This window comes from Micromys minutus (genome assembly GCF_963924665.1).
Source record: "Micromys minutus genome assembly, chromosome: 7".
NCBI classification, from domain to species: domain Eukaryota; kingdom Metazoa; phylum Chordata; class Mammalia; order Rodentia; family Muridae; genus Micromys; species Micromys minutus.
In genome coordinates, this window is record NC_137976.1 from 60,041,165 (window position 1) to 60,185,343 (window position 144,179).

General features: G+C 45.9%; 2 protein-coding genes across 14 annotated transcripts; both read right to left on the reverse strand.

The window, feature by feature from the left end:
- Positions 1–28,340: 28,340 nt before the first annotated feature.
- Positions 28,341–65,518, reverse strand: TNK2 (tyrosine kinase non receptor 2). Of its 12 annotated transcripts, none has more exons than XM_080919071.1 (16): positions 64,737–65,518; positions 47,397–47,577; positions 45,297–45,367; positions 42,803–43,024; positions 41,733–41,885; positions 41,013–41,290; positions 40,364–40,490; positions 39,803–39,949; positions 39,608–39,702; positions 35,614–35,808; positions 33,583–33,674; positions 32,854–32,970; positions 30,885–32,233; positions 30,697–30,792; positions 30,412–30,539; positions 28,341–29,159 (listed from the first exon to the last, which is right to left on the reverse strand). In XM_080919071.1, the coding sequence occupies exons 2-16, from the start codon at positions 47,557–47,559 to the stop codon at positions 29,153–29,155; spliced, it is 3,240 nt and encodes a 1,079-aa protein (XP_080775197.1). In that variant the 5' UTR covers positions 47,560–47,577; positions 64,737–65,518; the 3' UTR covers positions 28,341–29,152. The 12 variants fall into 12 exon arrangements, with proteins under 12 accessions (XP_080775197.1, XP_080775195.1, XP_080775196.1 ...); XM_080919069.1 differs by lacking the exon at positions 64,737–65,518 and adding an exon at positions 49,832–50,171 and having other exon boundaries at positions 32,926–32,970; XM_080919070.1 differs by lacking the exon at positions 64,737–65,518 and adding an exon at positions 49,832–50,171 and having other exon boundaries at positions 30,408–30,539; positions 32,926–32,970.
- An 8,787-nt stretch (positions 65,519–74,305) lies between these two features.
- TFRC (transferrin receptor) lies at positions 74,306–95,936 on the reverse strand. Of its 2 annotated transcripts, none has more exons than XM_080918770.1 (19): positions 95,874–95,936; positions 91,557–91,615; positions 90,419–90,620; positions 89,822–90,023; positions 88,423–88,572; positions 88,139–88,238; positions 87,287–87,397; positions 86,728–86,826; positions 86,290–86,429; positions 85,047–85,204; positions 84,266–84,385; positions 83,036–83,121; positions 82,750–82,813; positions 81,771–81,838; positions 80,954–81,012; positions 80,731–80,812; positions 79,867–80,088; positions 78,334–78,474; positions 74,306–76,966 (listed from the first exon to the last, which is right to left on the reverse strand). In XM_080918770.1, the coding sequence occupies exons 2-19, from the start codon at positions 91,590–91,592 to the stop codon at positions 76,724–76,726; spliced, it is 2,283 nt and encodes a 760-aa protein (XP_080774896.1). In that variant the 5' UTR covers positions 91,593–91,615; positions 95,874–95,936; the 3' UTR covers positions 74,306–76,723. The 2 variants fall into 2 exon arrangements, with proteins under 2 accessions (XP_080774896.1, XP_080774897.1); XM_080918771.1 differs by lacking the exon at positions 95,874–95,936 and adding an exon at positions 95,337–95,398.
- Between the last annotated feature and the right edge of the window lie 48,243 nt (positions 95,937–144,179).

Below are 144,179 nucleotides of genomic sequence, written 5' to 3' on the forward strand. Positions count from 1 at the left end.
GAGGGAGAGAGGGAGGGAGGGAGGGAGGGAGGGAGAGTAGTAGAGGCCGGCCTTGAGCACATGGAGGGAGAGGGGGGAAGGGAAGGGGAAGAGGAGGGTAGGGGTGGGAGAGCAAGGCTGCAAGAGAGCAAGAGCAAGAGAGGCAAAAGCCAAATGCCATTTTCTCCAGGGGTAGGCCCAGGGGCATGGGTGTCACACAGGGAGGCCTCAGCCACCAAAGGGGAGGCTAGTGCACTACCACAATGCTACACCAAAGCCAGGGCAGAGCGAGGGACGGTCATCACACAGGGACTGGTATAGGCCTCACAGAGCCAGGGCAGCTGTGACCCGTGTCCCTGCATCAGGGCCCACGGGACAGAATCGCCTTAACACCCATTCTGGGGCAGCAGAGAGGCAGTCCCATGGGAGGGCCAGGCCTTGGTCGTGGGAGCTGAGTTCTTGCTTTAGACGTGTACGGAAATGAACTTAAGTTTCTCTGGCGCTTCCTTGAAGCCATAGAGTTTAGGGGCTTTTTAAAAAAATACAGAAAGAAAAGAAAAGAAAACCGAAAAATGGGGCTGGAGAGATGGCTCAGCGGTTAAGAGCACTGACTGCTCTTCCAGAGGTCCTGAGTTCAATTCCCAACAACCACATGGTGGCTCATAACCATCTGTAATGGGATCTGGTGTGTCTCAAGACAGCTACAGTGTACTGGAATACATAAAATAAGTAAATAATTTTAAAAGGCAACACACGAGGCGAGAGACAGCTCAGAGGTTAAGAGCATTGGTCACTCTTCCAGAGGACCCATGTCCAAGTCCCAGAAACCACATGGCAGTTCACAACCATCTGAGATGACAGGAGGATCGTGAGTTTGAAGCGAGCTTGTAAGATCCAGCCCCAAAAGAAACCAACAAAGTAAGACAGAAGATGTTCCTGTTGTGAAGAAGACTGAGGTCGAGAGGCTTGCAGATCACATGACTGAGGGCGAGAGGCATGCAGATCACATGACTGAGGTCGAGAGGCTTGCAGATCACATGACTGAGGGCGAGAGGCATGCAGATCACATGGCTGAGGTCGAGAGGCTTGCAGATCACATGACTGAGGTCGAGAGGCTTGCAGATCACAAGCCCCTGCTTAGCTCTTCCATCAGCATGTGCTTTCTAAGAATCAGCTCTGCCTAAACCAGGAAGCACCAGCCAGGTCTTCCCAGCATCCCCAGCCTGAGTAACCCAGGAGGCAGGAAGGTTTCTTTAGCAAAATGGAACTCTTCAGCTGGTCTTCAAAACCAGCTTAGCCAAGCAAAGGATGGAGCATGCCTGGCAAAGGGTACTGCTTAGCACATACCCCGGTCTCCTGCGTCCCCACCCTTAGAGCAGTGGTAGGGACATCCGGGTAGCCCAAGGAGGCAAGATGTTGGTCACCAGTTACCCACTCTGGAAGCTTTCTGGGCACAGCATTGTCCCTCTGCTATGCTGGATTCCCATCTAGAGGGCAATAGGGAGGGAAGTTGGGTCAGCATGATCAGGTACTGGAGGTTAGCAGGTCTGAAATAGGTGGAGGAAGAATCCAGCAGCAAGAGGAAGGATTGGTGGCAAGGGAAGGCTAACCCACAGCTCTCCCTTACTGTCTTTTAGTCTTGTTTCTGTTATTATAGGAAAATACCTGAGACCAGGCAATTTATAAAGAACAGAAGGTTACTTGGCTTACAGCTCTAGAGATTGGGAAGCTCAAGACCCCAGTGCCCAACATCTGCTTGGCATCTGGTAAGGTCTGTCTTTCTGTGCAACATGTGGTAAGACAGGTTGTTCTCAGTATGTGAACTTTGCAGGGAACACATAGCATTTCCTCTCCTCCCCAGAGATGCTCTCCGCATATCAGGGAGAAGGAGGGATGCAGGACTGTGGGGAGGGACAGGAAACTGCACAGCACTCTGCCCTTACCACCAAGACAGGTCTAAATCACCTGCAGAGTCAATCAGTCAATCATGCAATCAATATCTCTCTCCCTCCTCTCTTTAAAAAGAATAAATGAAATACACAATGTTATAGAAAATCTGATAGTAAAAGAAAGATCACATACAACCTACTTTTCTACAAATAACTTCAATATATTTCTGCTTCCAATTTTTACTTTCCATGTATATTTTATCAGCCTCTTCTATTGATGAGCTAGGCGCCCTTTATATTCTGTTGTTTTATTTACTGTGCTAAGCATCTTAAATATCACGTCTTTAAAACTAAAGGTGTGTGTGTGTGTGTGTGTGTGTGTGTGTGTGTGATAAGCATGTGAAACCCACATAAGCCATCAGAGGGCGTCAGATCCCCAGGAGTTGGAGTTACGGGTAGTTAAGAGCTATGATCGCCTGGCCAGACCTTGTTTGATCTCAGAAGCTAAGCAGGGTCAAGCTTGGTAATATGTGCATGAGAGACTAAATTCACCTTCTTAAACAAACAAACAAAATCCACATCCTCAACAGCTTAACTCTCCTTTCTCCGACTCCTTCCTGCAACCATAACACCTTTTTTTTGTCACCATGAGAAATTTGCCTTCTGAAGATGAATGTTTTATAAAATATTAATTTTTGCTGGATTGAAAAAAAAACAGTTGGCTGGGCATGATGGCAAATATCAACACTGTGTAGGGGTAGGAGGACCAGGGAAGTAGGGGGGCAGGAAGGGAGGGGGAGGGGGGAGCAGGGGGAAGGACTGGAGAAACAGGTCACCTTCAGCTACATACCTTGTTGGAGGCCAGCTTGGACGATAATGAGACCTTTTCTCAAAACAACAACAAACAAACAAACAAAGCAGGAAAGAGATGAGGTGTCAGGGTGGATACCTTTAATCTCAGCACTCCACAGTGGAAGGCAGATCCCAGAGCGGGGTCTATAGAGAAAGTTCCAGGCCCTCTGGGGCTATATAGTTAGGCCCTGTCTCGAGACAAAAGCAAAAGCAAAGAAAGCCCAAGCCACCCTAACCGGGGATCTGAGATACAGGACACAAAGGCCACTGGCCCTGAAGAGTAGCCTGCCGGGTGGTAGTCAATGTACTGATAAATTATTAAAAACATCAATATTCATTCTTTTAAGCTGATTGAGGGTAAGGTGCATGAGAGGAAATGACCCTCTGGATTTCTTACCCACTCAACTGAAAAGGATCAGAGTCATGAAAAAAAAGAGATCAAATATTTGCTCTGGTGCTTTCACATGCATGGTGAGTGATTAATTTAATGATCGCATAAACCTTTCATCCTGTTTGATAAAGGAAACGAATTGTTTTTCACTCAACCCAGGACTCACACATGCTAAGCACACACTCTACCACTGAGCTACACCCCAACAGAGGAATTCTAAATGGAGATGTGAAATGGGGGGGTCAGGGAATTCTATAATTATCAAAGAAATAAAAATACATTGTTTTCTCTGGAGTTTTAGGGAAAGCTATGGATGGTAATCTTCAAAAAAAGTGTTAATATTTTGTGGCTTTGTTTTTTTTTTTTTTTTTTTTTTTTTTTTTCTAACTTCACGCTCGAGTTGTTTGTCTGCGTGTTTGTAAGTGTTCAAGGAGGCCGGAAGGACAACAAAGCACCCGAAGCTAACATAAGTTGTGAGCAGCATTAGGGTGCTAGGGACTAAACCTGGGTCCCCTGCAAGAGAAGCCAGGATGTTTAACCACTGAGCTATCTCTCCAATCCTGTTTTTGGCTTTTGGTTGGTTGGTTGGGTGGGTGGGGTTTTTCGTTTTGTTTTGTTTTTATAGTTTGGTTAGTTGGTTGGTTTGGTTTGGATTTTTTTGGTTTGTTGGTTTGTTTGTTTGTTTGTTTGAGACAGGGTTCTGTTATATATTCCAAGCTGGCCTTGAACTCGCAACAATCCTCCTGCCTCAGCCTTTGGAGTGTTGAGATTAATGTGTGTGCCAATACAATCAGCTACAAAAAAAATCTTTTTTTAAAAAGATAAATCCCTAATACTTTTTATTTGTGTATGTGTGTTTACAAATATAACCTGTGAGTCCATATGTTACTACTTGTATGTCAGGGCTGAACATTTGGGACTGAACAGCCAACTGGCACGCTCTTCCCAAGGGGCAGGGGGCAGGGGGCAGGGGGCAGAGGGCAGAAGGCACTTCTCCTGCCCCAGCTTTACTCAGCTGTCTGTAGGTCTCTGTGTAGGTCTCAGGCCTCCTGGGCTTTTCCCTGTGCCGTCCGGCTCTGCTCACCTTGTGCAGTCATGATGGTGAGACTTCCTGATGTTGCTAGGAGACACCTTACAACAAAGACATTTCTTAACAGCCATATTCACTATGTGGTCCTCTTATCTTCTACAGCATCCTAGACATGGAGTATATCTTCTGCTTGTCTAAGTAATAAGGCAGCACACAGCCTGGGTGTCTAACATCACAGGATTCCAGGCTGCAGGTCTGCATCCAAACAGACTCTAACCATCACTGGTCCTATGTTGCCAAAGCTGTCCCCATGACCCCTAGAGTAGGGCAAGGGCAGAACACAGCAAAGAACTCCAAGCTACAGTTTCCAGGGGCTTCCAGCTCACCAGGCTTTTCAAAGTTGTAGCTACTTCAGCAGAAACATTCTTGCAGTGGGAGACAGTATATCTGTTTTCACTTTCCTGTCCTTTAGAAAGTTCTATCACTTCTCAAAGAGCAACAACAGCAAAAACCTTCCTGGAGACTATGTAGCTTCCCTTAGAGTCACTGTCTCCCAACTGCCAGCTGGTGCTGGTCAAATGACTACAGTCGTGCCTACCCCGAGCCTGTGTGTTCTGAGACACCGGGGTACAAAATAAAATGAACGGCTCAACCCTTGTCTAACATTCAAAACCTTTAACCTAGACATTTCCCCTTGTTCTAATGCCCATTCTTCTGCCTGATGGGTTAGTTCCCCTGGTCAACAGCAGTGTCCCCAAGCCCCTGAGCCAACTAGGTTGACTAAATGAGCCTATTCTGATGCTTTCCAAACCAAGTACACGGTTGATTAGAACCTCAGTTCTGATTGAACAACAGTTCAATTATTCTGTAGAACTGGTTCTACAAAACTGGAGAAGCTTAGATTTACTTCTCATGAGTTAAAGGAAACTAAGTCTGGCTTTGGAAAAAAAAACTATCATTTCTACACAAGGGGGGTGGGGAGGCTGGAGGGATGGCTCAGTAGTTAAGAACACTGAATGCTCTTCCAAAGGTCCTGAGTTCAATTCCCAGCAACCACATGGTGGCTCATGACCATCTATAATGGGATCCGATGCCCTCTTCTGGTGTGTCTGAGGAGAAGGACAGTGTACTCATACACATAAAATAAATAAATAAATATATTTTTTTAAATCTTACCTTGGTTTAAAAAACCTCAAAAAGAGAAAAGGAGACAGAGACATTTATCATATAATTGGTGCAAACCTCTGTCCTCTTGGTCCCGTGACTAACTCCTCAGCTGTCAGCACTGCCTGGGTCTCTAATTCTTATTCTGATTGAATTACTGGTAGGGCCCTGCATCTTAAGCCATATGGTCAATTATGTATCAATTCATTAAACTAATGGTTCTTAGGACCAACCACACCTCCTTAGACTGTGATGAGTCCACATTAGACTCATTTGCTAAGACGAGAGGGGAATGATTCAGGCCCCACACCTTAATAGGTCCCCACACCTTAGCATACCTAACTCCATGATGGGAGTACTAGTATTCAGGCCATAAAATGGGTCTGCCAAAACAGAAACAAAGACCTAATGCATCAAAACCCATAGCTCTGGAAAAGTCTCTAGATTTACTAACCTCACCTTTGGGCTTCTATAGCTCTGCTTCTGCTAACTGTTCTTGTTTACCAAAGTATGTCAACCCAGTGCATGGTTTTTGTGCTTAAAACTTTGCCCTGAGAAACACACAGTGCTCCACTGTCACCAGCTGGCTAATAATACTTTCTGTCAAAGCAGTCTTCTCTCATGGATACCCCACAACAAACCATCAGGTTTCCAGAAGCGTCTCCACACCCATCTGCCCGAGGCTAGAAAGAGAGGGGGGGCATGATTCAAGCCTTATTTTTTTTACATTGATTTGTTCATTCTGACATGAAATTAAGCATTTTACATTTACAGTTGCAAGGTTTTGAGTAGGATTGAGATGTCCAATGCCATCACTGCCACTCCAGCATGCTGTGCCCGTTTGGTGTTTGCCCTACCCCTTGGCAGCTACTAGTTTGCAAACTGTCTCATGGTGTACTCTGTTGCAGTAAATATTAAAAAATAAAAATCGGTTTATCTCTTTACCTGCCCTGAGGTCTCACTCCTCAGGCCCAAACCTGATACGGATCCGCGCGCATCTCTGGAGCCTGATCTGAGCCGCCACAGCCCAACTCATCCTTGCAACTCACTTCCCTTGGCAGTTTACTACCACCTGTTTTCTGCCTCTGTCCCGGGGTGCTTCTTTCTGTACCCCAAAATCTCACACAAACACAATTCTACAGCCCGATAGCTTTTCATACAGGTTTATATGTTTAACTCTCAATCCACAAACCCTCTACACAACAAGATTGCATCAAATAGACAAAGATACAAACTGCCCTTCATATAAGATGCTAGACCTATAAAATACTTAACATTCATAACTATTTAACACCAATTAATATCACCTGGATCTAACTGGTCCTTGGGAAACTCCATGTTGCCATGACAACGACCTTCACCCTCCGTCCTCTGACCTTCTCAGAGCAATCAGCCCTCTCTAATTCCCTCGCCCTGCCCAGTCACTGGCTTTCCTTTATTTTACTAATTAAAATGGGAAGGTTCAGTTGGAGTCATATGACTAGGCAGCCCTTCTTGAGGAAGTGGAATTAACATTAAAATACAACAGCTTCAGGACAATCTACAGTACTCTTCCAGACATTTCTCTACACGGAATCATGCAGAATTTGGTCTTTCAGATCTGATTTCATTCCTTTGGTGGACTACATCCAAGGTTTATCCTTGCTGCAGTCACTTGGTGGAATATGGTCAAGGTTGTCCATGCCGTGGCCAGCTTTAGTACGCTGACTTTGTCAGGGTTTCCACTGTTGTGAACAGACCATGACCAAGACAACTCTTGTAAAGAACAACATTTAATTGAGGCTGGCATACAGGTTCTGAGGTTTGGTCCATCATCATTATGGTGGGAAGCATGACAGCATCCAGGCAAATATGGTACTGGAGGAGCTGAGAGTTTTACAAGTTGATTGGATGGCAGCCAGAAGACTAGCTTCCAGGCAGCTAGGACCAAGATCTCCAAGCCCATCCCACAATGAAGTACTTTCTCCAACAAGGCCACACCTATTCCAACAAGGCCATATGTTCTAATAGTGCCATTCCCTGGACCAAGCATATTCAAACAACCACATGTGCCAACCCTTTTTATGGCAAAAGATCTCTTTATGTGAGTTTATCAAACTTGCTCTCATTTCCTCTTTCTGTATCCACAGGGCATCAAGCACCTTACCTAGTATTCTAAACCAGCACTTCGGATGTCTTCCTTGGTGTTTTCCTCTCACTAGCCATCAGAACCCTCAGACAATGCAGACGTCTGACCTCTACCCCATGCTCTGCCCTTTCTGTCCTTCCTTCTGTCCTCCACTGTCTTGAACCCCACCCTACTTCAGGATGTCCTACTTTCTCACCTGGATGACTTTGACAGTCCCCTAAAATGTGGCCCTGGCTCTTCTGTCTACTCAGTACACAGTGGTAGGAGTGGCCTTCATTTTTCTAGGTAATGGAGTTTCTATCTTATTTAAATCACTTCAGTAATCCGTGGCCTTCAGAATAATACCCAAATTTGTCATTGAGGCTCCTAGGTCCATGTGGGGACATGTGTCCTCTTCACTCTCAGCCTGTCCCTACATGGTCCCTCAATCAGCCCATGGAGCTACCAGGCTCTCACCCTGACAAAGAGGAACTTATGGATTGAAACTCACCTCAGAGATCATCTCACTGCAGGGTTTCCCCTATCACTTCCTGTCCACACAGCCAGACTGTAGCCCACAGAGCCTAGCTGCTATCCCAAGTTCCTTCTCTCAGTGGCTTCTCCACGTTTAAATCTCCACTCAGATGTTAATGCTATTCACAGAAAGGGGGTGGATAGCATTGCCCACCCCAGTCACTGTCACATTTCATTCCTGACGTTCATGGCCACCTTAAAAGTCTTATTGGTTTATTTGTTTGTTAATAATAGATTTATACACTGTAAGGCTCCTGGGATTGGAGCCTTTACCCAAGGCAGGACTCAGCAGTAACCATATGAACAATATAGGCTAATGTGGAATGACTTACCTTTTAAGTAATCAGGACCCTCCGTTGAAGGTGCTCCTCCTGGTCTAAGCCCTTTTCACCTCTTGATCTCCCTAAGCTGAGCCACTCTGACTCCTAAATCACTCTCTGACTGGTCTGTCCACTTCCTATTTCCTCTCCCTCTTCCTTCTCCTCCCAGATGAGGGTTTTCCTCAACATCAAAGTCTCAGGTCTCTCTGTCAATAATACACAACGAGCCCCCTGCCCTGCGGCATCTGGGCCACTCTATGTGACTAAAGCTTCCCCATCTCTGACTATGTGGAAGGTGACCGTTGGAGCTCCCTTGTCCCCTGAGGCAGTGGACCTGAAGCTCCTAGGGCAGGATTCCTGAGGATCCTATAGTCCCGGCAAGTTCACCAAGGGTGTGAGATCTCAGTGGTACATCTTCATACAACGGCATCCAGTGTGATCACCGAAGAACACCTTCTCCATACAGGCAGAGTGACTACAACGTTTCCCACCTCAGATCCTGTGAGGAAAAGAAGCATGAACTCAAATACAGGGCCATGCTGTACACAACAAATGGAGTGGAAATATAATTTTAAATGACCTATTCACCACATTAACTGTAAAAAAATACAGATAAAATCTATCTCAATAATTCTTACTTAACACAGTCTATCTAGAATTTTATTATCTTAAGAGGATGGTATAAAAATTATATGTGTGACAGCTTACAGTTAGTTTTCTCACAGGGTGTCTTTGAAATTCATGTGCATCTCATGACACGAGTCTGGCCTAACCATATCCAAGTGACAAAGGCAGTTACCAGGTAGGGGGACTGAGCAGGAGACCTTATCCTTGCCTGAGGAGCAGACCTGCAGCTGGAAACACCTGGACATGGTGCCCCGAAACTTGAGTGTCCTCTGCTTGCCTGGACATCTTCCCCAGCAGCCCTTGATTAGTCGGAGGCTCCTCCCTGAAAAGCTTGATGTAGACCTATCCCTCAGTCCTGCTTGGACCTCTCAAAGGGAGGGACAAAAGTTCTGGGACACAAAAAGGCTCTGCCATTTTAATTAAGTGGCTGTGTCCCGTGGGGAGTAAGAGCCTCTCAGCCCCAGGACATTTGCACTGTCTTCTTTGTGAACCATCGACATGAATTTGTTCAAAGTGAGTTCATCAGTCAATCAAGTGCTTCCTTTCAGAGTTTGCTGTACAGGAATCACTTGCAAGGCCCTAGGTATAGGAGGGAAGTCTACTTCCTGTCCCCGTGACCCTCTGGTCTCAAGGGAGCTCCTCCCCACGGCTGTCCCTTTACCCTGTCTTTTTATTTTTCCTTCCTCCCCCTCCCCAGGCCTCATGCCTCTTTCCTGGTAAGAGTTTGTCCAGCTTACCTTTCTGCTTTGGGCTTAGTTTCTATTTTCAGAATGGGCTGGTCCTTCCTCATCCTGGGGAAATTTCTGTGAACGCATCACTGGCCTCAAAGAGTACCAAGTGGCGGAGATGATGGGGTGACCAGGAGGATAGGAAGGGAGTCTGGACTGCACATCAAGGCCACAGTTCAGGGCCCTGTAGCCTCTAGATCATCTTGGAAGGACCCACACTGAGCTTGCCCGAGGATGATACTCACCTAATTTGTGTGTGTCTGAGGCAAAGCAGAAACACATACACACCCCATCAACCTTTTGACCAAGATCCAGGGTCCTGAGCTTATATAAATGTGATGTCTAAGTACTATACCCAAGGGTGTGATAGCCAGTGGATGATGGAGCAGGGGGAAGAAGCAGGAACTTACTCCAGGCCCTCTGTCTACAATGCCGTGATGCCTCCAGATCACCACCCAGTGTTTCCGCTCCTGGGTGACTCCGTACGAGCCAGTGAGCAGTGGTCATGGCTGCCACGACTGTCCATTGCTTTGTAAGAAGTTCCTTCTGAATTAGTCTGAATCTTTGCACTTGCCCAACAGCTTGGCATGACTGATGGTTAAAAGGACATCAGCAGAAGATGTTGGAGGAGGTAGTGGGGACCTGAACCAGGACCTGGCATGTACTAAGCCTTAAATTTTATTCTTATTTCATGTGTCTTCATGTATATCTGGGGTGGGTGGGGGTGCCAGATCCCCTGGAACTGGAGTTACAGACAGTTGTGAGCCACCATGTGGTTGCTGGAATTTGAACTCAGGACCTCTGGGAAAGCAGGCAGTGCTCTTAACCACTGAGCCATCTCTCCAGCCCCTGAGCAAACTATCTTGCTGAGTCTATGATGCACATGGGAAAACCTGGCTGTACCAGGCAGTCCCAGCTCAAAGACCTAATGTTCCCGGCCATGAGTCTGGTGAGGTGGTTGTGGGAAAGAGTTTTAGATTATCAAGCCCTCTGCAACCCTACGAATGCCATTGCATGTTTTGTAAAGCGGTGTTCATCTAGTGCCTCCCAGACAGTGACAGGGAGGAGGGGCAGGCACAATCATCCTTAGATGACAGAGCCAGCAGCCACTCCTCTCTGCCTTCTTTTCCTCCTTCCCTCAGGCTCAGACTTGCACAGTAGTCTCAAACCTCTCTCCTCTTCCTCCTTGTGTCCTCTCAAGCACTCACTTCCCCTGGGGTGATCATTCAATCCCAACTCTATGACTGCTTCCTCAAGCCTCTGGGCCAACAGGACACACACCCCCAGGCCTGTCAAACCCAACGCCCAAAGGAAGCGTATGATTCCACAGCAGGAAGAAGCACACACAGGGCACCCCAACCGGAAAGGCCAGCAGGGCACCCCCAAGCCAGGTTTCCCCAGCAGGGCACCCCCAAGCAAAGCCTCTCCAGCAGGGCATCCCCAAGCCAGGTTTCCCCAGCAGGGCACCCCAACTGGAAAGGCCAGCAGGGTACCCCCAAGCAAGACCTCTCCAGCAGGGCACCCCAAACCAGGTCTCCCCAGCAGGGCACCCCTAAGCAAGACATCTCCAGGTACAGAACCCCAGCTCTCTGGCTCATGCTCAGTCTGGAAGACCCTAAAGCGGGGGATGTGCTTCCTCAGTCTCCCTTCCCCACTTCATCCCACATCCTGAAGTTTCTTGTAGTCACCTGACAAACAGCTGGTTCAAGATCAGGTTAAGTCAAAGCACTAACCCTGGTCTAACCCCAGCTGCTTGTCGGAACAGCAAGGACTGCTTTTGGGAAAGGTCTCACCAAGGCCATCGCTATGGCGCTAGCTACCAAGCCTATGGCCTGAGTTCAACCCATGACAGGAGAGAACAGACTCCCACAAATTCTGACTTCCACACATGCGCGCGCGCGCGCACACACACACACACACACACACACACAATACTCCCACCAAAGTTAATGTAGGGCTGGAGAGATGGCTCAGTGGTTAAGAGCACTTCTTGCTCTTGCATGGAGCTCAATTTCAGGTCCCAGAAACCTTATGGCTGATAACTTCAATCTCCAGAGATCTGGCACCTTCTTTCGGCCTCCAAAGGTACTGCATGCATTTGGTGCACAGACATTCAAGCATGCATGCAAAAACCACCCATACACAGTAAAATTAAACAAATCTTTAGGGGAAAAAAAAAACTTAAAAAATAAAATAAATTTTATTTTTTAATAAAAATAGGCCTGACAGTCTCCAAATAGACCAGCATCTCTGAGATGTGAGGCCCAGGCACTGGGACTGTTGGTCCTCAGGGTCAGGAACCACACCAAAGCATGTGGGGCAAAGACAAATCCCATTGCTTCCCTAGCTCTCCCAGCCTCAGCTTCTCCACCTGCGAAGAGATGGTCATTCCCTGGGGATATTCCAAGACAAGAGGACAACAGCCAGGAGTGGCTGTGTGGGTAGGAGCTGGGTCTCAGCTGCCCCCTTTTACATTAGACAGTGGCGGGGACACAAGGCCCTTCCTGGAGTTCCTGGAGTTGGAGGCTTTCAGACAACAGAGAACAAAGACATCCGAGTCCAGGGTCTGAAAGGATCTGCAAGCCTCTCTTCAGACTCTGCGAGAGAATGTGAGAGACACACGGTCAAGGGAAGAGCTGAGGGGGTAATCTGGCCGAATGCCGTCTGAAGTGGGCACAGGTACTGCTTCCTGGAGTACCCGGAGAGCATGAGCAGATCCCAAGTCCTTTCGACCTGGGCTTCAGTCCTTTGTGGTATATGGACAATCACTTCGGGGTGAATCTGAGGAAGGGGTCCTGAGACTTGTGCCATCCACTAAACAGGCTCTGCAGCCTTGGGCAAGTGTGATGGTTAATCTCCTTTGTTGGAATGTCTCTAAGAGCATCTTCAGAGAGGTGATACACTGAACAGGGAAGACCTCCCCATATATGGGTAGCATCATCCTGTGGGTTGGGGTTCTGGACTGAATACAAAGGATAAAGTGAGCTGAGGGCTAGGATTCATCTCTTTCAGAGCTGTCTGCCTCTCGAGTGCTGGGATTAAGAGTGTGCACCACCACTGCCAGGCCTCTCTGCTTCTTGACTGCAGACCCTGTGTGACCAGGCACTTCATGCTCTGTGCGTGCTCATGAACCAAAGTTGACCCTTGCTTAAGTTGCTTTTGCTAGGCGTTTGTGACAGCACCCCTCAGGCTCCCAGAGGCTTGGCAGCTCTCAGCCTCAAGTTGGCAGGCTCCCTTGTGCCCACAGGGGTGAGTGAGCCCAACACATAGTTCCTCTTTACTGTTAGAAGTAACCCGGAGCAGGAAATAGGGGTTTGGGTATAGGTCTTCCCGGATCGAGACCCATACTTACCAGCTGTGTCACCTCCCTGGCTGTCCCGGAACTCGCTCTATAGATTAGGCACCGCCTCGCTGAGTTTTCATTTTCTTAACCAAGGGGAGAGGGGAGCGCTGACGTCTTAAGCTGACTGAAAGAATCCAATAAATAAATTCAAAGTTCTGAGCGCAGATGGTCATCAGAAAGAGCATGCGTTCTAAGGGAAGACAGTAGCTCCCCCTAGGGGACAGGTTGAGAAGTTCCAGAGCTATTTTTAATTATCACAAAGCCAGAGGCTACAAGGGCAGAAACCCCACAACACAGGGCAGCGATGCCCGAGAAGAAATGTCCTGTAGTATATGGGACAAAGGACGATTTGCAAAGCTTTTAGACAAACTGAATTTTCCAGGAACTCAACCACTGCGCGACATTGAGGGAGTTGTGTGTTTTGTCTGGCACCTCACCAAGAGCCATTAACTTCTTGGAAAATCTCAGGACTCAGTGCCACTGTGGTGCCAGTGGTGGTGCCAGTCCCAGGCGTCCACACTGGGCACAGGCATCGGACCTTCTAGCTGTCCTTGACCTGTGTTTCTCACACTCTAAGGTGCTCTCAGTTCTCCAGGGCCTGTGTGTGTGGGTGTGAGTGTGCCTGTGTGCACAGGCCAGAGGAGAGTTGGGGTCTCTCTATCACACTTCTCCTTACTCCCTTAAGACAGAGTCTCTCACTGAGCCTGGAGCTGGACCCTCAGCCAGCAGGACCCAGTCCCCCATCCCATAACACTGGGTTACAAGCATATGTGTGAGCATACCCATCTTTTTATGTGGGTGCTGGGACCCACATTCTCACTAGCACAGCAAGTGCCCTTACCTACGAAGGTTCCCTACCCACCCCCACTCTGGCTCGCTTTGGCCTCAGTTGGGTGCTGTCCACAGTGAACACTTGGGAAACTGAGGGAAAGAGGGTCAGATGGGAGCTGGGAGGGGGAAAGGGTACACCTGGCAGTCACAAGTGGGGACAGATTACATCATCTAGGATATCCCATTACAGCAGAGTAAAGGTCATCCCAAACATGGGACAGGGAAGATATGGGGCTTAAAAACCGGGGGTCTCTGTGCAACCCCTGGCAGCAGTTTGTAGTAACAGAAATGGAAGATCACCAAACGCAGTGCAAGTCACAACCAGGCACTGGTTTAAGGCATCCAAACAGTCAAGCGTCTGCAGGGGTCGACTTTAGGTCTGCACCGCTCTGTGGGTGATCCGTATCACCTACCCGTGCTGGTCTGTCAGTGGGTGTCCGGTTCACGGCATGCTCACCTCAGTGAGGAGGGGGCTGTTCTCAGATCAGACTATCTGTGGTCACGGGGATCCCCTCTGGATTTTTCTCTCTACCTTCCCTTTGCTTGGCCCCAGATGAAGCCTCTGACAAAGAAGCGTGCAGTAGAGCAGAGACGGAAGCCAGACAAGTGGGAATGTGCGATGAGACTTGGAGCAAGAAATGAGGAAGACGGGGGGCCACACTGTGGACCCTGGAAAGTTGTGCTTGTCCCGTGCCAATGCATGGCTTTGACCTTCCATCAGCAGGCCTGAGAAGGGAGCCACCGTCCCTACAGGCCACTGGGTGGCACGCATGTGATCCAGAGAGACTGAACAGAACCAGGAAATAACTTTGGAACCACAGGTCACAGAAGGTAGATGAAAACGTGTGGCCAGGGGCTAGGATGCTTGTCATCCGGTAAGAACCGGAGAATGGGTTCCAGATCTCATGTGAGATGGGTCGAAGAGGTGCTCTGTGGGTAATTGCTTCCATCCCGGGAGACCGTGGTTACAACGAAGCAGCTGATTTCATCCTTCACACTCAAGCCACAGCATGCGGTGTGAACACACACAAACAGAGAGATGAATGGAATTTTAAAAAACACTTAAAGCTGAGCACAGCTGTGACCCCCCCAACACCGAGGAGGCAGAGGTAGGTCCCTGGCACTGTTGTTCAACCCAGACAAACGGGCGAGTGACAGACCCCGGCTTTCTGTTGTTTTGTTTTCTTCTTTGGTTGTTTCAAAAGTGGAGAGCCACAGAAGAAGGTATCCGACACTGACCTTTGGCACACACACACGTACCCGCACACATGCTCCACACACATATACACATACGGACAGAGAAATGTGTACCCTAGCTTACGATTACCTGCCAAAACCAATGAACACACATGACAGTGTTTATAACAGGCACAGTGTCTGTGTCACGTTAATCCAGAGAAATCAGCTTCTCACAAGGACAACATTTGACAGGTAACTGCTGGGGATGAAGCAGATGCCAGTTACCCAACAGCCATGATGACCCTGTTCCACAAATAGATACTCAAAGTGAACATAAAGAGAAAATCAGCGCCTGAAAGGATACGGAGATTAGCATGGTCCCTGTGCAAGGATGACACGCAAACTCGTGATCGTTCCATTAAAGACAGAATCATAACAGATAAATTAATATTAAAAGAAGCAAAATTAAATAGGAAGTGACCCATTGCTGTGGGGCAGCTGTGAACATAAGTCATACCTGTGTTAACAATTCTCAGTAGTGAGTGTGAAGAGTTGGAATGTTGCCGATCTGGAGCTGAATGATCTTGGGCTATCTTTAGCTCCTTTCTAGGCAATCAATCATTGGTTAGAAATGACCTGACATCTGTGTAACTGTGTGGCTATTACATGGACTTATGGTGATGTTGTAATAGACTGCTAGCTTCCACCAACCCAAAAGCTAAGAACCGCACCAGATAGCACAGATCGCCTCGCTCTGCAGTAAACCACCACCTGATGTTCCCGCTAGTGTATCTGGAAGGGCTTTGATTTATCGCTTTTTATATTCTGTGAATATTTAAAAAACTTCATGAGACTACTTTTTAAAACAGAACCGAAAACTAAACAAGATTGTGAATTATAGTGGTGTGTGTGTGTATGTGTGTGTGAGTGTGGAGTGTGTGTGTGTGTTGTATGTGTATGAGTGTGTGTGTGAGAGTGTGTATATGTGTGTGAGTGTGTGAGTGTGTGTGTGTGAGAGTGTGTGTATGAGAGTGAGTGTATGTATGTGTGTGAGTATATGTATATGAGTGTGTGTGTGAGTGTGTATGTGTGTGTATGAGTGTGTGTGTATGAGAGTGTGTATATATGTGTGTAAGCATGTGTGTATGAGTGTGTGTGAGTGTGTGTGTGTGAGTGTGTGTATGTATGAGTATGTGTATGAGAGTGTGTATATGTATATGTGTATGAGTGTGTGTGTGAGTGTGTGTGTATGAGACTGTATGTATGTGTGTGAGTATGTGTGTATGAGTGTGTGAGTGTGTGTGAGAGAGTGTGTGTGTATGTGTGAGTGTATATGTATGTGAGTATGTTGTATGTGTGTGAGTGTGTGTGTATGTGTGTGAATAAGTATGTGTGTATAAGTGTGCATGTATGAGTGTGTGTATGAGAGTGTGTGTATGTGTGTGAGTATGTGTGTATGTGTATGTGAGTGTGTGTGTAAGTGTGTGTATGAGTGTGTGTGAGTGTGTGTGTGTGTTCTGCTCTTCTAGAGCATGGCAACTCACAAGCATGTATAACTCTAGTTCCAGGAGAGCTGATTTCCTCTTCTGGCCTCCCCCAGCACATGCTGCACCAGCCAAAGACTCACTCATGCACATAAAACATAAATCTTAAAATGCTAGTAGTAATGAGACAAACTCGACTTCAGCATGTCCTCACTATCATTCCTCAGCACATAGCGATCCTTCGGAGTGTCTCCGCTGTGTTTGATTTTTGGCATTGATGTTTGAATTATTCACTCGAGTTTCGTTTTTAAAAAGTTGTTCAGTTAATCTTGTCTGTGGATTAGGACACAAGTCCCAAAACCTTCTGAAATGACCTTAAACATACCTGTTGCTTTGTGCTACACATTTGTGAGGGACAGATGGCAACAAAGCAGCCGATGATCACTGAAAAACACCGACGATGCTGCGCTCTGGGGTCTCAAGTAGCAGAGTGTGGGCGGCAGGTACAATGTCTAAGGCACAAGTCCCACTGCAGTGTCCTTGACTGGTACTGGCTGAAGGGCAGACCAGAGCATCCAGCCATTGGAAAATTATCAAATACTGAGTAGTGACATGTGCCTTTAGTCCCAGCACGTGGGAGGCAGAGTGAGTTCCAGGATAGCCAAAGCTACACAGAGAAACCCTGTCTCCAGATTTTTAAAAAATCACAAATGGACAGTTCAAAGTGGAAAAAAATGAAACAGTCAGGTGATAATTTCGCTGACAAAGGGTATCCAGGCTTGAAGGCCTGGGTGGGAGCTTTGGCCTCCGAGCCGGTTCCCTGGCAGCACCCCAGCCCATCTTACCACCCCACCCCTTCAAAATGAGGCAATTAATGCTCCCATGACTTTAAAGACCAGAGGAGTGTGCACCCAAGGAGCAAAGATGGGACCCTAACTCTGAGCCATGTATCTGTAAGTCGGGGCCTTCGGTGGGGGAGGGGAGCATGGGGCAACATGACAAGGGACAAGGAGCTGCTCCCTAAGCTGACCCCTCCCACGAGCTGACCTCAGACATGCACACCAGGTAACACACTAGTCACCGAGAGATGCTGGGTAAAGAGCAACCGATTTAGCACAATTATGTTTGGCACCAAAAATAAAACAAGGAAAACAGGAACTATCTCTAAAAATGGCCTACAGCACACAGACTGTTTATGAGCACATGAGCGTGCATGCACACACACACACACACACACACACACACACAGAGGAAGATAGAAACAACAGTACAATAAACAATGGTTGTATTCAAGGGTCAGAACTACAAATAAGCTGAAGAAACTATTTTTCTGTTCTTGAAGCTTCTTATTAAAGAATTTCTTTTGGCAAGGAAAGGAAATGTTTTATTTAGAGTAAGTAGCCATCATTTATTTTGGGGGGCAGAGGGGGCGCAGTAGTCATGTCACTTTACGCCAGCTTTGTGTCTGGTCACCGCCCCAACTCCTAGCACAGTGCCAAGTGACATCGTGAGCAGGGAACTCACTTGGTGGGATCCATTTTTAGTGAGTTTATGAATGAATGTGTGGATAACACGTTTGCATTTTAAAACTTCTAATAGAAGGAGGAATTAGAAATAAAAACTGTTCCAAATGGGAGCTATGTGCTTGAGACAAGAAAAATGGACCCACACTCTCTGCTATAGGCAGTGGTTAAACCGAACCTAATTATCAGTCTGCCCACACCGCAGATCCAGGACCTCCCAGCCCAAACTATCCCAAAGTTCGCCACCCCCCCCCCCGTTCTGCCTGACAGTGCCTTTCTGCCTCCTCTAGGGGGCGCAGCTCGGCAGTCCTCTGGCACTCCCACTCTGGCTTGGCCAGATGGAAGTTTGAGGTTGCTGAGCTGAGGAAGGTGTGCGGTGGAGCCAAGAGGCCTGGACCCCTGGTGTGGGGGATGCTCGGTGCTCCTAGATTTGCCATTATAGGCTGCATACCTTACATATGATGACCTTATTCTAGGCCATAGAGGAAGGAGGGAGAAAGTTACAGAAGAGGATGTCATCGGCTCTCTAGAACTCAAAGCCCTTTTACAGAGACAGCGCTCCCAGGTCACCTTCTGGCCTTTTTCCTCGGCTCCCCCCTCCCCCCAACCTCCTCACTACCAGTCTTGCCATTGTCCTCCACTGCGGGGGTGCTTCTGCGTGTCCCCTTGTTTGCTCACGGCTTGCTGTTCCTCCTAACATCATCATCTCTGGTGACCCGTTCATTCTGAGACCATGGTGTCCAGGTTTCTGTCCCTATACACCTCATCGGAGCTCTCAACTAGGCATAACCCAAGATCCGCATGCGTGGAGATTTCCCCTCATTTGCTATGAGCCCGGAAGAGCTAGGTGGCCCCGACCACCGCCAGGGAAGCTCACAGCTAGACAGGACCACTGCGAAGGGAATGGTGTCCGAGTAGGAGAGGCAGCCTAAGTTTAGAGGAAGCAGTGGGGAAGAGGACAGGAAAGGTAGTGTTTTTATAGGATGGGAAGCAGACACTGCTGGAGCCCTGCTGGGGGGGGGGGCAGGGAGGAGCGTGCAGGTTAATAACACCCCGAGGGAAGAGAAAGTGTGGACAGAGCATGCCGGTGTGTGGGGAGAAAGCTGGGTCCGCCACACACACACTGGTCAGGAAAGAGATGAGAGTCCTGGCCAGGAGGTCCACAGGAAAGCCTACCAGGACAGCAAACAGGAAAAGAACAGGCAAAGAACTTCGCTGATGTTTCTGTGGGGATGTGAAAACAGTCAATGACTAGAAGCTGCTCCCCGGGGAGCGATGCCACTCACCTGCAGGAAGTAGTCAGCCTGCCAGAGACTGGGAGGAAGAGGGATGCTTGTGCACTGCGGGTAAGCATGTACACTGTAATTAGCATTTGGTCCAGCAATCCTGTGACTAGGCAAATACCCAATGGAGTTGAGAGAAGAGTCTTGAAGCTAGCACACCATGTCCAAAGCAGCATGGCAACTTGACAAAGAAATGCAGTGCACACATTCAAGGGAGATGCCTCAGCCTTCAAAAGGAAGGAAATTCTGACCCCAGCTAGAACACGGTTGAACCTTGTACTTGTTCTTGCTTCCTTGGGGGGAGGGGTTGTTGAGGGTCTCCCTGTGCAGCCCTGGCTGAGTTAGCACTCTCTATGTAGACCAGGCTGGTCTCGAACTCAGAATTGGAATTCACTTGACTCTGCCTTCTGAGTGCTATGACTAAAGGCATGTGCCACCCCACCTGGCTTGTGCTCCCTGGTTTTTGTGACAACTTGACACATGTTAGAGTGTCTTGGGAAGAGAGAACCTCGGTTGAGAAAATGTCCCTACTCAATTGGCCTGTAGACAAGCCTGTCCGGCATTTCCTTTGCTAATGACTGATGTGGGTGGGCCCAGCTCACTGTGGGTGCTGCCACCCCTGGGCTGGTGATTGGGAGGATATCGGGAGCTAATGGTAGAGCTGGAATTTTGCATTGAACTGAACACTTTCAAATTATAACAATGGTAAATCCTAACCCACATGTGGTTTACAATAACAACAACAAAAAAAAAAAAAACCATCTAGCTGGACATGTCACACGCCCCTCATCTCAATCTCAGCCCTTGGGAGGCTGAGGCAGGAGAATAGAGTTTGAGGTCATCAGGTACACAGTGAGAACCTGTGTATAAAACAACACACGCAACCCCCCACAAAAAAAAAAAAAAAACCCTGAAACGTGTTTACTCAAAAGATATGGGAAGAGATATTGAAGTGTTTATAAGATGATAAAGAGAGGACGTGTTCTATGGAGACGTGGTAAGGGGGTGCCTCCAGCAGACCCATATCCGGCATCCCTTCCCCTGAGGGACCAGCCACACGATGGTATAGTATAGAGTAGAGATTATTCAGGACATGAGGAGGGGAGTTAAGAGGGTAATAGAAGGAGAGAGAGAAGGGGGGGAGAAGAAGAGGAGGAGGAGAGAAGAGGCCAGCCATGAACACATGGAGAGAGAGGGGGGAAGGGAATGGGGAGAGAAGGGACAGGAAGGCAAGAGAAGCAAGAGAGTGAAGAGGAGGCAAGCAGCGCCTTTTACAGTGTGAGGCATAGCTGGCTGTTGCCAGGTAACTGTGGGTTAGAACTGAGACCGAATGCTAACAGATATGGCATCATCTTTGGAGGTGGCATGAAGCCCAGATTCTCCTGAGGACCAAGGGGGTTTCCTGGAGCCAGGCAGGGTCTTCCAAGACCTGCCAGCTCTGTGGGGTCAGAGCAGAGATGTGCATATAGATATACATATAAAAGTTACCTTTTATAGCGTCAGGTAACTGGGGCAGAGCATACCTGACTGTTGCCCATTAACTGTGGGTGGGGTTTACCTGACTGTTGCCAGGTAACTGTGGAGTGGGGTTTACAGAATCCCAACATTCCTCCCCTCCATTTTGGTTTAATTTAAAAGAAAAATTAGAGGTGATGGTGGAGCAGGAATAGGGTCGTTGTAATCTCTGACTGCTTCACACTTGTTTTGGGGTGACCTTTCTGGAGAATCTAGAAAAGTGGGAGTGGGGATGTGTGCCCAGTCTTAGAGTTGGCTGTTTCCTTGTTGTCCAGGGTCTGTGGAACCCTCTGAGGATAGGTCAGAAGTAACAGGTCCAGTGGAAGCGTCTGTGTCTGCAAGAGAAGGCTGAGGCATCTGTAGGTTGCTTCTCTGGAGCTGTTCTAGATGTAATGAGCGCCTGGACTTGACAAGATGCTGGAACACATATGTGTGTACATTATACATGGAGATTAAGTACGTTTGGAAGAAAGAAAATTTTTTGTAGCAGTCGTCCTAATGCTACCATTCCTCCCTCTTATAATAAAAAGAAAGAAAAGGGGAGGAGGAAGCTGATGGTGAAAGGGAAATAGGGGTGCTGAGTCTCTTAGGCTACTTCCTGCTGTCTTGGAGTGTCATCAATTTTGGGGTGTAGCTGGCTTTCACCATCGGGATTCACCTAGCAAATGTTTGCATCAGACTTCTGCATGGACAGTGGCTGGTGATGTTGTGACAGGAACTGATTCATAGTTTGGTTAGAGATGTTATGTATGCTTTTTGGAATTTTGTATTTTTCACTATCTCAGATTTGTTGATGTAGAAACAGTATTTTTCTTGGAGGAACAGGCAAAGACCACCTCTTTAGCTGTCAGGATGTCTAGATCTCATCAGTTCTGAAGGACCACAACAACAATTCCAGTTTCCCACCTGGGATTCTATGGATCTTGTCTGGTCAAAGAGAAATCGAGTAAAGAGATCATAATATTTGGATGAACACCGATACAGGGATAACAGCAATTTGGATCAGTTCCTGGTATCCAACCATGGAACAGTTTCCCGACCCTATTTGGAAAGGCTGTTTGTTATTTGTGGGGTTTGGAGCAAATAATCGAATAGTCAAAAAATGAGATGGGAGGGGTCAAGATGGGGGACCTCTTTCATTTACCAGATCATTGGCAGTATGTATAAAGATCCCGTAAAATGATCTAGTGTGCCATTGTGTGGCAATTTTTGAATCACTGTCTAATGGATGTTGAGTCTAGACATTATTGTAGTGGTGTATCAGTTTTGATGTCCTCAGCTGAGGCATTTGTTTTAGAGATTTGAAATTTTCCAGGAGACATCCTAGTGGGGAGCCTGGTGGTACATTCAGAGACATCGAGTTACTATTGGGGGAGCTATTGAGTTATCCGATACTGGTGTCCCGGTGGGTAAATTCAATAGTGGAAAAAATCTTCCTAAGCCCAGAGGTCTGAGTCACTCGAACTCCTGGTGGCTACATCAGTCCCAGACTGACAGAGAATGTCCCCTCCAGGTCTGGACTTCGCTTTTAAGAACGTTGAGGGACGATCCAAAGAAACCTTCCTATTCAATGGTCAAAGATTTATTTTTGGACCTTGGCTGTGGAGGACCAACCCTCCTACCCTGTAAAGACAATCACATGGCGGCTCACAACCATCTGTAATGGGATCGGATGCCCTGTTCTGGTGTGTCTGAAGATAGCAACAGTGTACTCATTCATAAAATAAATAAAATTTAAAAATTCATTAAAAAATAGCAATGTTAACAAAATAATGCCTCACACAACAGGAGTTTAGCCATAGAAAGTGAAGTATGTAGTGTTTCAAGGACATTCAAGATGAGAAGTCAGTAGCATAAGATGTGAGCAATTCAAAAGCAGTTTACAGTGCTGGAGAGACGGTCAGTGCTGAGAGTTTGCCACTCTTGCAGAGGAGCCATGTTCGGTTCCCAGGACTTACCTGTGGTGGCTCACATTACCTGTTCCAGCATGGAGGATCTGACGCTTTGCTTCTCATCTCTGTGGCACCAGACAGGCATGCATACACACAGGGACATATACATACATACGTGGACAGACATTCATACAGGCAAACACTCATTCGCATAAAATAAAAATGAATAAGTATTAAAAACTAAAAAGCAGCCTACAATTAACACATGTCAGATGTCCTTGTTTTTATAGCACAGTAACATATGTCTGCACAGATAAAACTAAATATATCAAGTCTCATGCATGTTTCTAACTAATTAAATGACTTTTATAATTGTGATCTGCTGACTATCCTAATTCTCATAATGGGTGTTATGACAGTCATAAAAACAACAAAGACAAATAGGGCAACACCACACAAGCGGTGTGGTGCCAGGACTTCCTGTGGAGTCGCTGCATCCGCCTGAGCCCTCAGCATCCTAGCTCCTGACTCCTGGACTCCAGGGTTTCTCTCCTTGGTTCAGGTTGGCCTCCTTCAGAGCCTCCATAACTGTCCATAGAAACAGGATTCTAATGTCCTTTTTCTTTGCTGATCCCCATTTTTCACCAGAAGGTGGGCAAACACATTCCCTCCCAAGTTTCCCTGGGCCGAGTCCCTACCAGCAGGGGTTAGACTCTTTTTGGAAAGGGCTTCTTCATACTTAGCCCTCCTACTCTCTCAAATTTAACTCAAACGTGTAGTGTCTCATCTTACCTATAGGTGGCGCTGTCGACACAAAAGTGCAAGTGCTCAGGTTCTGAAGGTTGGTTTCAAATATCATTCAAGAGATCCTTGATACAGAGTATCCAAATATGAGGTCCTGGGAGCCAAGGTTCTCCCTAACACTACCATGAATTACAAAAGTTAAGGCAGACCTGTCTCAGAGACATTTTAGAAACGGAATACATTTAAGGGAAATCCTCACACTTCCTTACCATTTTACCCCAAATTTGTGACTGCAGAAGCTGTCAGCTCCTGCACAGCCTTTGAGAGCTGCGTGCAGGAGCAAAGGAGCCGTTCTCCAAGGTCAGAGCTCTATAAAAGCTAAATTGCTTCAAACTAGAGACACCCTTTGCCTCCAAAGTGCAAGAGGGCCCATGCTAGATTTTTGTTTTCTTTGGCCACACTGGCTACTGTTAAGAGGATCCATCCTCCACGTCCATCTACAGAACAAAAGGAACCCAGCCTTCGGAATGCAGGCCTGTTACTCACCGGGATAGGAGAAACACCTTCAACCCCCCCCCCCGCACCCCCCCACCCCACTCTTCCCACACACAAACAATAAGAGACCCCAGGCTCAGAAGCAAGCCAGTTCGTGCTGTGAGCTGGCTGCTAGCCACTGAGACACTGCCACACCGAGTCACCTTACTGACTTTTTTTTTTTTTTAAATCTAGCAAGTGAGCAGAGTCGCCTTCTGGGGAGCCACCTCCCTGGGTACACAGTGACACAGAGCATTTGCCATTTGGCCATGATGATGTCACTCCTTCCCAGGGGCACTATTCAGCTTATGCTCCGTCAACAGGGCTGACAGATTGCCCAACAAATCCTGAGTTTACTCCCCAGCTTGGTAAACCCGAATCAGCTTCTGCTACACACAGTGATAACCAGGCAAAAAACAGCAGGAAGGCCTTGAGCTTAGGAAGTGCAGCAAGAACGGTGTGCTGTATTCCTGATTCCCTCTGACTCTGACTCTGTCTGTCTGTCTGTCTGTCTGTCTGTCTGTCTGTCTCTCTCTCTCACATACACACACACACACACACACACACACACACACAGTGTCCTGTCCATGCAAAAACCTTTTGAAATACACTCTACAACAGACTCTTACATGCTGGCGGTTTACACAGCAATGTTTTTTTGTTGTTGTTGTTGTTGTTGTTGTTGTTGTTATTTTTTTTTGTTTCTTTTTTTAAGTCTTCTTAAATGGAGTTAAAAATTGATCTATAAGATATCTCTGGGTGTAACAAAAAACAAAAAACACAAACAAAACCATTCTGTTGCCAAAAGCAGGGTGAGGTGGGTGGGTGGGGCTTAATGGTTTGTTAAGGCAGAATGAGGACAATAGGGCAGAGCCTGGGCCCCAGTGCCTGAGGTTTGACTCTAAGCCACTGATTTGTAGGAACTGGCTGGATTCCTTTAGTGGGCGGCCTGTGCACCAGAAAATGCTCTCTCTGCCTTACTCCAGTGCCCACAGCCAAACTCCCCAGGTAAAGCCGCTCTTCCATCCCAGATCAGAAGGCTAAACAACGCCTATTCTCTTATGTGTACGGAGGCCTAACCCACACCCTTCATCTGTGCCCCTGTGTCTCCCTCATACCCACAGAGGCCTGAATCAGATGCCCTGGAACTGGAGTTACAGATGGTTGAGCTGCCATGCGGTCACTTAGAATTGAACCCGGGTCCTCTGAAGAGCAGCCAGTCTTTTTAAAATGCTGTCATCTCCCCAGCTCTCTCCTTCTTTTAAGATTTTGTTTATTGAGTCTCACAATGTAGCCTGGACTGGCCTGGACCTCAAGCTGTAGACTAGGCTGGGCTCAAACTCACCTGCCTCTACCTCCCGATTACTGAGATTGAAGGTATGCACCACCATGCCTGCTTATTTTTTTAAATTACACTGTCGGTGTGGGAGTGCGCACCAGCGCGGTGTCCATGGAGACCAGGAGAGTGTTTTGAAGCCACAGGAGCTGGAGTCACAGCAGTTGTAAGTCACTGTGTGTAGTTGGGAACCTAACTCAGATCCTCCGCAAGACCACTATAAACTCTTAAATTACTGCAGCGGCTCTCCAGCCCAGGTTAGACCGCTTTTTTTTTTTTTTTTGAGATGAAAAAAAAAAAAAAAAAAAGACTTCAAGCCCAACACAACTTTTCCCCCCATTTATGACTTACAACTATTTAGAGCTTGAAAAATGGATTTTTTTAAAAACCAACAAGTCTTCTCCAATCTAGATAAGGGCTTTAGAAAATGAATTAAACTTTAAATTCTAGGCATCTTAACTAGAATACATCCTTTTCAAAATTCTTTAAGATATTTAAGATATATTTAAGATAAATATAGCAATTAATAATATAATTAGGGGCTGGAGAGATGGCTCAGCTGTTAAGAGCACTGACTGCACTTCCAGAGGTCCTGAGTTCAATTCCCAGCAACCACATGGTGGCTCACAACCATCTGTAATGGGACCTGATGCCCTCTTCTGGTGAGTCTGAAGATTAGAGACAGTGTACCCACATGCATTAAATAAATAAAATTTATATATATATAATTAGGATTTGCATGGACAAAGAACCACACACATTGCATAGTGTGACATGGGGGGGGGGCTGCCTGGGTTCCCAAGTCTGAGGCAGCTTCTTTCTCATTTATGTAAAGGTACCTATACTCCCTCCCCTAATACACACACACACACACACACACACACACACACACACGCCATTATATACACAGACACACTCATACATACACACACAACCACACATATACACTCTATACACACTATCACACAGAGACACTCTCATATATCACAAACACTATCACACACAAAGATACGTTTGTGCTTCATATGCTTTATCATACAAAGACACACATCTCCACACACTCACACATACACACACACATACTAACACATACACACCAGGTATATACATGCACATACCACATAAACTATCATACAGACAATAGACACACACACACACACACAGTCTCTTGCACACACACACACATGATATATGCACACATACACAACATATACCCTCACACACATAAATGCCACTCTTAACACATGCACACTATGACACACACACACACACACACACACACACACACACACACACACGCACTGTTCACTTGCCACCATTTCCTGTCTTCAGAGGGTGAAGGTCAGGTAGCCGGGGGGGATATCTACCTGGAGTCAGTCCCTTTAACTGCAGCATGGCCGGCTCTGAAGGCTCCTGTGCTTCTAGCCCACTGCAATCTGGAGCACCAGAGCGACCCAGCACTTCCTGGAGGTTTCTTCAGGGTTCTTAAATAGTGTCGTCATGTAAGCAGACCTTGAATTCGGTCCTGTCTCCAAGGCCTGAGTGACTTCACTGACAACCCCATGCCTTCCTCCAATGTCTTTACTCTGTGATTTATCTTTCTTCCTACAGCTTTTATCATCTGTGGGATTCAAAGGGGCTTCCTAAAAGCCGGCAAGAAACTGGTTCATATTCTTACACTTAAAAAGAACCAAGGATATTATATAGAAAGGGAACCTTAGTGACTTTACTGGCCGTTATTGGTGTGTGTGTGCGGGAGGGGGGGGGACATATGAGGTCAGAGGACAACTTGTGGGAGTCTGTTCCCTTCCGTGGGTTCCAGGAATCAAACTCAGGTTATCAGGCCTGCACAGTAAACGCCTTTAACCACTGAGTCATCTAACTGGCCCCTTTTCTGCTTGTTTTTGAGACAAGCTCTCAAGATGAAGCCTGGCCCAGGCTGACCTAGAACCTATGCCGATCCTCCTGCCCTGGCTTCCTGAGTGCTGGGATTACAGACATGCACCGGCACTCCTGGCTTCAGATTATTTTTTATTTACTTATTTTACAGTGGTGCTGAGGGTTTGAATCCAGGTTCCATGCTTATGCAGAGAACACCGTTACCTCTGCACCCTCTTGTCCAACTCAAATTACTTTAAAAAATATGTTTATGTGTATGAACACTTTGCTTGCACATATACATGCGCACTGCTGTGGCGACCACAGAAGTCAGGCATCAGATCCCCTGCAAATGGAATTACAGACAGTCATGAGCTCCCATGTAGGTGTCCTCGGAGCAGTAAATAGTTTTATCCTCAGAGCCATCTCTCCAGCCCCACAATTTACTCTTTGGAGTAAATTTACTACTTACTGTGAGAGGCATGCAAATGAAAAACTCCTACCACGATCTACCACCAGGCAAGTCTGGGAAGGGCCAGAGAGCTGCTTACCACATGGCCAACTCTTGTTGCTGGTGTGACCACTGAACAATCTCAGTCTCCACCATGGCCGGAGCTCAATACCCACAATGCCTCACCCAGTCTTGCCAGTGAGAACAGCCCACACACCTAGATTACTGCCACAATGGCTGTAACTGCTAAGGACAGCAAAGAGCTGAACCAAAATTTTATGAACATTTTCAAGAAGTTTTTCATTTAAAAGAAGGGGAACACATAGGAAAAGATGACAAGGAGAGAGGATGAGGAAGTGGGCAGTTGAGGTGGATGCCCTGCTGAATACTCTCTGGTACCTTCTGAATTCAGAACCACATAAATACATTATTCAGAGAAACAACATACAAATGGCTGTCCCTACTGAAGCGTGGATGGTATCTGTTTCTAATCTACCTCTAACTAAGCTATGAGATTGTCTCCTGAAGTGTGTCCTGCCCTACAGAAACCCACAGGAACTGTGACAGTCCCAGACCAGATGAAGCAAGTAAGGGTACAGGCATAGGATGTCCTGGGCCTGCACTTCCTTACTCTATCTATAGGTGGTGATAAGCGGCTGCTTTCTCCAGACGGCAGCACCCTGAGACTGGAGGCCAAAGGGCAAGAAACAGGAAGGTACAAGTGAGTAACATAAAATAGAAACAAACTTTATTTCTCTGGAAGAAGCAGATATCCATAGCTGGGACAACAACTTTGGCAACAGAGGCTGATGGGAACACATCAAATAGCAACAGGGGAAGAACAGGGGTCAAACAGGAAAGTTCTGGTGCCACTGGGGTCTCCTTCCACACCCAGGGCCTGGGCCCTGGGCCCTGCCAAAGAAGATCCTAGCGCCTCTTCTGTTTCTGAGCCACTTCAGGCTGTTTACAGGTACAAGATCCTAAGAACAACCAAGCCCACGAGTTCACAGTGAAGCCACAGGTCACATTCTGTCCGACACTCCACATTCCTACAGGGGTCCCTGGAAAGGGGCCTAGCCCTGAGGAGGGCTTGTTGGGTGCTGGCCCAACCTTCTATGTAGTCAACACATCCTTCCCGTCCAAGTCAAGCCTGGCTTCTTCTGAGTCTAATCCCCCAGGGGAAAGCCTGGGGGCACACACTAGCCACTAGCCCAGCCTTGATCCAGAGCTAGAGGCAGATCACACACAGGGCCTGCCAGGCAGCTTCCTGTCTTGCTTTTACCAGACTCGGAACTTCCCACCTCTTGGTTGGGGCACTGAGGGCTGAACCAAGGTGTGCAGAACAACGCTGGGTGGGTGAGCGAGGTGGGCAAGGTGTGGCTCCCAGCTCCCTGCTGCCTGGGTCTCACTGTCCACTGGGAGCCACAGGCAGTTGTGGGTCCTCCAGGCCTGAGACAGGGCATCTCCCCACCCTTGTCCCACAGACAGGTTCAAGAGGTTCTTTTAGGGCAGACCATTGCTCTCCCTCCAGTCAACCATCAGCGTCTGAAAGACAGGAAGTAACCAAAAAGTTCATCCATCAACATGAGCTAGTTAAACAGCTAAAGGGGAATCCCAGGTCACCATAGGGAGTTACTGCTTTTAGGTACCATGCAATGTATTTAAAAAAAAAAAAAAAGCTTTAGGCAATAATTTTAGAACTTACTCTAAAGTACCTTTTTGGGTACACTATGACTTAATAGCACTACTGTGTGCTGGAGTACCTGAGGACAACAGGAAGCTTCTTAGATTAAGGACAACCACAGCAGGACACTGAGCTCAGTGTATGCTGAAAGCCACAGCCCTCTCCTACCGTGTTTCCCATTGCTTCTGACTAGTGCCCAAGCTTGTACCATAAAAGCAGCAGACTGACCCCGCTGGGGTGCCTCCCTCCCAGCACCCAGCCACGCTTGCTTCCTGAGAGGATGCTGACCTCACCCCTGCCTGTTTAACCACTTCTGGGCTTGACAGATGTTTTAATTAATATTAATCTGTATGCTTTATTTTTTAAGTGTGTACATACATAAACGTGTAGTAAAAATGTAATGAGACTTTCTTTGGACGTTTATGCCTTCAGAAAGCATTAATACTAACATATCTAAAGAAAGGTGTGGGGGTGAGCACTTGTGCTTGAATACAGGCACGCACGTGCCACACAAGTATGTAGAGATCAGAGGAAACCTCGCCTTTCTTCTTGAGACCAGGTCTGTTGTTTTTCTGCGGCTATGCGCCAGGCTAGCCCTTAACCCCGTGACTGCCTCCATCTCTCCTGTGGGAACAGTGGGGTGGCAAAGGCTCAAGCTCTGCATCTGGTCTACGTGGGCTGTGGGGACTCAAAGGCTCCCGTGCTCGTACCTCATTGGCTGAGCCACCACCCTTCTCCCTAGCACCAACTGGCACTTTAAACAGAAATATGACAATAGAGGTTATATATATATATATATGCCTAAGTAATCAGGACTATAATGCTGCTCTGTGGCCACTCGGGCAGCTGGAGAGGAGCCAGAGATGCTGCCTGCTTCACCCAAGGGTCCCAGTTGTCTCTTTCATCCATCAATTCACGAGAAACACCAAGTGTCAATGGGAGGGTGCTTTTCCAGCCAGACCACCTGCCTCTGTGGCACTGTACCTGCCCTGTCTCCTACCAGCTGGGGACTCCCTGGCTACATGTGGCCGTTCAGAGACGAGGAGGTTTCCCGCAGTGGTAAAACAGCCCTCCTGGGAGACGGAGGTAGGACATAGTGTGTAACTCACTCACTTGTGGTGGGCTGGGCCACAGGAACCCAGAAGGTGACAGCCAGCTTGCTCTAGGTTCCAGTCAAACATCTCTAGCACTTTGTGGCACTCCACCCGTGGCCGGAGACCCAGCCCAAAGAGCTGTTCCACCTGAGGGGCAGAGGGTGTTGCTGCCATGAGACACACTACAGTCAAGGGTACCAGAACAGAATGGGGGACAGGACACAAAGCCAGAGGGTAGGGTCAGGGACAGCAGAACCAGCTTTCAGGGCCCTTAAATGCCAGGGCAGGCAGGAAGTGATGGTACCTTCAGATACTGGGCAGCCCTCTGAACACTCCAGCTGTGGCTCTGCAGGGCCGCCTGGCACTCCTCTGTGGTCACCCCATGCACCATGGCCTGCAGCTGGGCACACCCACCCATCAGCACCACTTGGGCCCATTCCTCTGGGTCCCTCAGACCCCTGCCCTTCACCTTCAAGCGGGTCTGGCACTCACCATCTGGACCTTGTCTGCTGGCCGAGCAGCCTCTTGCCCATCCCCTGGGCAGCCCCTCTGTGGCAGCCGAGCAGTGGCCCTCAGGGATGGTGGCCGTGCCCCTGGGTTGCTGTTATTGGTGGAGAAGTTGGCCTTTGGGTCTGGGGCAGCCTGAGGCATAGGTCGGACGGTAGCAGTGGGGGCAGCCGGGGCTGGAGTACTGGGCGGGGGCAGCAGTGGGGGCACGGGCAGGGCGACCGGCTCTTCGGGGCTCTGGGCCTCCCGCAGGAAGCGCTGATAGCGCTCTAGGTACGGAGGGCGCTCGGGCAGCAGGTAGTAGTGAGTGCTGCTGACCTTCCTGCCATCACGGACAATGGGCAGGATGCAGGGGCCAGCCCGTGGGCCAGGAGCCTGGATTACTTGTGGTGTGGCATACTTAGGGTCTGAGGCAAAGCTCTGGGTGGTGGGCATGGTCTTTCCAGGTGAGCTAGAGAGCCGGTGTGGTAGTGGAGAGCTGCCAGGGGGCACTAGGGGGCTTGGGGTCCTTGAACCTTGAGGAGAGAGAGGTTCTCTGGGAGGCACTCGGGGAGGGGATGCAGGTCCAGGCCACCGACTTGTCTCTTCCTCACCTAAGGGAGCTGGAGATAGCTCCACACGTGGACGTGTGGGCCGAGGGGGGATAGGTACCCGGGGTGGCACCTGGGGCCTGTCATCACCTCCTGGGGTAGGGGAGGGGGTCAGTTGGCCAGCAGGGACCTGTAACTGTCGCATACACTCCTGCTGCAATGCCTGGAAAATCTCTGCAGTCTGGGCTGAGCTGGGTGGCTTGGCCCCACCCTGGGGTGGAAGAAATAGGTTATCCTCCAAGGCAGGGGGCAGCTGTGCCTGCTCAGGTACAAAGGCATAATTGGTCTCGCCTTGGCTAGGCCCAGTAGGGAGGCCTGCACCCACTAGGGTGCTGTTGATAGAGCAGACCTCAAAGTCATCCTCATCTTGGGCCACATCATCATAGGCAGGGGGTGGGGGCAGCGGGCGAGCGTCCCAGTCTACCACAGGTGTGGGATGTAAAGGTCGTGGCAGCGCCCGTGTGGGGCTCTGTGGCGGTGTCTTGTCCAGCAAAGAACAGGCATCCATGGCCAACTGTGCCAAGGAGGGCGCACAGGGCCGTGGGTTTGGGACCACAGGCTCCTCACCGAAGTCGATGAGTGTGACCTCACCCCCACTGCTGCGGCCTGCCTTGGTGCCCGGCACTCGGGCTGAGGGCTTTGCCAGCCACAGCCCTCGGGGCAGGACTGGCTTTCTCAGGCCAAGCCTCTTGAAGTCACTGGACAGGGGGTCTGGGTCCTCACTCACAGGGTCGTATGTTGGCTCTGCGATAAAAAGGAAGACCCCAACAGGGAGATGGTGTCAGATATGAATGGGGAACAAGGGAGGTAAATGTATGAAACAAAGAAAGCCAAGTGTCCCCACCAACTGTGCCCTGCCAAGTCCCCTAGCCAAGTGTTCCCACCAACTGTGCCCTGCCAAGTCCCCTCTAGGTTAGCCCTGCTGCCAAGAGCATACCTGACCCTACTCAAACAAGATAGAACTTCTCTGCCTTCAGGACCCAATGTAGGTTGGAGAGACCCCCAATTGTGCCTAAGCTAAAGCAGGCAACATGCCTTTACCTCTGATCGTGTAATCCCTTACACGAGAGCCCTGCTCTTTGCTCCTGGTTACTGATCCCTCCCCTCATTTCTACTGTGGCACACTATTACAGCAGACATGGGCCAACAGGAGCTTTCCTCAGAGGACAGAGCTCCTGATAGCTACCACCACATCCCAAACAGCCTCTGCAGTGTGAGGCTGGCCAAGCCACAGCAGAGCAAGATCAAGCCAGGCTTTGAGGGCAAAGATGAGGAAGGAAGGCATGCCAGGTCAGTTTAGCACCAAAAGCTCACAGCACACACCCGCTTCCCTTTACACACGGCCAGCCGCCAGGGCTCTGTACCTTCCAGAAGAGGAGAGAGAGGAGAAAGGGGGCGGGGGCAGGGGCCAAGGCATCCTGAACAGCCCCACTTACTCTGAGTGAAGATGGCAGGCTGAGGTGGGCGAGGTGGAGGCTCCCCTGTAAGAAAGGCCATGCGGACAGGGGAGGCAGAAAAGAAGAATGGCCAAGCAAGGCAGGGGTGAGTTTATATATAGAGAGAGGGAGGACAGGGAGGAAGAGGGAGAAGGGATAGGGAGGGAAAAGGAGGGGGAAGAGTGGGAAGAGAGAAAGAGAGGAGAGAGAGGGAGAGAGAGATGAACAGGAGTGAGCAAATGCACAACCCAACGGAAGATGGGGATGGGGAGGCGGTATGGAACAACTGTGTTCCAGAATGACAGGCACAGGATCTGGGGGGAGGATGGCGATGGGGCTCCTGGCTGAGATGGAGCCCAAAGTGGGGTACACGGTGTTGTCTTGGGAGAGGAGAGAGTGACTGGGGGAAGTAAGGGAAGCCAAGGTCTGAAGAACCTGGTGAGGAGGGAGTGAGGGAGGAGGAAGCTGAGGCTGCAGGACCAACCCAAGGATCCCCTCCTCGGCGGATACACTGCGTCTCTGCTCTCACCCCACGCATAGCCAGAGCCAGGGATCCAGCTGTCCCACCTGCTGCCTGACCCGACTGTCCCCAGAGAAGAACAGCAGGCTCAGGGTGGCCAGTGAACTGGAAACACCAAGGAACAGAAGGGCTCTTACTTTTCACCCGTCCTAGATGCTGAGTGGGCCGGGAGGTGCTCAGCTCCACACTCAGCAGGTCAGGAGGGTCCATGGGGTTTCCCAGGTAGAGTCTGTTGGGAGAGAACCAGGTCAGGGGGGGGGGGGAGAGAGAGAACATCTTTGGCAGATGTGTAGGACCACACACACACACACACACACACACACACACACACTCCTCCTGAGTGTTTAGGGAACAGTGCAAAGACTAAGACACATCTCAGAGGAAGCTGCGAGGCAGACCTGAGTCACAAGGCTCCCAGATCCTCCCGGGAGACTGGACATCTGCTGTTAGCCCCTACAAGGGTGGGCAGGAGGCAGCTTCCTGATGAATGACAGGAATCAGGGAGGACGCTGAGCTGTGCAGTGTTTTCCCCGACTCACCCCAGCTCCTAAGCTGCCGGTGTATCTGGGATCTGGGAATGAGTCACCAAGACTGACTGAAGCCTGGAAGAATGAGGCTGAGCTAGCTCAGGCACAGCACAAGTGGGATAGAGGGTGCAGGCCTCTAGCTGTAAGGGCCTCCCCTCCCCCTACTTTCATAGACCCTAACCTGGTTCCTGTGAGGCAGAGGCCTAATGTTCTGGGAGGTGAGACATGGGAGAACAAAGGCTGTTTTACTAGTCTCAGGAGGAAGCAGTGGAGAAAGGGCCACAGAGGCATGGAGGGCTGACAGGAGAGCTTACAGGCTAACTAGGATAGATACCAAGAAGAGCCTAACTCTTGGAATTCCCAGATGACTCCCAGTGATCTCACTTCGCCAGAAGGAGAGCACAGATCTGGGCACAGAGCAGGGGCAGCTGCTCTCTAAGTTCCCTCCTGGACCTGTTCACAGACATGAGAGCTGACCTCATAGGCTCAGGGGCTCTAAACTCTGGAAACCCCTGAAGGAGATGCAGGTGCCCCGAGAGAACTGCTTCCCAAGTGTCTCCCTGTGTGCCAGAAGGGGTGATTGGGGACTTTTTCACCCTTGAGTTCCTCCCCTGGGTTTTAGCGCAGTGGAAACTGCGCACAGAGACACTCTGCCCACAGACGTGCAGAGCTGTACTGGGGAGAATACTATTGGGATTCTGTAAACCCACCTCTCAATTACCCTGCAGTAGCCAGGGATGCTCTACCCCAGTGACCTGACACTATAAAAGAGGCTGCTTGCCCCCTCCTCTCTCTCTTGCTCTTTTACAGCCTTGCTTTCCCACCCCTACCCCTTCTCTTCCCCTTCCCTTCCCCCTCTCGCTTCATGTGCTCATGGCCGGCCTCTTCTCTACTTCTCTATTCCTCTCTCTCTCTCTCTCTCTCTCTCTCTGTCTGTCTGTCTGTCTGTCTCTCTCTCTCTCTCTCTCTCTGTCTCTACTGCCCTCTTAACTCCCCCATGACCTGAATAAACTCTATTCTATACTGTCATGTGGCTGGTCGCTCAGGGGGAAGGGATTCCCAGAGGCATCCCCCTTGCCCCCAGGCCTCGCTGTGCCTCCATGGGCCATATGCCCCCAACTCTCTTCATCCTTCTCCTAACAATACAATGCTGTGGGACCAGCAAGAACTGCCCTGGAAAAGTTCCTATCTGTGCCTGTTACCGGCACCCCACAACAGGAAGACCTGTGTTCATGTGCAGGGCTGGAGGGCCAGTGTCTACATAGGCTTGGGTTAGGAGACTAGAGCATGTGTAAGCTTCAAGATGTGGTATGGTAACACCTTCCATAGCCAAGGGGCAAAGGTTATCTCACTGCCCAACAACTTCCCACTCTAGGAAAAACTGGGACCCCAAGCTTCCATGATGGACACCACTTGGTAGAAAAGCCAACAAGACAAGGCCTTAACTGTTCCTGTACCCTGGCTTGGGAAATGACTTGGGGATGGCCTTTGGCACACTTTCAGAGCATATGTACAGCTCTTTCCCATCAGTAACAGACAGCCCCATCTTTGCAGCCTGTGAGAGCTTGTGTGTGCTGTGGTGAGGGGCTACTAGTCCCAGGAGCCCAGGACCAGGTCATTGTTGTCTCTCCAGATACTCACTCATCGATCCTGTCAGGGAACCCCCAGCAGTGGCGGGGGTCACTGTCACCATGCCCTGTATGAATGAAGCTATTCTGTAGAGGCTGGCTGATGTCCTGGGCTGACAGGCCAGCCACGGAGGTCACCACATTTCGAGGGAAGGGTCCTACACACAGCGTCCGTGTGTTCTGACCACGCCACCAGTAGTTCTCAGCCCTGTGTGACAGAGATAGCGTGGTGAATACCAGGTATGGGGATGGAGGTGACCACAGACCCTTCTCAGACTAAGACCCCTGCTCATGGAACCTGACTACCTTGGCAGGTGAAGCACTAGAGATAAGGCCTCAAGACCAGTCCAGCCACCCAACATTGTCCCCAACAGCAACACCATAACCTGCCACGCCCTGGAGAGGGCCTGGTTATTTGCTCAGTGTTAGTCTAGGCTCCTCGGGGAGGTCAGTAACTTTTCCTTCAGTCTACAAACAAGGAAACAAGAGACCTGACAGGTACATTTACCAGAACAATCGCAGAAGACCCAGTACTCAGATCAATTAATCCTGCAAAACCAGGGTGCTCTCAGGACGCACCTGTGTTCTTCCAGCCAGCACCTGGCCCTGGCCTCCTTAGGACCACTAGACCCTCAGCAGGGTTCTAGGAATTTTAAGTGATACAGTAGCCAAAGGTAGCAGTGAGTTTGGGATCATTCCTCCCAGCATGAAGCCTTGGCATGAAGATCTTCAACATGTAGGAACTCATGGAAACCCAGGCCTTTTCTTCTGTGGGGCTTTGTACCACCTGAGAGCAGAGCTGTGGGGATCCAGGCCTGCCATCCTCCCCATCTTCTCAGGCCAAGGCCTATTCTTGCCTTACAATAAGGGGTCCAGAAAGGAAACTCGGAATTCCCAGTATGGTGAACCATGAAGATCTTCGTCTGCACTCTGTAGACAAAATTCGAGCAAACCTAGACCTGACCCAGAGTAAGCCGGAGCTGAGGCCCTCACAGCAAGTGAGTAAGTGGAAAAGAATACAGTTCTCTGGACACTCCAAATGCCCCGAAGCTGACTGCGGAGGCCCCTGCATCTGCTGCTCATACCTGATAATATGGGTAGACTCTGGGTTAAAGCACTACCCAGAATAGCCATGCTGCTGGGAACACAACCACACCACCACCGCTGGTCTCCTCCTCACCTTCACAGTATCTGTCCCAGAGCCAGAGGGCCTCCTGGGAAACACAGCCACACCAGAGGAGCTGGGGAGGTGCTGTGTACTGCCACAGCTGCCTTCTGGTCTCTAAGGCTGCCTGTCGGCCCACCACAGACACAGCCACCATGTGATTACTCCCTGCCTTTAGGGTAGGATGGGCAGGGAAGGAAGGAAGGAGAAAGGACAACACCCTGAAAAGAAAAAGTCTCATCTGAAAATAGCAGACCCATTCCAAAGAGAGAAAGGGACCTCAGCACACAAACAGAGCTGCCCATGAAAAGCACAGGGCAGCAACGCCTGCCCCACACCCAACACCAGCAGCTCCTCCACAAGGCAGCCCCTCACTTTCCTGGGCGCTAGCCTTAACTCTACTCTGCCCACCTCCTGAGGTACTCATTACCCAAACATTCTGCTCGCCACACATAACCCTAACTTGTCCCTTCGAGGGCACAGACTCAATGCCTTCCTCCCCTCCTACCATAGGAAGTGGAGGCTGCAGGCCAGGCCAAGAACCTGCCAATGGATTTCAATTCCTCTGCCTCCACTCAATACCACTCTGAAAAACCACACAAAGGGGCTGTCAGCCACCCTGCCCTCTACATAAGACCCTCAGGAAAGGCCAGCCATCACTTGGATCTTCAAGTCTGTTTGTATTTTTTAGGTTTTTGTTTTGTTTTGTGGGCAGGGTCTCTCTATGTAATCCCCAGCTGTCCTGGAATTCATTCTGTTCATCGGGCTGGCCTCAAATCACAGAAATCCTCCTGTCTATGCCTCTCAAGTGCTGGAATTAAAGGCATGTGCCACCATGCTCTTGGCATACCTCCCAATCTAGACAGAGCCCCTTAGACCTAGCTCATGGAAAACCTAGGTGTCTTCTATCTGCCCTTAACTCTGAGGACTGAGCTTATAGACTGAGCTCGCAGTCCCAGACTACAGAGTCAGAGCTGGGATCAGAAAATATACTAAAGACAGTTTCAGAAAAGAGAAACACAAGGCCAGGAGACAAGAGATAAGGAAGAGAGAGTCACAAACCTAATCCAACAGACACTCAATGCTCATGCACCTGGAGACATGGAGACAAGGCAGGCAAACAAACACAGCAGTCCGGGGGTGAGAAGGTAGAGGAAATCTCCAGTAACCACGGACGCTCAGGCCCACTCCCACCTCCTGAGCAGTCCTAGGGACCAAGTAAGAGCTGGCACCTCAGAGGAAGGCGTTCTAGAAGTTGAACCATCTGCTATGGCAGTATTAGCAGCTGAAGCCAACAGGAGCCTGGGGCGGAAGGGCAGGACAGGGCGCACCCAGGACAACCTCCCAGGAAGAGCCACTCCCCTAACCCCTCCTGCAGCTGGCTTTGCTCTCAGTGACCCAGGGCACCACTTCTAGAGACACATAGGCTCCAACTGGAGCAGGAAACAGGACTGGTAAAGACTTGGGGCCAGAGGAGCACAGGATGGAGTTAGATCCAGGGCTTTCTGGCTCCTGTATGTAGGGATGGCAACAGGCCAGCTTCTGGCTGTAAGTCTCTGCTAGGTACCTCGTAGAAGGTCTCCCACCCACCTGCACTCTTCTATCTCAGGCTGTTTGCAGAGTACTATCTCCTACACCCCTTCCTTCCCCGTCAGGTCCAGACCCACATGGGGCTCCTTCCATGTCATAACTAACAATTCTCTTCTTTCTACTATCTCCTCAAACTCCCATTCTCTATAACCTGCTACAACATCATTCTTGTTCCAAGAATGGAACATGAGCCCAACGTGAGAGTGAGCCTTGGCCTGTGGCAAAGGAACAGGGCCACAATGGGTACAGGTAAATCCAAGACTTCCAGGGTCCATTCCACTGACTCAGGCTGAGACTCACCCCACTCACCAACCTCAGTAAGGCAGATACACTGAAAGCCATCCTGACCAGCTCTGAGTCACAGGGGGAACAGGGAATCCCCCTCTGCCTCACTTTTCTTCCTGGTCCTCAGCACTTACCCACAATCCCAAGCAGAGATGCCCTGGGCCCAGCCAGTTCCTCAGACTCTGGGGATCAGATGACTGGAGGAAGGGCCAGCAGAGGGTGAGGCCAGGGCAGGTGCTGGGTCTAGGAACATGGGGATGTGGGTAGAAAACTGATTCAAGCGATGCTGCTGGGAAGCTAGAGTTTCAAGCTGGTCAGACACACAGCAGTCCTTACCAGAAAGGGCTGGGAAAGGAATGGGTTGGGAGGTCCCATGACTAGGAAACCTTGGGAGGCTCAACAGGAGGGATGGAAAGTTGCTCAAAGGATGAGGCAGAACAGGGTGAGAGGGTCTGGGGGTCTGAAAGGTACCAAGGGAAATGGTCAGACTGCTATGCATGGGGCATGACAGCTCACACTTATAAGCCCAGTACTTGAGAGACAGAGGCAGGAGAATACGGAGTGTAAGGCCAGCGTGAGCTACATTAAGAACTTCTCTCAAGAAACTGGGGGTGTTGGGAAAATCCAATGCTGGAGACATCAGGAGGAGAACCAGAAACACTCAGCAATTCTAGTGCTGGTCTCCAATTCTATGGCCAGGCTGGGCCCCAGCCTAGTCTTCAGCACAAGGGCTTTTGAGCCCTAATACACACTGTGTTAGGGCTAGAGCCCAGTGGCAAAGGGCTGTGAGACTGAGATTAGGCAGGGACAATCCCACCAAAGCAGCTCTCAGCAGAGTGAGGTCTGTGACCTCTGACACGTCCACTCCTGCCTGCCTGCAGCCATGGGACTCCCGGAGGCAGAAGAGGTCTACATAGCTCTCCAACTCCTGTCCTTTCCAGCATCCCAGTATAGTCCACAGCCCTACCTTCCCTCGATAACAGTGATGACGTCATTCATCTGGATATGCAGCTTATCTGGCTCCTCAAAATCCTGAAGGGCCCGCATGTCAGTAGGCTGGGCCTGGGGGCAGAAACAGGTCATTGCTTAGTCCAGGACTAAGCCTTGGACTGCCCTACTTGCTTGCACTCCCCCCACCACTGTCGGCAGATCTGCCCCTCACCTCCAGCAGGAAGTCCCGAAGGGCCACAAATGTGGGTCTGTCCTCCGGCTTGTGGGCCCAGCACTGGACCATTACATTGTAGATGTCTTGGGGGCAGTCCTCAGGCCGGGGCAGGCGCTCCCCTTCCTTGTCAATCTTGTGCAGGATCTGCCAGTCAGGGTGGTGCAGAGGTCAGGGCAGCAGAGCACCAGCCTCTTCACTTCCTACTTTCCCTCCCACCCGTCCTTCAGCTGAAGATGCTGCCTGACACACCTGCCCACCACAGGGAAGCTCTGCTCCTAAAGAAGGCTCCATCCCCAGAGCTGGAGACATTTCTTCCCAGCCCTAACCCTGCCCAGGACTCAGATCTCTCATCCATGTCCTCCTACCCCCATGCCTGTCCTAGGACATTCTGGGCTACCCCTTGTCTTTTGTTAAGCTCTTAAGAGATCCCACCTCAACGTAGGATGTGTGAGACATGGGAGTCTACCAGAAAAGAACCAGTTCCAACAGGGTCAGGTGGAAACCGGAAATGGATTACTCCCAACCACCCTATGGGGAACCTACCCCTTCCCCCCTCACCTGGCTGCCATTGAGGCCAATCCAGGGCTCCTGGCCATACGTAAACATCTCCCACAGTGTGACCCCAAACATCCAGGTGTCACTGGCATGGGAGAAAGTCCGTGTCTTCAGGCTCTCAGGGGCACACCTGGCAGAAGATGAGGGTCAAAGGGAAGGTCTTTGGGACCTCTCCTTGTTACCCCTTTAGCTACCTCTGGCACTAGGAGACTCCATGATCTCAGCAAAGGATCAGCCCAACCAGGACCCAAGGCAGACGAAGTACCACCATGGATATCACTAGTCACTGCATACAAGATGTGGCACAATCTATTCTGGCCTGCCACCAGCTTACAAAGATAAGCCTGCTGACCATTCTTGCCTGGCTACTTGCCATACATTTAAAAGCAAGTTCTCCAGGAAGCCTTTTAATACCCCACCAAGTACATGCCCTTAGGATTCCTTGTGCCTTCTAGTATCCCTGGAGAATTCCTTGGGTGAACGTGCAAACATTTAAGTCCTTAAGACAGGCACCTAGGCCCAGAAATGATAAGGACTGGCAGACGCAGATAGTCCTGTGGTGGGTAAGAGAGGCCCCAGAAGTTGGAGACATGGGTCTGCTGAGACTAAAGTGGAGCCCAGGCCCTAAAAGCCAGCAACACTTGCCCCTCACCAGGCAAAGGGCACCTTGCGGTGTTCTTGCATGACATAGTGGTCATCATTCTGGGGCAGAGCTCGCATCAGCCCGAAGTCCCCAATCTTGACCAGGTCACGGGTAGCCAAAAGCAGATTTCGAGCAGCCAAGTCACGGTGAATGAAGCGCTTGGACTCCAGGTAGCCCATGCCCTCAGCCACCTGCACAGCATAGCGACTCAGCGTCCCCAAGAGGAAATGACCTTGGTGTTTACGCAGCCGGTCCAACAAAGATCCCAGAGGTGCCAGCTCTGTCACCTGAGGCCACACAGAAGACAGAGAGGTTAATCAGGGAGATCTCTGCCACTCTCTGAGAGGCAGTTTCCAGTCTCTTCCTGGAGGTATGCCATAGCTATACTCAATGCTTGTTTCTGACCTGTCTGTTGAGAGCTACCATGAGCATTCAAGGTCTGTCCTGTCCCTTCGGCCACCTGAAGAACCTAAGCCCCAGAATAAAGCACCCCAAAGGGGCCCAGGCTAGAAACTCCAAAGATTGACTCAAGTCAAGGGCCAGCCATTCGTATGGGCACATCTCCTTGCCAATGAGCAGTAGAAAAATCTAGAGATGACAGTACTAGGCGGTCCTGGTAAATTCCTTTGACACATGTGGTAGGAGACTAAGCAATCAGGAGGAAAAGCACATCTGGGGGCCCAGACCTGCAGGTTGCTCTCTGACCCTCCCTCCTACCCAAATACTCACCATCTTCATGGGTGGTGTGAGCACCACGCCATACAAGCGAATGAGGTTTCGGTGGTCTAGCGAATGCATGGCATTGACCTCCCGAATGAAGTCGTCCATGGCCTCGGGCTGGCTCAGCACATCAGGTTTCAGGCACTTCACGGCCACACTCACCTGTGCAATAGCAGGGAGTTAGACCTTTCATGGTCCCCAACACTGAGCTAACAGCTCCATCCAACTCGGTGCAAACGCCCTTGTCTCAGACCCGTTCATCTGAGTAGGTAAGCATGCCATCTGTTTATATGCTGAATCCTGTGCTGCCTCGGGGTGGCAGGTGACTCACCTCTAAACGTCACTAAATGTGGGCCCCCTCTTCCTGGGAAAATTCCAAAATTAGCAGTGACGATATATTAAGAGAGGAGCAATGTAAAGACAGAACAGTAATACAGTCTCACTGTAATCTATGGGGCTGCAGGAGTGGCCAGGGCTTGACAAATCCTGTTGAGTACTAGCAATATTAAAATACTGTCTGGGAAGTGCTTCTGGCCCATGCATATATTTGAGATAACCTGTATAACGCCCTCCTCCCCCTGTGTGTTTATGTGTGGTTATCCTCTAGAGAATTTTAATATACTTAAGAGAAAAAAGGCTATGACTTGAAATGTAAATCAAGTTTCTATCTTAGTGCTAGAGACATAGCTCAGTGGCACAGCACCTTCTTCAGGGCCAATCCAATATCATGATGGAAGACAAAGGGACAGAAAATACTTTGTCATTGCAGGTTCAAAGCCACCCTGGTCTACCCAGCAAGCTGCTGTCTCAGAACAAAATAGTATCTTAAATGAACTCAACAAAACCCCCTCAGGGGTTGGGGTGGCGGGAAGACAACTGCAGCTCTTCCTCAGCCAGGCGGCGGAACCTCGGCTTTTCTTTTTTCAGTGTCCAATCTTTCATAGTAAGCAAACTATTTTTAAACTTGGAAAAAGAAACCACTGTGCTCAGTTAAACCTGAACATGGCTCAAGGTGAGTACTTTGTACAACCTGACCCCAGTCACTGACAGAAAGGAGAGGTGCCCACCCCAGGGCTCACCGTCTTCCCTGCAGGGGCATCCCATTCACCCCTGCGCACCACACCGAAGGAGCCATCTCCCAGCTTCTCCAGCAGGCGCAGGTCTTTCTCCCCAATGAGGCAGGTGAGACTCTGCAGGGCCCCCTCCCCTGCCAGGCCCCCTGGGGTGGGGGAGGGCTTCCGGAAGGCGCTCTGAGAGTGATGGGAAGAGAAGTCGGCCTCCAGCCGCTTTCCACTGAACACCTGTTTGAAAGCAGCCAGGAGTCAGATGGAACCCAGGGCTCAGAGTCACTCAGTCCCACCCTCTGGTGAGACTCAGAAGACTTTGGCTGCCTGTTAAAGGAACACACTTCTAGACTACCCAGACTGGGAACCCACAGCTGAAACTCAGGGTAGGTGTCAAGAACAAATGAATATGCAGCCTGTGGCTGAAGTTACCCCTAAACAGTCTGTGAAGACAGAGATAGCCCAAAGCCCTCCAGGTACACTCCAAGCCCCAGCCCTTGTCTTCGGCTCCTCTCCATCCTACCCTTCCCTTCCTGAACCCTAAACAGGATCATCTCTTGTCCCTAGCATACAAAGAGAGGGTAGGAGCCCGAGGGGCCCTCCAAGCACCTCCCTGTCCATTTTTAGCCCTGGCCCCTTCTCTGGGTTAACCATTTGGCGCTGTCTGTCTCTATCCTCCCTGGGGAGTCGGCTGCCCTTCATCCTGCCCAGGGGAGAAGATAATTTTAGTCTGAGGTTGAACCGTGAGTATGTGTTATGTGTGTGTATATGGTGCAGATGAAGCCAGTCTTTGCTGGAGAAGGGCCTGGGAAGACAGCTGGATTTCTGGAGGGGCGCCTAGAGCCAAAGGCTGAGAAGGAAGGAAGACTAGAGGGGTCTCCAAGGCCTATTTTGGAGAAAGAAGGGCCAAAGGTCAAGAGACAGGAAGAGAAGGACTATGAATGAATGCACCTGGCCATGCAATCTGACCTGGTCCTTCCACTGGGGCATCCAAAGCTCTAGTGCCAGGCTACAGACTCTTCTCACTTCCCTAAGAGTTGGCAGCCTCACCTGCATGTGCTAAGTGATAGGTTATTTCTCCCCACTGGTAAAATGAGCCAACTCAAACCAGATTAGATTATACTAAAGGCAGGTTTATTGGGAAGCTGCTTTTGGGTGGGCAAGTTCTCTGGCCCCAAGGATTGAAGACAGGGGAGTAGCTATGGGGAAAGTGGGGGTGAAGAGGAGAGAGAAAGAGAGAAAGGGTGTGCACAGAGAGAAGAAAAGGAGGGAGAGCTCAGGGGAAATAGAAGGGGAAGGAGAGAGAAATATCAAAATGTCTGGATTATACAGAGAAGAGTCTCTGGGGGAAAGGCAGCCCCTGGGCTAAAAAAAGTCTGAGTTGGGGGTAGAGTTTGCCATGTAGGGACTGAGGGATGCTGGGAGAACCTAGAGGTCAGGTCTGCTTTGGTATGTAAAATATGCACATCAGTCCCTTGTCCCAAAATCAAACACTAAGGGTCAACTCAAGTCTGAGGACCTTTTGGGGCTCTATTCCCTCCTCCCAGTAAGTGCATTTCTATTATTTGCCAATAACATTCAACTTACAAGATACACCTTAGCCACTGCAGCCAAGAGGGGCCTTTCCATAGTACTGCATGGTAGGCTGAGTAACACAGCTGGTGCTGGGTTACTGAAGACATGACAATTTTGCAGAGGGCCACCGATCATCCAGAGACCTACTATGAGCTGGGGCAAGATCCAAAAATCCCACACTGCTTCTCTCTTCTACTGTCAATAGGTCTCAACACATTCATCCTCTGCTAAAACCTGGGCAATGGCCCAGGACTGTGTCCCCAGAAAAGGCCACAGGCTCTCAAGAGACAGCCCCTTTGCCAGACTGCAGCCAGAAAATCTCTACGGCCCAATCCCTGTCCAGCTGTTCAGTCCTGCTCACCCCTCACCCCAGTTCTGAGGCCAGAAGTAGGGAGGGAGGCCCTGGCTGGCTCACTTCCTCTCTCATTGTCTTCCAGACAATGGGCAAAGTTCCACTGAGTCAGATCAGGGACTCACAACACCACAGACCCAAATTAGGATGGGTGGGGGGAACTGTGGGGAAGGAAGCTGTCAGCAGAGCCAGATGACCAAAAGAACCTGAAGACCCGAAGATGGGAGTGCATGGGAGTGTTGGGGGGCAGACAGAACAAGGCAAAGATGTCTAGACAGTCCCCGCTACCCCTTTCTGGACACCAGCCCGACACTCAAAGGAAGGAACACTTGTCAACAAGTCCCAGCTCCTGCACATAGAGTCTGTGAAACCTTACTGCACAGGCTGTTCACGTGTCTGTCTGTGGCAGAGATAGGCACTTAGGCAGGCAGCACCACAAGTGCCCTGCCAGATAAGAGTCTGGAGGAGGGAGGTCTGTACAAAGTGTGAGGGAATCGGTGAGATTATACCTCTAGGCAAAGAAGGCTCCTAGCCTGCCAGCAGTGTGGGGTGCCCTCCACCCCTCACAACTTACTCACATACCTTGCTCATCCATGACTTGCGTTTGCACATGGCCTTCCTCCTCTTCACAGCCTCCCACAGCCGCCTCTGGCCTGCAAGGAGGCAAAGTGAACAGAGGTCTGTCAGACAGCTCACACACCCTCCCAAAGAGGCTGCTGTTCACCTGACCAGCTTCCTCAGTTCCCGGGATAGACCCAATATCTGCTCAACCCAATGCCACCAACTCAACCAGTTGCTTACTAGGAATTTCATTCACCCAGTCTCTACATTCTACTCTGGGTGATTCTCAAACTGGCTGGAGGTGTTTACTCATCAAAACCGAATAGTCGTCGTGGTCAATTACCTTGACAACTCTCCAGACAACTCAGGTAAGGAAATACATACAATTGTCTCCATTCTAAGGTTTACTTCCCATAACATTTTCTTATGCTACTGACATCAGACACTGTGCTGGCTGGTTTTATGCCAATATGATACAAGCTAGAGTCATCAGAGAAGAAGGAACCTCAAATGAGAAAACGCCTCATAAGGCTGGGCTGTACACAAGCCTATAGGGCATTTTCTTAATTAATGACTGATGGGGGAAGGCCCAGCCCACTGTGGGTGATGCCATTCCTGGGCTGGTGGTCCTGAGTTCTATAAGAAAACAGGCTGAGCAAATCATGATGAGCAAGCCAGTGAGCAGCATCCCTCCATGGCTTCTGCATTAGCTCCTGCCTCCAGATTCCTGTCCTATTGAAAGCATCTGTCCTGATTTCCTTCAAGAGCAGTGCTGTGAAAATGTAAACTAAATGAATCCTCTCCTCAACAAGCTGCTTTGCTCACGGTATTTTATACAGCAATGGTGTCCCTAAATAAGCGAGAAATCAACCATCTAGCCAAAAGTAGCAGAAGTTACTGTCTTTTTTTTTTTTTTAAGCTTGTAAAACATTTGGCTATTTTGAGTTGGACACAGTAGGGTTTCTGACTGTGGTTTTCTGAGACAGTCTACTGTAGCCCAGGCTGGATGAATTTGCTATATCCCTGATAACTTTGAGCTACTGATCCTTCTGTCTCTACCTCTTGAGAAGTTTGTGTTTCGGGTGCTGGAAATTAAACCCAGAACTTCATGGATGTTAACTTCCTCCCACAACCCCTGATAAATTTCTCACTTTTAGATGGTAACTTCGAGTTTAAGTTTAGAAAGAAGCAAAAGATTAAAGTATCAATGTGTTTGCAGACCAAGAGATGTTCTTTAAAAGACGTTTTAAAAATTTTTTATGTATTGTGTGACAGCGTGTGTATATGCCTTATGTGTGAGGGTGCCCATGGAGACAGAAAAGGTGTCAGACCCCTAGAGCTACAGACAGTTACAAGCTACCTGACTTAAATTCGGGAAACAAACTGGAGTCCTCTATAAGTACATACTTTTAACCAGTGAGCCATCTCTCTAGCCCCATGTGAGAGTTTGTCACCTCTTCTCACTGTAGATCTCTTGGCATTAAACCCACTGGTGTTTAGAATGAAACAAAGGAGACACAGGAAATACATCCCACAAATATCTGATCAAACACTTGAGAGCAGACTGATAGCACAGGCCTGCAACCCCAGCTATCAGGGAGGCCGAGACAGGAGGAGGTTAAGTCCATGGTCTGCCAGAGCAATAGAAATGGGTAACTTAGCCATATTCTGTCTCAAAACCACAAAGTGCAGAAAGGATGGGCCAGAGCTAAAGTAGTGGAGCCCTTGCCTAGCACATGAAAGGACCTAGGTTCAGTTCCCAGTATCTCTTTAAAAAGAGATGGGGGCAAGGAAGCTTGGGATGTACTCACTGGCAGAACACCCAAGTAGCACAGGTAAGGCCCTAACTTCAATACCTAGCACCTAGGGAGAAAAACCAAAAAGGTGTATGCAGTTAACCCTGAGTGCCCACAACTCTAAAACTCCATTCTCAAATTCCAAATCACCATTCCAACTACAACCAACTACAAACCATTCGCCGGATGCCCTGAGAACAGCCCTCTACTCATGCCTCCCACTCAAGCTCTCCGCAGCCATGACAGAGAGATTCATCTTGTGCTGGGCCATGCTGAATACAAACAAGGTAAATAGAAGAGAAAGCAAGGCCTGTGGGCTACCTACCAGGCCGGCCCATGCCAATCTTTTCCAGGTCTTCGTTTTTGACATATTCAAAATGGGACAGGCGGGTAATGTTGAGGTCATCCCGGAGCCTCAGGAAATACTGTTGTAGCTGCACCTCGGACAGCAGCTCCAACAGCCAGCCTGTTCCCTCCTCCGGCTGCATGCTGCTGCTCCCCAGCCTCTGTAGAAACAAAAGAATAGCTGAGGGGCCAAGGGATGCGAGCAGATGGCAGACTTGCCCGTCAGTGCCCTCAGGTCACCCACACCCTACAGAACTCAAAGCACTTTCTTGCTACCTGAAACATCTGAGTTGGGGCAGCTGAGATGAACCCGAGACCATCTGTCTGGTTAGGGGCCAGGAGACCATCTCCTCAACACAGTGCTCCCTCAACACAGATGCAGTGAGAACAGGCGCACACCACCCAGGCTCAGCATGAGCCTCCTGCTCCCACAGTTCCCAGTGGTTCTGCCAACATGGTTCCAGGAGCTCAGATCTTCCCAGGCAGATCAGCACAGCACAAAGAGTTACAAATGAGAATTATAAACCCTTGGTTCAAACCCTGGCTCTTCAACCAGGGACTGTGAGGTAGGCAACTGGGCTGGTGGGTGGCTTCCAAACAGTGAGCTGTAGCCCTTTGTTTGAATGGCTCTCCTAAGGACTGTGCAACCATGGGGGGGGGGGGTATGTTTGCTTGTCATAGTGCATGTGTAGGGACGGTGTGTGTGTGTGTGTGTGTGTGTGTGTGTGTGTAACAGTCAGCAGGTGGTAGGGAGATAAGAACATTAGTTATTCTGGAACACACTGGACAAAACTGAACACCCAAATTCCACACGGCTTAGTTTATGCAGGTAAAAACTGTTAGAATCATCAGAATCCAGGGATTTAAGTTCCATCTTACATTTAATATAAAAACACTTTTGTAGTTTCAGTGGGGCCAGATTTTCCTTGAACTGTGTAAAATGTTTACCATGTAAATTGAGGAAGTTATTTGGAACAGGGCAAGAGTTCACTATCTGGATGAAAAACATTGGTGAAGAATGTGACGTTATTATCTTGAAACTCAGTGGCTCTACTGAGTCTGAGTGTTCCTGCTCTTTCCTACTTCTACCAGTAAATGACAAAAAACATAAATGCTATAAACTACTTCCCTATTATCTGATCAAATATTATTAGCTGACACCATGTTTAACTCTACATATATGCAGCATGTAACATTTCTACTAACTTTGTGAAGGGCAACAAGAATAACATATTAATACTTCAAAACTATGGCTATGGGGCTAGAAGATGGCTCAGAGATTAAGAACACTCTTCCAGAAGACCCAGGTTCAAGTCACGGCACCTATATGGCAGCTCACAATCACCTGGGGTTCCAGCTGATCTGACTCCCTCTTCTGGCTTTTTCAGGCACAGTACACACTGTGCAAAGACATACATGCAGGCAACACCCATATACATAAAATAACACAATAAAATAAAATGGGAAAAGCTATAGTTACTATGTCGGTTCTAAGCATTAGCTGTACGGACTCTCTTATGCTCAACAAACCCATCTGCTTGCAAACAAAGTGTCAGGCACCACTGCTTCCCAGAGCGAAGCCCAAAGGTGGGTAGTGAGAATCGCTGGGCCAGACCCCAGTCACTGCCTTGGCCCTGAACAAAATGAATCCACTGGCTATGTGGCAGGGCTACTGACCCCCATCAGGACAAGCAGCCATCAGGGTTCCCTCAAGCCCTGGGCTCCAGGCTCCCCATCCCTACTTTAGCTCCAGGTAACAGCTCAGGGTCATATCTTGGACAGGGAGGGCTCAGTGAATCCCAGAGGCCCTTCTTCTGAAGCTACTTGGAAAGCATAGCACAGCTGGTTTGCCTTCCCTGACTGACCAGCTAAGAAACCTCTCTCTCTGCTCAGCTCCCTCCCTGCTCCCCAAGGGGTGAGAGCACAGGAAACCCAGGAAGAGCTGGGATCCTGGTAATGAAAAAGGAGTCTGGAGGGGTTCTAGTCCTGTTCCTACGGCTGAGGCTGGAGTCTCCCTCCAGCCCAAGTTTCTTTGTCTGTGAAGTACAGGGGACTAGAGCAGTGACCTCTAGCTCAGGCAGTCTCCATATGTGTGTACCCCATAGCCTGGTGTGGAATCGACACCAGCTGTGTGTGACATACATGGCTCAATGGCCTGCATGTAAGCACACACTAGACTGACCACCCAGAACGCCCACCCCCCATACACACACACACACACACACACACACACACACACACACACACACACACACGGATGAATGCAGCCCACAGAAAGGAAAAGCACTCCAACCCACACACCTCAGGAAGGTGTCCCTCAGTCATGCCTACCCCGGCCCCTCTGTGCAGTGCCACCACAGAGGGGCTGACCATGTCCAGAGCCAGTCCATTTCCCACCCCCAGGCCCTCACTCACTGTGTACAGCCGTCGCCGCAGTCTGGCCAGGAGCGGGAAGGAGAGCTCAAGGCCAGGAAATCGACGGGCTGCTGGCATCTCCACAAACTGAAGCCCCTAAGTCAGAGGAGCTATGGCCTACTTCTAAAGTGGGCAGGGAAGAGCCCCGGCTTCTGAGTTTTATGCTCTGACCAGAGGGTGGGGGAACCTGTCCTAGGAATCCCCCAGCTCCCACACAGAAGTAGGAAGCAAGGGAGAACGTGGTGGCTTTGCTTCCCTGCAAGCCCGGCTGGGTTTCCACAGCTGGTCACAGGCTGGGTCCTCTGTCCTGTCTCCAGTGCAGTGCTTACAGCTCTGGTCCTACTCCTGGGCTTCCCCCACCGCCCGCCTGCCCGCCTGTCCTTCTTCCCTCCCTCCCCAGCTGAGCGGCTCTGACACTGGCTGAAAAAAGACCTTTCTGAATCTCAGCCAAGAGGACAGCAGGAATGGGGGGGCACTCTTCTTCCCAGCACAGGCCCGACTGACTCCCCTACACAAGGCTCCCTGTCTCTAGCTTCCACTGCAACCCTCATGGGTACAGAGAACCCCTGGGATGGGGGGGCTGTGAATCAAACAGCACATATAAAAAAGGACTACAAGCCCCCCAAGGGCTTTTCTGGGTCTATGGGAGTCTTTCTGGGATTCTGTAGACAGATCCCTCAGAGACCCTCCCCCACACCCGTCCCAACCTTGGCTGGGTGTCTCCTGGCTCAGACACTTAATGTGGCCCCGTTACCCTGGTGCCCGACGGAAATAGGAGGCAGGCAGCCTGCCAGAGTGGGACAGTCCAGCCAAGAGCTGGGGGGTGGGTGAGAATCTCCACTCCTCCCCTGGGATTGCCTTGTGTGCTGCCCACAACAACCAGGGTGCTTACTCCCCAGAATAGCTGGCAAAGATCCAACAATCCCTCTAAATAAACAAGCATGTTCTAGGCCCTCTACTGAGATGCTCCTACCTCAAAGCTATAGGAAACCAGGCTGTTGGACACGGACCTTGTACGGCCCCCAACACATATAACAGCCTCAGCTTAAGGGATCTGGAGACAATCCATCAAGCTTCTATGTGCCCCCATATTCTTACAGCTGACAAATGGTCCCTCTACCCCTCAAAAGGGCCAGCTGCTCCACACCCCCTTGTTAGGGCTTGCAGATACACCTGACAGCTGAAGTCTTCTTCTGCTCCCAGCTCCCCACCCCCAGCCATGCCTAAGAAGCCCGTTTCTTGTATACTGCTCTCTTGTCTGTCTCTATCCAGCTGGCTGCCAGCTCAGGGAGCCACAGCTGGCTCATGAGGGAGGCAGCTGATATTGAGAGTTTTGGGGAGTCGGCATCCCAGACTCTCTTTCCAGGATCTCTTCCAGAGTTTGAACTCCCTACTTGGAAGGACAACCATTTCCTATTCTGACTGGGGGAGGAGGCTCCCAGCAATAGCCCTTCCCCGTGACATCATTCAAAGATTGTGGATTGTAATGTACAGCTTCTCTCATCTCAGCTAATAATCAGTGTGAGGACTGAGGTCAAAGCTAAGGTCAGACTCAGGATTCATGGACACTGCCTTTCTCCCCAGGTTAGCCATCCACACCCTCAAACTGGAGAAGGCTACAGCCTACTCTTCAGATCTAGGAGCCTGGTGTTATCGGTAAATTAATAAGGTTTATTACCTCTTCTACAAGCTAAGGCTGATTAGGATGGCCAATTTACAAACTCTAGGCACCCCAAAAAGGCATGCTTCAAATCCACCAGAACCCCATGTTTGATCCCTCAGACGTCTAAATAAGACAGCCTGGCAGCTTACCCCAAACCAGGCAATATAAGCTGCGGGGCTGGAAGCCAGGTCAGTTCCTGGACCTTTCTCCCGAGGGGAAAACAGCCTTGACCTTTCTGCCTCTGAACTCCCAGGCACATTCCTCCTTCTCCTGCCAGCTACTGCCCTCTCCAGGCTAGGAAAGAAAGTGCTCGACCTCCAAGGGAAAGGAAGCAGCCCTGTGAAGACCATGCCCTTTTCAAAAGCACACAGGGATATTTAGACTAATACACATACTCAACAGACCAATTAATGAGACTCCCCACGAAAGAGTGAACCTGAATAGTTGTGTGACCTACGCTCCTAACCTGTACTGCCCCCAAAGCCTAAAGGGAGGCTTATTTGAGCCCCTAGGGACCCATGCTTACTGAGTCAGAAACCAGCATCAATAATTCACCACCACCACCTCAGACACTCAGACAGACACAGACACAGACACAGACACAGACACACACACACACACACACACACACACACACACACACACAGCACTCAGCTTCCTGGCCCCAGAGAGCCAGGGATTGGGAGTGGGATGGGGAGGAAAAAAAGCACAGGCACCCTGGATTCTTAAGAAGCTCCTGCTGCAGAGAGCAGAGCTGGGTCCACAGATCACCAGCAGATGACAAGGCCTAAGCCCCACGTATTTTGCTAGCCCCATTACCTGCTGTCCCTCCTCTCCCCTAGCCAGGCGCTGGTAAGCAGATCTCTCCCCCATTGGCCCGAAGTCCCACCACTGGGGCAGGGAGGAAAGCAGTGCTGCACGTAGCCCCCGCCTCTCCACCCGCACCGGCAGCAGCAACACCAGCGTCACTGCCCTGCGTCGGGGGGGGGGGGGGGGGGGGGGGCGGGCCTCGAGCATCCTTCAGGAGGGGAGGGGCAGCTAAAGCGCCTAGTCTGGAAAGGCTCCAATCCTGGCACCTGCATGAATTCTAAGGGCTCAGGTCCGCAACCAGCAGATTTTCAGTCTTCCCACTCGCCATCCACTCCCCACCCCCATCCTCTTCAATTCGCCTCAGTATAGAGGTGTCCTTCAGGCAGTGCCAGCAGCGACCCTTAAGAGCCAGAGCAGAGGCTCCACCCACTCTGATTTCAGAACCACTGCTTCTCTGAACCTCAGGTTGCCTCCAGGACTGAAGCTCCAGGGCCACCAAATAGAACCTTTGGGATCCAAACACTGATGCTTAATAATACAATATGAGGTCAACTAAGAAGCCACAGAAGCTTGTCTCCTACTTCACTGAGCCCCTCCTAGCAATCTTGGGGACTCAAATGTCTCCTTCCTTATCCTCAGCACCCACCCACTCAACTCCAAGAACACTTGGCCCCAACCTGCTGGCCATACCTACAAGTTCTAACTGGTAGCTATCTAACCCACTCCTCATGGAAGCCACACTCCCATCCTCACCCTCATGGGCAGGCTGACAGACCCAGCAGAGCCCACTGCCCTCATCTATCCAGACCCGGACCTCTCCTTCCTCTCAAGACAGCCCTGGGCCTGGGCCTGAAAGAGCTAGGCAGACCAGTGCACTGGGGCCAGACTGACTTCAGAATTAGAGCCTAGACTGCTTCACCTCAACACATGCTTGGAAAGGTTGCATCTCTGAGCCTAGGGTGAGGTTATGGCCAGACAACAAGAGCCATTGCAGAGGCTTTTCTCTTCCTCCAACCCTCAGGGCCTTAAGGTCTCTCTCTCTCTCTCTCTCTCTCTCTCTCTCTCTCTCTCTCTCTCTCACACACACACACACACACACACACACACACACACACACACACACACACACACACACGCAGGCAGGCACTCACCCTCTCATTCCTATGGCATCTGAGACATCCTCTGACTCCTTTCAACCAGTATTTAGAGCTCAGCTGAGCTGAGCCCTCCCCTTCCTGGAACAGGGCAGAGAAAAGAGATGTCTAGAAACTCCTGCCATTATCCCAAGAAAAAGAAAAGGGATTCTGGGAGGGCATGAGTTCCCAGCAGGCTTCCTCTTCACACAGCCATCTTGGAGCAGCTATGGCAGGGGAGAGGGGCCAAGCCAGGTCCTGGGTTCTATTTCATACGGAGGTCTTAGCATCTTACCATGGCCATGACAGAAACTAGTCTTAAGAACAGCTACAAGGATCCAAAGCCCACAGGTTGATGAGAAAGTAGGCTGAGTATGACTTTCGCATTCTGTCTTGCCCTGGCAGGCTGAATAAAGGTTCAAAACCATCCCCATCCCTGCTTCCTTACCTCCACCACAACACTGCCATGAAACCTACAGAACCCAAACCATCCCCAAGACCTGGAGACCCGGTCCATAAAACAACCACACTGAGTGTCACTCTCCCCTTTATCTCTACAAACCACATAACTAAAAGGCGCCAGCCCGCCTTCCCTCCCCAACAGCGAAGTTACAAATTCCCACAGAAAAGTAGAGGTGACAAGCAACTTCCAGCCAAGAAAATATTTTCCCTCCAAAACAGTCCACCACATTCTTGGGAATATATGCCAACCTAAGAAGCAAGCTTCCCTTCTCTGGTAAGCACAGGAGGAATAACATCTTGGCAAGGAAGTGGAGGTCACAGCTCCTCTCCAAGCAACTACTACAGGATTATCTTACCTCCCATATGAACCCCACCAAGTCAGGCCTGCTCAACTCACTTCTACGTATGTCAGGCCCAAGCTTCTGAATCAAGGCCAGGCTGGCTCCCCTCAGGGACCTCGTCCCAGAGGGAACTGTACCAAACAACCCCACACCTTCAGGTCAGCGTGGCATGACATCACTGGTCTGAGGAGGCAGCTGGCCAGAGGCCAAGGAAGGGAAGGGAGTGATTCAGATGCACACCATGGCTGCCCACACCCTCTCTCTCTTCAGGACAAGGGGCCCACTCACTCGAAAGGAGCTGGCTAGCTGAAGTCCTGCGGTTGGGCTAGGCTGAGCTGTTTTCCCTAGGGATACTGGGCCCACAGACCAAGGTTAGCCTGAAACCTTGTCATCATCATTCTTGTATTTTAAAAAACATTTTACTGAAGTCTAATTAATGAAATCATGCTTAGGGAATTAGAGACTATTTCAAAGCATACACAGTACTGGGATGTAAGCAGCACTCCTTGCTTTAAGCTGGTCTGTCTTATAATTACGACATCCTTTCCTGAGCGCCATTCATTCTTATTTCTGTCATCTATTTTTTATATAACCCACTGAATCCAATGCTGCCCACGTACGGGTCTGAGGCCATCCGCTGGAGCACGAGGGCCACCTACAGTGGCCACACCCCAAAGGAAAATGGCACTCCCTTCCCTATCAACTGTTATTTCTAAAGACTTCAGACCTCATCCTTCCTTCTATTCTCAAAGAATGATTAACTGCCTGGGGTCTGCTTCCTCACCACCTCCTACCACCACCTATGAGTTCTCCACTCCTGGGTGAATTTACAGAGCAGTCCCAGCAGGGTGCTGCACTGGTACCCCAATCTGCATGCCCCAACTTAGTGCACCACCCTCTCTTAACTCCTGCTGGGGACGCCTACTACTCTTCCTGATTGGTAGCTACTCTAATACCTGCCCAGCATCCCAGGGGCAAATAGCATAAACCACCCCAAGCCAGAAGCTGCACCATCTCCAGCAGCATGACTCCACCCCTCAGGCCACCACCCAATCACTACTTTAACCTCTGCAGCACTCCTCCTACCTCCACTAAAAAGGTCTTTGTGATACTTGTCTCCTGGCCTTCAGGATGAATTCCTATATATCTTTAAGACCCCAATCAAATGCTATCATTTCTCTAAGTTCCCATTTCTATCCTCAAATGGTTGCTTCTACCAGTGCCCCTGGGTTGTTAAAGGAATGCACATAAATAAAAAAAGAAAAACTTAGAACTCTTGTGGAAGAGCCAAAAATATTTTTAAAAATCATCCATCACTGGGTTGGAAAGATGGCTCAGTGGTTAAAAGTACTGTCTGCTCTTCCAAAGAACCGACATGGCAGCTTGCAACATTGACTATAACTCAAATTCCAGGGTTATGACTCCCTCTTCTGGTCTCTGTCGGCACTGCACTTGTATGGCACACTGCATAGACACACATTCAGGTAAAAATGCCCATAACACATTAAAAACTATTATATTCCAGGCCTTAAAGAGTCATTATTGGGCTGGACAGATGGCTCAGCAGTTAAGAGCACTGGCTGTTCTTCCAGAGGTTCTGAGTTCAATTCCCAGCAACCACATGGTGGCTCACAACCATCTGTAATGGGATCTGATGCCCTCTTCTGGTGTGTCCTAAGACAGCTATAGTGTATTATACACAAAATAAATAAATAAATAAATTTTTAAAAAGTTATTTGGGTAAGTGCATAATTATGTGATAGCCATTAGCACAGGCTTCTAATGTGGTTAGTATCTTGTAGAATAGCCAGAATCCAGAAAGAGGCATCATCAAGAGAGCTAAGAAGGACTTCAGCCTTTGTGACAGACAAGGTAGCCTCGTTCCCCATGAGCTGCTGCCACTTGGCTGCCCAGTGGACACCAGGAACAAGTCGGATCACTCTCTCCCTGCTTTGGCTTCCCCACCTTCCCCATACCACCATGTAGCCCTGGCTGACCGCAAACTCTACCTGTCTTGACCGTCTACTTACTGGGATTAAGTGTGTGCCTCCAGGCCCTACTGCCCCTCACTGATTTCAATCCAGAGAAGTCAATTCCTTCATGGAAAGAGGGGCTGCTAATCACTTCAACTACTTTTGCTCCAGACCCTTTAACTACCCAAGGACAACTGAGGCAGAAGAGTGTGTGATCCAGCCTTCACAGAAAAGCCTTCCTACTGGACTACATGGAAACAGATTGGGCTCAGAATGCCACATGGGTCAACCAGATAGACGTCTGTATCTATAAGACATCCTAGCCACACTGGGGAACTGGGGTGCCGGGGGAGAGTGGGGTACAGAAGCAGGAATAGAAGCATCGTAAGAATAGAAGCCTTCTCACAGTGAACCCCTTCAACTTCAGAGAGCGAGATCATCCTTCCTTCCCAGCCTGCACTAAGCACCTACATGATGGTCTTGATGGGACCATGAAGTTGTTTTGTGCTCCACCAGCTAAAGAGAAGCACATTGCTGTCCACAGCATCCCATCATGCTCCTGGATCTCTGCCTTTCTCCTATCAACACCACAGCAATGTGTGACAAGGACAAATGCCTATAGTTATCCAGGTTTTCCACCCATGTGTGACACACACTCTTGTACCAGGACGTGGATACCAACGTGCAGATCTCTCACCCACTGCCCTGCCCAGGGCACCCTCATAGCACCAAAACCCATTACTGGCTCCAGGGGTGGGGAGGGGGGTAAGAGGAAAATGCAGTCAGCCACTGCCAGAGCAGGGCAGGGTAGAGCTACCCAGCTGGCCACCCTGCCTACTTCTGACTCTAGCTTTGCCCACCCCCACTCCTTCAGCAGGAGCCCTGAGCTGAAGTGGCCTATTGTTGAGCCCTGGCAGAGGGGTGGGGGAAGGAGCAGCAGCAAAGATGTACCAGCAACTGAGATATGATCACAGGCTTGAGTCCCCAGGAGGCTCTGGGGACAGTCAGAGTGTCAGTGTTCTTCAAGTCCCTCTGTAACCTGCCTGCTTGATCACAGGCAAACTTTAGATTCCAGGTAAGGGACTTGCCCAGCCCAAGGCATGAAAGGAGAAGGCATCAGGAGTGAATCCAAGATGTGAGGAAGAGCAGCTGTTACAGTTCGGGCCGTAAGAGGCAGTGCCAAAAAGAGGTGAAGTGTTGGAAGAGAAAGCTAAAAATGCTCAAATACGAGAGTGTGACTAGTTAACTCTTTAAGAACTAAGAATACCTCTTGTCTACCTTCCCAACACAAACCCCGAGTGACCGGCCCTCCACTACCCTGCAGAGGCCCTTCTATCTGCATAAACACTAGGTCTGCACAGTATTCCAGGAGGCATTACTGACAACCAGGGAGAGCCGCACCTCAAACAAGGAGAACACACAGTAAATACCAACATCACAGCTCCCTTCTCTACCTGCTCCAGAACCCTGAGGGCTCCCAGCTGGTAAGACAAGGGATGTCTTCTGGACTCCAACCAAGTCAAGGAAGATATAAACACATTCAAACTAGAGGCTTCCAATAAACGGCCTGTTCAAGTCATCACATAAAACGGTCAACAAGCCACCCAACACCACAGCCTCACAAACTTCTTCCTTGATTAGAAGCAGAAAACAAAAATGCATCAAATACCAAATAAAGCCTCTAGCTTGGGAGAGAACAAAACACATACAAAAAAGCAACTGAGGAGAGAAAAAAAAACGGGCTCTGGAGAAGAAAATTTCACACAGAAAATTCTCAGTAATATACTCAAACTGATAAAATGTATCCACAAAATAAGAACAAAGGCTGTTTTCATTTTTTTAAACCAGGGAGACAAAGTATCAAAAACAACTGGGCTGTAGAGATGGTTCAGCCCTTAAGGTACTTGCCTACCCCCAAGCCTGCCACCTAAGTTTGACCCCCAGGAAACAGTGAAAGAACAGTACCAATTTCCACAAGCTATCCTCTGATGGCTACACATGGGCAATCACAGCATGCGTGCATGTGGTGTTTTAAAATCATGTAAGAGGGCTGAAGAGATGGCTCAGTGGTTAAGAGCACTGACTGCTCTTCCAGAGATCCTAAGTTCAATTCCCAGCAACCACATGGTGGCTCACAACCATCTGTAATGGGATCCGATGCCCTCTTCTGGTGTATCAGCTACAGGATGCTCATATACATTAAATAAATAAATCTTTAAAATAAAATAAAATAAAATCATATAAGAAAGCAGACAGGTCTGGAGAGATGGCTCCATGGTTAAGAGCACTGAATGTTCTAGAGGCCCTGAGTTCAAATCCCAGCAACCACATGGTGGCTCACAACCGTCTTGTAAGGGGATCTGGTTCCCTCTTCTGGTGTGTCTGAAGACAGAGCACTCATATACATAAAATAAAAAATAAATAAATCTTTAAAAAAAAAAGAAAGCAGACAGTAGGCTAGGGAGACGGCTGCAAAAGTGCAAGAACCTGAATCTGTATAAAGAGTATGAGTCTACAAAACCCCACTTTAAAGCCAGGCAAGGTAGCGCTGGCTCAAAATGGAGTAGACTAGGGTTGTCCCTTAATCTTCACACATGGACTATGGCATGTGTCTGTGTGCGCACACACACACACACACACACACACACACACACACACACACACACACAGAGGGAGGGGAGTGAGAGAGCAGACAAACAGTAAGCAAACATTCCCATCCCGCAGACATTTCTAAGTATGGGGCTACAGTTTTGTTGTTGTTTTTCCAGATAAGGTTTCTCTGTGTAGCCCTGGCTGTCCTGGAACTGGCTTTGTAGACCAGGCTGGCCTTGAATTCAGGAGACTGCCTGTCTCTACCTCCCAAACGCTGGGATTAAAGGCATGCACCACCATGCCCGGCTGGCTGCTGTCTTTTATCCCTAATGTACACACACAAGCCACAAATGCAGTTCTGAATTCAAAGATAAAGTTTGAGTCCAAGAGTTTGAATTTCTAACAAGCTCTTGAGAGATGCTGTTGTCACTGGCCCATAAAATACCATCTGAAAGCCAGGATCTCTTAGCTCTTAACAAATTTAGTTCCTTGTCCAGCTGTGCATTGAAATCAGCTGGGCATTTTGAAAATGTCAACATTGGGACTCCATTCCGTATGATCCTAACCAAATTGGTCTAAGCAGTCTTGAAGCCTCTTTAGATGGATCTGAACTTAGGCTGAGAACCACAGCTCTAGACAAACTTTTAACTGCGCCAAGCATTTGTCTTGCCCTAGCCAATCCATTTTCAAATACTCCATCCACTGTTGACATGGTAGCTTTTAAAAATACACACTCTTCACATCATGAAAATCAGCATAAGCTTACAGATCCACTCACTACGCAGTTCTAAACACTAAGTCACATCAGCATCAGTGGAGAAGGAATCAAAGCAATACCAAGAAAAATTTATTCTGAGAATTTTCACTTATTAGATTCCCATACTCATCCTGACCTTTCAAAACACATGTTTCTGCTTTTTTTTTTTTTCCTTAAACGCAGGTTTTTAAGTTTCATCGAGCCAAGGCTTTCTGAGAAGAAGACATCTTTTAGGGAGCTATGGATTATCTATGGACAGTATAGTTTCAACAGCTCTTCATGCAGCAAAGGACTGGAAGGACTTTAAACTTCAACTCTTACAGTATGGACAGAAGTGTTCTCAGAACCTGTTTGTGGTGCTACCAAGAGGTATCTGTCTGACCTAGTCAATGAATTAATCCTGAGTCATAATCTGAGGCCATTAGCAAGGCATGAATCTCTATATTCACATAACAACCAAGTAAGCATAGGCTGGTGTGGGCACTATCAAGGGCTCCCTCTTCAGAAAACTACACAGGATGTGTGCTAGCAAAACCATCAAGGGGAGGAAGTATGGTTTGAACAGGAAATGGCCCCACAGACTCATGTGTTCTGGTCTATGGTCCCCAGCTAATGATGCTGGTTTGGTAAACTGTGGGATCTTTAGATGGGGCTAGCTAGGGAAATGAGGGATTTACAGCCCAGACAGACTCCAGCTCAGGTGTTTGTTCTGTTTCCTGGTCTGAAATGAGGAGTGAACCACACCATACAGTCCTGCCTGCCACCATGCCTTCCCCAGCCCCATGATAAGCTGTATCTCCCGACCACTGCATCATACTGAGACCCCTGACAAGAAAGAGTCTGGCAGCAGTGGTGTATGCCTTTAATCCCAGCAGAGGCAAGCAGATCTCTGTTTGAGGCTAGCCCGGTCAACACAGGAAGTTCCAGCACAGCCAGGGTTACAAAAAGAAACCCTGTCAAAAACGGGGGGGGGGGGGGGGGGGGGGCGGGGGGGGCGGGGGGGGGCGGGGCGGCGGGCGGCAGACAGACAGAGGAATAAAGTCCTAGAACCTGCTCTACAGTTAGTTCTGGTTTTTAGCCACTGCTGTGTGTTTAGTAATATGAGAGAGTGATTCTTTGTATGGAGTTGTGAACATTTTTCTTTGCATAACTGGCTGTGTCAAATGAGTTTTAAAAATAAACTAAAAGTTACGAATGGTGTTGCACAACTTTAATCTCAGCACTTGGGAAGCTGGGTCAGGTGGAACTCTGTGAGTTCAAGGCTAACCTGGTCTACACAGTGAATATCAGGCCGCTCTTGCAGAGGACCTAGGCCAGGGTCCCTACATCCACTTGGAAGCTCATAACTCTCTGTAATTCCAGTTCCAGGGATCAGGCATTTCCTTCTGACCCCTGTCGGGCACCAGGCACATATGTGGTACACATACATCCATGCAGCTAAAACATTCATGCAAATGCATTTAAAAACAAATAAAATCCAAAAAGAAACAAAATAATGGGCAGCTAGCTTTATCAAGACAAAAGAAAAAAAAAATGCCCGAAGTTGAGAAGATGGAGCTGAAACCCCAGGGAAGGTATGGTGCTTACAATTCAGAGTACCAGAAAGGAGGCAGCCCCAGAGATCGATACCAAGGTCCCCTCAAGACTCTGCTGAGCATGGCTCTCATGCATGTGAAGAGACTGACAAGACCAGAGGAAAGGACCACCCAAATAGTGCTAAGCACTTACCAGGCCAGGAAAGCACTTGCTCTCACCAGAATGAGTAACTATTTAGATTTTTTTTATTATTATTCAAAGTAGCTTAAAAGCTAGGTTGCTTTTTTAAACAAACCATTATAGGTGTGATATAGGTTTTGTGATGTAACTGTTTCATTTCTAAATGAAAGCATATCATGTAAGGTTCCTACACTAATATCACTTGGCAGTAAAGTACAGAAAATAAAAGACCCACACTGTGAATGCCACAGTCATACGTAGCTGTCTGAAACAAGGACACACAAGTTGTTTTTGGATGTAGGGTATTGCTCCACACACAGCCAGGGCTGGGCTACCAGCATATGCAACACTATGTCTGACTCCACAAAACAGCTTAGCAACCTAGGCATGTAGCACATACCTATAATCCCAGTTCTAAGGAAGCCAGGGCTGAGGCAGGAGGGCTATACACGCTTCACACCCAGCCTAAACTATTTAGCAAGTTCAACGCCAAGTTCTGGTTGTAGATGCCCAACCTCAAAAACAAACAAAGACTTCCAGGACAGCAGGGCTACAAGGAGAAACCCTGTCTCAAAAAACAAAGAACAAACAACTCTCAACAGCAGGTTCAAAAGGAGAGTTTTCAAACTGATGCGTTTGTACATGAAAAGCCCACAGCCTATACAGCAAGCTTGGTGGTGGACTCGATGTTTTCCTCCGGGTCCGTTCGGAGGTTCCCATCCTTCATACCAGGTGACATAGCTATCCTGAACAGAAAAGAAGACAGAGGTCACTGGTACTGCTACCGAGAAAGTGGATCCTCTAAAAAAAGCTAAAAGCTGCTGAACCAAGTCAGTTTCAAGAGGTTTCGGGTCTCGGGGACCAACTGGAAAGTCACTGTATGTGGGACCCATCTGCAGTTTCAGCACCCAGGCAGGCCTGAAAACTGAAAGCCAATCTGAATTCAGTTTCTAGGTCCCAAAGGTGGCCAGAGAGAACCTACACTGGACAGCTGTCTCCGACCTCATGCGCATCTGACTGGTTCAGGACCACCCTCAGCTACATAGGGAGTTTGAAGTCGGTCTGGGATACGTAAGAGCCTGTCTTAAAAAAGGTCTAGAAAGACTGTTCACTTGTTACCACACCTGACGGCTTGAGTTGGCCCACATCATGAAAGAACACCAACTCCCAAAAGTTTTTCTCTGGCACAACACACACACACACACACACACACACACACACACAAACAAAATCAAGTCAAAACAACAGCAGAGTACAATGAAGGGAGAAACCGGGAGAAAGAATGGTTAAAACGCAAGCCGCCAACTACAAGAAAGCATATGCAAACCACCCATTTGTAAAATTTATATTCTGAATATATTTTAAAAATCACTTAAAGCAATGAAAAATATGTACAATGGGTAAACTATGTGAATAGATACCCCACCAAAATTGCCCAGAGGGCAAATGAGCACATGAAAAGACGCCCAACATTAGCCACTCAGGGAATGTTAATTAAAGCTGTAATCACACACTACAGACCTCCTAGAATGTCTAGAGTTAAAGATACCACAAAACAATGTATGGTGGGTGTATAAAATTGTCCAACCATTTTGAAAAACAGCCTGTCTGGTAGGTTTGGGGAGGTTGAGGTTTTTCGGGGGTGCTGTTTGGTTGCTGAGCTGGGGTCCTGCTGGTTTTAGCTCCTGGGTTCCCGCCCCAAGATCCCAAGGAGTTGGGCCTGCATGTGCATGCCACCAAACCCAGCTACTTATCTGTATTTTCTTATTTGTCTTTAATTTTTACTTATGTTTATTTTTAACTGGTTTATGAAAATATAAATAGGGGTTATAGGATAAGTCTAGAAGTTCCTTAAAGGTTAAACTTGTTCACCTACAATAATATCCGTCCTTTCTAGCCCTAAGAATTTACCCGGGAGCAGTAAAAGTCTATGTCCACACGAAGACAAACACAATCATTCAGCAAAGCTATACTTGTAATATCACATCCGAAGTGTACCCATGACCAGGGACATGGATATAAAGACAATGGTACACACATGTAAGAGACTGACACGCAACTACACGGGTGTGATGTGAAACAGGGATGCGGCTCCAAAGAAGCCAGACTCCATTTACACAAAATCCTAGACACAGAAAGCTCAGGGAGTACTGAAGAACAGACCAGTCTCTCTCCTGTTCATCCAAAAGTTCAGGAAAGGCAACCTAAAGTAAGTGTGGAGGCGTATACTCATATATGTGCTGAGCACAGAATTCTCTCCACTGAAACCAGTGAGCCAGAACCACTCTGGCCATTCATTCCAGGAGAGCTTGGTACCTCGGGCACAGCAGCTAAACTTCCGGTGTCTGAATGTCTGACAATGTGACTGGCACGGGATGAAGCTGACAGACAGGTTGGGTTTGCCAGAGTTGGCAAACCGGCTCCTCCAGCAGTCCTAGCCACCACTACCCCTTCTGCCCCCACACCACTACCTCCACCCAGGCCGGTTCAGAACCGGGGTACCGGCGTCTGTCTGACTCATAGGCACACGGTGGGCTAGGACTGAGATATTCCTGGTGAAGGCTCTCTAGACAGTAACTCTGGATCCTTCCCACTGGTGGGCTGAAGTGCAAGAACTCTTGACAAGGCTAGGAAAAGAAAGACAGAGGCTGTACGCTGTCAACCAAGCCCACCTGGACCAGGAAAGAGGATGGTTCATGTGTCAACAAGAAATCAAATCCAGCCATTGATGGGTAGGCTCCACCTCTAGGCGGCACCAAGAACAAACCTTGCCGGTGAGGAGGTCGCAATAGGATTATCAGAGGCCTCTATTTGCCAGCTTCCAGAGTGATGTCAAGGCCTGGGTAGCAGCCGCTGGTACATCCTCCTTTCCCATTCCACTCAGAAACGAAGACCTCACCAGTTGCTCTCTACTCTTCTACCCATCCTTGGCTTTGGGCCCACAGTATAATCAACCGTGACAAAACCGTGTGGCAAGGCGCAGGCCAGGCTCGTGCCCAAGTCACTACTGGCTGCCACACCCACGTGACCAACAGGACTACAAGATAAGGCACGACTAATGCAACACTACGCATTTCCCCTTTCTGGAGGACTCGAGGCCAGCGATGCAGGTTGCACAACAGCTTGCACGAGGGCACACCTACCTCCACCAGCAGACAGGTGGAGGGGATGACTTAGTCCCTGCAACTATAGCCCTTGGGCTATCCTACCTTCTCTTCCCTCGGCCTATACCAACCAGGCAGCCACTCGAATGGTTTCACATCCAGTCTAGACTTGAAAGAGGTGACTACTCCACTACAGCAGCTGCTAGATACAATTGTGTGTGTTGTGTGGGGTAGGGGGTGGCGTGGGTGCTCCCCAGGTTGGTCAACCTGAGAGGACAAGGGATGTTTGGAACCCATTCTCCGGTGCTTCTAACCACATCAACTCCAGCTGATAACAAAATTGGCCTTCCCTACCTGAGCGTTCAGCTGTCCCCAGGTAGACACAGCTTCGAGGATGCTCAGACTTGAGGTAGCAGAGAGGATCTTGCAGGCCAGTGCCTACCCTCCGGCAATGGCTTCCAAAGGTCGGGTTCACTGCGTTCTTCTGCTCCCCAAGCCCCTACATCTTCCTGCGTTACTCATGGCACTAGAGCAACCCTGATGCCAATAAGGCAGCTTACAGATTACCACCTCCTTCGCCGTCTGCGCCTGCGGGTCCTGTGTCCCTCTTGGAATCCCTCTCCCCGCGGGGACCCTTTGCTGTTCAAATACGTCTCCTGAACAGCCCACACTACCTGGCCCTCTTGCACCCCAGGCAACCAATTTGCTTCCTGCACCCCCAGGCGCCCCTCTCCTTCAGGTCCCCGGGGCCCTACAGGCCTGGCCCTCCCCAGCAGCTCGCGTCTGTCCCCACTCTCTAGGGATGCTCCTAGGACCAACGCCTCCCGGCCCAGGTGCCCGCAGCTCTCCCAGCGGCTCTCTTCCGAACTTTCGAGCTCCTCCGTGTGCGGGCAGGAGCGGTCCAACTCCGGACGCTCCTCCGGCTGCCGCAGAAGCCTCCGTGGGCTGCCCTCCCCGCGCTCCTGCACCCCGGCACGGGCCTCGCCGCGCTCCTGCACTGCGGGGCCGCCTCCCCCCTTCTCTTGCTGCTGCCTGCGGGGCCCCAGGCCCTCCTCCTGCGCCACCGGCCCTCCGGCCGAGCCCGTCCAACGCGCCGGGCGCCTCCAGTCCGCGGCGTCGGGCGGCCCCCACAACACCCCCAGGCTTGGCTCGTGACCCCGGCCGCCCCGCTCCTGCACCCCCAGCCCCACGCCGCCCTCCTCCTGCACGGCCGGACCCACCCCGCCCTGCTCCTCCACGCCGAGCTTCAGCCCGCGAAGAAGCTGCGGGCCCCAGCTGAGCCGCCCGACGCGCGCCGGCTGCTGCTCCGGCAGCGCGGGGCTCAGCCCGCCACGCTCCTCCTGCGCCCCCCGCCGGCGACCCCCTGCGCCCGCCGCGCCGCGCACGCGCCTGCCCCCCAGAGGCCGCGCGCTCCCGCCCCTCCAGATGGTGCTGTCCTGCGCGCCCCCGCCCCGCGGCTTCCGCCTCGGCCCCGAGCGGGCCCGGCGTTCCGCCCTCGCCCCCCGCAGTCGACCTCGGCCACCCGGGCGCCGCGCCGCAGGTGCTGCGGCCCCGCGAGCCGGCGGCCCTCCAGCCGGGTTCTCAGAGCCCGCGCGCGCCTGCGCCGCCCCAGGGGGTGGGGCCCACTGGCGTCGCCCCGCCCCCTTAAAGGGCCCTGGCCCATTCTGGCCACACAACCCCCCCCCCCACACACACACACATTAAAAAAAAAGTAAAGTTCAAAATTAGGAAGTTCCGTCGATTAATAACTTCAAGTGAGAAGTCCTGTAAGTCCTGAAATAAGAGTCTAAATTTAAGGGAAGGGATGTCGGTGGAGAGGGGGTTAAGGGGCAGTGTAACACGATGAGTCAGGGAGGGTCTCACTAGCAGCCCAAGCCAGCTTAGAACCTGTGACACTCCTTGCTGATTTCTCTCCAATGTTTGAAGTTCAAAAAGGGTTTACCCAGTGAGAGTGAAAACTCACTTCTACCTGTCCTCAATTGCTTCTGCTTCAATTTAGCCACCGACAGAAGAAACTGGACCTGCATTCTTTCCCTGGGACCAACTGAGACTCTCCCAGAACAGGGGAGTTTGTCTCCAGCCAGTCCTCTTCTGATGGGAGCAGGCCTAGACAGCAAGACCTAGAAGCCACAGGAGAGACCCATGACTGCCTCCACTTCATCTATAAAGTAGCCATAATAGAATAAGGATGCAGGATCAGTCAGCAGGGTAAGTGGCTGTCTCTTCATGTGTGGGTTGACCTTGGACTTGCTGTACTTCTACACCATTCTAAATCCTCAAGAAAAGCGGACCCTAAATAACTAAAATGTAGACAAAGAAGCATACTTCAGGTTTTCAGACTCCACATTTGCTGACCCTTAGGTAATATCAGAATGTGTAAGGCCACTCCTTATGCTAGTCCTGTGTTTCACCTAACCAAAAAAAAAAAAAAAAAATTGGAAACACTGTATTAACTTGCAGAAAAGTAGCATGTGTGTCTAAAGAGGTACAGGAACTCACCCCAGGGAGTCAAGGTCAAATATCACATTCTCTAGCTTAGCTAGAGAAAGAAAAGGCCCTAGATGAGGATGACTTCTTTCTGTTCATTACTAGACCAGGACCGTTCCATATTTCTTCACTAATAAAAGCTCTTTTTTGTCAGGTGGAGGGACACATCTTTAACCTCAGCACTCAGGAGGCAGAGACAGGCAGATCTCTCTGGGTTCAAGGTCAGCCTGGTCTACAAAGTGAGTTCCAGGACAGACAGGGCTACACAGGGAAACCCAGTCTCAAATAATTAATTAGGAGTGCTTTTGTGTTTTGTGCACTTAATCATCTTGGGGGAACAGTAGCTCCCCTCATCTCCCTGGGGTAAACATTTTAATAAACTTGATTTCCCTCCCCTTCAGCTCTTAATTTCTGAGTATCGTTGGGCTTTTGAGAAGTGGGCAAGCTGTCTTGGGTCGGCTTTGTCCAGTATTGGGATCAAAGGCTATGGCCAAGGGGATGAGTAGATAGGACAGGCACATAAGCTACACAGAGCTTAATCTGGGTGGATTTGGGTCACAGTGGCTTGCTCTTTGAGGTAAACAGAGAAACATGCTGAATCATTTCATGGGGCCCATTCTCTTGCCTGGGAGCCAAGGAGTGAGTATTCTGTATCTCAGTTCAGGTCTTCCCCCTTGTGTGTGAGGGGCCCTGGTGGGGGAAAAAAGAGTTCAATGCACCAACCCCCCTTGTGCTGTTTGCCCCAGTAACGACAGTGGCTAAGATTTACAGAGCCTATGAGCATAGCCCTACATTCTCCTTGCTCCCATCACCCACAGCAGTGGATACATATTAACAGTCTCAGTGGTAGGGCTGAAGCTTTGTGCCACTAAACGGCTTTTTTTCAGGATCTCGAAGTTGACAGTCATGGAGTCAGAAATCATATCCAAGTGTCTGACTGTGTAATATGTTCTCTGAGCCACTCGAGCAATAAAACAATGCCAGTTGCAGGAGCTGGGCTGCAGAAAAACATCAGGACTAACGAGATTTTAGTGGCCAGTAGATGCAAACAATGGATTTGGCCAAGATGCCCCCCTACCAGTAAATCAAGTTCCAAATCAAATAAAATAAGGGGTCAAAGCAAGTCCATTCTGAAGGTCTTTTTTTTTTTTTTTTAAAGATTTATTTATTTCATGTATATGAGTACACTGTATCTGTCGTCAGACACAGCAGAAGAGGGCATCAGATCTCATTACAGATGGTTGTGAGCCACCATGTGGTCGCTGGGATTTGAAATCAGGACCTCTGGAAGAGTAGCCAGTGCTCTTAACCACTGAGCCGTCTCTCCAACCCCATTCTGAAGGTCTTGATAGGTTATTCTCTTAAGAGAAGCATTACCCCCACACCCCCCAGTCTCTCATCCAATTGCCCTCAAGAGCAAGATCTGTAGCCCTCACCTAGTACATGGCTATCTGGAGCTTCAGATGGGAGAGAGCCGGAAGTGCATTCCACCCTGCCCCGTTCATTAGTGCAGGGCCAGCACTGAAAAGCTGTCTCTGTCTCCATCCTCCTAGGATGGCAGCTCAAGTGGCTAGAGACTGCTCTGCCACCAGGAGCTGATAGCTTGAGAGAAAAGGAGCTTAAGATTAGAAGCTGAAGGCTCAGTGACTCACACAGTGCCTGAGCCAGACTCTTTCCAGACCTGGGACTTTAAGAGAGCTGCCTCCATCAATGTGACTCTGCGGGGAGAAGGGCCTGTCAGGTCTCGTTGGAAACAGAGCATGCCAACCTGCTCGAGGGTGGTGTTGGTGGCTCCCTGAAGAATCTCCACCGTGAGACAGTTGCCCTGCGGGGTGAGCAAGAAGCCAAAGCAGGGGTGTCGGGCACCCTGCCTCACACCTGCAGACAGATATTCAGCCAAGACTTAGAGGATGCTATAAATCATTGCAACAGGGTTTGACTGTTTTGTCCCTCTCCAACCCCCAAACTGCCACCCACCACCACTGCCTCGGCTGCCACCACTGTCCTTCCCACCCTCCCCCAACTCTCCTTGACTAGAGCAAGGTTGTACAACAACTATTTTGGCCTACCACCCAGAGATTAATTAAATCCAGTGTATATTAGTTTGGGCTTTTTTTAAATCAAATGATAATAAAATACCAAAACAGAACTTGTTTCTACTTTTTATTTAAAATACAATATGTGTGGTGGTAGTACGTTTTTAATCCCAGCACTCCAGAGGCAGAGACAGGCAGATCTCTGAGTTTGAGACCAGAATGAGCTCCAGGAGAGCCAGGGCTAAACAGAGAAATCCTGTCACGAAAAACCAAAATAACAGTAAAAACATATATATAATTCAAAACGTACAAAAATGGATCCAGAGACATTCAAGAGCTTGCATCTTTTGAAAAAATATTCACATCCGGGTCCTGGAAGGTGTCCAGCTCCCAAGACGCCTTCCTCAAGATGTTTTTTTTAATAAAGGAAGATTTACTAATCTCCCAGCATGCCTTTCACATTCGTGGCTTATTTCTGCCTTCCTGACGCTTTCCTTTCCACACCCCAGAAGACAATAAACTCCACCACAACAGGAATTTTTGTTCTATGCACACACGGTTGGAATAATGCCTAACACAGCACAGATGCCAAGAATGTCTGTGGAATGAATGAGTGTATCAGAGGTAGTAAGCATATTGTTTTTATGACATTTTTGACTGTGTATGTGTATTCATTCTGCATCTTGGCATAAAATCTGTTTCTTTCTGTAGTGTTTATTTATTATAGGTGAGTACACTGTAGTTGTCTTCAGACACACCAGAAGAGGGCATCAGATCCCATTACAGATGGTTGTGAGCCACCATGTGGTTGCTGGGAATTGAACTCAGGGCCTCTGGAAGAGCAGTCGGTGTTCTTAACCACTGAGCCATCTCTCCAGCCCACATAGACATCTTGTGGAGAGGTAGGTTTGGATTCAGCCAGTTGAAAGGCCTGACATTTTCGCCAAACTCTCAGCTATGGAAAAAAATGCCTTTTTTATGTTTAATTTAGATTTATTACTTTTATGTGCACGAGGGTTTTGCCTCTCTATGTAAGAATATGCACCACATTTGTGCCTGGTGTCTGAGGCGATCAAAAGGTGTTGGCTCCCTTTAGACTGAATTTATGGATGGTTGTGGACTGCCATGTTGGTGCTGGGAAGTGAACCTGAGTCCTCTATGAGAGCAACAAATACTCTTATCTGCAGAGCCATTTCTCCAGCCCACCCACATTATGGGGAAACCCCACAATTTTACTGATACACAAGCCCATACTAGCTTTATTAAACTGGTATGTTTGAAATAGAACTCAACATCTATGGCTTGTGTGTGTGTGCATGCACACACACGCAATTTTACACACACGGAGGTCAAAGGATAACATGTAGACTAGTGGTTTCCCCAAGCTTTGCAACCTATGTCTCTTATTTCCAGAGCTGTCTTGCTGTCCTTTGCTTCAGGTTTTAAAAGCTCCCCAGGTGATTCCAGCACATTACTAGAAAGGAGTGGTGCTTAGTGAAACTGGGTAGGGAAGTAGAGAGACCAAATATCTTTATACCCGGGCATGGAACAAGTATTAACTAAAGTCACTGGGAACTGAGACTCTGGTATCAGAGTGAATGATTATTGGACAAAAGCAAAGGATGTGGAGTCGGGAAGGGTATTGGAAGAAGGTGGAATCCTGAAGGTTCCATAGGTGTGGAAGTGTCTGCTAACCCATGTCATGTACTCCCAAAACCAAGAACAGCCCGCGTCTTCAACTATTACTAGGTCAGGGCTCCTGAGGGAGCTGCTCAGCAGGCCCTGTTCACACACCCCCAGGCAATTCAGTTTTCAAAACCTTACTAGGGCATAAGGAGGATCAGTTTTCTGCCAGCGACTCCCACATGCCTGCCTCCTCTGCCCAGCTGGGGTAAGAGCCAGAAGAGCCAAAACCCTGAGGTCAACAGGCCTTAGACTGCTAAAGTACCACGGAGTGCTGAGTTCTTGCGCCCCCTAGTGGACATCTAAAATAAGGATCGTGTTCTCCCGACTGTCCAGTTGAGTTCCAGCAGTCATTATGGTCAGGAGGTTGAGATATGGTTTAGCTTAACATACAGTCTCTAGCACTGAGAACTGGGGCTGTGATGAGTCCTGCCTGTAATCCCAGCACTTGGGAGTCAGAGGCAGGACGATAAATTTAAGGTCATCCTCTGCTACACGGGGAGTTTGTGGTCAGCAGAACTACAGGAGATAATTGTTTCAAATAAAAACTATGTCACCAGAAACAAAACTTCTGGACAGTCATGTCAAGAGCTGTCCTTGCAGCTTCGTCTACTCTCAAGCTCTTGGAACCCTGCCTCCTACAGACCCACTTAGTGGCAGTCAGCACTTACCTAGTGGTGAGGTTTTAGGTTGGTTTTTGTTTTGTTTTTCTCACCTGTGTACCTGCAGCTCCTCTTTCCTCAACTTCCCTGGATTATAATGAAGAGGCTACCCAACCCTTTGCTGCGTTTCTCCATCTGCCCCAATGATGCTCGCCCGTTCTTGCAGTCTCTTTTGGCTCCTCTGGATAGTTAATAAACTTTACTCTGACACCCTACTACATATGAATTAATTAGGCTCACACACATGCACTCCTGGAGACCCTCCTAGTGCCAACATTCAGCTGACTGCCAGGCATTTCCATTTGGTCACATGGACCTGAGGAGTTAATATCCCAAATGTAAATCCAGCATCTCACCCCGCCCCTGACTCACTGAACTAGGAACCAGAAACCAGACCTTAGTTCTTCTTATTTGTTTGGTTGTTTGAAACAGGGTCTGGCTGTCCTGGGTCTTGTTCTGTAGATCAGGCTGGCCTTGGACTCACAGAGATCCTCCTGCCTCTGCATCCTGAGTGCTGGGATTAAAGGCATGTGCCACTACTCGGGTTCTTGGCGGCTTCTTTTACCCATTTCCTCCTTTGGCACTATAACAGCACCCCAGTTCCTCAGGGCTCCAACCTCTAACTTCATTTCACTGGCTTCATTCAGTCCTAGAGGTCTTGTGTCCTAGGTGTTTTCATTCAAATGGTAACCACACACCTTTGAAATGCCAGGCTTTCTCCAGCCCAGCCAGCCTGTTCCTCAGATCCTCTCTCAGAGGAATGTAAGAATTATGACAGAACATTGTTGTCTGGATGACCCTGATGACTATGGTCCTCCCTGTTAATTGCTGGTTAATCTTCCTAAACCCCAGTTCCATCACATCCCTTTCTTCCTTCTTATGATTGCTCCCTGGTAATCTTATGTATTTTGGAAATCACAGCATGAAATTGACTCATCACTGTAACAGTGGGAAATCAGGTACCCAGGGAGTCAACACTGTGAAAATAGAAGCCAAGACGGGTCTGTGAACTAACTTCTAGGAAATACCACAGCAATTAGCATGTCAGAAACCAGAGAGGTGAACCCAAGATGAGGGCACTGACCCATGTATTGATTCTGTGAGAACAAGCATGCATATCCTTAATAATACAGCAAGTTCCTGGATTACTTTATCCATCTGTTGTGGATTTGAATAAAAATGGCCCCTTATAGGCTCTCTTTAGGAGTTATGCCCTTGTAGGTGTAATCTTATTAGAGGAAATGTGTCACTGTGGATGGGCTTTGAGGTCTCAGGAGCTCACTCTTCCTGCTGCCTGCCAATCCAGATGTAGAACTCTTGGCTCCTTTCCTAGCACAATGTCTGCCTGCATGGTGCCACACTTCCCTCCATGATGACAATTAAATACTTTCCTAAGAGTTGCCTTAGTCATGGTGTCTCTTCACAGCAACAACTAAGACACCATCCAAGACACCTTAGTAGCAGTGGCTTCTAGTGAGCAGATGGTGAGACCAAGAGGAGCACCAGCTGGGCAATCAGGACATGCACTCATGTTAGGAAGGTTGTCTGCAGGGTAAACTGAGGCAGGTCATCTGCAGCACCTCTGATGAAGAGACTACAAAGATGTCCTGTGTTTTGTCTACTTATTGGTTGGCTATGAATTGTTGGAAGCAGTGGGGGAAGAGTCCATAATGCCAAGAAAGCCAGTTCTCAAGTTTCACCTATAAAAACAGCACCAACTTCTTCTGGTGCTTTTCACATACAAAAGAAAAAGTAGAGGTTATCCTAGGCTGGCAAATCATTCTTTCCGGCTGAGGGAAGAAGCTATTTCGCAGGTAGAGATGCCATACTCTGAGATGTGATTTAGAGTAGACAAACCCTCTCAACTTGCACAGGTTCTTGCTGGTGAGACCCAGGCCTAGTGGCACCATGTCCAAGTGGGTTCAAGAGCAAGCTGGGAATTCAGGTGGCTGCCCAACCATTCGGCCAATCTTACTGAGGGCTTTGGCTTGATTTTATGAATCATGAGCTCTTGTGGCTGCTAAAGATTCTCCTCCAGGACACACTTAGAACTTTAGACTGTATATTAGAGTTCATTGTTGCCCTTCCCCACCATATCCCGAGTTGGTCACTTTTATCATGGAGCTCATGAGTTTCCATTATCAATTTATCCAGAGATAAAAGTACTCAGCCAGCATCAATTTATTTTCCCACAAATTATCAGGTGACACATTTCCTTGCTTCTCTCAGGACAAATCAAATGCCATTTGATATTATTCTAAATGCTTCTAGACAAGCTTCAGTAAGCTTCAGGTGTGAGCCTCCTGGAAGCTTACCAGAGAGCTCATGAAGTACCAGAATGGCAGAAACAAGACCCTGCCTCAACAAGGTAGTAGAGAACTCCCCAAAGCTATCCCGAGCTCCACATGAACATCCTCTCCATCACTAATAGAACCAGAGGTAACAAAGTAACAATGGCTAAACTGTCTCCTTGACAGGATTTGGAATGACATAGAAGACAACCCTTCTGCATGTTATCCATGAAACAACTTCTTGAGGTTATCTGGGAAAAGACCCATCATGAATGTAGGTAGCACTATCCATCCTATGGACTATGCCTAAATCTGATTTATAAAAAAGGGATAAAGCCAACTGTTGCTAAAATTCCTTCCCTGGGAGAGACGTAAAGTTCCATCCACAAATTGGTGCAATTTTACCAGCTCACTCTAGGGAACCAGCAAATTTATTGGTTATACAGCACACGTAAGGACTTCACTAAACTGTAGACACCACCCTCCACCCTCACAAATGCCACATCAGGAATCTTTTTACCCAGCAAAAATGATTTTTCTGTAGCTCCATAGCTAGGAACCCCAACTTCCCAAACCTGTACTCTAGCATCTCTCCAAAGCCCCTGAAGCTCAGGCAGTTACATATAAAAAATCTCTATCAACAGAGGTCAGTGTAACAACTGTTCTGGTGAGGCTGACAGCTGGGAGGATATGTCAGAGTTGCAGGTCCACAGGAACTCTATGCCCAGTTTTGCTATGAAATGAGTCAGACAACTCAGTATACCCAAGTATTTTATTAAGTCAGGCAAGGAATCTTCACATTGTTATATACCGGCTGTATACATTTATAAGGGCATGTCAGCAAAGAAAGCTGAGTGTAGGTTGGCAAGTCTGAACCAAAATACATTCAAAAGCTAACACAGTAAAGGTCATGCAGAAGCTAGCAGTGGGTCATAAACAAAAGCTCCCTCTATTCTTATCCTCAAAACCTACGTTTTACCCAATACTACCTGATGAGTAACAAAGGTATCACTCAAACACTTTTTACCCAAGACTAAACCTTACCAACTTACTGCTTTGATTGGAAACTACCCTTATAGCAAAGGTTATTTTATAGAGACTTCTATGGCAAAATGCACACCCTTTATTCATGACTTGAAATCCCATTATGCATGGTGATACTTGTACAAGAGAAACATTGTGAAGACCGAAGGAAACAACTGTAGCAAAACAATTCAGTGAGGCTGAAAATCTGGTGGATGTAACTTGGGTGAGTGGTGCCAAGAACCCCAAGAGCCTAGTGATGTTCTCAGGTGACAGCTTTGAACTGCCCCCACGGCAAAACTGATCAGATGCATAATGATGGCTAACTAGTCTTTGATAATGTGATCTTGCTCATTTACATAATTCATAGCCATCATAATGATGGGCAGGTACATAAAGATCCTTTTGCAAGCTTTGTTTCCCAACACCCATTATTCTCTATTCTCTACCCTCCAAAAACCAGAAATGAACTCAAACTCCTAAGAACTACATTTAGGAAGTAGCATGCAAATAAAGGGAGACAGTTAGATCCCTTTGATCCAGCAAACATTACAATTATATGCTTCTATTCCATAAACCAGACAACAAAATACCCACATTTATAAAAAGGATCTTGGAAGTAATGATTTCATTGTACAGCAGTTGAATTTACCCACCAAATGCTCAATGACCACAAATGTTTTTGTAACTAAAACTAAGGAGCTACAAGAAGTTGGGAATTCATGTTAGATACTAACGATCTTCAAGCTTTGAAGATGTCATCGCATGAAGAAAATTATGGGAAACACTGTTCCCGATAATTACGTACACCCTTAGTGTAACATATGGAGATCACTGTCTCCGATATAGACACTGTGGTAGGCAAAAACTACCTTGTTCTTTATACATTATGGAAGACACTGCTCCCGATAATGTGAGTTAAGTTTGTGACAAAGGTACTGGAAATTTTGCAAAACTGAATTTGCGTTACATCTTGAATAAATTGAGCTGTAAATTTTTGTAGATATAAGTACAGCCATAGCCTTTAAATGACATTTAGCTTGGCCACAACTCACTGCACTTAGAACTATCATTTTTTCCCAACTCAATTAGGATTCTCTTCTTTAACCCAATCCTCTTTTAGCTCATCTTACGTTGTTTGGCTTGTGGCTTTCTTCTTTCTAAAGCCTGCAAGTGCTGACCATTAAGTGCAAAACTTCCAGTATCTGTGGGTCTCATTAGCAGATGCTGCTTTTATTAAAAGAAAACGACAGTATAACTGTCATAATTATGGAAGGCACTGCTTCCGATAATTATCTTCTATAAAAAAAAACACTATTTATAGTGAACTCTGTCACTGATAAATAAACAATAAATATCTCAGTGCCAAAATGATAGAAAGCTTTCCTGAAGACTAACACTTTGGCCAAGACTTGGCAGTGTATGCGGACAAACTGAGTCTAAAACTTGTTCAGAAAATGTTGGAAAAAGAAAAAACAAAAAATAAAAAACCCAAAGAACTAAAGACTACTGGGCAGATGCCAATGGAGAGAAAACTTGAAGTCTTTGGCTTCTGGTCTCATCATAAATAACACCAAGGTTAACCAGTAGGGGCCTATTCCTGTAAACAGACAAACTTCCTTTTATCCAGCAGAAGGACCTATTTCACCCTTGCTAAGAAGAAAACAAGTTCCCATCTCTTCTGAAAGTAACTGTCTAATTTAGGGAATGGAAACCAGCTAAGTCCTTAAGGGCACACAGCTCACTTGGAGAATACTAGTGAGGATCAGATGGGGATGGGAATCACACCCAGCCACACTCTGACCCCTGCATACACCATCTTCCTCCCACCTCAAGACAGTAGTTAATGCCCTCAGGACTTAAAACAATGTTCTTACAACTGGTCTTAACATTTTCATGACCATGAAGCAAAGAGGAAGTTATTACAAAGGACTCAAAATTCTAAAGGTAATAGAGAAGGTATCATGAACATGGAAAAGATTATCCACTGTAACTTTTAAGTGTAGGTCCAAATCTGCACTAAAAGCTGTTGCCTAAAGACATTAGATGATTGGGTTGAATTTTAACATTAGATTTTAGAACTCTAATGAAAATTTAGCACAAGCAGCTTAAGTCTAGAAACAGACTACCCTGCTCTTATTTAATTATGCATGTTACATTTAAAACTCATTGTCAATATTCCAAATGTCACCAGAGAGGGCATTTGCTACTCCCTGAATTGTCCAAGTAGCCAGGGCCAACTGGTTTCTGAAGAGTGTCTCATTAAAAGCACTAATATTTTTTTGACGAAGTTTCAAGTTTTCCACTAAAGCTGAGAGAGTGTGAGAGCCAGAGCCCCAGAAGATGTGTCGGAAAGGAGACTCTCTTGGAGATACATAGGGTGACAGGAAATGATACTCCACCTATAAAGTAAAGAAGAAACAACTTAGTGCTATGACTTTGTGACTGTCTTCTTTCAAAGTTAAAACCTCTCTGAATCAGACTACTGAGAACTCAGTTACATTATCATCTTCTAAGTCTGAGGCAAAATTTTAATCCCATTGTTTAAAAAAAAAGCAAATTAAATGATATTGGGATTTTTAAAAAAATAAATAAATAGGTTAAAAAAAAACAAGTATAGTCTTATCTTTAATTCCAGCACTGTTGAGACATAAGCAGGCAGATCTGTGAGCTCAGTGTGATCTACAGAGTACTGGAATAACATAGAGAGACGGGGACGGGGGCTAATGTCCGTTGTGTAAGCATACATGCCACTTAGTGCAGACACCTTTCTCTACTTTTACAAGGTTTCCCGGGATCTAATTTAGGCACCTGAGATTATATAGTTACTTTATCTGCTCAGTTGTCTTTTCATTTGTGTGTTTGGTTGTTTGTGACAAGTCTCATTTAAAGCCCCTGCTGATCTGGAATTTGCTATGTATGCCTCCAACTCAGATTTACTTGCCTCTGCCTCCAGTGCTGGGATTAAAGGTGCACACCACTACACCCAGTCTAATTAGCATATGGAAGTCTTAAATTTCACCCTAGGGCTGGAGATGGATAAGCAGTTTGATCCTCCAGTTCCCAGATAAAAGACACACAACTTTTACATTTATAATAAGCCTTAATCAGGGGCTGGAGAGATGGCTCAGGGGTTAAAAGCACTGACTGTTCTTCCAGAGGTCCACAGTTCAACTCTCAGCAACCACATGATGGTGCACAATGGGATTCGAAGCCCTCTTCTGGTGTGTCTGAAGACTGTATCAGTGTACTCATGTATATACAATAAATTTAAGAAAAAATTCTTCTAAAATACATGCTAATGTAGCTCAGTGCTAAGAGATTAAGAACCAACATTTGCTGCTCTTGAAGACCTACGTTTAGATGCCAGAATTCACATGGCAGCTTAAAAATGCTCTAACTGCAGCTCCTCGGTAACCAGGAAAGACTTCTTCAGGCTTTCTCCATATCAGGTACAAACAGATGCACATATGTACATGTAGGCAAAACATACATACACATAAGTATCTTAGGCACTCACTACTGAACTACCCAGTGCTGTTTCTGAATGTTTTTAAGTATAAAGCAATTAACACGAAATTAAAGGAAATAATGTCTTTTCTATTTCTAGGTTTGATAGTACACTGAGATCATGATATAAACCAAGGTCTGTATTCAGTTCCAAAGCAGCAAAGGATCATAGGCACTGTGCTAACCTACTTTTATATAAACAGGATCATTGCTAACTAAGTTTGCATGTCAGTTCTTTCTTTCCTAAGAGCAGACTTACTTTCATAATTCGATCATTGATTTCTCTCATGACAAATCTATTGGTTTTCTCAGCATTATGAAAATCAGTCGTTAGTCTAGAAGTAGCACGGAAGTAGTCTCCACGAGCAGAATACAGCCACTGTAGACTTAGACCCATATCCTGTCAAAGGTGAACATTAAATTGTTCATTAGATGTTATACTTTTCTTTTAAGTAAGGCAGGGTGTGGGGGTTGTCACATACTTGCTGCCCAGGGTTAGCTGGCAGCCACTAAGGTGGCCCAAGCTGGCCAAACCCATTTTCTAATCTCAAAAAGTCAGATGAGAACTTACTAATGTGAATTTTAAAAAAATACTGGACAAACGATTGACAGTAGGTCCCACAGTAGCTGGGCAAACGACAATGCTCATTAGGAAAAGGTGTTTGCCCACTATACCTGAAGAGTGCATTCCAACTGTCAGAACCAACACAGGAGGGAGACAGCTCCTTCACCATAATAAAACAAAACAAAACAAAACAACAACAACAAAAAAAACCCCAAAACAAAAAAGCCTGGTAAGTACGTCTCTTGCTACCCAAGCCAGATTCAACTTACTTAAGGACTACCCGGATCACAGATGACAGAAATACAGCTCTGCATTGGAAACACTGGATTCTGCCCTACACTTAAAATCCTAGGTGTCCAAAAACTTTACCACATAAATTGTGGGTTTAAGTCAAATTTCCTCCTAGAAAAGAATTCATGTGCTGACACTTCAGCAATAGGAGCCTCTTCAACTGTGAGGTACTGACCCCAAATATTTTTCTTAATAGTTCAGAGGGAAATGAGCTACACAGCATAGAAAAATGTATAGAAAAATGTAATTAGTATGTATACACAAGTGGATATCATTCAGCCACACACTCACTTGTAACAATTAAATGTCAGTAACAGCAAGACAAACACTATCAGATATGTCCAACTTTTTCTGAAAGGATGCCATATCTTTAAATACCTCATGTAGGTAAACCTGGCTTTAAACTCAGGATTCTCCTGCCTGCACATTCCAAGTACTAGGGGTACACATACACAACCACCATGCTCAACGTTTGATTGACACTGGGAAATGAAGTTGCACCTACAAAGTTTATTTTCAAGATGACATAGTTGAACTTAAGAAAGTACAGACACAAGTTTATCATTGTGTCAGGATGCATTCATAGGAATCCTTGGCCAAATAAATGTGGCTGTTGGGCCACAGCTGGATACACCTGCTACATGATCTCATTCATGTGCAATATAATAAAAGGCTGATCTAGCCAAGTACTGTAATACAATGTACACGAGAGGGTTAAAAAAAAAAAAGCAGAGAAGCTGCTGGATCTGGTGGAAGGCTGAGGCAGCTTATTGTTCCAAGTTCAAGGCCAGTCTGATTAACAGTAAGTCTCTGCCTCAAAACATACATATACAATTTCATACAAGTTGAGAGTAGAAATGACAAGTTACCAGAAAGTAACTAGGAAGGTTAAAAAGTGGAAGAGATCTAAATATAAGCTAAATAAAATGTGCTTACCCTGATATCTGCTCTGAACTGGTTCAGATCCTTCATAAATGACAGTAGTTTGCTATTATACATCTCATAGTCCAGGCTCAATTCAATATCATAGGTCAGTTTAATAATGAACTGACCAGCCACTTCTGCTGCTGTTCGGACCATTTTGTTGAGCTGAGGAACTTTCTGAATCAATAACTCATAGGTATCCAATTTAGTGCCCAAATAAGGGTAGTCCTCATCCTATAAGATAAGAAAAGGCTGTTATACTAGCTTGGTTTAGAGCAGGAACCCCACCTTCTAGGTTTACCATCAAGGTAATAAAACATGGTGGAAGGAACTGCCAGTTATCCTCAACCCCCCCACATACACAGGCCAAGCATGTACCTACATGCAGTTTAAAAAAACAAAACTATGATGTCCTTCAACCCACAGGCCCTGACACTTAGTTCTTAAGAAGGCCCAGTCACTTATCTATCCAGATGTTTCTGAATCTGACTTTCCAAACTGACCCAGTAATTCCCACCCTGGCTCCCCAATAATAACAATGCCAGAATCTCTCATTAACTCTGCTCTTTTCAACCTTTAGGGCTTCTCACTGATTTGTATAACAATGTGATCGTTGAAATGTTCTGTTTCAAGCACTTTAAACTTGTATGGCTAATGCTTAGAGGCCATTTCTTAACACCTAGAATACTTCAGTCGGTATTTAGAAGAGTACTGTTCAGTAGATATTAAATGGAGATATATCCCTGTACTACAAGAAGTTAAATCCAACTATTAAATTTATTCTACTGACATTTAAGCAAAAACTCACATGCTAATTAAGCTAATGTGGCTAGTCTGTTTTATAATAAAGACAATCTTTTAAGTCTTAAGTCTTACCTCACAAAAACAGAAAGAAACTGCTGGTATTCCAGAATATGCAAGAAAAGGGAATGCAGCATTGTCAAAAGAAAGCTTCTCACTGCAAAAGAAACAATCTTTACCAAGAATTCTAAAATACAGTCCTGCCGTGCCATACCCTCCTTATAACCAGGCAGAGCTAGCCACATGCAGGGTAGGATTACATCCATCTATTGCAATATGTTCACTTTTCTCAACTTACACTTTATTAATCCAATTGCTGTCTCGATAGAGAGTTTTTCCGTCAATTGGATGTTTTACCTGTATGTAAAATGAGAAATACACCATAAAAACTAATTTAGGCTAGTTTCTCTAAATATACTCAAGAATTGTGGATAGCCATCAGTCCCTTAGGAAAGGTGCTTGAGTCTTGTGACACTAGAATTCTTTTCAGCAATCGATGTCAGTCTTTCTGCTTTCTCCCTTGTGAGAAAGGCTTCTTTCTTAACTAACATCTTACAAGTCCATAAGCCTAATTTTTAAATCCTCACTAACCTACATAAATGTGCCTGTCTCCTTTCGGCTCACTTATTTGTAGACTGCCAGACTAACCATCAAGCAAACAACTAGTTTGAGACCAACTATGATCAACCTATAGATTCCCATTGGAATGACCATCTTTAGTGACTCAAACACACTGAAGGATTCAATATATTCCTTCCTCTTTAAAAACTGGTCATGTTTGCCTTTTCTAGTACGTATTTCCTCTGCTGTTATTTATTCAAGTCCTTCTGACCCGTCCTTCAGCATTTGATTTACAATCTCCCGAGTTCAGGCTCCACAGCAATGATCCAAATGATATAGCCCGAGAATTGTTCCTATGTTCTCACAGTTCAGTAGACAGGATCAATTATTAAGTCAAGAACAAGAAATCCCATAGAATTTACTTTCAATTCCTATTACTAGTTACTGTTAAGTGTTTTATTCTTTGACAAAAAAAAAAAAAAAAAAAAAAAGAAAGAAAAGAAAAGAAAAAAGAAAAAAAACAGGCACACAATTTTGTAACTAGATATACTCACATCCTGCATTATCTTCCCCATAAGTGTATATAATAGGGGGCTGGCAGAAACTTTGAAGTTGCTAGTACCTGTAAAATACAAATTATTTAACATTTCCCCCTTTCTAAGCAATTCATAAACAATTCTATAAAACTTCCTGACAAAGACTACCATACCAATCCCAGCACTCAGGAAGCAGAAGCAGGAAGGTTGTTTTTTAACAAAATCGCAATAGTTCAATTTTACCAAAAACTGTGTGGTGAAACCCTGCTACTACCTCAGAGAGGCAGAAAAAACACCCATCTGTCCTTCCTCCATAGCCAAGAAAGGTCAAAAAGAATACCTCCTTTCCCACACTATCTCAAAACCCCTCAATCGGAATGTCCCTCCTTCTCTTTCCTGTGCAGCTCTCTCTGTTCTGACTTCCTCTTTTTCCCAAGTTCACCTCTGTCAACTGGTTGCTTACTCTACCTTTTGACCTATATAAATGATTGCTTCATTTAATCATATTTACAATATTCAAGCAGAAAGCTCTGGGATTAAAGATGTGTGCTAGGGCTTAGCCAAACCACAACTAGGAAGAGGCTTTCCCCCCCCCAGTAAATAACAATCTTAAAACAAAGAAGGAACATACACTCCTTCCAAAAATTAAACTTAAAAACCAGAACTCTGATGTAGTGGTGCAGTGGTGCATGCCTTTAATTCCAGCACTCTGGAGGCAGAAGGTGAATCTTTGTAGCCTCATGAACAAATCAAGTTCCAGAACAAAGGTACACAAGAGAAACCTGCCTGAAAAGATCTGTGAAAAGCCTCACAATAATATCAATGTTGATTTTATTTAGGAATAACTTCTATAATTTGATGCATTAGTCTCAGCTATGGCCAATGTATACTACAAAATATAACAAGTGCTACTTTAGAGTCTGCTGTTCCCTCCCTATACAGTTGATCCCAATAAAAAAACAAAACAAAAACAACAACAAAAAACCCAAATGCTTACCAAGGACAACCTTATCCAGATTAATGTAAGTGAAAGCTTTTAAATGCAAAGATGAAAGGTACCCCTAGAAGAGAGGACACATTATTAATGTACTAACATTATTAATAATTAATTATTAATCTACTAACTAATACATTATTAATAAGCATGAACTTATCACACAGAAAGCTAGTGTTTGTTGGAAGGATCCACTTTGAAATCTAGATCCCATTGAGACATAAATCATGAAGGCAAAAATGGTATACAGTAAGGTAGCTTAACATCGAGGACTTAGACTATGTAATACCTCTAGCCACTCAGTGGCACCAATTGCTCCAAAGTCTCCTGCACTCCAGCTGGCAAAGATAATACTTCTGCTGGGTCTAAATCCATCTGGAAGACAAGAAATTAGTTTCATCTTGGGAGAGGTTACAAGCAGGTAGGTAACTAAGATCTTCAGAAACTCCTGGATTAATTGAATTCAAACACCTTTTCTTTTGAAGCTCTAGGTGAAATACTGAAGGAATAAAACAAAATTTTAAAAATAATCTTTGTAGAACAGCACCTGTATATAGCATTTTGAGTACACGGCAGGGTACCTTATTGTGGTTACTCCTTTACAACTTTATTTTCAGTCCCTTAATCTCTGGATAGTTGCTATTACACTGTTATGATGTATATCTTCTTTGAGAGCAATCTGCTTAGAAACTAGTCATTTAAAATATGGATTACTTACCTTATTCTGAGATAGAATCTATGTTGTCCAGGCTTGCTTTAAATTCACAAGCAATGGGCACCCCTACACCTGCCACCCTGCTTTAGGATTCCAAGTAGTTAACTACAAATGCCACTATGCTAGGCTATACCTATGTTTTAAGAAGTATTGGAGTACTTTGTGACAATTCCTTTAAGCAGTACATGTGCCACAGTCTACCAATTGCCCTGATTTTTCTACAACATATTTGGTCTAAAAGCATTACTTTAGGCCTCAATTAAAAGTACATTGTGTGTGCCAAGTACCTACCATGAGAAGTCTTAGAAGTAGAATTATAATAGTTGTTAGGTCTTGGAACATTATCTTTCTACACATGTTAAACTAAGAATATGATTTAGCTTAACACTAAATACTTCTTAGTTTTTTTCAAATTAGAATTGAAGACACTTCATGGAGAAAATTTCAAAGTCATGAGTTAGTGAAGATATTTTTGTTTTGTATTAAAAGAATCTTCCATAAAAGAATATAACACAGCAGGCAGTGGTGGTTCACATCTTTAATCCCAGTACTTGGGAAGCAGAGGCAGACAGATCTGAGTGAGTTCCAGGACAACCAGGACAGGACAGGAACGAGGAGGTGGAGGAGAGAAGAAAAAGAAAGGAGAGGGAGGAAGAATTTAAGATTTCTATGGCTATACCATTCCAAATGTGCCTGACCATATCTGATCAGAATATAAGATTACAGGTAAAACTGAACAAGACAGAACATAACAGAATGACAGAGTTCACAAATGTTTTAAGGTTAAAACTTTTCCTACTGTACCTTTTGAAATCATATCTGAGAATACTTGGGCAAGTTTCAACAGAAGACCTGTTCCCACACTGGACTTCGCAACACCAGGGCCCCAAGCATCTCTCTGGGCTCCTACTACAATGTAACGGTCTAAAAGAGAAAAGAATACACACCATCATAGTGTTTGTTTTTTGAAACAAGGCCTTACCAAGTAGCAGATGGCATCCACCTCAGGATCTACCACCTAGGCATCCTAACACTTGGATTATGTCCTAACACTTGGATTATGGGTAGGCTACATACCAAGTCTAGCTTTTTGTCAGATGATGCACCCTATACACTAATCTACTGCATACTAGTTATACTGTTTTAATGCTATAGATAGAACTGGTATGTGATCCTGTAAGAAAACTACTTATCTAAGCAACAAAAAAGTTTTCAAAAGCTAATACCACACAGCCTTGTTATTTTCCAATATATTTAATTCTCATTAATTCACTTTATACGGGGAGACCACTCAGTGGATAAAGGTGTTCGCTGCAAGGTCTTGCAAAAAAATTTAGATCCAACATCCACCTGGACAAAATCCCTGCAATCTGTTCATTGACTGACCTCATGTTAAATTTTAAATGATTACAGGAAGATATTTAGCCTTTCCATATACTTACACATACATACAAAGATCATACTAAGGCAAACAAGACTTAGCAGTTCATGCCAAGGTAGCTTCCCTTCTTCCTGTTTCCTGCACTAGACCTATCTACAGTAAGCAAAACAGTAAGACAAAAAACACACAAAGCAGGGTTTTTACCTGGTTCCTCATAACCTTTAATAACTCCAAAAATGTTAAGTATTCTTGTTTCTTTCAGTACGTTGTTCACAGTCAGGGTCACATTTTTATTCTGTGAGAGTTCCAGCCTACATGATGAATCTACGTTCCAACTAGAAGGACAGCTTTTTTCCATGGCTCTAGAAATAGAAAGGTAATAGCATTTTGAGCTAGTATTTTTTCCTCTGGTTTATAATTTCGGAGACAGGTGCTAGGTAGCACAAGTAGTTAGAATCTCCTACTGACTGACACGCTTCTTAGTAAAAGTCACCCAGTGCTTCACAAAATCCGCACATAGATGTTCTTTATTTGTGACTATTCATTAATACATATTCTAGTTTTTCAACTAGAGCAGAGGGCTTAGAATAACTTTGTTACAATAAACAAATGCTTAAAAATAGCTTTAAATTAGATCATTTTTCCTTTCTTTTTTGTTTTTGTTTTAATACAGGGTTTTTCTATGTAGCTACAGTTGTCCTGAACTCACTCTGTAGACCAGACTGGCTTCAAGATCTCCAGCTTCCTCTGCCTCAAGTGTTGGGATTGAAGTTTTAAATTCGACAATCTTATAATGAGGGCTAAAGAAGATAAAATTTAATAATACACTTTTTCTCAAAAATATCTCACAGCCCTGGCTGGCCAGGAACTTGCTATTTGACTGGCCTTGAGCTCAGTTATCAACTTGCTTTGGCACCCTGAGTACTGTGACTAAAAGAATGTACCACCATACCTAGCTCAGGCACTTATACAAGACAAAGGACAAAAAGAATGAATAATTATCACCAAAGCAACTGTTAATGGTCACTAGGATGATTTTGTGCTGCCAAATAAATAAATAAATAAATAAATAAATAAATAAATAAATCAACATTTGGAACTGATAGTTATTACACCATTAGATGTCAGTTCAATAAGAATTCCAACATATTTTACAGTAACAGAATGGATTGTCAAAGGAAATCAAGTGTTTCACCACAGAAGTATTCAAAACAAAAGCTCTACAGTAAGAGTTCACTGAATAATCAAGGTTACAAGTCCCTATCAAGATCACTTTTTTTATAGAAGTTTTATTAAAAAAAAAAAAAAAGTTAGCAACTACTCCAAAAAAATCTCCAAATGTGTACATTGTAGCCAACTGTTATTTTTATTAAATAAACTTAGGTTTTTTTTTCCCTTGCATAATCACAACCTCACCATGTAAGAGCTTTTTAAGACACTAACTTACCTAAATAGCTTTTCTGCAGCAAATCTTGAGATGGTTTGCACAGGTATATTAGGCAATCCTGATGACTGAGAGGGTGGGAACTGAGTGTGGTTGAAAGAAGGAAAGCCAGGTGTATATGGATCACCAGTTCCTAGATGAGCCTAGTAAACAGTGATATGTTAGTCATCAGTTCTATCCAGCACTTACTCAAAAAGTTGCCTATAAGATTTAGATACGGTTTGAGGCTATAACTCAAACTATTTAGCAACCTAAAGACCTAAAGTCTAACCATTTCTATAAAGTGAAGCTTAAAAAAATAAAATTAGTGCATCCAAAAATTTTGATTTGAGGTACTATTAATAAAGCACTCTCAGCAACTACCTTCTTACTTCCCGCTAAATGTCTCCTGAAAGAATTTAAGAACATCTAGAGAAACCATTCACTGAAATGAGAACTCACATGTCCAAAGAGCTGAAGGTTTGCATCAACAATGGGAAATTTATTCTTGTCCATGTATATAAGGACACCAATTGCATTAAAGCTTTGGGCATTTGCAACCTAAAATTAAGACCACAAAAAATACAGGATATGAAAATCAGTTCATACAAAATAAAAACAACAAACTACAAAGAAATCTTCCCCAGAAAAGAGCACACCAATTAATTACAAAATACCAAATGGTCAGCCCTGAAAACATACATTTACATATTTAGACACACACACAACAAAAATAAAATTGTAAATTCAGTAGTAAGGAAAGGCATACAGGGCTGGAGAGATGGCTCAGCTGTTAAGAACACTGACTGCTCTTCCAGAGGTCCTGAGTTTAATTCTTAGCAACTATTGTAATAAAATCTGATGTGTCTGAAGACAGCTACAGTGTACTCATATACATTAAAAAATATTAAAAAAAAAAAAAAGGCATACAGGTATGTTTGAAAGAACAGGAAGAAGGAAAGAAAAGTTACAATATAATCTATAAAAATAAGATAAATTATTTTTAATAATCCATCCTCACCTTTTCTGCAAAAGTAATTTCCCCTGCTCTAACAATCACTACAGATCCATTCACAGAATTTAATTCTTCAAAGTCCTTTTTAGTGCCAAAATTAGCATGGACCAATTTACCCTAGAATAAAGACATCAGGATTAATGAGGATCATTGCATCAAAGCTGCTAACCATCAGACTGAGCAAGCACGGGGACCCCAGTGAAGATGCTGGAGGGTGGAGGGTGGGGAGTGAAGGAGCTGAAGGGGGTTGCGGCCTCATGGGTAGAACACTGTTGACCAACCAAATCCTCCACAGCTCCCATGACCTAGAACACCAATCATTGAGCACGCATTGAGAGGCCCATGGCTCCAGTTGCATATGCAGCAGAGAATAGCAGTGTCTGGCATCACTTTGTTCCAGGAAGGGCGTGTTTTCACAATGTAGAGGAAGCCAAGGCACTGAGGTAGAGAGGGTGATTGGGAGCTAGAACACCTTTGTGAAGACAAGTAGAGGGGAAGGGGAGGTAGGGAGTGGGGTGGGCAAAGGGGATAACATTTCAAATGTAAATACAAAGAGTATTTGATTTAAAAAAAAAAGAAAGAAAGAAAAGACCTAAATTGAGGAAAAGTCCCTTGTTGGCATGGCTGTAGGGCATTCTTGTGATCTGTGACTGATATGGAGATTTAAAGGCTTTCAGATGGAAGAGCAATGCAGTGGGTCTTGATTTAGGGTCTTACAAAACAAAACTAAGACCTTAAAATTCATTGTAAGGTAATAGTGGAAGTCCAAGAATAAGAACCTCATAACCAGTTAGTTTATGCCTGGATATCTAATTGCCTCAGTTGAGACACTGGAAGTGAATTCACTATTATACTTACAGTAACTTTTGCTGCTTTACTAAATGCGACATAACCCTCAGGAGACTCCACTGGGTCAATGTCATCATCTGAATTTATGGCCACCAAGTTTTGAGTAGCACTAAAAAATAAAGTTAAAGTCATTCTTGAAGAAAAATCCAAGTTAGGATACATAGCATTTGACTTGCATTGATTAGCTTTAAAGTGATCTCTAAATTTTAACCTTGATTTTCATTTTGAAAAGTCTCATCTACGACCACCTCATCGCAGGTACCTCTATGAAACAAGCTACTATTTCAACATACCTGCCTTTCACTTGAATCTTCACATAATGCTCATCACGCCAGACTTTGCTGAATTTAAATTCCCGGAACTTATTTTCAATATAATAGGCAAGAGTTTCATCTTTTGGAGATCCAGCTTCACGAGGAGTATATGTATTCTGACTCAGCTGCCTGAAGAATAAAAGTCATTTGTTTGAGACAAGGTTTCTGTGTAGCCCTGGCTGTCCTGGAACTTGCTCTATAGACCAGGATGGTCTAGTCAGAGATCTTGCCTCTGCCTCCCAATGAGTGTTTGGATTGAAGGTGTGCACCACCATCAGCCAACTTAAAAAAAAAAAAAAAAACTGCATTAAAATGTCTGTTTAGAGCTGAAGAGATGGCTCAGTGGTTAAGAGCACCGACTGCTCTTCCAGAGGTCCTGAGTTCAAATCCCAGCAACTACATGGCAGCTCACAACCATCTGTAATGGGACCTGATGCCCTCTTCTGGTGTGTCTGAAGACAGGAACAGTGTACCCACATAAATAAATCTTTAAGATCCTTTCTGGCTCATAAAGCATGATGATTGAGCGTTCATGCCGTTGCATGACATATGCTGTTCACTAAACCTTGTTATGACATGGGCACATTATCCATCTGACGTGAAAAGAAAAAAAAAAAAAAAAAATCAAAGAAAACAAAACAAAGGTCTATTTTAAATAAATATTTACTACTTCAAGGATCAAGCAAATTGTTTTAAATACATTACCCTTCAAAGTCAAGATAAATGAAACAGAACTAAAAATTGCTGGATTAACCAGTTACAGAAGGAAATAAAATGTGCCACTGCCTTAAGTAACTTCAAAGTTACCTTAAAAAAAAAAAATCTATTTACCATGAAGATTCTTTAAAAGCCTTACCCTTATATATCTGTGTAAGAGTTTTAGGGGAATGAGATAAACAGCTACGTCTAGATCTGAAGAAGCAAGATCAAACACTAATACCCAGGAAGTACTGCACTGGCACACATCAATACAAATCAAGAAAATCTTTAAAGGCTGTAATGGCTCTGTGGGTTGTAACACTTTGTCTTGTAGAAGAACCACTTTGGATTCCAGCATCCACATGTTAGCTCACAATCATCCATAAGGCCTCTGTAGGCACCAGGCTACACTCATAATATATAAAACTTAAACCTAAGTTTTAATTTAAAGAAAATTTAAAAGGAAACACTAGAACAGAAGAAAATCTGACATCCCACAGTAAACTAACTACTGACAAAATGATTCTGGAGAAAAAGGAAACTCTTCAGATAAGTCCTAATTTCCTGTCAGCATAGTTCCACATTGTCAGGAGGACCCTCTGAAAGCTGTTCAAAAGTCTCCCTACCTCCAACAAGAACTGTTTACACATCAGGATTGAACTTGAGAAGTTGAGCTTACTTGATGGTGTCAGTGAAGTCTATGGAATTCAATCTCTCTGACAACAGTGTTTTGAGGTCTGCCCAAAATAAGTAAGAGGATTTAGGAACATCTTCTGTTTCGATGTTTTCCGACTTGTCTGTCTCCTCTGTTTCAGCCAGTTCCCCACACTTGTCTCTTTGTTCTACACGCTTACAATAGCCCAGGTAGCCGATCATGAATCCTAAAAACAGGAAGAAGTTTTAGAGCTAAACTTACAGAATTCATTTAACTTCTCCCTGAAAACTTTTAAACTCTAAGGATCTAAAAGAAAATTATGAATCTTAATTTACTGGAATTTAAATTACCACAATAAGTCACATTTTACAGTGACTTCTTTAATATATAGGTACACATCTTGTCTAAATAGAAACTTTCCAAATGTCCTGTGCATACTTCTAATAAAACATGCTTATTTAAATGTTTCCCTCCTTGCAGGACTTAATTTGATGGCAGGTAAAGAATCCCAGTGTCTAAGCATAGTTCCATATAGAAGTACAAAGTACCTCTTCACCTGGATAAGAGTTCTAAGAACTAGTTAGTTATAAGAAATCCTTTAGACTGGCCATTAATTCTTACCAATCAAGAAAAAGATGACTACTGCAATAGTGGCATAGCAGACTCTTCCATTACACCTTTTGGGTTTTCTGACACTAGCCTTCATGTTACTGTCAGCATTTTCTTCTTCATCTGCAGCCAGTTTCATCTCCACATGACTGTTGTCTCCATCTACTTGCCGAGCAAGGCTAAACCGGGTGTATGACAATGGTTCCCCACCAAACTGATATTTTAAAGAGAAAAGAGATATAAACATTAAGACATTACAGTAGCTATGTTGTAATTATATTATATGCATAATACTATGATATACATTCATATACGGTTACACTTTCTGATACTTTTCTCTGTGCCCAGCTGTGTCAATAGCACATAAAGGTTAACTAACGGCCGGCCTTTCTAGAGTTTCTACTTTGTTTTCTATAACATATTTTTATAATTTTTTTAAAGAGATAGGTTTATCTCACCATATTGCTCAGACTGGTCCTGACTCCTGACTCAGCCTCTAGTGTAGCTTGAACCACTGGTACACATTTTAATTTTACCTTGTTATATAACCTTTCCAAAAGAGCCAAAGCTATCTTATTCTCCATAAGTATTTCTCATAATTAATGTTTTTAAGATTCATTTACTTTTTAAAAGATTTATATATATGAGTACATTGTGATTTATGTTTTAACGTATAAGTACACTGTACCTTTTAGAAATATTTATTTGCTTTTATGTATGAGTACACTGTGGCTGTCTTCAGACACACAAGAGGGAAATAGATCCTATTACAAATGCTTGTGAGCCACCATGTGGTTACTGGGAATCGAACATTGGACCTCTGGAAGAGCAGGCAATGCTCTTAACCTCTAAGCCATCACTTTAGCACCATAATTAATCTTAATTGAAACTAAACATATTTTGGGGAGGGGTGTTGTAATATCTGCCTACAATCTCCATAGGAAAAAAGAAAGCTTGAGTTCAAGGTTAACCTGAGGCAATGTAGAAAGACCTTGTCTCAAAGAAAAACCTAGTACATCTTTTATGGGATCTGTTTTGCCTTAATACCATTAGTTAAAGAAAAAAAAAAGGCTGGTAAAAATTTGGGGTACCATCTTGTGTTTACTGGGTGAATTCATGTTTTCTGTTTGTTGAGATGAAAGTACCTTACCAAGTTAGAAAGTGCTGATCTGGCTTGATCCATCATTCTCAGCTGCTGCAGGGAAGCACCTAATATTAGAACAGAATACGATGAAATAGAGATCACTGTATTAGATTACTGAGGGTTTACCATGGGATGTTCATTATAATACGGCAAACTTACTCCTAAATGCAGTCACCTTTCTAGCAAAGCTGTGTTTTCTTGAACTAGAATCTCACTAAGAAGTTCTGGCTGGCCATGAACTGAGATCCCACTGTGTTAACTTCCTAGCACTGAGAACACTATCGTAACCTGTCTCCCAGACATTAACTGATAACCAGTTTAGTATGATCCTTGACTGGATGCTGAATTGAGGTGGGATAGCATTGGGAAAGAAACAAAAAAATAAACCTGAACCTTGAGACAGAGATATCTGAACATAGATAATGCTATTCTGTGTTAGATTCTGAGTGTGATAATTTGTTCTTAGATTAAAAGCTGAATTAAGAATCATGATATCTGAGCAGTGATGGTGATACCTTTCATTCTAGCACTTGGGAGGCAGGCAATTCTGAAGCTAGCCAGCTAGAGCTATAAAACAAATAAAAACCAAACCAAACCAAACCCCAAAGCATAGAGAAATCTAATTAGGATAGTATCACTATTAAGTGTCTAATTGAAAGACAAACTATGGGGTGGTGAGCCCTTTCAGTTTTAAGTTGCCCAAACTGGTCATGTTCATTCTGCCCCTTTCCTCCCAAGTACTAGAACGGAACTGCAAGCAGGCGGGAACCATGCTGCCCAAATAAATCCTTGAGAGGGACTAATTCAAAGACAACAAGCCATCCAGAAACTAGGAGCATTAGGACTGTTATTCTACAGAACAGTCAGGTCTGGCAACACTAGCTTTATCACAGCACTTGGCAGGAAGAAGGACTGTTAGTTCTAAGTCTATTCATGAGTATTTTTTAATCCCCCTGCTTTAATGATTAAACACAATCTCTTGTCCCTTCTGTTACAGTTTATCACTACCACTGCTCCAGAAACAGACCCAATCGCTAGAGCCAGAACTAGAAGGCCCCACCCTGTGCCAATTTTAATCTTATTCTAAGAAAAAAAAAAACAGCTTACACTTGAAATAGCTGAATAGTCTTAAATAGCTATTCCTAAAATATGTTAGTTTCCCAAACTAGTCTCAAGTTGATATAATGATTAATAATTAATAATATTAACGAATTATTAATAAAATAATGACTGAACAATTTTGAGCCTAAACAGGCTGCTGGTATTTATTTGGCTCTACAACCCAATTACACATCTTTTCCTGAGAAACAAGTATTTCTATTTTAATCCATGGAACCAAAATTAAGAATAAAAACCAATTCAGAGCTGGGCAGTGATGGCACATGCCTTTAATTCCAACACTTAGGCAGGTGGATCTGAGTTTGAATTCAGCTTAGTCTAGAGCTAGTTCAAGGACAGTCATGACTACACAGAGAACCCTGTATAGATGGCAAATAAAAAGTTATGACTTATAGTAGTTCTAAAATAGCCAAAGTGCCAGACCTAGTGACACATGCCTTTAATCCCAGCACCTGGGAAGCAGAGGATTTGTGTTCAAGGTCAACCTGGTCTACACAGTAATAACCTGTCAATAAAATAAATCGTTATTCTGTCTTACTTAACTGACACATTTTAAATCTCACATAAAGCAACATAACTATTTATATAGCTCTTTGAATTTTCTTCCAAGTTAAATTGTCAAATCTATACAAGCCTGACAGAGACATATCGGATATCAGTCTAACTGGTAGCTGATAATGGGCTACATCTAACAATTCTCATTTGGCTTATAATCCCAAGATGTCACCAATTCGAACAATCTTTGACCAGAGAAAGTTAATTTTGATTTCTCACATTTACTTATATCTTTGATGATAACATTAGGAAAACTATTCAATTCTAATAAAAATTAAGATAAAAAGGATAAAAAGGCAACAACAGTTCATATGCTCTATGATCTTAACTTTGAGCTGAAGATAAACAATGATACTAGCCAGACTTCACATTAAAAAATAAGCCATGCAATGATTCTGACAAGCACATTTCATTAGCTAACAGGTCACTTTCAAGTCCTGAGTTCACACCGAAGTTCCTCTGACTGAGCGCCCCATCTAGTTCTTCAAAATTAGTATTTTGCCCTGGTTTTTACAAGTCTTCCTGTTCTTAAGTCCTACTTCTTTACTACTACAGTCTTAGTTCACAGACCACCTATGAGATCTTTGACTTCTCTTTTAATCTTAATTCAGAATATTAAGTGGCAATTATAAGAAGCAAAGTTATTGTATTCCAATATGTTGCTAGGCAGTAGTGCCATAGGCCTTTAATCCTAGCTCTCAGGAGGCAATGGCAGACAGATCTCTGAGTTCAAGACCAACCTGGTGTCCAGAGGGAGTTCCAGGATACACAAGGCTACAGAGCTGTCTTGAGAAAAAAAAAAAAAGACCCCTTTCTTTCCCTGAAAAAGTATTCCATCCTGAAATATACCTAATGTTCATGAGCTTGAACAAAAACAAAACAGAAGCCCAACCCACTTTAGATAAAATTTATGACTGTATATACTTAGAATGAATGACTTGTTGAGATGTTTTAAAGACAAGTTCGTATTCTTCAGCCCTAACTGACCTCAAACTGATCTACCTGCCTCTCTGCCTTGCCCCAGTGCTGAGATCAAAGGTTTGTGGCACCATGCCCAACGGTTAAGATCTTAGAAAGAACCTAACTTTGCTGGGTGTGGTTGCACATGCTTTTAATTCTATCACTATCCAAGCAGAAGCAGGTGTATCTGAGCTCAAGGCTACTCATGGATTCATAGTGGGGACCTTCTTTGGGAAATTGAAAAAGCAAGAGGAAAAACAGGTACCAGGCTTTCAGTTCCATACAGTTTTCTGAAAAGCAACCCAAAGGTCACTAAAGTTTATTTTGTATAGCATTCATCTGGGAGAGAAGGAAAACGCCTACACACAATAGGCCCAAGGCCAGAGGTTCTTTTAAGTAACTTTCAATGTAGTCTAATTCAAAATTAACCCAGAACCCCCACCCATTATATAAAAAGCACATTACCACAAGAATAGAACTACTTAGCCTTAGGGTGGAGCTAGGCAGACAGATCTATCCAGTCAACACAGGCTAGGTTCATAGCGACCATTCCTTTACAACATCCCCTTTCAAAGTAAAAGTATTATGCTATATATAACCCTTTGAAAAAAAAAAAAAACAGCTGATATCGGATTCCAGTATACTGCAGTTTGTTATAATCCATAACAGAAAACAAATGCAGGAGGACCCACACAAGCTAAATCCCATTTTCCTTGTAGATAAGGTCCTGAATCAGCTTAAATGTCTTTGTCATAGAGGTCATATTTCCCAGCTCAGAGCCAACTGCATTAGCCAGCTAGTGTTCCAAACTCACCTAATCTTAGAATAAAGGTATCAGGTAGCCAAGAATTTCTGTAACACAAACATTTCCCATTTCAATCCTATTTTTCGAAAAATAACAAAGAAACTGAACAGCAGTCCAGCCCGGTTGTCTGTGTAAGCATTAAGAGATCATTTCATTTTAAGCACGGGACAAAGAGTGTTAACTGAAAGTTTGCAAACAGATTTTTTACCCTCAAACACCATTTCAGAGAGCTGTCCAACACCATGAGCACGCTGTTTTCTAAAGCTAGTTCTAAATAGTACTTACAAAAAGGTCGTATTTCTATGTTCTCCTATCTTGGGGGATGCTAGCGACAGTCTTAGTATTACCTGCAGCGTTCAGACCTATTCTGTCCTGGAAAAATTAGATTTCACACGCTGGGCCAAGAGGCAGTCTGGCAAAAAGGACCAGGTGGTACCGAAGTTCCAACGTGGGATTCTTGGAAACTCCCCCTAAATGTCCATGACATTAGTAGTCGAGTAGAAAACAGCTTTGTCCTTTTCAGCTGTGACGCCCTCCTGCGAGGGGCCCCAAGGTCACCCACGTACCCCGACAGCCGTTCCCTGGGGCGACTTCCTCCAGCCGTCACCACGTGTTCCTGGCGGAACAAGCCTGCGCCTCAGCGTGGTGACTCTCGAACCCGCGGCCTAGGACCGGCCTGCGAAGGCCCGGAGGACCCGAGGGGCACAGGGTACTGTGGCTTCCCACCCACCCCGCTGCACCTGCCACCCGCGCTCCGCAACCCGGGCTCCGCAACACCCCGCTGCCTTCCCCGCCCGCCCCACGGCGGCCCTGGCCTCTCGCTCAAGCCAGTCCGCCACCCGAGGAACACGATGGGCCGTGCCACTGACAGGCGAGTCACTCACTCTGAAGCACCTCCTCAGTCCGCAATGCAGCAGCCCGCGCTCCACACGCCTTCTGAAGACAGCGCTGCCTCGGACCCTAAGCTTATAGGCCGGCCCCGCCCCCGGCCGGCCCTCTTGACTTACGTCACTTCCTGCAGCACGTACACCTACCGAGGTGCTGTAACTAGACCGCTGGAGGCGAGATGCGCGCGCAGCTAGAGCGTGCGCGGAGTAGGAGAGAAAAGGCGCCAAGGCGGCAGGTGTCGGGAGAACGCCTGCGATTGGCTGTGGCTTTCTTTTTCCACCGCTCCCCTCCCCCGCGGTGTCTTTGTATTTGGCCCGTCGCCCTCCTCCTAACCTTGACTGACACCCCAAAGCTACGGTGCAAGTTCCGAAGTATCAGCCTTTAACTCTAAAATCATCCTGCTTGCAAGCTTAGGTCCCCGCTAAAACCATATCGTAAAGACAAGTTTCTGCAGCCCCAGAAATGCTTTAAAAAGGAAAAACTGTAAAGCAAAACTGCAAATCTCTTTTTAAAAAGATTTTAACAAGCAGCGCTTGAGCCTGTGGAAGGGAAAATAAAAACCAAAGACTTACCAGAGCGATAAAGTTGCAGATTAACTTGCTTGTTTACCGCCATTATTGCTTTTAGAGGGTTGTTAACAAAGCATAGCAAATAAAAGGATTATATTAAAACTGCAAACATTCACACCCTTTTCTTCCTATCTGTGCTTCAACGAGCAGTCTGAGGTAAGTTTACAAATAACTACAAAGAGAGTGATCTTAGACCACAATAGGATTACAGATAACACACTCCCAGGTGGAGCCCTTAGGGACCCTGGAAACGTCTTTTAAAGTACTAGTCTACTTCCCTGCCACCAATTGGGCCTTTGGCTTATCTGCTCTAAAATTCAGCAGGTACTTGGGATTTACTAGTTGTGGGTCCCTTTACACTCTACTGTGTCCAAATTGTACTACTCCGGAAAATACATATAAAGCCAGAGCACACTGCAAATTGGCAGAAGATAGACATGGGCCAGGCACTGAGAGATCTCTGAGATTCAGACCATAAGCAGGTTGTGGTGGCACATGCCTTAATTCCAGTGAAAGGCAGGGACAGGCACTTCTCTGAGTTCCAGACCAGCCTGGTCTACATAAAGTAGAGGAGGAAAAGACATGTAGCCCAGGCTGGTCTTGAATTTCTGATCCTCCAGCCTCCGTCTTGCGAATGCTGGGACTACAAGCCATGCCACTACACCCAGGATGCTGAAGAAGGAGTGAGCCTGGGGCATCCTGGGTGGTAGGCAAGCACTCTACCAACTGAGCTGCACCAATCCTGGGGTGGAAATTTGATACCTTGGTGTGACCAAAAAAAAAAAAAAATGGGTTTATGAAATGAAATTCAGTGCCATTATTTCTATGAAATTCCAAATCATAGTTTTATATTAACTAACAGAAACAATGAAGTCAACACCAAAGAGAATGCCATTTTTTTTCCCTTTTCCCCCCACCCCACCCCATTCTTTACCTGTCTTTTCCTATCATACAGCATTACTCAATGCATAATAACATTGTTACCTTGGTCAACACAAAACACTGCTCTAGGAGTCCCTAATTGTCCCAAATAACATTCCTAGCAAAACAATTCCATGAGGGTTTTTGTTTGTTTGGTTTTCAAGACAGTTTCTCTTTTGTAGCCCTGGCTGTCTTGTAACTCATCCTGCAGACCTGACTGGCCTTGAACTCAGAGATCCTCTTGCCTCTGCCTCTCAGCAAGATATTTTAAGAAAATATAGGAGTAAGGGGTTCTTGTGTGATCTCTCACTCTAGTGTGGTCCCTCACAATAATCTCAAGTTCCAGGCCAGCCTAGGCTACACAGGGAATTCAAAGCTAGTCAGGGACACACAAGCCTCTAGAAAGGATTTTGGACGTTTTTACCATACGGACAAAATTAATGTTTAAGGAGCCCTGTTTAGATTGACTTAAACATTACACATCGTGTAAATGCATCAAAACGTCTCGAGTACACTTTTTATCTTTTCATGTATGGGTTAAATATAAAGCTTTAAAAAAGCAGCATGTAAATGTTGAATAGGAACAAAAACAAAAGCAAGACGTAGTCTTTGACAACTGAGTGCACCAATTGTATGTCTTCACAGACGGACATATGTGGCTCTGTCTTGTTCCAAATTATGACATAGATTCTAGTTAGTATGTGTGTGTCTGGTACAAAAGGAAGTCAGAAAATGGTGGTTTTGTTTCTATTTACTTATTTTTGTTGTTGTTGTTTTGAGACAGGGTCTGTCTCTCTACAGCCCTGGCCATCCTGGAATCAGCTATGTAGACCCAGCTTGCCAGAGACGCTCCTGCCTCCGATTCTGATGATGGGATTAATGACAAGCACCGCCACTCCTTGCCAGCATAAAAGAAAAACTGAATGGAAACACTTTCTCCTCTTCAGCCCCAGCTCTGAAAGAGAACCTTCACTGCTTGCCCTAAAGGAGCAAAGTCATAGTCCATCTCACCAGAGTACAGACTGGGCACAGCCGTAAAGTTGGGTAGGGAAGGCCCTGGGAACTCAGATCAGCCAGGTGATTGGCTCAGGAAAGGAAAAGCCTCGAGTTTTTTTGTTTGTTTGTTTGTTTGTTTGTTTTGTTTTGTTTTGTTTGTCAGTTTTGTGGTTGTTTGATTTGTTGGGTTTGTTTAATTTCGTTGGATGGTTTAGTGTTTGGGACAGGATCTCTCATGGAGATCTCTGAAACTCAGAGATCCACCGGCCTCCTCTGCCTCCCTCGCAAATGCTAGGATTCACAGCATGTGCTACTGTAGTCCGGAACTAATCTGTTTCCTTTGTGTACATTTTAGGACATTAAAAAAAATACCAGGCTGGGTGTGATGGTATATGCCTTTAATCTCAGCTCTGAGAGGCAGAGGAAGGCCCATCTCCATGAGTGCAGGGCCAGCCTGGTCTACATAGTGAATTCCAGGACAACCAGGGCTACATAGTGAGACCCTGTCTCAACTCTTCCCTACCCTGTCAAAAAACAAACAAACAAAGACAGCATTTGTCTGTCCACTTAATAAATGTTCCTTATGGAGTACTACATGTGGCCCAAATCAGTGGTAGGGTCACCATGATAGTGTTTTTCCAACATTTTAAACTATGCTCCATGGAAAAATGTGTACCTTCATCATGTGGTGTGTGTGTGTGTGTGTGTGTGTGTGTGTGTGTGTGTGTGTGTGTGGTGTATAGGGGCACACATTCATGATCAAGATTATAAAAATGAGGGCTGGAGAGATGGCTCATCCATTAAGAACACTGACTGCTCTTCCAGAGATCCTGAGTTCAATTCCCAGCAACCACATGGTGGCTCATAGCTATCTGTAACAGGATCAGATGCCCTTTTCTGATGTGTCTGAAGAGAGCAACAGCGTACTCCTATTCGTAAAATAAATCTTAAAAAAGATTATAAGAATGCTGACTGTTACCCATTCAGTTGATTTCCTGGCAGGTGGTTTGACCTGTCTGTGAAGCCATCAGGAGGTGCTCCCAGGCCTCCCTCCTTAGGCACCGGGCTTCACAGGGAGCAGAATAAACGACTTGCTCAAAGTTGAGGTTTCTCCCTGGTCCTTTGCCCATCGTTTCTACTCTTTGGCACCCTGCACTTGGACAAATATTGACCTAGGGTTTCAAGTTGGGAGGCTGAGGCAGAAAGCACAGGGACAGGAAGCCTTTTCAAAGGCTCTCAAGGGGTGGCACACACTGCAGCTGGTTAAGGCACATCAGGTCTTCCTAGCGACCTCTAAACCGCTTTAACTCAGAGTGAGCTCTGACCACAGTCCCTGTGTAACATACTGTCTTCTTTTTCCTCTTGCATGGAATTGAAGCCCAGGAAATAACTTTAGATCCCGACTCATAAAACTAAAATGTGGAACTTCGCTGTGTAGGAACAGGATGGGGGCCAAAGACTAGCAGTGGGAACGGCTTATCACATTCTTTTCTTTTTTTCTGGTTTTTCAAGACGGGGGTTTCTCTGTGTAGTCTTGTGGGTGCTGGTTATTGAACCTGGGACCTCTTAAAGAACAGTCAGTGTTTAACTTAACCCCTGAACCATCTCTCTAACACGCCCCTCCCCCTTTAGGTTTTGAAGACAAGGTTTTTCTGAGTAGCCCTGGCTATCCTAGAACTCGCTCTGTAGACCAGGCTGGCCTTGAACTCACAAAAATCCATCTGCCTCTGCTTTCCAAGTGCTAGCATTAAAGGTGTGTGCCACCAAGACCTAGATAATCAGCTTACATTCTTAATGGTAGTATTGTTTCCTGGTCCTCTTTTCTTCCTTTCCAACACTAACTTGGACCAGTTCTGATTTGGAACTCTACTAACTACATTATGGTCTTATTTCTCCAGGGCAAAACAAAAACCCATGCAAGATAGAACAGAAGCAGTATCCAGGCTAGGCTGGCAGGAAGGAGTTTGCCCCACTTTATAGCAAAAGGCCAAGGTTACTTAGATTGAGGAAAGGAAGATGATTAATTTTTCATTAATTATGAGGATATTTATACCAACTAATATAATGATGTGAAAATATAGGGCATGAGATTTAGTTGTGCTCAGGCAAGATAGAATTAACTTCATAGTAGAGTTTTCCGTTTGGGAGCAACTTTTAACTCATGTGTCTATTCTGGCCTTATACATGCTCAATAAATGAAGGCTGAATTATTAAAACCCTACTACTTACTTTCTGAGTGAGAGTAAATCTATAACTTTTCATGAGACAATTTCTCACAGAGTCTTGGGTAGCTTGGACTATGTTGTTTAGATATGAAGTAACGTTATTTTAGGGGGACTACACAGCCCCCTACAAAGGGATTCATGTGTTAGAGGCCTGGTCCCCCCGGCTGTCGGTATTATTGGCAAAGGCATAGATAGTAAGTGTGTGAATCTGTTCACCTGTTCAAGGCTCAACCGGCTCTTAGAAAATGAGGCTAATTAGAGGAAGGGCAGGAGGGGTGACTTTCTGCTTTCTGACCACCATAAGGTGACCAAAACTAGAATTTTGCCAAGTACTCACTAATTTCAATAGTATTTCGCATTTCCTCTTTTCCATGCATAGTACCATCTCCAGACTTTGCTGAAGCTTAATAGACTGCATGTATGTAAAGTGCCTGCTCTAGTTCATTGCCGGTCCATTCTAGCCAAAACTGGAGAAGCAGGACCAAGACGTGGTGGCACAGCTTACAATCTTAGCATTAGAGAAAAATCAATTAGGGCCTTCCTACTTGATCCTGAGATCAAGGTCAGTGTGGTGCTATATAGCAAGAACCTGTCTCGAGTAAAAATAAAGATACAATTAAGTTTTGCTGGGCGTGGTTTAATCCCAGACAGAGGAGACAGAGGCAGACAGATCTCTATCTTTGGAGGCCAGCCTGGTTACAAAGTGAGACCCTTTCTCAAGTGTCTTAGGGTTTTACTGCTGTGAACAGACACCATGACCAAGGCAACTCTTATAAGGACAATATTTAATTGGGGCTGGCTTACAGGTTCAGAGGTTCAGTCCATTATCATCAAGGTGGAAACATGGCAGCATCCAGGCAGGCATGGTCCAGGAGGAGCTGAAAGTTCTACATCTTCATCTGAAGGCTGCTAAGATGAAGGTCTTAAGCCCAAGCCCATAGTGACACACCTACTCCAACAAAGCCACATCTCCTAATAGTGCCACTCCCTAGGCCAAGCATGTACAAACCATTACATCAAGTAACAACAAATAAAAAATCACAATAAAATTCACTTCAGCTCAGGTGCCCCGTATCCTCTTATACCTCTGATGGTACTGTCATCACATGCATCTCCACATCTCAGCATACATACATACATACACACATACACACACACACACACACACACACACACACACACACATGATGGAAAACAATTTAATCTGTTGACTGAGAACATCCTTATCATTAGCAACTAAAGACAGTAGCTAAGATTTATTAAGCATATACTATGTGTTGGTATCACGAGGCTTTAAACCTACCAGTTAATGTAACCCTCCTTCATCACAAGTCTTAGAAATTAAAACTGATATTGTGGTGGGGCGTTCCTTAGAGACAACTACTCAGACGTGGGTTTGAGGCAATAGAAAGTCTTTATTAACCTGCCAGCTAATGTTCAGGATCCTGGTGCAGCAGTGCGCCTTTCTCAAGATGAGCTCTGAAGCACAAAAAAACCACATTCTGGGGCTGACATACTTCAGTTAATAAGAACAGTGAGCCAGATGCAGAGCTACAGAAGCTAAAAAGCAAGCTTAGTACACTTAGAGACTTTCCCAGAGCTATGTAGACTTTGATGGAGTCGGCTTTTGTTTTACTGTTGGCTAGTGGCGCTGTCTGTGTGATGAGTTTTACAGCCTGAATGGTACTTCTATCACGGAGGCACCTATGCTAAGGTCTGGGGACCTACTAGTCTGGCATGCTGTTACAATATTATCACCATTTCCCAGAAGTGGCAACTGCCATTTTACAGATGTTGAATATTTTAACTAAACTAAACCAGAATTCAAACCAAGGCCACACAGCTTCTGAAACTCCACAACCTACCTCCTCACAGACCCAGTCACAATCTAGACTCCAGAACCCCAAACCTTGCCCCAAGACTTCTCAGTTACTGCAGGGACCTTGTGAATGGGACAATCTGAGAGGATTCAGCACCTATGAGATCCATTTTTATTAGACCCCCAGATTCAATTTTGAAATCTGCATTCATATTTATAGTGAGGGGCAACCCCAGACAATTCTAAAATGTTCAACTCGGGCTGGAGAAGGCTCATCGGTTAAGAGCACTGACTGTTCTTCCAGAGGTCCTGAGTTCAAATCCCAGCAACCACATGGTGGCTCACAACCATCTGTAATGAGATCTGATGCCCTCTTCTGGTGTGTCTGAAGATAGCTACAGTGTACTTACATATAATAAATAAATAAATCTTTAAAAAAAAAAAAAAAAGAGTCGTTTGAAAGCTGGTTTGTGGCTGCTTATGCCTCAAAACCCAGTACTTGGAAGGCAGAGACAGGTTGGTCCTTGAGTCTGTGTATGAGGCCAGCCTGGTCTACAAGTACTTTCCAGGACAGCCAGAGCTACACAGAAAAACTCTGTTGCGTGTTTCCCTGTGGTTCTCCATGCAATAAAATCCTGTCTGGACAAAACAAAAACAAAGCAACAATAAAGAGGCCTTTGAAGAGAAGTTGTAACTGTTGATATAACCGAGGAAAAGAAACAGCTGTGTAAAGAAGCTACATGGTTCAGAAGGATGTCCCAGTAGAGAAAGGAGCCTGCTGTCTGTCAATCCTGATTATCTGAGTTTGGTTAAAATTATTATATTAAATGGAAAAAGAAGAATTATAAGAAGAAAAAAAATCTCAAGTAAGCAAATTCATTATGTAGGAAAAATACTGAATCATCAGAAAATTTTTGGTTTTCTTGGTCTAATTCACAGAGTAGACAAAATTTTCCTGTTTGGTAATCAGTTCTGCCCAAAGTTTCATTTCCACATGGAAATATGGTCAAGGAGGCAAATTTTTGGTGTCCACTTCTGGGAGGGCTGGTCTGGCTTCTTTTGGTTCATGTCCAGGGCGTCCTAAATGTCAGGAGAGTTGTATTCCATGGCTGGAGTTCCCAGGCCTCAGAGTCACCTCATGTTAAGAGAGTCCCTAAACCCTCCAGGTTCACAGATGGTACTTATATTTCTGTCATCTTATTTGGCTCAGAAATTGTACCCAATTTATAGATGAAAATGACGAAATAATTGGCTACAAGTGGCACTGCTTTTATATCAGGGCCCAACTTTAAGATTCTTTAATGTCTCACACCCTCACACAGGCATAAAATACCAATGTACAAAATAAAAAAAAATATGTCATCTTTAAAAACGAATACATAAAAACAAATAGATTAACTAAGTATATGATTACTGCTTCAGAGCCCAGTGAAGTGGTACAAACCTTTAATCCCTGGAAGGCCGAAAGGCAGAGGCAGATTGCTGAGTTCAAGGCTGGCCTGGTCTACAACTTAGCTTAGGACAGGGCTACAGAGTAAGCATCTGTCTTAACCACACACACAAACACACACAGAGAGACATACAGACACACACACACAGACACACACACACACACACTGGTTTGCATTTGAAGAGGACCCTTGGCTTCTGTAATAAAGTCAACTCTAGGAGCTATTGGTGAGCAGTGACAGCAAGAGCTGGAGAGAGGGAATTCTGGGAAAGGAGCTCATCCTGCTGAGCCCCAATCTCAGGTGAGTCACAGACACTGTGGCTAAGATGGAGATCTCACCTAGACATTAGAGCAGCGGTTTTCCCTGCAGTAGTTAGAGTGAACGTGCTTTTCTATAGGGAACCTTGATTCTAGTTCAGCACTTCTTGAGCTTTAATGCACATATAAGGTCCTGGCCCTTTTAAAAATGCAGATTCTGCTTTAGAAGGTCAAGGGAGTGGGGAATGACTGAATTTCTAACAGGCCAGTTGGTGCCTGGGCTGCTGAGCTGCAGGGAAGGAAATCACATTAGCTATGTCTCTATCTTCCTCATAGACAGAGCAAGCTGTGTGGTCAGCTGCCATGGTATCTGCTTGGTGGCTTTTGTTTGGTTGTTTTTTTTTTTTTTTTTTTTTTTTTTTTTTTCCAGCTATGTGGCCTATTATTCTAAATTTATTTTTCGATGACACTGACAATTCTTGGGGCAATCCTACCCAAAGTTAAATAAAACAGCCTTAAGACCACTCAGTACCTTTGCTTGGAATATAAAATTACCCATTAACCCTCCTGTCCTAATTCTTGTGAGGATTTCCCCTTCTGAGAAGACACTAGATCCCATTCCGAAAAACACACTGGTTCTCTTGCTTGGTACAAACTAATAAAGTAACCTTGTAAATCAGTGTTCTGTGCCCTTGAGTAGCAGATTACTTGATAACCTTGAATGATTGTGGGGTTCCACTAACAAAATGGAGTTTCTGAAACTATAAACCAGAGGAACAACCTATGAATGCTGCCAAGTGACCCGGAAAGGACTGTTGACTAGCTAGTCCTCACAGCTCTGCTCTAGAACCTCTCTTGTAGAAGGGCCATGAGCAGGCTAGTTTTTTTTTTTTTTTATTACTTAGGTTCAACATGGCCGGCTGCACAGCAAATGCCTGATAGCTTATCAAAACACCAGTGAACAAGACGAGAAGAACGGGGTCATAAACTATAAAGGCACAGCCAATCTTAGTCATAGGTAGGATTCTTCTAAAGCAAATACTATCAGTGTCAGAACTACAAACAGACAAACAAATCCTACTAGGAAACAAACACACTTCTATAGTCACAAGACCAGAAGGGAACGGCCCCCAAGTGTACGTTTAGGGAACCTTAATTCGGAATCTGGCTAAAGTTCTGTTGAGTATGGTAATAGCCTCAGTCCACTTCCCCTTTTCCACTTGTCTGATCCCAAGCAAGCTCACACAGGTGGGTGCTGGAATTTGTCATCAATCAACTCTTGCCTTGGACAGACTCTAAAGCTATCCTGTCACAGGAGGCTCTAATCAGGATGTTTCTGACCCACCCAGAACTTTCTTAGGAACTGTACATGTAGATACCACTCCAGCCTATCTGGATATCTCTGAGCAGTTAGTTTCTGGGGGGTGCAGCCTTGGCCCTGGCCAGTTTCTCTCTAGATGTTAGGTACTGTCACTGGGCTGGGTTCAAATCTGTATTGAGGCCTGAACAGCAGAAGGTACCTGACCAGTGCCAGAGACTTCAGTGCCTCTTCGAGTACCTAAGCCTAAACTTGCTCTGGGACCATGTGTCCTGTCCCTACTTCCTGTCTCAGGGATGCCTCTGATTCTCCAGAGTGTTCACAGGACTCCATGACTGAGATTGGCTGCAGCTTCCTAACTCCTGTTCCCATTCTCCTCTTGTTCATTGTGTTTAGATAAAACATCAGGTATTTGCTGTGCAGCCGGCTATGTTGAACCTAAGTAATAAGAGTTTCTCCAGAGTAACCCTTGAGGTCTCTCTGAGGATGTATCCATCAAGTGCCCACATGGTGAGGCCTTTCCAAAGGGCACCTTTCTTATCCAGCAACGGAAGCATTTGGGATATTAAGAGAAACATTCTCGTTTTGTGATTAGACGTCATAGACAAATGGACAGCACAGAAGGTCCACTAAAATCTTCTGCAATTGTTTCCAAGAGCTTTTGTAGAAACAAGCTGGCTCTGAGGTATATAAACACCAAGCTTTACCTAAGAGAAGGTATGTGATGAGCCAAAGGTCAGATTCCATACACGCCCGTTCAGCTCTGTGATGTTCATAGGATTTTCTCAGACTCTCTCTCTCCCTCTCTCCTCGCTGTGTAAGTACAAAAGACAGCCCAGCACCTGTTAACCCCACAGGCTGAGAGTAAGACCACTACCACAAATTTCAGCCAAATTTGAAGTAAGCTTTAATTAAATACTGGCCAGGAGGATGGGCTCTGGTCAGGACCACTGTGGGGTCCCCAGAAAATGACCATGACTTTAGCAGAGACTTAAAAAAGCAAAACCCACATTTCACCACATTTCTCACCAGGTCTAGTCAGAGGCAAGCATACATCCTGACGTATTTCCTATACACAAACCTCCTGCATGCGGTCAAGTACATCCAGAGCAGATGGGTCAAACAAGCACAGGACAAATAAACATAGTAATCGCCTTAACTGCAAACAGAACCCTTTATAAAAAAAGATTTATTTATTTTATGTTTATGAGTACACTGTAGCTATCTTTAGACACAACATTAGTGGGCACTGGATCCCATTACAGATGGTTGTGAGCCACCATGTGGTTGCTGGGAATTGAACTCAGGACCTTCATGAGAGCAGTCAGTGCTCTAACCACTGAGCCATCTCTCCAGTCTCCAGAACCCTTAATCTGCAAAGTATATTGTTCCCGTTTTGGTCCCCCATTAACCTGCAAGGTGTATTGCAAGGTCCTTCCTACTTCTAAAGGCTGATGCTCTTGCAACCCGTACGTACCCTTTGCCCTCATGCTTTGCAGGGAACAGCCCTTTACAGTCCTGGGGCCTCTCCCCATAGCCATCTTTAGGTTTTCAACAAATGTTTCAAAAATGGCGCTCCCATGGGCCTGAGCTCAAGCCAAACAAGCTCTCTGGGAAATCGCTTCTTCAGATCAGAAGCTCTGACGGAAGAGGCTGTCGAAGCTTTGGAGGCTGTTAGTGTTTAACATCCAACCGGAGTCCAGTATTTTCACTCTCTCGGGAAGAGTTCCAACTTTCCACAAGGAAATGAAACGTTTGCACATCCTGTTTTGATACTTCAGCCACTTCTTGAGAAGTGTGAGGACACTGGTTTGGCCTGGCATGTGTTGTGTGATGGATCTACTCTTCTGAGGAGGAGGCTGAGGCAGGCCGTGAGGACTTTAGCATCCACCCCCAACTTCCACCCCTGCCGTCATGAAGGTATTCAAGGCAGCTAGCTATAAGACCAAAGGAGCCCAGCCTGGGAGCTCATTTTAAGTTGTCTAATTGCCTTAGAGATACCAATCTAGGTATATCTTGAGCCCTGGAGTCTTGCTTAACTCCACCAGTAAAATGGAAGGAATCCAATCTCCTGCAAGTTTGAACGGGGCCATTGAGTCAGATGATAGTGCAATTTGTTAAACATGCAACTCTGGAACCCAGAAGACCTCAAACACGTCAGAGAGCGCTGTTGCGGGGGCTGTCAAAATGTGAGGTCAGAGTGACTTTGAAGCTAAGCATGCTGGTTTCTGCTCAAACCTCTCGTCCCCAGCTCCCATTCCGGTCACACCACCTGTGCCCCCCGTTCCTGACTTCCTGGCCTCACTCCTCCTGTCTATCTTTTCCCTCCGACACATGGCGATCTCTCTCTGAAGAGCAACATGGGCACCATCTATTCCTCCCTTCTTCTTCAATGCTTCTGTCAGACTCTACCCTTCACTGACCGTGGCTCCAAAAACATCTCTCTTCATCTTGTCTTGACACCTGTCAGTGCTGGGACCTCCCTTAATGCCAGAAACCTCAGTGCCATATTTGCTTCTATTGAATCCTACCTGTTCTAGCTTAAGAGTCATCTCCAAGTGAAATAAAGTTAGTGGGCCAGGTGGTGGTGGCGCATGCTTTTAGTCCTAGTACTTGGCAGGAAGAACTCTGAGTTCGAGGCCAACCTGGTCTACAGAGTGAGTTCTAGGATATCCAGAGCTACGCAGAAAAACCCTGTCTTGTAAAAAGCAAAGAAAAATTAAAATAAAATGGAAAGAAATTATAAATTAGGAAGAGATTATCGCGTCCTGTGTCACTTTGACAGACATGTCTGCTTTACTAGAAGCAACAGTGTTCTTTCCTTTTGTTTTAATTTTTCTTTTGAGACAGGGTCTCTCTGTACAATCCAGGGTCTTGCTCTGTAGACTAGGTGGGCCTCAGACCAAACTCAGAGATCTGCCTGCTTCTGCTTCCTGGGCACTGGGATTAAACGCGTGCGGGACAATAACTCATTTTCTATGAAATGCATCTTTATGCCCTTCTGCCTGGTACTTTGTCTGGACTTTGGCAAGGGGTACATTTGCATGGCCTGGGAGAAAACACCAATGAGAAATTATTCCTATGGATTTAGTTTGGACTCCTTCCTCCACAGAGCAGCAGTCCCGAATGGCCAACAGAACAGAACAGAACGCGTCCTTGGATTTAATTTTAGCGCTGCTGTTTATAGAATTAAAGGGTCCATCTCTCTTGTCCAGCCACACCTTTACTTTCCTACAACCGTGGTTCCATTAGCACCGAAAAGAGTAAGATTTGCAGAGGGCCATAAATTTAGATCCAGGAATTAGCTGAAAGGTTGTGCTAGGTTGCTTCCTGTTGCTGTGATAAACACCATGACGAAAAGCAACGGGGGTGGGGGGGGGGGGGGAGAAAGGGTTATTTCATCTTAGACCTCCCAGAAGGCAATCAAAGTTAAAATATTAATGAACTTTAAAATGTAGCGTGCAGCTAGAGAGATGGCTAAGTAGTGAAGAGCATTTGCTGAGCTTCCAGAGGACTCAAGTTCAGTTTGTAGCACCCACATCAGGATGCTCACAACCACCTGTGACTCCACCTCTGGGGGATCCGACGCCCTCTCTGGCCTCCAGAGGTACCTGCACGCACAGGTCCACACATCCTGCTGTGCCGCGTCTCTTCCTGTGGCTAGACTGGAGGGAGGGAAGCCTAAATGGGTGCAGTTAGGTGCAGTGCAGGATCTCAGTGCAGAATGCACAGGCAGTGCGCACATGAGTTCATTTAGTGGGGGAAAAGGGAAACTTATGCCTCTGGGAAGGTGGCCAGGGTCTCTGGGGCAAGGTTTGTGTGGTCCTGTACCATTGGCCAGGGCAGGAGTGTTGAAAGATGCTTCATCTACAGAATCAGGGGCTGTAGGGGTAGGGGTGGGGGAACCTAAGAAGGCTGAGCCAGGAATGAAGCCTGGTCATTGTCAGGGAAATAAATTCTTACTAGGGTTGATGGTGAGAGACCCAACTTTATGGTGACAGGCTGGGAAGGGGGAGGTAGCTGATTCCTGCTGTCCTCATGTTTGAGGTAATTAGTGTTAAAGCTCCCTCAACTCTTCGTCTGGGCCATTATAGTCCCACAGTACCCCAGACCCATACACGTAAATAAAAAATAAAATATTTTTTCAAAGCAGGGTTTCTCTTTGGAGTCCTGGCTGTCCTGGAACTCATTCTATAGACCAGGCTGGCCTGGAACTCAGAGATCTGTTGTCTCTGCCTCCTGAGTGCTGAGATTAAATGTATGTGCCACCATCTTCGCACTAGCCTATAGTTGAATTTGAACTTGTTGGTTGTTATTTTAAAAAGAGACAATAGCTCTTTCTTCATTTTTACCTTTAAAGGGAGGAAAGGCTTCTGGTTACTACAAATAACAGGTTTTTTTTTTTTTTTAAACTAAAAATGACATTTTTAATAATAATAATGTTTCTTTCAAAATCTCAACTCACAGGGCACAGTGGAGCATACCACCGATATCTGTAGCATGTTTCTATGTGCACTTTAGTCTACAGCTAACTGCTTTAAGCGGTTAAAGAGTCGGTTCCCCACTTTTGGTGTCTCTGTTCCCTACCCTTTTCTATGCTTTCAGACTTTGGAATGCTAGAGTGCCGGGGTTGTAGAAATAAGATTCCTATGTGCAGCTGACCTGCTCAATTGTTCTAATCAACCCAGAAAGGAATGTCCATTGAGAAAGTCCATATCTGCAGTCACCTTAGGCAAATAATCTCATGAAGGACGGACTGCAGACCTCCACACAACCCCCTATGGCTGCAACAATTAGTCACTCCCGAGCCCCTCCCTCCAGACCCCATAAAGGGTTCCAGTCAGTTTTGTCCCTTTGCAGATCCATCCATTTTCTCCCCTTTTACTGCTTGCTAATAAACATGGTCTCACCTGCTAAGGTCATACTATGCTCTCTTTCCACATTCTTTGTCTGTAATATACCTCAGAAATCTAAGGAATGCTCCTCTGTTTTGCTTAAACAATGACAATCTTGCAAACTAAAAGTAACTTGGTTCCACTCTGTCCCATCAATCTCAGTAATGGCCACCACACAGATATTTATTAGTCATCTGACATTCCTTAACCCATGACACACCCTACCTCCCTAGCTACTTCTAGCACTGGCTGACCTCAGAGGGGGAAAAAAAAAAAAAAACAGTTCCCACCCCTCTCCTTGTCTGCCTTATAACTAACTATTTTATCCCATAAGGAGATGACAAGCTATAGTTTTCACTCTAGAGACTCTTTCCCATGTCATAGGTTGAGTCACATGCCTCTTCCAATCTTATGCATGACAGTCATATGGTGAAGGCATGTATGTTCCCACTGTTGTAGGATATTGTGTTATTTATTGATAAAAACCTGTCTTTAGTTGTGGTGTGGCTCAGCCTTAGCACACACCTTTAATCCAAGAGCTTTCTGCATGGATATTGTAAACAGGATTAAATAAAGTCAACCATAGGTCTAGAGCAGAGAAAGCAGCCAGTTGCCAGAAAGTGAACATAAACTTACTAAGAAAAAAGATTGAGAGTAAGAGGGAGTCAGGAGGTCAGATGGAGAGGTGCTCAGGAAGTAGAAGGGAGGAACATTTAGCTTGAAGGAAGGTTTTTGAGATGGCGTGACAGAGGGCATTCCTTTTTGAAAGTTGGATGAAGAGGAAGGTCAGCTGGGTACTTACTCTGCCTCTCTGAGCTAGCAGGCTTTCACCCCAGCACCCAGCCCCCAGGACTTCATTTGTAAAATAAAATGACTGAGATTTTGTTTAAAAAAAAAACAACAATATTTGGCACCTAACGTTGGGCACAACCACACAGACACAGAACTCATACCAGCTGCAGATAAACTCAAAAGTCATCAGATTTTTGTAAAACACCTGGGAAGTCCTCAAGGAGAGAGCTAAGTAATATTAAAAGAAAAATCCTTCCCACAATAAGAATGGGAAATATCATAATACAGGATGTTAGGACCCTGTGTAGTGCTACTTTAGATGGCTTGAAAATAGAAGCAGAAAATGAAAAGATAAATGACTTAATCCAAATAGACATAATACCCATAATGATTACTATTTGCCTGGTAATTCATATTTTATCCTTACTAGTCATAGTGTGTTTTTTTGTGCCAAATATGAAAAGTGGATTGAAAAGATACAAGACTTAAGGAGACTTATGAATGAAAGTAAGAAAATATTTAGACACGGACAAAAATTTAGACAAGAGCATATCGTGCCATTGCATGAAGAAACTGAAGAGGGGTGGGCCAAGGCTGTTAGAAAACCAAGCTTAGTTTATCCAGTTTCTGTACAAGAACTACCAGCATATCATAGGCACCCTCAAGAGGTTATGTGTTATCCTATATACATTTTAGAATCAAGGAGATTTAAGGAAGTAATCATTCCATGTGTTATGCATTTATTTGCCTTAGGTAAAGCATACATTAAATTCATCAGCAACTCAGAACAGACTTATCCTTCAAGACGGGAAAGATTTGGCAACAGCAATATTGGAAACTGGTCCTCGGTTACAAGGGTGAACATGGTAGAAAGAGGAAGCTAGGGCCTTAGAACAATGTAATCAGGCTAGAGGTATTAATATTTCCCAGGATCTGTTGCTAGGTGAGGGTCAATATGCGGAGTTACAAAGGCAGCTTGAATTTAATGATCATATCTAGGTGTTATGTTGTTTGCCAGCTTTAAACGCTTGGGACAAGGTTGAAGAACCAGGGAAGAGGTCTGAATCATTTACTAAAATTATACATGTCTCAAAAGAAGCCTTCACTAATTTCATGCAAAGATTGATTTCAGCTCTAAATTGATTTGTATCGGATTCAGAAGGCAGCCAAATATTAATGGAATCTTCGGCTCTTGAAAATGCTAATTCAGAATGCAAAGGGTGATTACAACAGATTACAAATATGGCTGATATTGGATTCCATGTCTATGATGGTACTTTGATAGGAGAAGTAATTTCCAAGTTTTCAGAAAAATCAAAATGAGAGATGTTTTGGTTGTGGTTAGGCAAGGTCATTTGAAAAGGGATTGTAGGCAAAGTATATCTAGAAACAATGTTTTCTAGACCCTGCCAATGGGAACTCTTGTTTATTTCTTCCCCTCTCTGTCCTCCTAGCTCCTGGTACTCCTCCCCTATCCAATGACTCTAGCAGCCCAGTGCCCAGTGCTCTCTCAGCATCCCCTGCTGGCCTATTTGTCCTTGGGTACATTTTGAGATTTTTCTTCCTTTTTGACCATCCATGAGACTGACTTCTCAGAAACCCTGGCACAGGGTGAAAAGATTCCCACTATGTCCTGTGGATCCTTTCCTGTCTGTCCCCCTTGGAGGAACCAATGGGATCTTTCTTTTCTTCTCTGGCTGCTCACTCAGCAGAGGCACTAGGCAACAGGCTGCTTCTTTCTGTTTGGAAGAAACATCAACATAGCCATAGGCAGACAGGTACTCCTCTAAAATGCCTAGAAGCTCTCTTTTGCCCTGTCTCTTCAGAAGTTTATCAGCCCAAAGACAATATGCCTTATGAAGTACAAATATCTTGTGTTCTACTGTAACAGGACCTGGCCACAGTGCTCCCTTCCCAACAGTGGATCCTGACCTAAAATTGCTGCACTCTTGTAGAATATCAGCTTGAGTCAGGTAACCTAGCCCCAAAAGAACAAGCATGGTATGTACTCCTTTATAAGTGGATATTTGCCATAAAATACAGGTACCATACTATATTTCACAGATCCAAAGAAGCTAAACAAGAAGGCCCAAATGAGGAAGCTTGAATTTCACTTAGAAGGGGGAATAAAATAGTCATAAGAGGCAGATGGAGAAAGGAAACTGGGAGGGAGAGAGGATGGGAAGGGGAATGGTGGAGTTCAGTATTAGGTATATGGAAGAACAGGAGAGATGGTTAGATGGCCATAGAATGAATGGAAATCTGTAACTGACTGGGATAAGGAAGTGTGGGACATCTACAGGATAAGGGAAGCACCCAAGAATTAATGGGATGACCTTAGCTGTGACTCACTACATTGGGATATAGATCCTGATGAGGCCACCTCCTGTAGCCAGGTAAGAACTCCAGTGGAGCAATAGGGACACCAACCCACCCACAAAACTTTCAACCAAAAGCTTATCCTGTCTACAAGAAATGCATGCATGGGGGATGTAGCAGAATGGCATCTGAGGGAATGGCCACCAATAACTGTCTCAACTCGAGACCCATCCCATGGGCAAACACCAGCCCCTAACACTATTAATGATGCTGCTATGCTTGCAGATGGGAGCAATTTGTCCTCTCAAAGTCTGCTCCCCCCAGCAGCTGACTCAGATACAGACACCTACAGCCAATGGATGAAGGTTGGAGACTCTTATAGGGGGAAGAATTGCAGACCCCAAAGGGAATAAAAATTCCACAGGAAGACCAACAGTCAACTAACCTGGACCCATGGGGCTCTCAGAGTCTGAACCACCAACCAAAGAACATACATGGGTTGGACCTAGGCCTTCCCTGCACATATGTAGCAGATGTGCAGCTTGTTCTTCATGTGGGTCCTGAACAACTGGAATGTGGGCTATTCCAAAGCTGTTGGCTGTATATGGGATATGTTCTTCTAGCTGGGCTGCTTTGTCTGGCTTCAGTGGGAGAGGAAGCACCTAGTCTCGAAGAGTCTTGAAGTGCTAGGGTAGGAAGACACTCAGAGGGGCCCCCCACTGGCTCAGAAGAGAGGGGAGGGTGTATTAGTCAGGGTTTTCTAGAGTCGTAGAAGTTATGGGTAGTCTCTATATAGTAAGGGAACTTGTTGATGACTTACAGTCTGTAGTCCAACTTCCCAACAATGGTCAGCAGCAGCTGTGAATGGAAGTCCAAGAATCTAGCAATTGCTCAACCCCACGAGGCAAGCAGGCAAAGCAGAGAGAACCTTCTTTCTTCCAGTGTCCTCATGTGGGTCTCCAGCAGAATGTGTGTTCCAGATTAAAGGTATGTACCACCTTGCCTAGATCTGGAATTTGCTTTGTCCCAGATGACTTTGAACTCAGAGAGTTTCTTTCCTTAGTCTCATAGCCACTATGCCTCAAGATCTTCACGCCAAGATCCAAGTCAGAAACTTGTATCTCCCAGCCTAAAGATCAGGATCATGGGTGAGCCTTCCAATTCTGGATTGTGGTTTATTGCAGATAGAGTCAAGTTGACAACCAGGAATAGCCACCACAGAGTGGGTGGAGGAAGGATTGTGGGAGAGGGTGACCTAGAGGGGGCAGTGATTGGGATGTAAAGTGAATAATCAAAAACTTGGAAGCTAAGGGTGACAATGTGACACCTTTTGGTATTTCCAGTTACAAGTGGATTTCTTATCTCTTCATCCTTTGGTAAGGAATAAGGGTGCATCCTCCTAGGATTGAAACCATGGATTTCTTCTTACCTCTGGCCACTTTCTCCTGCCTCATGTGTACTGTCTTTTGCTATGACTAGGCTAACCTGACTCAAATGCCTTTTTTTCAAGAAGCAGTATGTTTTGTAGTGTGTTCTGGGAGCCTATATTGCCATGTGAAAAGGGCAATGTGTTTCTTATATCAGTATTGTGGTTGGTTTTAATGTTACATTAACACAGATTAGAATCACTGAGTAGGGAGCCTCACATGAAGAAGAGTTCTGAATGCATTGACTGGTGTAGGAAAGCCCTTTCCAATTGTGGGCAACATTTTTGTTATCAGCCCAGACAAAAAGGATAATTCAGAAACCCTGCTTGATCATGGAGCCTTAGAGGTTGAGCTCTAGCCACTGTAGCTTTGGCAAAGGGGAAACTCAGGAGAAAATATTCTCTGTGTTTTCAAAGGGAGTCAGGAAGACATTACTTCGAAGACATTACTAGTAAAGAAGGAATAAGGGAGCCAGGGTCTCTTCCCAAGGCTGGGTGATCCCCTAGCACTAGGTCCTCAGCTGGCCTTGACAATTTAAAATATATTTATTTCTGGTCAGTTGAATAGTCTTAAAGAACCAGTAGGAAAGTGTATTGTGTAGTTTCTACTACCCTGCTTCAAGCTCTGGGCAGACCAGGCTACCAGCCACCACAAGGACAATGATGAAACACACACACACACACACACACACACACACACACACACACACACACACACACACTAGCTTATTTTTAATATGCTTTTTAGCTCAATGGCTGCACACATCCCAGCCTCCCATCAGCTAATGCGCCTTTATCTTCGCTCCCAGCTCAACACCTCTAAATCTGCCCTCAACTTAGTTGCCCCATTACCTTCTTGCTCAGCAATATCAAATCTGCCCTCAGCTTTGTTTTGTTTCTAATCTTCTGCCTGATACCTTAGGCCCAGGCCAATGACCACTCTACCTGAGACGTCACATAGCTGGTGGCTTTCTCTTCTCCCCTCCCCCCAAGCATGGCAAATCTCTTTCCTTTTCCTGTGTCTCTTACCCTGCCTGCAGGAACCTGGAAGTCCTGCCTCTTCTGCCCAGCCATTGTCCCCTAGCACCTTTATTGGTCAATCAAGAACCAGTTGGGGAACAGGACCTTTAGCATTTGCGTGCAGATTCTCAAAGCATCTGAATCACCCACAACAGGAAAGTGTAAGCAAAGGTTATTGTTTTTGTATTTTTGAGACAATGTTTTATAGATTGTCTTGAAGCTGTTTGTATTTTAATGTTAATTCCACTTCCCCAAGAAGGGTTGCCTAGTCATATACTCTGGAGGTGACTTCATCTGAACCTTCCTATTAGTAAAATAAAGGAAAACCAGTGACTGGGTAGGGAAAGGGAGATGGAGAGAGAGAGGTCTGAGAGCTCAGAGGATGAGGGTGAAGGTAGTCGTAACATGGAGATTCCCAGGGACCAACTAGACCCAGATGGGGTTGATTGGCATTAAATAGCTGTGAACATTAAGGATTTTATGGGTCTAATATCTCATATAGAAGGGAAGTTTGTATCTTTGTCTATTTGATATAATCTTGTTATTTAGAGGGTTTGTGGATTGAGGGTTGAACACATAAACCTGTATGAAAAGTTATCGGGCTGTATAGTGTTTGTGTGGGATTTTGGGGTACAGAAACACCCAGGGACAGAGGTGGAGAACAGGCAGTAGAAAACTGCTAAGGGAAGGGAATTTTACAAACAGAGTGAGATCCAAGGGTGGCAGCTTGGACCAGGTGACAGAGGTGCAGGAGGCTCTGTACGAAAACTGGGCTTGAGGAGTGAGACCTCAGGACCAATAAAGAGATAAACCATTTATATTTTAAATAATTCCTACAACAGTGTTTCTCTGTGTAGCCCCAGATGTTCTGGAACTCTATCTGTAGACTAGGCTGGCCTCAACAGATCTGTCTGCTTCTCCTTCTCAAGTGCTTGGACCACTGCCCGGCTGCTTATGCTTTTCTGTTTTGTTTTGTTTTTAACAATCTAAGGAATCATACCCCTGAGACACTCTGCTTAAGTCCATATGGAATGTTACTTATTTCTCACTAGTGATTTTCTTCCTAATAAGGAAAGTGCTATCCAGATGTGGAGAATCACAGCCTTAACTCAGTTTCAACACTGCAGCCAAGATGAGCAGACCTACTATTGTTCCAGCCTGAAAGTCAAATGAGTTAAATCTCTCCTTCATTGTAACCTAGCCTGGCCTAGAACTAAGTCTGTAGAGCAGGGTGGCTTTGAACTCACAGAGCTCTGCCTACCTCTACATTTCTGAGTCCTGGGGAATCAATGTACAGGATATGACTTTTAGTCTATAAAATAGTAATGCATTCACTTAAAAAAACCTGCTAGTCTACATTTAAACATTTTTGTCTGAGACAGTCTTGCCATTTAGCCTTAGAACTCATTATACATACTAAGCTGTCCTTGATCTTGCAGTTATCCTCCTGCCTCTGCTTTCTGAGTGCTGGGGTTATAGGTGTGCACTAGCCATAGAACTATCTTATTACTCTGTACAAAGAGAAGACCCCAAAGTGGTAATATCCAGGGAGCAATGAGCCAGTAGGCATATTTATTGTCCAGCTTTTGGATTCTCTTTTATTTAGTGTGTGTGTGTGTGCTCATGGCACAACACATGTGTGAGGTCACAGAACAACTTTTGGGTGTCAGTCAGTTCTGTCCTTCCCACTCTGTGGGCCCCCTGGAGATCAGACTCAGGTCATAACGCTTGGTGACAAGGGTCTTTCCTTACCTGTAGAGCCAGCCATCTCACTGGCCCTAGCTCCTTGTTTCTAATGTAGTTCTCCAATAAAGAAAGAAGTATCATTCTTGGAGTAGTAACCAGTGGCTAATTCTAAAGCTGGTAATACAATATACAAGTGAACTTAGAGTATCTCATAGAGCCAAAATAAAAATACTTGTCAAGCTGGGAGATGGTGGTGGCACATGCCTTCAAACTCAGGTACAAGCAATTGAGAAGCAGAGACAGGGAAATCTCTGAGTTTGAGGCCAGTCTGATCTACAGAGTGAGTCCAAAACAACCAGAGACAGCTACACAAAGAAACCCTGCCTCAGAAACAAACAAAGCAACAACAATAACAACAAAGGAAAGAAGAAGGAAAGACAGATAGGGACAGGTACAACATTCTTCAAGCAGTAAGATAATATCCAAGTGTGCTGGTTCATGTGTATTACAGTTCTAGGCCAGCCAGAATTATAGAGAGAGACTCTGTCTCAAAAAACAAACAACAAATGAGGCCTTACTGGTATAAATAAACTGTTGGTTAAATAAATAAATGAGGAAGACATGTCTTTGATAAAGAAGGTTTCCAAGCAGGGCCTCTCTGGATGGAGCCAAACCTGGTCACCTCTGCAAAGTATAAGGATAAGGTTTTAGTCTGTTTAACTGTGCAGAGATGATGTTCGAGATTCTTCCCAGACTGGGTGTCATGGGTGTCTGTCTGTTCATCCCTGGAATGGCCGCTTCATATGCCCACAAGTTCACTGATGGAGCAAGGAAGAAATACTTGCCTGACTTCCCCTTGATGGAACGAGATGGGCAGGTCTGAAGACAAGTGCTATTCTATGTCCAAGAGCTTGGAAGCTTGGAGAATATTAAGGGGAACATTTTCTGGACTAAGGAAAATATACCTCAGTTCTGGCCATATACTTATACTAGGAGGCTATGCCTTACTTTAACTATGCTATACTATGCTATGCTATGCTATGCTATGCTATGCTATGCTATGCTATGCTATGCTATACTATACTATACTATATTATACTATACCATACTATATATGATATTATATTATATGCTGCATTTTACGTAATGCATGATAAAAATGAGATGTGACCAAGTAATGTTTTACCCCTGTGGTTTTCCTCTCTCCACTTCCAAACCCAGGGTAACAGACAGATACCAACTAAAAAACATCCCATTAACCAGAGGTTCTCAACCTGTGGATCATGACCCCTTTGGCAAACCTCTATCTCCAAAAATATTTATATTACAACTTATAATGGTAACAAAATTTCATCTATGAAGTAGCAACAAAAATAATTTTATGGTTGGGGGATCACCATAACATGAAGAAGTGTATTAAAGGGTCACAGCATCAGGAAAGGTAAAAACCACTGCTCTAAATAAACTACTTGATCTATGGCTGGAAAGATGGTTTCACAGTTAAGAGCACATACTGTTCTTGTACAGGCCCCAAGTTTGGTTTCCGTGCTCACATCAGGCTCCTCACAACTGTTTGTAACTCCAGCTCCAGGGAACCTCTGGTCTCTGGTCTCTGAGGTACTCACATACCTTGCATGTGTACACACACACATGCATGTGCACACACACACGTGAATTTAAAAACTAAATAAATGAACCTGAAATGTTTGATCAGTATTTCTCAAAATTGCCAAATATAGTCAAAATAAGAAAGAGCTAAGAAGCGCTCACATTTTAGGAGAACCAAAGAAGAGATCATGTCAGGATGACCTGTGATATTCTAAAGGAAATTCTAAAACAAAAACAGAGCAATCAGTGAATAAAACACTAAGGCAATCTGAGTGAGTACAGAATTTAATTAAAAATATTGGGTTGACAAGCAAGTTTTAACTTTTATTATTTAAACATATATATGTTTGTGTGTGTGTGTGAAGTGGGGGGGGGGGGGAGAACACGTAAATGCCAGTGTCATTGGAAGCCAGAAGTGTCAGATTCTCTGGAGCTGAAATTACATATGAGTGGTTGTGAGCTTCCTCATATGAGTACCTGGAACCTAACTCGGGTCCTCTGGAAGTACAGAAAGTGTTGTTAACTGATGATACATTTATTTTACGCCCAATAAATGTACGTAAAAAAATTAAAAAACAAAAACAAAAAACGAACAAACAAAAGGAAGCTTGTCATGATGTCACATGTCTGTAATCTCAGCATGCAGGGATTACAACTCAAAGTTGTCCTCTGAGCTCCATATGCATGCTTTATTAAATAAGAAAGAATAATATGTTTTATTGTGCATAATTATGGCACAATTTTCCAAAGCAAGCTGTAATGTGACATATTTAATATTATTACGTTTCTATCATAGAAACAATAATTTCATGTTCACACATTCTTTTTTAAAAAGAAATATTTATTTATTATATATAAGTACACCATAGCTGTCTTCAGACACACCAGAAGAGGGCATCAGATCCCATTACAGATGGTTGTGAGCCACCATGTGGTTGCTGGGAATTGAACTCAGGACCCCTGGAAGAGCAGCCAGTGCTCTTAACCTCTGAGCCATCTCTCCAGCCGATGTTCACACATTCTTAAACTTATTCCTGAAAAGACACAGGTGATTTTTTAAAAGTAGATTCATTGTGTTTATTGCTAAATGTTCTGTGCATTGTAGGCAGCTCTTTAACAATGATGTTACACCCCTGATCTATATACTTTTATCTTTTTGTTTTGTTTTGTTTTGTTTTGTTGAGACAAGGCCTTTATTTGTAGTCCTGGCTTTCTTGGAGTTTACTGTGTGGACCAGACTGGCCTCAAACTCACAGAGATCCTCTAGCTTCTGCTTCCTGAATTCTGGGATTAAAAGTATAGGTTCTATGCTACCATGCCTGGCTAAACTACCATTTTTATTACAATAGAAATCTGGTGCTACAGAACTTCTGGAAGCTTCTGATTAAATTTATGCACTAGTGTCTTTAAAAGAAAACAAAGTTTTTCGTATTTAAAAAGAGAAAAGAAAAAAAGAATTTCTACCCCTGGCTCTCCAGATTCCAGTGAGAGGCTTTGGTGCTGAGTGGAGACTGGGCAATGGCAGCAGACTCCAGGCAGCCAGGCCTTGAGGGTAGATGTTCATGAGTGCCCTTGAGGAGTTCCTAGCATCTGTGTCTATTAGAAGCCTTTGGTCATGTGGCTTCTCTCCTTGTTCTAAGACGTGCTCTGTATTTGAACTAAAGTAGAGGGACATTGGGAAGGTCTTATAGAGCAATAAACTCTGGTGAAGGGCAGATAACAAAATAGGATGAAAACAGGAGGCCAGGGTTCAGCTTAGCACAGGGTGAGAAAGTTCTCCACTCTCCGTTCTAAGGAAGTGAGTTCAGGAATTCCCCACAGCCCACAGAACTCGTGCAAACATCTTATGTAAAAAAACAATGAATGCAGAAGCTACAAACTTCTCTGTCTCTCTCCCTGTCTCTGTCTCTCCCCTCCCCCCTCGCTCTCTCATTCTTCTTTTTCTTTTTTCTGGTTTTCTTTTCTTTCTCTCTCCTTTATCTTTTTTCTATTTTTTCTCTCTTTCCTTTTTCTTCTCTCTCTCTCTCTCTCTCTCTCTCTCTCTCTCTCTCTCTCTCTCTTAAACAGTGGTTTGTCCCTTATACAGAGTTTACTTCTGGATGGCCCCACAGTAGGTAGTAAATGAAACCTTGTAACTTGAAAGTGAAAGAAGAAAGCTGGATGGGAAAAGAGGCAGAAGCAGGAGGATCTCTGTGTGCTTAAGGCAGCCTGGTCTACATACCAAATTACCCGACAGTCAGAACTATGTAGAGAGACTTAAAGAGACTCTGTCTCAATAAACAAGCAAACAAACAAGTAGAAAAAGGAAGCAGCAAGCTTTGTTTTTCATTTGTGTAGTACTTGTGTATTTGGCTAACACAGACATAACTAATAGAGTACAGAAGTGGTACTGATGCGGTGACAATCTGAAACAAAGCAAAACATGATTGCAGGAAACTTAAGGGTATATAGGTGAAAGGCCAGGCTATTAATCAGCTGAAGAAAACAACAGAGGAGGATATGTTGCTGATTCTGATGGCGTAGGCTTGTCATCCCACTTACTTTGGAGCCACAGTCAGGAGGATCACAAGTTCAAGGCCAGCTCTGGCGACTCAATGAGACCCTCTCTCAAACTTAAAAGTAAAAGAGGGTAGAAGGGAAGCTAGACCAGTAGGTAAAGTGCCTGCTTTGCAAACATGAGGACCTGAGATCTTCAGAACCCATGATTCATTTAAATGTGGAGAGCTTTGGAGGCTGCTTCTAGGAATTTGGCAGGAATTTGACATTGGGCTAGGACCAGGAAGTAGGCCCAGAATGAATACAGCCGAGGAATGTGTTACTTCCTCCTCTGCCTAGGCAGCCTCCCAGAAGAGAGGAAGCAGGAGAGGGGCCCAGCCCACCACCACCAACAGAGTTCTCTAAGAGAAATCCCTAGCACTGAGCTCTCTAGCCCCTACCCAAGTTTAATTACATCGGTGTAGACCAGTTTCTCTATCCCTGTAACTCTGACCAGAGCCTAGCACTGGAGAGGTGTCCTCTGATCCAAAGGGAGTTTTGTTTTACTGTGATTTATATTTGTCTATCTTTGGACCATCACAAAAGAAAAGATGCATTTGGCAAAGGCAGTCCAGTGCAGAGGGAGGTGTGGCAGTTACCCAGAGAGGAGGAACCTTGTAGAAGTTTTTTGCTTTGGTTGTTTGAGACTTAGGTAGCCCAGGCTGTCCTGGAACTTTCTGTGTAGATCAGGCTGGCCTTGAACTCCTCAGAGTTCTGCCTGCCTCTACCTCCCAAGTACTGGGATTAAAAAGCATGTAACATCACACCTGGCACCTCATGGGATTTTTATGGAAATTATTTTATATAGTGTGTTCTGCAAATAATAATTCACAGGAATTTGCTTACTATTACGAAGGAGAAATATTTGAGTCCATGGAGCTTCTATGAAATGTGATTAATTAAAAAAAATAGTACCAGGGGCAAGAAAGACAGCTCAGCAGTTAGGAGCTTTGATTGCTCTTCCAGAAGCCTGGGTTCACTTCCCAGCACCCACATAGCAGTTCACAACTGTCTGAAACTCCAGAATCTGACACCTTCAGACAGAAATACATGCAGGCAAAATAACAATGCCTGCATATATTATAAATAAGTAATATAAATAAATAAACTCATATTTAAAATAAAAAAATACCAGATATGGTAGTGTGTCTATAATACTAAGGAAATGGATATGAGAAAGACTTTAGGACTCAATTTCTAAGGCAGTGAGAGACTCTCTGCCAAAATAAAACCAGGTGTGGTAGCATACTCCTGAGTCCCAGCACCCAGGAGGCAGCGGCAGGTAGATTTCTGTGAGTTCAAGCTAACCCTGGTTTACATAAGAGTTCCAGGCCTACAGGGTGAGACCCTTAATTCCAAACAGGACTGAATCATGAAATGTTCCCAAATTACAGCTGTGTTCTTAAACATTTCCTCATTTGCAATTCCACATATCAAGTAAGATAAACAATTGAAAGTAAGGAATTATCCCCACCCTCACCCCCCCCAATAAAAAACTAACTAACCAGACAGAAAAGAAAAAAAATGGTGACAAGGAGTAATCAATCCAAAATACACTCATGTCCAGAGCAGGTGAGAAAGCCTAGGACTGTGGGTGGAGGAGCCAGATTCACCTACCTATCGGAACCAAGGGGCTTCTGTTAAAGGGCTCAGTGAACCTTACCAAAGCACAAATAAGCCTGCTCTCAACTGATCCAGTGCCTTAACGTTTTATTCCAAAAGTATAATCTCTATCACCACCACCACCACCATCATTATCATCATATTACACTTGCTACTACTACTACAACCACCACAACTACTACGACTACCACCACCACAACCACCATTTTATGTTGGATGGGTGTTTTGCCTGCATATATGTGCACCACATGTGTGCAGTACCCACGGAGGCCAGAAGAGGGTGTCAGATGCCCTGGAACCGTAGCCACACGGATGCTCATTAGCTGCCATGTGGGCTGCTGGAACTGCTGTATTCATAAGCACTGAGCCATCTTTCCAGCTTCTCCATGTTCCTTAAATGCTAGGGCTTTGGGAGTTTATGGAAAGGAGGTTTTGCCGGTTTCTAAAACAATATACAGAGTGGATTCTTTAGATAGGTCAGGCAACACAAAGGACATGGGCCATGCAGTCTTGGTAGCCCATGGGACATGGCTAGGATTATGGTACCCAGAGATGAAAGCATACTGTTCCACTCTCACAGTATAAACAGAGAATTGAGCAGCAAATTCTGGGGTAAGACCTCTCTGGAACTGCTGAACCATGGGAGACCGGAGCTTTAAACTCATACAAGTAATTCCCTGCCTTGTGATTTTCCACTTTGACTGCCAGCTTGGCTCTCTGCCTAAACAGACACCTTGTCAGAGCAAGGGCTGGACACAGACAAGGGAGACAACATCAGAGCTGGATCCCTTAGGCTGACAGCTCACAGAAGTCAGCCTGGCAAATCAAACCAGGAACACTCACATTTCCCCAACTCCACAAGGCTAGTGGTTACAGGCTTCGGTGAGAGGAAGTCAACGCATGGGAGCCTGGATTGGTAACTTTTTCCCCTCTCTGCCATTGCTCTCATTCTCTCTAGTGTCCAGCCTTTAAGCCACACAAACAATGCTTTTTGTGCCATGGGAAAAATTCACCGAGTCAGGAAAACATATTGCAACACCTTTTCAGGATTACCGTGTCTCTTTACTTTGGATCTTTGTTTATCTTTCTGTCATGTGATTTAAGTAGGACTCGAGAAATAATTCTTATCCCACCAATATCTGGGGTCAGGGCGTAAAACACATGCTAGGTCCTGCCTCTGATACCTATTGTTCAATAGGGGATCCATTCAAATGCTGACATTTGTTGACAAAGCCTAGAACTTATATGCAAATATTTGTAGAGCCAGATCTGGTGGTACACATGCCTGTAGTTATGGCTGCTTGGGAGCTGAGGCAGGAGGATTTCTCAAGTTTAAAAATCTTAGGTCAGTTTTGAAAATCTGAGAGATCTCTAAGAAGAAAAAGAAAAAGAGGAAGGAAGGGAGAGAGAAGAAAGGAAAAAAAAAAAAAAAAAAAACCCTTCTTGAGCCAAGCATGATGTCACACACTTTTAATCCCAGCATTTGGGAGGCAGAGGCAGGCAGATCTCTAAGTTCAAGGCCAGCCTGGTCTACAGATCGGGTTCTAGGACAGAGAAGCCTACACAGAAAAACTCTGTCTCAAAAAAAAAAAAAAAAACCAACCAACCAAAACAAATAGATAAATCAGAACATAAGAGAGGTGGCTCAGTGGTCAAAAGTACTGGCTGCTCTTCCAGAGGACCCAAGTTCGATTTCCAGTCACCACAAGGTGACTCCAGTTCCAGAGAGACTCTTATACCCAATTCTGGCCACATGTAGTGCACAGACATACATGTAACCAAAACACCCTATAAATGTAAAAATATAATAAGAATACTGTTTTTTCTTAAAGTGAGATTCATTTTAATGAAGTGGGCTATTTCACCTGGCATGTTCAAAATTTACCATTCCAACAGACAATTAACATAACATTAATGGGAAATTTTATGTTTCTTTTTTCCCTATGAAGTCTTTATAACATGCTGTGTATTTGATACTCAGAGAACAACTCAAGCATTTGCTGCACATTTAGAGAGTTCACAGAGCCACTGGTTTAGCAGAAGCTTAGAGCACCAAGTCTGATTTTTCTCTGCTTGACCTTTCAGATCTTTCTTTCCGACCATCCCAGGCATGCTTATCCTTACTCCTAAGCAGAGAGATATGGCCATAGAGAGCCTCTCTAACATTCCATCTAATCCCATGAGAGATGGCAAGGAACTTGCTTAAGTCATAAGACTATTAGTGGCAACAGGAAGACTTCCCTGACTTCTAGAGTAGATGGGGGATGGGGGAGCTGGCAGGGGATGGGGGGTGGGGAGGGGGCCATCTAAGCTAGTAAGTCCTGCCACTTAGGAAAACGTGTCAGTGGAGAGAAATATCAGGAAGAAATGCATGGTTCCTCCCCTGGTTCACTGAGGGTTTAGCACATCTCAGCGTCTCAGAACTGGGTGCTGAGGGTTAGTCACCCACAGCCAGACCCATGACCAGCTCTGGTTGGCGGAGCTGGCCCTCTGGGGAAAACCACAGGGATTTGGAGAGGATCACATGGATGGAGGGCAAAGTGCAGGAGGCTCCACAGATGTACCATCAGCTCCCTGCTGTCGGTCACCCTAGGATAAGGCCAGGGTCTCCCGAGTGGAATATCACCATCCTGTGGCAAGCAGGGGATGGGGAAGACAGGACACTGGAGGACTGCAGAGGTGCTAAAGCCTTGGGGAAAAGAGGGCAAAAGTAATTCTTTCAATGGCCTGATCCAGAGTTCCCTAAACTTCCACACTAGCTAGAATCCCCCCAAGGATCCTGCTAGAATAATGATTCTGCTTCAGTGGGTTCAGTGGGGCCTGAATTCAGGTTCCTGACCATCTCTGACGTGACAGCTACCGCTGGCCGAAGGACTGTATTTTTGAGCAAGAGAGTATATATCTTCCAATAGAAGAATGGCCTAAAAGCAGAGGCCCAGTCAGACTAGTTAGGGCTCCTCCTTACCCAGATCGATAGTTTCCACTATTCTGTGTCTGGGACATCCACTCATCTAATTCTACTAGTGTGTGTGTGTGTGTGTGTGTGTGTGTGTGTGTGTGTGTGTGTGTGTGTGTTTTGAAAGTGATCAAGTTGGACTTTGAACTCATGGCCTTCCACAAAGCTGAGGCTGGAGTGTGCTGTTTTGGCTGAGTGGTAACAAATCTGTAAAATTCTTATTGTGAAAATCCTTTCACATTATGTTGATCTCCCTCACCTCTGTGGCCCCCAAAATATCCCTTACTTCCAACAACTTCAAAGCTGTATTTATTTATTCTAAATAAGAGTTTAGTTTCTTGGGAATTTTGGAAGAGTGTTACAAGGTATTAAGTATTTAAGGAATTTTATCTCTAACTTCCTCACTCTGGGGGATAGGTCCTAGTGATGAGCTTCCTGTTGGCTTTTTCCCCCTCTAGAGGCTGCATTAGCCAGGTAGGCCCAGGGGTTTTTGTTTTGTTCTGTTTGTTGTAGCATCTGTGGTTCTGAAAAGAGCTGCAGGTTGAGTCCTGAATGCTTCTCCAGGTTCAATATATCCAGTCTTCAGTTCCCTCTGTGACCTGACTTCAGACCTCCTTAGGCCTCAGCTCCCTGATAAGTGTAATGGAAGGGTGTTCTCTCTGTGACTTCCTGTTTAGTTGTGCAAATAGTCTGGTCCTGCTAAACAAGGAGTTCCAAGGGAAGGCTCAAACCATACTAGGGTATGCTTGTTGAGCAAGTCTTGGTACTGATTCAGATTTCCTCTCATTGCATCTGAGTCTCTCTCTCTCTCTCTCTCTCTCTCTCTCTCTCTCTCTCTCTCTCTCTCTCTCTCACACACACACACACACACAGACACACACTTGTGTACTGCATACACACACACCTGTCCTCCTTTTTTTGGCTTGTGTTTTCTCTCCCTCTCTCTCTCTCTCTCTCTCTCTCTCTCTCTCTCTCTCTCTCTCTTTGTCTCTCTCTCTCTGGTTGTGTGCGTGTATATCTGTACAAGTGCACATGTATGTTTTCATATGTGCACATGTGTGTGGAGGTCAGAGAACAACCTTCGCTGATAACCTGCACTGTCTCAATCCTCAGATAATCATGGGGCCAAGACCCCCAAAGACCAGTCAACAAAACCAGAGTCCAAATTTGAGTCTTTATGAAACAAAAATTGGCACTTAGCTGGGGCATTTTGACCTCAAGTCTCTGAGACAAAGTTGGGTAAATTTCTAAGAGACTTTCCCATGGGAAGAGTTGTGAGTGGGATGGAGATGGAGTCTCTCTGAGTCAGCCTTGGGTGGCTGAAGCTGGGACAAGATGGAGGAACCTTGGTGGCCCTGTCACATTCTCCACTGGTCTTAGGAAAATGAGTCAAATCTCAGACTCACCCTGCTTTAAAGGGTAAGGTTGGTCCTAAGAACCATCGACTTGACTGAATTCACTCTTTGTTTTACATAATTGGGCGTCTGGTTTAAAATGCAAGACCCAACCTTAATCCAGTGAGAATGCACATGAGAGGCTCAGCCAGTGCTGATAGCTGAGGACTTAGCAGAGGGACCAAGAGAGCTGAGGCTGGTACCAATGATCTATGTCTCTGTCTTTTTATCTCATTGAGATGTTTCGTAACCATGGCAAGGCTTTCATTAATTACTCTTGATCAGTTGGCATAGAAATGGCAGGTTTATCCTAAGGCCATCCATGGCTCCCTATTTTATAAGGAGTAAATCAAGAGGGAAAACAGGGATGCGATCCTTTAGCTTCCTGACAGTGGGAAGTGGGACCCTAGGCACCAGAGTTTAAAAGAAGTCAGCTTTACTGAAGGGAGAATTGGTCATGGTCTTAGCCCATGTATGAGATCCTTGTTAAGGTTTAAAAGTCTGAGGACTGGGTGGGGGTGCTGGTCAGAGGAATGAGGGCCTGGGATTTCCAATTATACAAGTCACTAGTTGAGAAAGGAGGGTATACCATGAAAAGGAGTGAATCTAAGGGCTTGCTCAGTACGAGAAGGACAGGAACTGCCTGACACCGAGATGAGTCAGGGGAGCTCAGTGAAGTTAGGGTGTCTATTGAGATGTCATCTGGGTTCAGGTATGGGACATATGTGGAACCAATTGGGATACTCTGGGAAACTATGGCAGGTCTTAGAAGAAGGGGCCTTTAGGGTGGAGGCCCAAGATAGGATCACTTTAAATTCAGTGGGTGGGGATAGCTCTTCTTCTAGGCCAATCAGTAAAACCCTTTATATCCTCACCTTTTAGGATGTGGCTACCAGAATCTTAGTACCAACCTTAAGAGTACAAGCCTTGGGCCATAGAAAGGGCTTTAAAAAAAGGCTAAGCCAAACATCAATGTATGGTCAGGGTTGGTGGGGACTCCCTGTGACCATTAAGCAGACTGTGACATCCATTTGGTGATCTAACATGTCCAAGGTGGACATTCAAAATGGAAATTAGGCCATTCTAACTCACAGAGAGTCTGTAAGTGTCCCTTTAGGAAGTGGACCCCATAATTACCTCCATGTCTTTATGTCTCCTGGAAATGATGAAGAAGCATCCCAGTAAGGTAAGTTGTTTCGTAGCAAATGTTTTATACTTTAAAGACTCTGACTTACAATTTTAGGACAGACTGACAAACAAAAAACAGATAAACAACAAATGGACTAGATTTAAAAAATAATAGACTGTTGACCACCACAGACTACAAATATGGAACAGATGTTTCTGTGACATCTCACCCTGGGTATAGAGTGAACATCTGTGTTTAGTCTTTCCCTGTGCCCCAGATAAGTACCCAGACCAAAACCAGAGTAAAACTCATTTCCAGAGGTCTGAACCAGACGACTGTTGAAAATAATTTAGCTAGTGGTGTCAGAGGGACTGGGACTGCCTCAAACACTGACAGTGTTTCTTGCAGAGCTCTAAAACAGTTTAGGCTCCAGTACCTGCTACAGTCCATAGTCCCTATCTATGCCAGGCGATCTCGCTGGGGTCTCCAAATATCACTGAGGCAAAGATCCCAAGGACCACACAACAAAGCCAGAGTTGGAAATTGAGAGACTTTATTAAGCCTGAAGATGATTGCCTAGAAAGAAACCTTTCACCCAGAGCAGCCCTGTTTCCTTGTGGTTGTTTTTTTGTTTTTTCTGCAGGGTCTCTTTGTGTAGCCCTGATAGTCATTTACTCTGTCGACTAGGTTGGCTTTGAACTCACAGAGATGTACCTGCCTTTACCTCCCGAGTACTAGCATTAAAGGCATGTGCCACCATGCCCACTGCCCCAACTATTTTTCTCAAGAAATCTTTTAAAGGCAGAAGCCGAGTCGCGTCTGGCTCTACTCCCGTGAGGGCCTCATTCTGGGCTGTGGAGTTTCTGTTGGCCTGCTGCCTTTAATATGCGCAAAGGAAAGCGTCCTCATGGGGTCTCTAAGTTATCAGGGCGATGAGGTTCTGTCGAAGAACCTCGCAGGCGGGCCTTGTAATAGCGCGCAGCCACGCCCTCTTCCTTTCGCCGCGGCAGCCATCTTCCAGTTAACTCGCCAACAGGACGAACACAAAAGGAAAGAGGAGAGGCACTCTCTATATGTTCTCTAGACCTTTTAGGAAACATGGAGTTGTTCCTTTGGCTACATACATGCGAATCTACAAGAAGGGTGATATTGTAGACATCAAGGGAATGCCCCATAAGTGTTACCACGGAAAAACCGGAAGAGTCTATAATGTCACCCATCATGCTGTGGGCATCATTGTAAACAAGCAAGTTAAGGGCAAGATTCTGGCCAAGAGGATCAACGTGCGGATTGAGCACATCAAGCACTTAAAGAGCAGAGATGGCTTCCTGAAGCAGGTGAAGGAGAACGACCAGAAGGAAAAGGAAGCCAGAGAAGGGCACCTGGTTCAGCTGAAGTGACAGCCTGCGCCACCCAGAGACGCCCACTTTGTGAGGACTAATGGAAAAGAGCCTGAGCTGCTGGAGCCCGTTCCCTATGAATTCATGGCCTAATGTACAAAGAGAAATAAAGGACCCGGAGTGCAAAGTGAAGAAAGAAAGAAAGAAAGAAAGAAAGAGAGAGAGAGAGAGAGAGAGAGAGAGAGAGAGAGAGAGAGAGAGAGAGAGAGAAAGAAAGAAAGAAAGAAAGAAAGAAAGAAAGAAAGAAAGGCAGAAGCCATAGCAGTTGAAGAGGCAAGTGGAACAAACAGTTTAGCAAAAACAAAATTGGCAGTTACCTGGGGTGGTTTTTTAATAGACTCTTTCATAGGAGGGAAGAGGGACAGCGTCTTTGAGTCATGCTTTACATGGCTGCAGCCAGGACAAGATAAAAAAAAAAAAAAAAAAAAAAAAAAGACTTGGCCCCGATACAAGATATTATCTACATTGTTTTTTTTAAAAACGTTATATACATTTATTGTTTTGTGTATTACAAGGATGAGGTGACTCGTGTCACATCTCGGGAGTGGAGGTCAGAGAACATCTTGCAAGAGTTGGCTCTTTTGTCCACTATGTGGATCTCAGGGATCAAACTCAGGAAATACAGCTTAGCAGTCACCTCGCCCCCTTCCTCCACCCTCCCACATACCTAGTTTCTTAGACAGGACTCTCATTGGCCTGAAATTCACAAACCTGGCTAGGCTGGCAGGTTTGTTTCCATCTCTTCAGCTGGAGGACTCCAAGTGCTGCCTGCTTTAGTTGGGTGCCGGGGTTCTAATGTATGTCCTGATTATAAGGCAAACAATTTGTCTGCTTGACCTATCTTCCCTGCATGATATATGTGACTTACTTTTAGTTTTTGTAGCCCTGAGCATGATAGACATATTTTTTTTTAGTGCTTCATCATTGAGCCCCACCCATCCCTTTTCCTGGAGTGTTGGAACCTATTTGATTTCATCCAATCTGGCCTCTCTCCCCTTGCTTCAACTTCCTAGTTGGCTCCCTCCTTCCCACTCAACCCATGAGACTTCCTTGCTTGGCTCCAGGCCCTTCTCAGTTCCCCAAATCTGTCTCCCCTCAGTTCTAGCCTATATCCTTCCTCTGCTCTCTCTCACATCCTCTGCCCCTGCTGGAGTGACTTTCCCCTTTGCCTGCTGAGCAAGCTCCAAGGAGATGTGTTTGCAGGAGATGCTGAGGAGACGCTGATGATCCATCGGGTGAAACAGGCCATGCTTTGTGCTCGCACGGTCTCCGGTGCCGCTCCTCAAATTCTGCTGCTGTCATCCTATCACCTGGAGGCTTTCAGGAACAAGTGACCTGTAACCGTGGCTTAAACAATTGGATCATTGAATTGGCAAGCAATTGGCAGTAGACTCTTTAGGGTTAGTTTTGCAGCTCAGCGGTGCTATCAAAGACTAGGTTCTTCCTCCTTAAATTAGGAATACCTTATGTCATGACCATAAGACAGTGGTGTTCTCTCTCTCTCTCTCTCTCTCTCTGTGTGTGTGTGTGTGTGTGTGTGTGTGTGTGGTGGATGCCCTTGCTGGTACCTGTGGGTTTAAAGGCCAGAGGTTGCCTTTAAAGTATTTTTCTTTACTGGTTTCTGTTTCAGTAATTTTTTAATTGCTGTGAAGAGACACCACAACCAAAACAGTTCATATAAAAGGAAACATTTAGTTGGGGGCTTTCATAGTTTCAGAGGCTTGGTCCATTATAACTATAGCAGAGAACATGGCAGCATTCAAGCATCCTACTACTGGGGCAGTAGTCGAGAGTTATATCCTGATTTGTAGGTAGGGAATCAGAGAAAGTAAATCTGGGCTTGGCTCACCTTCAGTGAGACACCCCTACACCCCTACCAACAAGACTGTACTTCCTAATCCTTCTAATCCTTTCAAGGAGTTTCATTCCCTAGTACTAAGCATTCAAATATATGAACCTATGGGGAACATTCTTATGCAGGTCACCATAGTCTCCACTACATCATCATTATGATAGATAGATAGATAGATAGATAGATAGATAGATAGATAGATAGATGGATGGATGGATGGATGGATGGATGGATGGATGGATGGATGGATGGATGGATAGATGGATGGATGGATGGATAGATAGTTAGATGGATAGATAGATAGATAGATAGATAGATAGATAGATAGATAGATAGATAGATAGACAGACAGACAGACAGACAGATAGATAGTTAGTTTGGGATCTTTGTGAGACAGAGTTTCTCTGTGTTGTATTGACTGTCCTGGAATTGCTTTGATGAACTCATAGAGATCCACCTGCCTCTGCCTTCCAAGTGCTGGTATTAAAAGTGTGTGCCAACACCACCCAGTCTATTACTTTTGTTTGTTTGTTTGTTTTTGAGACCAAGTCTGTCATTGGGCCCCCGAGCTAGCTGTCTATGTAAGCTGCCTGATCAGTGAGTCCCTGGGGTACAGCCGTCTCCCCTACACTTTGCTTCTTCAGTGGGTTCTGGGGAGCTAAGCTCAGGACCACATGCTTGCATTTCTAGCATTTTCCCCCACTGTGGTTCCAGCTTTGAACAGTGCATCCTTTTCCTGCAGCATCCATGGAGGAAAGGGAGTGAGTGGTGCCTTTACTCCACAAAACATCTTTTTCTAAAAGGAAAGTCTTTCTTTTTCCCTTTGAGCAGATGTTAACGGGTGTAAATCACCCCCAGAGGCTGGGTGTGATGCAGCCATCGCTGTTCTGTCCAGAGCTGAGATGGAGTGAACTTTATGACGGCATCTTAGTTTGGCTTGCTACCTTTACTACCTTGCTGAAGCAGCAGCATTGATGCCGATTGGGAATTTGATAGAATGCAGTGTCAGGCCTTACCTTGTCCCTCAGGAAACAGGTTAAGACCCCCAGGTAATTCATATGCAGTTAGAGTCTGAAAGGACTGTCTTCTGAAGGAAGCCAAACAGGGGATGGTGATGCTCACCTTTAATCCCATCACTGGGGAGACATAGCCCGGAGATCTCTGTTTGTGTGAAAGTAGCCTGGTCTACACGGCAACTTCCAGAGTTATACAGTGCTGTCTTGTCTCAAAAGAAAAGGGGGAAAGACCTGGAGTCAATTTGAGGGACCAGTACTTTTTCTGGGACTTAAAACACAGTTTAGGAGTGGGGAGAGGGAAATGAGGGCCTGACAACCAGCAGCATGTGAAGAGACACAGCTTGCTGCCCCGTGCAAGGGGGCATCTCTGCAGAGGCATAACAGGAAAAGAGGGGCTATGCACTGCATTCACCCCCATCTTCCGTCCATCCAAGATCAGGCCACCTGCCGTACTGAACCCTGTGGGAAGCCAAATCGCATGCTCTGCTATAAGATTCTTTATCACAGTGTCTGAAGGATCCGGAAGCCAGAGCCTGTAGGCCTGGGCAGCATCTGCCTCAGTACGCAGAAAGGAGACCTGCAGAGACCAGTTCAACCAGGGCCAACAAGCAACAAGGGTGGGTAGATGGAGAGGTTGCTGATCTGCAAATGCTCCAAGTACAGCTTTGGAAACAGGACATCCTAGAAGGAGGAGGCTTTATATTTTTATTATCTCTGCAGAGAGCCCAGCACATAGTAGGCTCTCAATGTGGCTTAAGCAGATAATGCTATAGGTTTGCTTTGATTTTTGTTCTTGGAAATCAAATTCAGGGCCACACCCATGTTACCAGGGTCTCTACTGGTTTGATTGCTATTGTTGGTGGTGGAGTCTTGAAGAAGAATTACAGCCTTTTGGCAGCAGTGTGTTCCCTGATGCTACAAGAGCAGGTCAGGCCTGCACCAGGGTTTTTCCTCTTCCATATACAGGTGCCTCCCTTCTGCTTTCCGCCATGGTAGGACACCCTTGTTAGTGTCATGCTTACTGCTTTCCTATCCTGAACCATAGGGACACTTTCCATCCCCCACTCCTCCTATACACACTGTTTTTGTTTTTAATGGTCTTTCTGATTCTCCTGCCTTAGTTTCTTCTCCTTCTTCCCCTTCTCCTCCTCCTCCTCCTCCTTCTTCTCCTCCTCCTCCTCCTTCTCCTTGAGGTATGTTGCTGGGGTGAGTTTTTGAAGTTTTGGGATTTTTTTTTATTTTATTTATTCTTTTTAAAGATTTGTTTATTTATTTTCTATAAATACACTGTAGCTGTCTTCAAAAAAAAAATCTAGAAGAAAGCACTGGAACCCATTACAGATGGTTGTGAGCCACCATGTGGTTGCTGGGAATTGAACTCAGGACCTTTGGAAGAGCAGCCAGTGCTCTTAACTGCTGAGCCTTCTCTCCAGCCCCTGGCTTTAGTTTCTTAAGCCTATACCAACATACCCTGCTAGACCTCTTTCCTTTATTAAGTACCCAGTCTCAGAAACTCTTCTTACAGCATCAGAAGAGGGCTAAGGGTAAGTGAGCAGGTATGAACTCATACACTTGGTCTTGGCTTTTTCTCTTCTTACCTTTGGTACCCATGGATCCACCCTGCCAGCACCCTCATTTTAGTTACTTTGAAAGCATCAAGTGCTCTCAAACCCGTCAATGCTCTTGAACTCTCAAACTCTGACCTGTTTAAGTCCCTGAGATCAAAGGCTTCTCTTAAGCCAGTCATAGTAGCACAAGCCCGAACATCCCAGTGTTTAATAAACAGCTGAATCAGGAGAATATCAAGTTTGAAGTCAACCTAGGGTGCATAATGTCTCAAAACAAAGCAAAACCCTGCTTTAATCCTTAACAACAAAATTCCCACCGGACTCTGAAATCATGAAAGTCCTAAGCCTTCTAGACAGTTAATCACTTTTGAATGGTTCTGCTACTCCTGTGGCTTTTATGGTGAGCCACCTCAAACATCCTTTTATGGAAGTGGGTGTGGTGTAAATAAATAAATGAGTGAATATCTGGAAGTGTGGTTGTTCTTGCTTGATCTTGGGAGGCCTTGATTACCTCTGTGATAAGCCCCCTGGCTCCCAAATAAACAGGATGGTTTGGGCCCTGTTCAAGCCCTGAAGCTGCAGTCGTTGCAGGGGAGGGGAAGGCCTTTGGGACTTGAAATTGCTTTTTTTTTTTTTAACCACAGCTTGGGTGCATAGAGTAAATTCTTTCCAGGAAAAGGGTCTGAGGTTTTACTTTTGACATGGCAACAGTCTATACGATAGTCTGTGCCTCGGTATCCCCAAGCATATGGCAAGAGATTTTGGTTCAACAGCTCCTACAGGCCTTTCAAATGTGGCTGGTGGCCGGGCAATGGTGTCACACGCCTTTAATCTCAGCACTTGAGGGACAGAGGTGAGGGAATCTCTGTGGGTTCCAGAGATAACGGATTCTTAGCCTAAAGAGTGATCTCTAAGGCTACACACACACACACACACACACACACACACACACACACACACACACATACACAGACACACACACAAAAAAAACCTTGTCTGGAAACAAAACAAACAAAACCACCACACAAACAAACAAAACCAATGTGGCTGGCGTGTGCTTTGAGGTTTATAATGTGCTTCCTAAGGGAAGTAGAGCCGCCTGCTGCGGGTGGAACACAAGTGAAGGCACTGCGTCTAGTTTGTTGCCAACCATTTATGTGGCCCTTGGCCCTCCTTAAGGAGTGGAGCCCACTGCCAGATGCCTGCTTTGCTTTGCTGCCATCCCAGAGCCAGGGGTCAAGCTCCCCACCCCAGTCTTATCCGTTCCGAGCACCTCAGAGGTGCAGAACCAACTTACCATTCCCACCCTTGGGGTTACTCTTTCCTTGGCAGGTTGTATAGCAATGGACAGTCCCTATCACTTTTGTGTTCAGCTCAGGAGACCATACCCTCCATGTGAGTTCAACCAGGATGGAACAGAAAGAGAAGAAGGAGAGGCTCTAGGAATGCAGGATGCGTCTGAAGGGACCTTTCAGGATCCTTGCCTGAAAGAGACACCGGGTGTCCCTGGAGTGTTTCTCTGCATCGCTGAGCTGCAGGAAAGAGGTGTCTCCCCTGAGTCCTACTGCCCCCATCTTGAGAGAAGCAACAGCCGAGTGACTTCTCAGAACTCCCAGCATCCTGATGTGTTCCAAGCGTTTGCCTGAGTCGTTATCTTCTTTGCCTCACTCTAGGAAGAAAGATAAACCTGTTTGGTTAAGGCGAGGAAGACTCTGTCAGAGCAACTTCATCCTCACACCACAGAGAATAGTTTGCAAAGCAGTCTCAGACTGCCTTTAGACCTGTTGCCCAGTAAGAGAGGTGGGATTTGAACATCATCTACTATGAAGCACCCACTCTTTCTACCCATTCTGTCCTTGGGAACTTCGGGAACACAGTCAGGTCATTCATTTTTGTAGTTGGGCGAACCACTGGTGGATGGCCAGACACTACCCACTGTGTCCAGGGAGACAGCACAGCTCTGCAGACCCTGTCAGACAAATAGGCTTCTCTGCCCCTTTGTCTTAGATGCTAAGAAGTGCTTTGTACACACACAGCTCTTTCTCAAAGGATCCTAGCCAGCCGAAGCATGGCAAACATTGCTCTGGCAGGCCTTGTCCTTCTCCCCCACTCCCTCTGCCTTGCTAAGAACCATTAGGTAACATTCCTAAAGCTACCCCCATGGTCCAGTCCCTTATTAGGTTACTTCCTCCTCCTGAGATTGACTACTAAGGCTCAGCTATCAAAGAACTGAAGTCCAATAATCAAAAGTCCCCTTTGGCTCACTGACTTAACATGCCCAATTAAAATTAAACACCCCATCCTGACAGGGGGCTTCCCCCTTTACCTTTGTAAATTGCCACTTGCCTATAAGCCACATCTGTCTCTCCACTATCCAGAGTCTTTTGAACCACCCCCCCCAGTACCCCTTCCCCATCTCCTTTGCTCCTTTTCTCCCCTCTCCATTTTCCCTTCCCCATTCCCTCATCCTCTATCTCCCATCTTTGTCTCTTATCCCTGCCCTTTGTCCTTCTGGGACAAATAAATCCCCTTTGTGCTGAGAAGTTGGTCTTGTGGTGTCTTGAGCCAACTTTGGGGTCCCTACACTTTCTCTCCATAATTTACAGAGGAGAGGGCATGGGCTGTGTGGAGGGTTCTAACCCCTAGGAGTTCGGGCAGGGACATGTGATCCATCTAATTTCTGTCTTTAGCCCCTAGTACACAGACACTTATTCTTCCCCCAAGAATTTTGTCCTATGAGCAGGTTCCAAGTCAATGCCTTTCACTTGCTCATCACTCCTTTGGTCATGTTGACTATTCACCTACTGTGTCCGGGCCCAACTAAACCCTTGTTATAGATCAGAGAACAGCTGGGGTCTCTGCCCTCCTGGAATGGGAACTCCTCAGGAAAGAAGAGATAGAGTTATGAGTTAATTGTGAAATGTGTCAGAAGTCTAGAGCAAGGTGAGCAACTCAGTAGTGTTTATGGGGTAGAGGCTGCATGACATATGTGAGGGCAAAGTGGACCTCATCAAGGAAATGAGGTTTGGGGGCTGGAGGATGGCTCCGTGGTTACTGCTCTTCCAGAGGACCGAAGTTCAATTCCAAGCATCCAACTTAGTTGAGGCTCATAACTGCCTGTAACTCCAGCTCCAGGGGATCCAACTCTTCAGACCTCTGTAGATACCTGCACTGAGGTACACACACACACACACACACACACACACACACACACACACACACCTAAAATTAATAAAGCTTCAACACTTTTACGAAGCTAGGCATGGTGGTACGTGCCTTTCATTTTCATCCCAGCACTAGGGGAGCAGAGGCAAGAGGATCTCTGTAAGTTCCAGGACAGACAGAGCTGTATAATAGAGCTGTCTGAAATAAGAACAGCAGAAATAAAACTATACACACAAAACAGAAAGAAATGGCCACACCCCAGCTCTCATTTCGAGGTTTTTGCTCAATGCTGCAGCTTGTACAAAGATCTTGGGTTTCCTGGAATGCTGGTGAGGCCACAGTTGGAAGGTGGATGTTCAAGGGTTATGGCAAAACGGTTGGACAGAAGGCGAGTCTTAGGCAATGCAGCCTTGGGTAAATATAGACAGCGAGGACATTGGCCCTGGTTTCAGAGCAGCCCTGGGGGACCAGAGGGTGGTTGCAGAGGGAGCAGATCCTGGCTGGGGTATCTCGATATGTACCTGTTTCATACTGCATGCCCTGGCAGCCACAGCACAGGGGCAGAGATGGACCTTCCCTCCCTACAGTCTCCAAAGCTCAGCATGCCTCCTTACACTGTGGGCTGGAGCTTCTACCCAGCTCCAAGGTTGGAAGAGATGATGCAAGCGCCAGAGACATCTAGGGTTTAGAATGAGACCGGGCAATAGCCAAGAAAATTAACAAATACCAAATATAAATCCTGTGTTTAGGAAAAAGAAAAAAAACTTTTTATCCCCCTCCCTTCAACCTGGTAGAGCTTTCATGCAAAGATTTTAATAATTTTCCCTATCTAGTACAGCCTTGCTTGACACAAAGGTCTACTGGACTCTAAGAATTTAAAGTGACCTTTTCTCCTGGATGCAGAGACCTCTCTCCCTCTCCTCCCTTCATTTCCTGCACCAATTGAATACAATTGTGAGGACCGACCTCAGCCAATGAAAAAAGACACAGTCAGCACCCAAATTAGAATGAAAGCCAAATCCTTCCTGCAGTTGACTCCTTACAGTGCACTTCTTGATCAGAAGTAAAGTTGGCAGGGCTGGAGTGATGGCTCAGCAGTTAAAAGCAGGTACCACTCTTGCAAGAACCTGAGTTCAGTTTCCAACCCCTATGTCAGGTGGCTCACAACCACCTGTCAACTGCATCCATATGCACATACCTACACACACAGACATACAGACATACACACAATTAAAAGGAAAAAATAATATCCAGCTGCTGGTGGTGCACAGCTTTAATCCCAACACTCAGGAGGCAGAGGCAGGAAGATCTCTGAGTTTGAGACCAGCCTGGTCTACAGCCAGGAGAGCTAGGGCTACACACAAAGAAATTCTATCTTGGAAAAATATTAATTAATTAATTAAAATGCTGCTGCTGGTGGCACAGCAATTGGGAGGCAGGGGCAGGCAGGTCTCTGTGAGTTCAAGGCCAGACTGGTCTACATATGTTTTGGGACACCCAGGGCTAAGTACATAGAGTTTGACTTGTCCAGACACTTCTGTTGAGTGTGGTCTTTCTTTCTTTCTTTCTTTCTTTCTTTCTTTCTTTCTTTCTTTCTTTCTTTCTTTCTCTTTCTTCCTTCCCTCCTTTTTCTTTCTATTTTAAAAAAGAATTATTTATTTATTTTATGCATGTGAGTACATTGTCTTCAGACAAGTTAGGAGAGGGCATCAGATCTCATTACAGATGGTTGTGAGCCACCATGTGGTTACTGGGAATTGAACTCAGGACCTCTGGAAGAGCAGCCAGTGCTTCTAACCGCTGAACCACCTCTCCAGTCCAGTAGTCTCTTTCTAACAACTTCAACAGTCTTCTTGGAACTTTGGGACTTTGATAAGGGAGATCCTGGCAAATTTACCTGGAGGCAGTACAGAGCCTACTGTACCCTGTGAAATATGACAAGGTGGTTGCTGTTCCTATGGCACCAGAGGATGTCTTGGTTACACATGATTACAGGGGCTTTCCAAATAAGCCTTCATCCCAGATCTCTGTCTTTCCCTGGAAAAGTTCCTTCCCTGAGCACTTTCGTGCCACACATAAGGCCCTCTTATTCCCCAAGAGTTCCTGGCACAACTCACTGCCGGGAGGTGGGGAACCATGTCTTTTTTGAGTACTTCTCTAGTCAAAAGCAAGATGCTGGGCCCAGGACAAGAGTTGGAGCCTGTCTGCAGCAACCTTGGAGCTGTGTTCTTAATGGTAGATGGAGAAATCAGTATGTGGGGGATGGAAACAGAATGCCAGTCACACCTATATGTAAGTGACCTGTAGAGAAAAAAAGCACAGGAGAAAGTACATGAAGCCAACCTCCTGGTAATTCCTGCTTCAGAGGAAGCTGAGGCAGGAGGATTGAACTTTAAGGCCTGCCTAGTTTACAGAGTGGGCCAAGTATTAGCATTCTGTCTAAACACATCACCAAGGTTACCATGTGCAACTTATATGCATAGCCCTGGCTGTCCTAGAACTCACTCTGTAGACCAGACTGCCTTGAACTCATAGAGATCCACTTGCCTCTGCCCCCAGAGTGCTAGGATTAAAGATGCCTAACTGCATTTTTCTATCTTTCTAGTGTTCTGTAACAAAAGGAAAACAGCACAATCATTCTATTGTAAGCATCTTAGTTAGGGTTTTACTGTTGTGAACAGACACCATGACCAGGGCAACTCTTATAAGGACAACATTTAATTGGGGCTGGCTTACAGGGTCAGAGGTTCAGTCCATTATCATTAAGGTGGGCATAGGAGGCCTGGTGCAGGAGGAGCTGGGAATTCAACATCTTGTTCTGAAGACAAACAGAAGACTGGCTTTCAGGCAGCTAGGAAGAGGGCCTTAAAAGCCCACACCCAAAATGACACACTTTCTCCAACAAGGCCACATCTCCTAATAGTGCCACTCCCTGGGCCAAGCATTTTCAAACCACCACAGCAAGTATTATGGTAAGAAGCTTGGCCTGGTGTGAGGGAGGCCTCCCTGGGTGGGGAGTGACAAGAGTCCCCGGGTCCTGCCATACTTCCTTCTCATTATGGACAGACTTCCCAAGGCCTAGAAGGTCTGGTAGTTGCTCAGAAACTGGAGTGGTATGTTGATCTCTGCCTCAGTGTGATACTCCTAAATTAGACCTACCATCTTGAAAATAAATTATGTTTCTTATCCTATTATCCCTCCTCCTGTCATGTGAAGCTCAAGAGCTGAAGCTGTGAAGTGTCCATCCAGAGGGCCTTGGGGCCTCCATTCTGGTTCCTTTGAGGAGTCAGGGATGTAGCCAGTCCCTCTGGCTATAAATGGCAGCCCCATTCCCATGCTCCTTCTCTTCCTAGGCTGAGGAATCTTCAGTTTTCACCACCTCTTGCCAATAAAGGAACATTGCCATGTCATCTTTTTCGAAGAGTCCCAGGTGAGACTCCTCTCTCCTTCTGAACTCATCTCCCAGGATCCACACTGCTGCACATTCCGACAGCTCAGTCAGCAGGAAGCACACACTTGCTGCAAAGCCTCGGGAAATACAGAGCAGGTCAGGAAAACTACTCATTCTTGAGGAGAACGAAGACCCAGTGATTAAATGTATAGAGCGTAGCAAGGCAATAGGAGTGAATGAACATGGAGAAATGCTTCCAGTTGCGTGCTCCAGCATGTCCTACTGAACATGCCTCACATTACATGTCTCTGTTGATTACATGTCTCTCCCCTCTGCTTGAAAAGTAATGTCTTTAAAATTATATATGTACATATATACATACACACACAAACACATACATATACGCACATATATACACACATACATATATACATACAAATACATACATATAAACGCATATATACACATATACAATATGCAAATATACATGTACACATATATACATATATGCAAATACACATGTATACATATGTACACATGCACATATACACATGTACATATAGACATACAAATATTAAAAATTTACCCGCCAAGTCCACTTTGTGTTGCTCATATACTCATGGGTGTGAGGCCAGCCACTAAAACTGAGGTACCAGGGCCACACTCTTAAAGGAAACAGAGTCTCCCTGTCTAGAAGCCATTAACTGTCATTTGCTCTTCAGCTGGGGATAAGGGCTCAGCTTGTGAGCCTCTCCCCTGTCTGTGTTGGAACGTGGGCTGGTTTGCCACAGCTACTGTGAGTTCAGGAACGCAGCGTCAAGCTGTGTGTGGATAACTATTACAGTCCGGTCCTCTCTGATGTCGGTGCTTACGCTCTTCCTGCCTCCTCTTCCTCTATGGACCCAGAGACTTAGGGAGGGCACAGTGCAGACAATCCTCTCTGTGGCTGCACAGTCCACCAACACGTATTCTCTGCACTCTGACCCAGTTGCGAGTCTCTGGGTTAACTGCCAAAGGGCTTTGTTGTCTTATGCCTATCCTCAGAGACAGCACAGAACTTGGCACACAGAGACAGCTCAGCAGGTTTGTACTGTCGTGAAAGAAAGGGCTGGGCTGGACATGGTGGCACACGCTTATGATCTTAGCAATGAGCCATGACACTCTATTTGGAATTTTTTTTAAAAAAATGAAAGAAAGAAAAGGGAAGAAAAAGGAGAGGGTGGAGAGATGGCTCCGCAATTAAGAACATTGGCTGTTCTTCCAGAACAGAGTTCTGTTCCCGGTTCAGTGTTCAGTTCCCAGCACCCACATAGCCGGCCGCAACCATCTGATCTATATGGGATATGATACCCAGTTCCGTGTGTGCAGACAAACATGCAGATGAAGCACTCGTATACATAAAGGACGAAAACTAGTAACTCTTTAACTGGTGTAGTGAGGGGCACACGCCTTTCATCCCAGTAGGCAGAGGCAGAAGCAGGCTGGTCTCTGAGTTTGAGGCCAGCCTGGTTTACATAGAGTTCCAGGATAGCCACCGTTACATAGAGAGACCCTGCCTTAAAAAGAAAGAAAAAAAAAATGTGGCCACAACTAGGTGTGGTGGCGTGCTCGCAATCCCATTGTTCAAAAGACTGAGGCAGGGGGATCAATGGGAGCTCAAGGCCAGTTTAAGGAACACAGAGAGTCCCTACAGAACATGAGTTCTAGGTGCAGTTCCAGACAGCCAACACCAACCGTGTCACCTAAGAATGAATAGGAGACCAGAGAGGTTGAGGAGTCTGCTCTGCTGCACAGTAAGCATCCAGGCAGGAGTCTTGAGAACCCAGCACAGCAGCGGAGCATAACATAGTTGGGAGGTGAGATTTTAAAAAACGGGGGTGGGGGGCCACTGGACTGGCTGTTCTTCCGCACCAGGTACCAGGCTGTGTGGCTGACTATGCGGTTCTGACCTCTCTCCCAGTTCCCCCTGGGTAAGGGCAGGGAGGTCCAGCAGGGTTCCAGGGCACCTGACTTCAGGAGAGGAACAGAACACTGTGAGGGTGTACTTCCTATATTGCTCAAGTTTCTACCCACTTCCTGACTCCTCCTTTAAAAAATTTTTTTTTAATCCCAACACTATCGAGGCAGAGGCAGGTGGATGTCTGTGAGTTTCAGGCCAACCAGGTCTACGTAGAGAGGCCGAGAACAGACAGAAGTACATAACAAAGAGTCTCAACAAAACAACAACAACAACAGCAACAACAACCAAAGTTGGGCAGTATGGTGAACTCGGGAAGCAGAGGCAGGAGGATCTCGGTCAGTCTGAGGCCAGCTTGATCTACAAAGCAAAGAGTTTCAGGACTGTCAGGACTGTTACACAGACAAACTCTGTCTCGAAACAAATCAAAACAAAAAGGCAACTCAAACGGATGTGTACTTTTAAAATCTTACCAGTTCAGATGCTTAGGGGAATGTCTTCAGAAAATTTGACTTGATCTCTGAATTTGCTGTTAAAACCCAAGGCCTTGAGCAAAACATCAAACAGATTGGAGACAATTTGGGGTTGGGGGTGACAAAAAAAAAACAAAAAAAAAAACAAACAACAACAACAAAAAAAAAAACAAACAAAAAACCCCCAACCTAAACAGCTAAGAGGTCACCATTTCTTGAGGCTGGTGATGGTTGTATGGGATCCTTGTTTATAAAGCACTGCAGCTCACACACTCCTGTGGCCGACACTCCAGGGCAGGAGCCTCCGGGGCCACCCGCGGTCTCAGCAGCCTTCCTCGTGCTCAGTCCATCCTACACCTGGCCCGATGCACTCATTTTGTTGTAATTAGCCTACATAAAATGGAATTTTATCTTAGAGTTCGACAGGGGGGCATTTCAGGATCTCTGGCCTCATCAGCTGTTTCTGATTCTTAAGTAATTGTTTTGAGACAGGCTCTCACTATGTAGCCCTGGCTGGCCTGGAACTCACAGAGATCCACCC

Excerpts from the sequence above, each read along its gene's own strand:
- TFRC (XM_080918770.1), bottom strand. The coding sequence starts at position 91,592 with ATGATGGATCAAGCCAGATCAGCACTTTCTAACTTG. Across the intron at positions 83,122-84,265 it reads CTCAGATATGATTTCAAAAG|ATGGATTTAGACCCAGCAGA; the intron begins GTACAGTAGGAA and ends CTTGTCTTCCAG. Across the intron at positions 81,839-82,749 it reads TCTGGATAAGGTTGTCCTTG|GTACTAGCAACTTCAAAGTT; the intron begins GTAAGCATTTGG and ends TGTATTTTACAG.
- TNK2 (XM_080919063.1), bottom strand. The coding sequence starts at position 49,909 with ATGCCAGCAGCCCGTCGATTTCCTGGCCTTGAGCTCTCCTTCCCGCTC. Across the intron at positions 41,291-41,732 it reads TCACACCACCCATGAAGATG|GTGACAGAGCTGGCACCTCT; the intron begins GTGAGTATTTGG and ends GTGTGGCCTCAG. Across the intron at positions 30,540-30,696 it reads GGGCTGCCCAGTATCTGAAG|GTGGAACAGCTCTTTGGGCT; the intron begins GTACCATCACTT and ends TCTGCCCCTCAG.